Genomic DNA, 139,368 nt, shown 5'->3' on the forward strand with positions numbered 1-139,368 from the left:
TTTTCAGCCATCAATAAATGTTGGTAAATTTTTGTTGCATGTTCTTTCTATATCTTGTCTTGCTGGTAATTTTTGTAGTTATTTTGTTCCTAGTTGCGGCGTTCTTTTTAGTGGCTGCAAAATAAAGTATTTTCTGCGGTGTATCTTTTTAATAATGGTTTGGTTTTAGTTTAATCTTGTGTTCTTTCTTTCGAATCAAAATAGGCTGCACTTGAAAATAATTTGATTCTATTTGCTTGCCAATAAATAAAATCTCTAGTTGGTTTTGCTTACCCAGTTTTATCTTATTTTAATCACTTTGCATTGCATCATGAACACTTGTATTATTTCATTGCACCGTTTTAACTTTTGCATGGCATCCTTTTTCATATGTATAGACACCGCGAACGAAGCCGTCTACGAGCTAGTTGCTGAGCCTGTCCAGGAGCCGCAAGCAGAAGAGCAGCAGGAGGAAACCGTTGAGCACGCTTCAGAAGAAGTTGCTAACCCCACTGACCTGCAAGGCAAGCCCTGGAGCATAACCCCTACTTTAAAACTTATGCAATGTATTATTTAAGTACTTGTGCATTAAGTTCTAGGAGTTACTTGGAACCTTAAATGCATTATCTTTAGGAGACCCCGGTCTTTTACTAGCATGATAGGTCGATAGCACTGCCATGCTTAAGTAAGATACGGTAGAAGATGGGTGATTTCCTGTCACCTGCGAGATATAGGTTTGGTACTTCAGTATGAAAGTAAGAAATAATGTTATGAGAATGGAAATGGAGACCGGGCGGAGGGAAAGTTGGACATAACCATGGAATAAATAAAAGTTGAGTCTCCGCCTGTGTCGATTGAGGACCGTACCGTTGCTGGCCGTGCTGACCAAGATTGAACAGTACTAACCACATGTCGGAAGTTGGAGGTAGTCGAAACTGGTAAGCTAATTACCTAAATTGCGTCGGAATCTGATTCTCGACCCGTGGTGCTGGGCAAGGGTTGACGGATGGTGAAGTCGTCCACGGGTTCACCGGGTGTTCGCACGTGCGGGGCTCATCATTCGGGTGTTTGCGGGCTTGACTCAGGCTTCGGGGTAATCATGGGAACAGTTGCTCGGTGTGACTCGCAGGGGTCGCACATGGCGTGTGAGTTAGGTCCACCTTGCAAGGTTAAATCGGATCGATTCGCCGTGACTTGCGGTTATGAGAACCTTGGTCACTTCATCGCATCGTAGTAAAGAAGTGGAATGAGACTGGAGTGGAAATGTTGAGTTGCATGTTACTAAAGATTAATATGATCAACCATGTATACTCTAGAGAAATAGACGAACGTAGTTTATAGCTATCAACTCAATTGGAGCTAAAATATTGAAAGTAAGATTCTAGTCAGGGTTTGGTTGTACCCCCTTCTGAGCAGGCTGTATTCCGGAAGACTTCGAGGAGATCTGTGTGTCTTGGGTTGGTCAGCCTCTTCCTCCGGGTTGGACTGTCGAGTGGGTTCCGTCTTCTCCATGAAGTACGGGCAGATTGGCCTCACATCAGTGGGCAAGATGTGAAGCTCGTCTTTTGTCGTCGATGGAAGTTATCGTATTGTATTTTGGGTCTCTGTTTTACTTCCGCTGTGTTGAACTCTAAGATTTGGATTGTAAACTCTGGATTGTAAAACTTTGTTGTAAATTATTTCTGAAGCTTGTGTTAAACTCTGTTTGTAAATTAACTTGAACTCTACGTTTGCTTGTAATCACATATGCTCGTCTTTTGTCGAGAGTTCCCGTGTAATTGATCCTAGTTACAGTAGGCAGTCTGGGTGTACTGGTTGAGTGCAGAAGCTGTGGTTTAAGCTTAAATTGTTAATTATTGCACTTGATCAGTATTATTTGGACTGTTCTGTGACATCGACCACCGAGATCAGCTCTTCATCCAGGGTCAGTTCCGATATGACCGCCCCGAGCTCCATCACCCGTTGAGTTTTCGAACTCGAGATCGCAGACGCGGCTTCCAGCCGCCCGAGGGCGACCCGTCACGCCGCCGTATCTCCCGATGATCTATTCTCTCAAATCGATCGTGTCTGCTGCTCCATCGCCGAGTGCATCCAACTAGGCGAAAATGCCCTGCGTCATCCAGATGACCCGGGCCGCATGTCATTCGGTCTCCGCAATGACTCGGCGGCCTACTCGGATTTGCTCCAGGTGCCCCGTAGGAGTCATCCTTTCCCAAATCTAGTCTGATCCAACTAGGATCAGCTCAGATCTGACTCTGTCCTAGGGCCGAATCCTGAGTTCCAGACGGCGTTGTTCACTCTCCCACCCAACCGCATCAGCTCGACTGATTGGCACCAGATCTCCATCGTTTCCTCCGACTCTGAGTCCTTCGAAGGAGAAGAAGAGGATCACCACAACCTGCGCCACAACTGCAACGCCAACCGCGCCACTTGGCGCGACAATGAGGCGGCCCTTTAGCAAGGAGAGGACCTTGAGAACGCCGACCAGCGCAACCCCAGGGTTGGACCTCTGCGCTCACCAGCGAGGCTGAGGAACCTCGAAAATGAGTTCTTGTTAGAGTACAACGGCCATGATGTCTTCACCACCCCATCCGCCAACATGGCCGATGTGTTCTAGGTATTTGAGACACTCCCTAACACCCCTGAACTCCAAAAAGCACATGCTCGCCTTCATCTTGCAGCAGCTCAGACTCAACGTCTGAGAAAGGAGAACTCGGGTTACGGAGCGCAGTCGAGTACCCACCATTCAGCTCACTCTCATCCCCATGACGAGGAGGTCGATCAGCCCGACCTCCGTGCTCGTCTCGACCGACAAGATCTGCGCCCCTATGTCAACAACCACCACCACAAGCACGACAGAGTGGAGAAGGAGCGTTGTCGGTGCCATACGATGAGGAGTACAACGCCCATGGTGCCAACCGCAACCGTAACCGTCGAGGAAACTACGGCCCACCTCGACATCGACGACAACCTCGACAATGACCTCGATGGCTTCTTTGCCTTCTCCATCAGGTTGTGTGTCATCCAATGGCATGCAACCTTCAAACTGGTTGGCATCGAGAAGTTCGATGGTGAGTTCGACCCCAAGACATGGCTGCGCACCTACTCCGTCACCGTACGCGCAGCCAACGGCAATTATGGCATCATGGCAGCCTACTTCCCCATGATGAGTCCGCTGGCGCTGAATTGGCTGAGGCAGTCCCTGCTAGCTCCATCAACAGCTGGCAGGATCTCTGCACCGCCTTTGTCTAGTACTTCTAGGCATCTTGTTCGGGTCCCAAAACCAAATGGGACCTTCGTGCAGTACTTCCAAGCATCGAACTATGGAGGAAAATGTTCAAGTCCAACCCCAAGACCGTCTCCGACATGACAGCCGTCGTCAACAAGCACATCGACATGGAGGATGCCAAGCGCGCCCATCACTGCCACAAGGACCGACACGAACCCGCTGATCGTCCCCCGCCACATAGGTCGGCGAGAGATAGAGATTGGTGGGGGGCGGAGAGGGTGGCATGGTTGGAGAGAGAGAGAGAGAGAGAGAGAGAGAGAGGTGGTGCCTACATTCGGGAGCCGCGAATTCTGCCATCGTATAGGTGGGGCCACCAAGCTCCCCTGCGGCCGCGCGGGTGAGGGCCATGAGCTCCGCCACAGCAAGGGCGTGGGAGAGAGGATTAGCGTGAGAGAGTGAGAGAAAGGACCAAATAGATGATGATAAAGACAATGCAGGGGAAACTTTATAAATGTTTGCCCGTGTGGCAACACGTAGCATGCCATGTCAACATTGGAAGCTCGTGTGGTGTGTTTGGGACCTCGGATGGACTAGTGAACACGGTTTAGGGGCCCAAATGGACAATTTGGGAGTTTAGGGACCTATGTAAAATTGCAGAATAAGTTCAGGGATCTGGAGTGCAATTTACTCGATAACAAATCTACAACTATCAGCAAGTTATATATACAGCTATATACATCTTTCATGGCTTGATGTCTTCCTTGAGTATGATGTATGAACAAAACTGAATTTTGTTCATGAAAGAATTAGATCTGTATGCTATCTTGTAAACATATCAACGTACAAGGATATCATCAACTTTGTCATCTTGCCTCCGTACTTCTACTTCAGTCTCGCTGGAAACTGATGTGGTAGGCAATGGGACAGAAACATTAACTTTTTTGAAAACCAAATATATTAGAGCTGCTATATATGCCGCCATGAAAGGGAAGACAAGGGTGCTGATTATTGCGCTCAATATCCTTGGGAGTTCACTATGCACAAGCCAACTGATAAAGCTTGTGCTAAAGGAATAAATATTAATCCCCATAATTACCGTGGAGAGGATCCATGTGACTCGGACAATCTAAAAGTGAAGATAGAAACTAATGTAAGTATAATATGTAACAAAAAGATATAAAGATCAATGTAAAGATGTTTATTAATAGGGTTAGAGTTCATCTATGCAATCTTCAAGCAGGAAATAATTCACAATTCGTGAATGCATCAAAAAAATTATCTTGCTTTTCTCTAAATATCAATGTAAAACTTTCCACTTATTAATGTTCCTATCTCTAGTGAAACAACATTGATGTTATTAAGAATCTCATGGAGAAATCAGATAGTAATCCATTGCATTAGATAGCTTACACCAGTTGTGTTCTTGTATGGCCCAATCATTGCACAACAGCTACTGAATTTGAGGAGAGGAACCAGGGCAAATGGCAACACAAAAGCTAGTATGATCTGCAAGATATGAAGAAAACCTATCAGAATTCTTTACTACTAATACTTATTCTGTATGATGACAAGGTGGTTGTCAAAGAAGTTACTGCGGATATATTGATAAGTTGTCGAACATGAGGGACACCGCTGATGCTACAAATTATCAAACTAGGTATGATGGTGAAACATGGTCCAATGATATAACTGATGCATTTTCTCATCCCAGAGAAACCCTGTACCACATCAAGATTGCAAAAGCTTTTAATAAAGATTGAGAGCAAAGTTCAACAAAACAACAGACACAGCTAATAAAACGTTCTTTGAGACATCATCCTTTTTTTTTCTTTTTTTTTGTGGGGGTGGGGGGGGGGGTTGCAAATTAAAGCCCGTCATGTAGCACATGTAAGATGGGTATACGAAGGAGAGATTTTTTTCCCCTTCTCTGTTAATGCAATGATACGCAGCTCTCTTGCGTATTTGACAAAAAAAAAATACATGTAGTATTCCAATTCGACTCCTTGCTGGAAATGCATTTTCAGAATCACGCTTATATAGACATTGTTTTATAGCTACCTAGAAACATATTATACAAACGCACCCCCTCCCCAGCAACGCACACTTGTAGCAGTGAAACCTAAATAGCCTTGACAACTGTTTCAATTTTGACTAAAACGCATGCTAGATTTTTAGTACAAAAATTACATTTTATGGATTGGAAACAGAACTAAATTATGAATAAATTTTTATTAAATTTAAATATGTTGATTCTATTGGCTATTAGTTTAAGTAAAATAATTATCTTAATAAAGTTGATTGTATAAGACAATGTGCATGCCATGCATGTGCTATAGCCTAACTTCAATGGTGACATAGTGTTGTGCACAACCCAACAAGGTTTCAACCTAACCCCATAGCTGTAGTAGCAGTTTTATTTATCAGTTCTCTTCCACACATATATTATGAAATACAAAGTGGAGAAATATGACGTATCTTGTATCTTGATATGCGCAAAAAAATTTGACATCATTTATAGCATTTCTTTGTAAATTACCTGCATAATGTATTGTCCAGAGTAGCTGGTAGCCACTGCACAACTTTGACCTGATGCTAACAATGCCAATCCATATATTTTCGAACTTGATTTTCCAAGCACATTCTGCACATAAGCATTTCATCATGTGTGAAAAGAATAAAAAGGAATGAGGAATCAGATGGGATTATATATTTTTCTTTATGCTAAAATTGAGTATTATGTTCCTCATAAGTTTAGGTCAACATGTTGAATTTGTTCGGGGGATAGAAGGACCATAGATGACTAATAAGGGAGAAAATAATAATAATAAAGAATACGGAACTTTCTTCATTTCGGTCTTTGGCTGGGGCCATTAGGTTGTAATGAAAAGTTCTAACAATAAGCTCTAAGATAAACCTAGTTGTTTGAGCTTGACTGCTATACACCCTTCATTCTTAAAGGAAAAAAGTCTAAATTACCCCTCTCAACTATAGCCCCTAAACTATAACTTGGTTCAGTTTACCCCCTAAACTATGCCATTTAGTTCATTTCACCCCATAATACAATTTGTCTTTTTTATTTCTTTATACACAAGTTAAATTTTAATTTAAAATTTTGTAGGATAGTAGTGGATATCACAATGAATATTTTAAAAAAATGTTAGAATTTTTTCATTGTTATTTTTCATATAATTTTGAACTCCAATGATTAATTTATTATCAATTACCCTAACCAATCAAAATAATGATAAAAAATCATGTTGTATTTTTTCTAACATGTTTATGACGTGTACTATCATCTTGTAAAATTTCAACTTAAAGCTCCACCTATGCATGGAGAAATAAGAAAGACAAATTGTATTAGGGGTTGATTTGAACCAAAAGGCATAGTTTGAGGAGTAAAATTGACCAAATGATAGTTTAGGGGGTTATCCAGACTTTGGCTATAGTTGAGGGGAGTAATTTGGACTTTTCCCTTCTTAAATATATGATGTATAGGATAAGATAATTAGTTCAAAATTCAACTAAGCTATCCTATCATAAGCGTCATATATTTGAGAACAGGGTAGTATTATTTGTTGGATGTATATGTGACCTTTTGTGTTTTTCCCATTATTTAAGGGGGGTTGTGCATAATTAATTACATGTACATGCATATATTTGGATCTTGCCCCCACATAATGAATACAAGTGCTATTCATAACATTATTAATATAACACATACCAACACTAAGTAATTAATATTCTTCTATATGGTTATAGTTTACAACGATGCTGCACAGTGTTGTGGTCGGTACTAACCTTGAGTAATACAGATGTGGAATTCAATGTAAGACCACTACATGTGCTAATGATGTCGTCAACCGATTGATTATTAGCACATATAGTCCCCGTAATTGACACAATGGCTACATTTACAAGTAGCACAAGGAACAAAGCAAATGCATTCTCAATCAAGAAGAATGTAGATGTTTCCTGGACAAAACAAGGGTCAAATTGTAGCCGTATATCAATGTACAAAAAAACACAAATTTGTCCTGAATAAAACAATGGTCCAAGTTGTATATCATTTTTTTACAAAAGAGACACAATAAGTGATATTTAATTGTAAACACAACCGTGTGATTTGAACTATACAAAATTTAATGTGCCATGTAAAACCTTTATATAACTAAATATTGCATGATTTTCCTGTTTATGATTCTTGCTACAAAGACACAACTTCAGAATCGCGCATGAATTTGTTGTGAACGTATAGCAGGACATTAGATTCAAAGTTATGTTGCAGTGCTATAATTGTTGAAAGTGAATTATCATGAATATTAATCACTTACTTTGACTTCGTTAGGAGAAGATGGTAGTTTTCTTGATAGCACCAATGAAGAATGTAAGAAGAGATTGTGTCTAGCATTATATCAAATATTAGTGATATGCATATTTAATATTTCATGAAAAAAGCTTAGTTCAAAATTATATATACTCACGGTACAATAAGAGAACAAAATACTGCAATTGCATCTGATGTAGCATAAGCCCCCCGCAATCTTGGTATGAATAGGTGCTGAATTACCTCACCCATAGGAGGATTGGCATTGCTCAAATCAACAAACAAGCAAGAGGCCATGGTGAAAATAAAAATAATACCTATCATCTCCATTTTCCTAACCTTCAAGAATAAAAAGATGGTCCATATATCAGTAATGCTATAAAAATAGAACTATATTTTCTTTTGTGTCATATATGTTCCTATTTTCTAGGAAATAATAAAATAATAGAATGATTATATTAAATATAACAAGGATAAAAAACAAACAAATAGAAATAAGGAGCAAAACAACACAACAAGCTTAGCTAAAACTCTAGCCAGTCTGAAATACCATATATATTACAATTTAGGCATGAAATTTTTTGTACATTGTTCTTTTCCCATATCTCATATCTACATCATTTGATCCCTTAATAGAAAAATAATATTTTTTTACTATTTTATTCTCTAGAAATGAAATGGGAGATTAATAAACAAATATTTGTATTATCTTCTAAATAGATCCTATGGGCTATTTCAATGAAAATATACATGATCCATTTTACACTGTTATTTCAATGGTGGCAGAGTACATTAACTACTTGTATATTTTGTGGTGAGGATGAGAATCTTACCCCATAACACTGTAAAGTCAGAATCAGGAGAGTGCTTGCTCCACATATTAGAACACCACCCCAAAAAGGGATGTGGAGCAATTTGTTGTATGCCAAAGCAGTTCCTAACACTATACAAAGAACAAAACGATGTTGCAATTAGTGGGCACATTATAGCAAAAAATACATTTTCTGTTACAATATTATTTGAAAATAAAAAAATTGTTACAAATGATCTTGCTTGTACTCAAATGACATAGTTACATGCTACCTCTATCACCCTGTTAGTAGCCCATGGTAACACTCCAACCCATTTGTAGCCTATTAATATTGGCATTGTTGGCCCATGTGATCCAAATGTGGTTCTGATGTGGTGGTTTAGTATCACCTTATAATGTGGATGACAACTAGTTTATAATATACTGCCCCCTAATTAACCCCTTTGCATGAAAATATGACAAAAGTGTAAGGGATGTGTTATGTATATGCGGGCATGTTCTTTGTGAGGAGATAGGATATAAGCAGATTTTAGAGCTAGGGTCGTTACTTGTTGGCTTCGAGGTTTTTAACCAATGCTACACTTCAATTATTGTCTATGATTGCTATAATGTTTCACAATGTTCTTCTCTTTATAAAATGTTTAAGGTGTGCACAATCACCTTGTAATGTTTGTGTCTCTTGAAATACATGACCTGAAAGTACCCAAGTTAATTCTATATAGACACTTGTGATGTGTACCTGCATATATATGCACCCCAGACACCAAAAATTCACACTTGAGCACCATCATTACAATATAAATATGGAAATGCATGTTTGAGGATTCATTTCATCAGTTTATCTACCTTAAAAATTCGAACCAGTATTTTTAGAACTGACCCTCGCTCAACTACTTATACAAAGTGTAGAATACTTAGACTTCACCCTGTTCTATCATAATAGATAGAAATTAATGCCCCAAAAGTGAAGACCACTTTCCACATTAACTTTAGGAATAAATATTTTTAAGAGGTCAAAACATCTAATTGCCTTCTAGAAAGAAACTAATTTCTCTTAAATATTTCTCATACATTCAAAGAAACCAACATCAGGAGACACTAAATGAACAAGAACAAACTCAATACCTCCTGGTACAGTGGCAGCAATCACACCAACCTCGATGAGCAACCAGAGTCCATACTTCACATGCTTTGGGTATTCATGCATACACAACTCAGCAAGATGCATTCCTATTGTTTGTTACAATGAAACCAAGATGTCATTTGCTTACCAATAAAAAGGTTGTGCATGTTAGAGTTCATGAGAAGAAGGTTATTTCTTTTAGGAAAAAGTATAAATTACTCCCTTCAAGTATGTCCATACTCCACATAACCCCTTAAACTATTTTTTTGGTTTAATTTATCCCCACAACTATATCAGTTGGTCCCACTTACCCTTAACAAAGATTTGTCTTTTCTTTTGTTTCTCCGTACATAAGTGGAGTTTTAAGTTCAAAATTTGCAAGGTGAGAGTAGACATCATAACATATGTCAAAAAAATAGATAATAAATTTTTCATAGTTATTTTGATGGGCTAGGATATCTTGTAAGGATATCTTTCAACTTAAATAATGATGCCCGCCATTACCCTACAAAATTTTAGCTTAAACTCCACTTGTGCATCAAGAAACAAAAAGACAAATCTTATTAATTAGTCGGTGGTCTAATTTACATAATTGTGGGGGTAAATTTTTTTTAAAAAAAAAAGATAGTTTGGGAAGTTATCCTGACTTTGACCATACTTGACTTTGAGAGAGTAATTTGGAATTTGTCCTTTCTTTATCTATGTTGAAATGATCAAAATACTTTGATTCACATAAAAGTAGGAACTAACTAATACGGAGCTTTCACGAACCATTTGGTTTAGTAGTACAGGGGGTGTGGATCACTTTCATGGTCTATATCCATGAAACCGGGTATGTAGCCTGAATGGAGCATTGGAGGGCACACTATTTTAAAAGGGAGACGTGAAAGAATAATTTCAACCAAAGAACAAATACTTGCTTTATAAAAAACAAAAGAACAAAGGTGAGGCAATATGGTTTTGGATTCACAAGAATTAGGAACAATCAACGGAGAGATTTCTTGAACGTTCGGTATACATCATCTCTACAACCATGAACCTAGGAGATGCATTTTCATTTGCAACAATGAAGCAATAATGTTCAATAAAGAACCATTCCTCATAAAGTTGAATTTGTAATAGGCTTTAAGATCATTTAGTTTAGGACTTAGTTGATTCAACAAGTAGAATTTGTGGTGAAAAGATATTCTCAATTCTCATTTAAAATAATTTAGGTTGGGGCGGCTCGCCCCATCATCCGCCCTGAAAATGCATTTTCAAGGAGCGGCTCAAAAGCTACAATAACAATTTTGTATTTGTGCAAGCTACAGGGTTGCATTTTTGGCCGCCCCTACAAAAAAAGGGGGGGCTCTCACAAACCATTTTTTTAGTAGCAGCATTACATTTGCAAAACCAAGTTGATAGTAAGAATAGTTTCACCTGTAATGATGCCCAGCTTTGCAGCCAATGATTGTATGATCAATACGAAAATGAAGCCAAAGAAGAGAACCCATAACAGCTGAAAAATTACATGTTTAATTAGTTCTCATTCTTGTAGATTGAGATGGTATAAACTATTCTATATGAAAAATAAAATTGGCAAGCTGTAGAACAGTTGGGAGCCTACCTCGTATTTATGACTTGATCCAGCCTGCAAATCAGTCTGCACTGTTCCAATCATACAACAATACCATGCATAATAAATACCAAAAAACAGAAGGAATAAGCCTATTACTTTTAGATGTACTAGCTTATTAGTTGACATTCCTTTTAGATCGCGAGGACCTTTGCCTAGCTTTTGTAGGAAACGTAGAAGGAATACATGTTGGGTATGCAAAGACGTTCTAGCTTATTAATTAGTTCACATTCTTATATGATTTACGAGGTATGGTCAAATTAAAAAAATGAAAATTAATAACAAAAAATTATTCTTATATATATGTATGTATATATACATATATATATATCACCTAGCAAAATTTAGTGCATTTCAGGAAATGTAACAGAAACTCATTTCATCCTAGTGTCACGTGTATGCTCACATTTCCAATATACAAGACATATTACCGTTGGTAGGGTCAAGGTAAGCCAAGGATATAAGAAAACCAGGTCCAGCATGCGCTACAAATCTCTTCCATGTTGGCCTCTGCATGCGGGAATAAAAAAAAACATATTTAGTAGGGATAAGAAAAAGGCAGCAGATGTCTCCATAACACGATTGCAGTACTACTATATGTTGGAACCAGGGTTAACCATTTCGTTTTCCGGTGAAATCCCGGTGATTGGCGGAAACGGAATTCCGTTCCGAAATTTCGGTGAATTTCGGCGAATTTCGGATGAATTTTTTTGAATTTTGAATTTTCAAAACGAAATTTTTCGAAAATACCGAAATATTTTTTCCCGGTACCGAGCGGAAACGAAAAATTTCGCCGAAATTCGGCGAAATTTCGCCGAAATTTCAAACCCTGGTTGGAACTAAAAGGTTCCCAAACTACCACCCAAACAGCCCCGGGCCCACATGTCATAAAATAGCCGGTCCAATTTTGGCCATGCCGCCAATTGGACTACCAAGCATGAATTCTGTCCCAGCTCATTCAGAACTCTCCCGTATGATGACTACGCAAAAGTCAGTCTTATCATTCTTAATTATTAGTGTGAGAAATAAGTGTGCAGTAAGCCAGTAACCACTCAGTAAGAATTCCCCGGAACTGGTCAACTTTCTATTCTATACTAGCCTGCCAAAGAAATGATTCATCACGTATGCTAAGTCCTAACTACACTGGAACAATGCTCGATATGATCCAGGTCGAAGCTAGCAGCGACGACGACAGACATGGCTGATTCCAGAGCCTGAAACTAATCAAGAAGCCTACTGCTTTGCCACTGTAAAACGAGAGACGAGCAAGGAAGGGTGACAGAGCAAGAGAGCAAACCTGCGGGAGGAGGCCGCCTTGTTCCGCATCATCATCGTGTCGCTGCCCCGACGACGAGGCCCCGGCGGCGCCACCCGCCGCGGCGGCCTCCATCTCTATCTCGATCTCGCCACCTCCTCCGGGGGCGGCGGCGACGACGGCCGCGACCCTCCCGCTCCCCCTCGTCCCGCGCTGCTGCTCCTCCCTCTCCACCACCTTCCTCCCGGCCTCCTCCATCGCCGCCGCTGCGGCGGCGTCGGGAGGCGGCGGCGGCGACGGCGAGCCCGAGTGGTGCGCGGCGACGACGACCATGGGAACGCGAGGCAGCCTGCGACTTTTTGTGCGTCTGCAACTGGGAGCTAGCGCCTGCGCAGGTCAACTCTCCGTTCCCTTTATTTGCATCCGAGAGCTAAGACATATACATATATAATATATATAACATATATATAATAAAATCCGTTATATATATTAATTAAACCATCACGTCGATCCGGTCGCTGCGACGCAAGCATCGAGATAGGGAGGGAAGCAGGTCGTCGTCGCCGTGCAGGTGGTGGCGTCCGAAGCTCACCTAACCCGGCCGGCCCGGGCTCTTGTACTTTAATTAATGGGTTTTTAGACCGTAGGACACCGCGAAAATGTGATTTTTCTTCTCGCACATTCTTAAAGTTAAATTTGTCTCTCACACACTACAAAATCAGTGTTTGGTCTGCAGCACACCGAGCCGACTAAAAAATTCATTTTTAATCTAGTTAAGTGGGAGAGATTTATTAAATGACATTTATGCCTTTCTTCCTTTCTTCCCTTGCCCGCTCTGTGTGTGTTTGTGCTCCGCTCCAATGGCACCCTCGACGTCTGGGGTGACGGCGAAGGCGTCGCCGTCCGCAGCGTCAAGAGCGTCGCCCCGGACGCGTAGAAGGCGGAGCTCCTGGACGGCCCGGCTCCAGCGCCCACTCCCGGTGGACTGTCATCCAAGCTTTGGGCCCTCTGGCGCAAGCGGCCGCGGCGCCGCTCTCGGCGCTGCTCCACGGGGACAAGCCTACCAGGCTCGACTGGAGCACCACCGGCGCCGCCAGCACGCTTAGGGGGCTCCAGTTCCTCAACCAGACCGCTGTCACCTTAGCTCTCACTCTGAATGCCTTCGCAAACAAGCTGTCCAAGATCCTCGAGTGCGTCTACAGTTCACCGCTGCCCATCGCTGTGCAGCACGCCCTCATCCGTGCTTTGCCCCCAACGAATCAAAGTAATAAATTAGTAGTACCTAAGTTGGAGGCCATCAATCTTGCTCCATCGATTTGATGCCTCTCCAAATCAAGGTGTACCACACCGTTGCCGATGTCGAGCACAACGGCAGGCCGCACGAGAACACCCGCGCAGATGACAAGGACGCCGACCACCGCCCCATGCTCGCCACTGGGGTGAGCTCCCTCTCCACGAGCGCTCCTGTCTCCTCACCTCTCGCACCACAACGTCCTTGCGCGGGGAGCGATAGCAGCCGACGGGAGGGTGCAGACGCGGGGGAGTGGTGGCGGTCGGCGCGAGGCAGAGGCGGCAGCGGCCTGCCGCCTGCCGGAGGGGAAGGAAGAAGATGACAAGCGGGTCTGATGGTAAAATAGTCTTTTACACATTCGTTCAGCTAAAAATAATTATTATACTTGGCGTGGTGTGTTGGAGACAAAATTACAATTTCACAATGTGTTGAAGACAAAATCAGCTTTTACGGTGTGCTCTACACAAAACCACTTTTTCAGAATGTGGCACTACAAATTTCCCTTAATTAATCCGGCCACCGATCATAAGCTCTAGTTTAATTAATGGCCACACGGCTCTACGTGTACGGCATGGGGTGGGTTAGCTTGAGCTGCGGTGGTGGTGGCGCCGTACGGATGGCCGGATCCGGCCGGCGCCGGATGGTCAGCTGGTGGTGGTGGCCAGGCTGCACGCCGTCACGGCGACCGGCTGGCAAGCAGCAGCGCCGATCCAAATCCGATGTGCCTGCCTCAGCTAGCTTCGACGTCCCCATCTCGAGGACAGTTGAGTTGGCAGCAGCGTGGGTTCTTCCGGAACTACTGCCGCTGCCGTACCATGGAAAAGCGACGGCGTGGTGGTGTACGGATCGGAGGAGAGCAGGTGCTGGATCTTTCTTGTGAGCCACAAGCGCGAGCTACCAGCAGGCAAGATGGGACTCGAACAAAAGATAAAAAAATTTACCGTGTGTTTGGTTGAAGGGTAGGGTCCAACCCACATGGGTTGAACCCCGTTTTCGGATGTTTGGATGGAGGTTGGAGAGGGTTGGGTTCGACCCGAAGGGGAATATTCGGCTGAGGTCCGGGTTGTACTCGTCCGCCAAAATCCAGCGGACGAGTCCAACCCCCGTTTCCTCCGTCTGGGTTCCGTCTTCACTCGCGGACGACTGGGCGACGGGCGGACGACTGTGCGAGGACGGGGCGACGGCCACGGCGACGGCGAAGGCGACGGGCGGACCATCCATTCCACCTCCGGCGTCCCTCCTCACGCTCCCCCCATGGCGTCCCTCCTCCCGCTCCCAGCGCTCGCGCTCTCCAACCCTAGCACCTCTGGGCGCTGCGGCGGCGCGGGTGGGCGGCGGCGGGGGCCGTGGCCTCGCCCAACTCCGTGCTCAGCGAGCACGCCTTCAAGCGGCTCCAGCTCGGGAGCGACGACGAGGATGACGAGGAGGGCGCCTACGGAAGCGACGCCGACGAGGGGCTGGAGGGGTTCCAGGATGACGAGCTCGTCGCCACGCTCGAGAAGCGGCGGAGGGCGAACGAGGCGGGGCCGGCGGCGGTGGCGGCGGGCGGAGGAGGCCGGGCCGGCCACCCGGCGCCCTCCCGGAGCGAGCCAAGGCCAAGGCCGGGCCGGCCACGGAGGCGGCCGCAGGGCAAGGCGGAGGGGCCCGCATCGGGGGCGGCGAGGGCGGAGCTGCGTCGGGGGCGTGCGGGCCCGCGTCGTGGGCGGCGGGCGGAGCTTGGTCGGGGGGCGCGCGGGCCCGCGTCGGGGGCGGCGAGGGGGGAGCCGCGTCGGGGGCGCGCCGGCCCGCGTCGGGGGCGGCGGGCGGAGCCGCGTTGGGGGCGCGCGTCAACGGCTGTGGGGGGGCGGCGGGGGCGACGAGTCCGGCAGCGGGGGCGGTGGCGGGGTGGCGGGAGCGGGGCGGCGGGGGGCGGTCCGGCAGTAGGAAGAAGAAAGGAGAGGGAGAGAGAAGACTGACATGTGGGGCCCACTAATGGAGTGAGTCTTGCCATCCAACCCGTATTCCCAATTCCCTCAACCAAACACGTGATGGGTTGACTCCATCCCTAAAATCAGAGCTACAACCAAACAATGAATGGGTTGGCTCCGTTCTCAAAATGAGGGTTGGATCCAACCCAACCCACTCATCCCGCAACTAAACACACGGTTAGAGCACGCTGCACGCGATCGGTGGGCCGGAATGTAGGCAAACCACACATGAGGACGAGGCCAAGGTCAGAATTTGGGAAAGCAGCTATATATGGCTTGTATTACGCGCATGCTTAGTGTACCAATCAATTGAATAATCTTTCATCTTTTTTTTTTGCGGAAGGAAAGGTACTACATTAAATTGGAGCACAGTACACCCCCCAACTTACAAACTGGACCCAAAAAAAACGAAAATTACAATTGAGACCCTAGGAGCCCTGTTCATCATCTTCATCGCCTCCGTTTCCCCCGACCAAACAGCAGAAGCAACACGGAAGCGCAGCTCTCCAAATCCTCCGCCGTGAGACTCCAACAAATGGTAAAGCCGCATAAACCACCACCCCGGAGCTCCAACCAAGATGGATTTATAACTTTGAAAGAGAATCGGCGATCCCACCATCGGAGGAAGAAGAGAAGGAACCTCCAGCAGAACCGGATCCGGCCGGCCAGAGGAGCAGCTAGCGCCACCACTTCCGTGAAGAAGAGAGAGCGCAGCAGGAAATCCGCGACCGGTGCGACAAACACCAGCCCGGAAGAAGCATCTCCTGGGGGAGCACCAATGATCTATCCCCAACGCAAGAAGAAGGACCACAAACCTCACAATACGAAGCACGGAGAGCAGCTCGCCGGAAACGCCTCGGAGGACCAAAATCTTCACTCGGCCACCGGAGACACGACCGTCGGAATCGAAGCCGAGGAAACCAAAGCACCACGCAGCTACCTCGCCGCAGCCGACGCCGAATCCCCCGCCATCGCCAACAAAGAGGAGCTGGATGCACCTTATTAGCAGAAACAGAGACGCCGCCCCTGCCGGAAACCTAAGCTCCATCGCCGACTACGGCGATGAGCAACCCTAGTCTACTAGACTGCACAACCTAGTAGCTAACTACGCCGGACATCGATCCGCACCATCCCCCGTCCGCTCCGGTGCCCAAAGGGCCGATGGAGGGAGGGGGCCGGTCGGAGTTGACGCCGGAAACAGTTTCACCTTTTCGCCCTGCTTTACTGTAGAAGGGGAAAAGAGAAGAGAAGAGTCGCAACAATGTGCCGGATCACTGCGAATAATCTTTCATCTATGTGCTCTCCAGTTTGAGGTCCTCCATGGATCGGAGGAGATGCAGCACTCCGCCATGGTCGTGCACGAAGCGGAAGAAACTTAAGATAATGACGTTTATCTGACGACGAACGACCAAGACAGCCGGCGGCAAATGATATTTATGTGCGAGTTAAATCAATTTTGGAAGACCTTTGTAACTTCATATGGCCGAGCAGCTGTAAAGAAAGAGTGGAAATGCCATCTAAAATACACATCTTTGCATGGCGTCTTGCTCTCAGTCGCCAAAGGAACGGCTGCTCTAGCTACATGTTGGATTTTTTTTTTTGAGAATTACATGTTGGAGTCATTGCCCGAACATGGGCGGTGTTTGGTTAGATTCTGAAATTTTTTTCACCTAGGGAATCTTCAATGCATGGGGCACTAAATGAAGGCTCTTTGCAAAACCTTTTCACATATGAGTGCAATTTAGTGCAACGAATCTAATGAGCCTAATTAATTCATGATTTACAACAGTAATGCTACAATAACCTTCCTCTAATCATCTTCTAATCATGCGGTCAAAGATCTAATTAGCTACAGTACTATAAGTACTATAGTTGTGGAGATTGTTTTGTAATAAGACTTTATTTAATACCTCTAATTAAGTGGCAAAAAGTTTTCATGAAATTTTTTTCAGGGCATCCAAACACAGCCCATGAAGGGGAATTTTAGAGCCCAGTGTCTACAGATTTGTTTGTTCAGCACTTCATCATTACATATTGGAAAAAATCCTTTTTACCTCTCTGAATATTGGGCTAAGTCTGCTTTTTCTCCCTGAACTTTGAAACCGGCCGACCAGTCTCCTCGGACTCCCAAAACCGGTCGCACCACCTCCTTGAGCGGGTTTGAGGGCGGTTTTACTATTTTTCTTTTATGTTTATTTTAACCGAATCTTTAAAAATTATAGTAAATCACAAAAAAAGTATAAAATAGAAAATTTAATTTTATTGGACTATATAGGCAGTGAACATATTATATGGTATACTTTAGTACAATTTTTTTGCTATATCTTTAGATATATACTTTTCTGTAATTAATTTATAGCTACTGTTTTTATCATGCAATCATTGTGAAATTTTTATGGTGGGCTAATCATTATATGATTGAGCTATAGTAAAAAATTTATGATTATTGGATCATGTATGACTGAGTTATAAATTTATCTATAGATTTGTCTAGATTTTTCTATAGATTTTTCTAGTTTATATAAATAAATCTATAGATAAGTCATACATTATCTAATAATCATAAAATTTTTACTACAGCTCAATCATATAACGATTAGTCCGCCATAAAAATTTCACCATAATTGGATGACGAAAACTATAGCTATAAATTAATTATAGAAAAATATATATCTAAAGATATAGCAAAAAAGTTGTACTAAAGTATACCATATAATATATTCACTGCATATATCTACTCATTTGAAGTCCAACAAAATTGAACTTTCTATTTTATGATTTTTTGTGATTTATTATAATTTTTCAAAGATTGAGTTAAAAGAAACATAAAATAAAAAGTGTAAAACCGCCCTTAAACCCGTTCAAGGAGGTCGTGCGACCGGTTTTGGGAGTCCGAGGAGGCTGGTCGACCGGTTTCAAAGTTCAGCGAGAAAAAACAAACTCGGCCCAAAGTTCACAAAAGCAAAAAGGATTTTTTTCTTTAGGCCAATCTCAGTGGGAGTGTCATACGAGTGTCATGGAAATTAAATTTGCTAACATGTACCGATCAGTATGAGGAGAGAAAAGAGAGGAGTGTCATGATATGTGAGATGAGTGTCATCACCATGACACTCCACGGCACGATTCTTAAGATTCTAGTTTAGTTAACTGACGATGACACTCCCACTGAGAGTGGGCTTACGAATCTAAACTCAGTCTGCCGGACGGCCGAAAGGTTTTTTCAAAAGCAATGTGGATGCCACGGAGCCCATCACACTAGCAGTCGCATCTCGCATCCCAGAAGGCCCAACATACGACGCACGCACACAAGGCCAGTGGCCCAACACACCAACAGCCTCATCCAGCCTGTTCGGATGCTTTAAACTGGCTGGGCTGGCTGGCTGGGCTGGATGCTGCACCAGCTGCTGTGCCGTCCGTCCTCACCGCCTCCGTTCGTACCCTGATGCCGTTTGGCTGTAGAGCCCATATGAAACTCCTAGGTCTACATGTCAGTGGTCGTTCACAGACTGAGCGCATCAGTGAGAGAGCAATTAATCCACCAGCCCAGCCCGGCCGGTCCCGCCAGCCGAACAGACGTGCGTGCATGAAGCCAGCAGCATAGCCGCACATGGCGGCTTCGTGTAAATATAGATTTAAACAAAAAATAGCAAATAATTATTCAAATTAAATTTCGGTTTCACCATTATAATCATAATATCTTCGAAACTTGATCGCTCTTAGCTATATAGGTGAATTTTATTTCTGGACTAGTTGTATTTCATTCTAATATATTCCGTTCCGGAACAATTGTTTTTAGAACATTTTATTTGTTCTCAAAATAATTTCTGTTTTTTATTATAATATTTGTATGTTTATTGACAGAAATTTTATGGAACATTGTTTACATAACATTTTTAAATTTTTGAAGTTCGAATAATTGGTCCCCTCTTACAAGGAACCGTTCAAATCTCACCATTAAATTGTTACAACTAGAAAATTATTCAAATATATTGAACTATGGTCTTATTTTGAATATCTTACTTGAATAAGCATAATAATAAAATTATTATTTAATTTAAATGCTCAGTTGGTAAACTAAATATTTTAAAAAAAGTTGCATGGGCAGACCACATATGCGGATATGCTACTTGTACAGGGTTGGCATCTGATATTACCTGCCAAAATGCTTTCATCATGTTTATCGTTTTTAAGCTACCATTTTGATAGTTTGTTATCATCATCGATGTGATTTAGATCGGATAGTCGCTAATTATCTAGTTAGAAGAATTTCAACTACACATCCATTTGGAACCACTTTAGCTCACACTCACAGCACCGGCCGGATGTGTTCAGTGCCGGCATAACATTGTATTGCCTCTCAATCTTGGTGCGAATGATCGGTTCTCCCACAATCTACTCGTCCATTGGAAATACAATTTCAATCCAAAACAATTTCCACAGATCAGCACTGTTTTTGAAAAAAGATTTTGTCACCGATGGAGAAGCCCTCTTCGGCTCTTGGCTGATTCCCGAGCATCAGCAATGGCGTCCACCATAGTAAGAACCCATTTGCACAGCCGTGGCTCCTTTATAAACAGCTCTGACTCTGGATTCTCTGGTACAGTGACTCTTTTGATGGAGCTAAAACTAATTTAAGAAACATTTGGCAAAATAGCTTCTTCAATTCTGACTTTGCCTCCTGAGGTGAAAGCCGTTCATGAAGCCTGTGGAACTATAATTTGTGGCTTCGCCTCCACACTGGAAGCAGTTCCGGGCTTTATGGTCGGCTTCATACATGGAGCCGTTCTAAAATAACCTCATTGGCAAGGTTTTAGGCGAAGCCATTTTTGAAGCCCTACTAAAGAGGCCCTAAATCCGGCTAAGGAGCTCATATGCATCGAGTCCGCCAAAGATTGCCGTCTCCCTGCACTCATGATAGACCTTAGTCGACGAATAAATTTCACCGTCAAAATCGCCGACGTCGTCAATGCCATAGTTTGACAATGGTACATTCGCAATCTGCTGAACATTTTATCAATCACCTACCAAAAATCGCGGGTTCCATTTGCACACTTCACGCAACAAATTAGCGCTGTACGAATTTGGAACCATAAGGTAAAGTGGTATTCAGAACCAGAAAGTTCAGATTTAAGCCACTCCCTACTTGGCCTGGTAGCAATCTGCTTTTAACCCTTTTGGAACTACTCTGACGGTCAAGACGAAAACTACACTTTTTCTATGAGTTGTTGAACAGTTCGCCAGGGCTCTGAACACTAGTGTATGATAATCGCACCAACTATTACACTCAACCAACAGGGGAACAAAAACACTTGGGGAGCAAAAGAACACGGTCAAAATTCCTAATTTCTTAACCTCATCGAAAACCTGCTTTACCAAGGCACTATTTGCCCGCAGAAAGACATCTCAGCTCACATACAACTGGACTCATAGAGACATTTACTCAGCAGGTGGAAGTGCTTTGGTAATGTCTCTCTCAGACACAGCACCATAGAAACATATCCTCGTGTTCCCTTCTCGGACCTTTGGATCTAGGTAGCCCTTGTATAAGTCCCAGAACTCATTGCTGCATAGTAATCAACGCAAATAGATTAGGATGTGACATTCTGCAAATTTCTGGGGACTAAATTCCGCTGACAAAATTATTACCTGACTTGTGGTAGCGTAAACAAGTTAAAGGATTTAGCATCTTTCTGCATGTCAGTGACCACTAGTTTCAAGCGTGACAATGACAAAGCTTCTATGTCAATTAGCTTCTTGATCCTGCACAGAGAACAAACTATAAGGGGCAATAGATGGCGGAAATAGTATGAGAAGCATGTCATAATTGTTGCTACTGGAAATATATCAAGTTACACTGCACATATGTCAGAACAGAATTACATCAACAATGTGCACCCAAACAATTTAGAATCTAGTTACTCTCTAAAACTTAAAAGTTAAACCACACCATATCCCTTTGACATAGACAAAAGTTATAATAACTGGCAGCAGTCCAGATGGTTTGAGTGGGGGGTGTGTGTGTGTGGGGGGGGGGGGCACAGATAACTTATCAAACTTGAACAGAAATACTTAGTGCCCATGTGTTTCAGTTTCTCTGTAACAAAATGGTGATAATGCCACCAAGATTGAAGCAGTAGATAATCAGCACAAAGTTTAGTCATTTGCTTAGTATAGAATGGAAGGTATGCAAATGAAAATAAAATTTATATGGCATGAACCTAAAAGGCTTTCTTCTCAATGCAATTATAGTAAGCAGTAGGCTTCTTTGGAAGAATCTCTAACAAATCAATGAAAACTGAAAACATGGTCATCAAGTTCAAAGTAACTGAAGTACTGAACAGCAACCGTCTACAAACATAACAGGGTAAAGGAACGCGCAAACTGGAATGGCAATCTCGAAAAAGAAAAAAAAAACTCGGCCTGCGAGGAGCAACCCTTACATAGGGAACCATAGACTGTGTGAGTCAGACTGGCTCTTGACCGTGTGCTTTGGCGTGGGACAGATGAGGGGATTTTTTTAACCCCAGCCTGAAATTCACTCCCACGGGGAATCGTACCCAGGACCTGAAGAGGTGCTACTAGAGACCTCTAAACAAATCAGCTAGAGGCCTGTTCGTAACTCGAATGGCAATCTAATGGCAACTAGTGGCAGAGAAAGCAAAACCGGTAATTCCATTTTTTTTGGTGGATAATACACCAAACTCTAATCCATAATTTATAAGCATTTTGAAGGGTTTGATAATGCAACAAGGTTCTATTCCAGATCCAACAATAGTTGTGGCCCCACCGCCCTAGACAAACCAAGCAATAGGTCAATTCTAGCTTATTGAAGAGCTGTCATCACTAGGATATTGCATAGGCAAGCCAGAGATAAGACATGCTGCCAGCCTGCCAACCAGAACCAAATGTCATGTCAGAGTGTCTTATGCAGTGCTACTGTGCAGAGGTGTGCAGTCAGAAGGATAGGTACAGCTGGATGAGAGAATTTACATCAGGCTTGATGAGTGCCAGATGATGGTAGATGTTTCAAAGGGCTATCTTAAAAATAGAAAAGGTGAAACCACGCAACAGGTCTTGACATCAAACATTGCAGAGCTATTTTAAGAAAAAGAAAGCAAATATTAACATGAATGCAGCCAAATAAAGTAGGTTGCCTTTGTTGTGACTAGATAAACAAACATCAATTACTAGTTTACTACCATTTCAAACTTTGGAGCTACGACACAAAATTGGCCTTGGTTAAACAAGCTAAAGAAGCTCAATTGATATGGATCAAATACAATGACAAAAAGCCAGATAGATAAAAACCGAAAAAGTCAAGATTGCTTGCCTGCTTGGTGTACCACAGGCAATATTTACTCGAGCATTAAGCATTGCCACCTGCATGCCAAATTTAGAAATGAGAAAGTAAAGATAGATCAGTAGGAAGTAAAACAATACAATTACTGGTGATGTAAGCAAACAGTCTGATATTATCATTTACATTTACATCTGCATTTCTTTTTTAAAAGCAGCAAGCTTTGTTATTCCAAGAACTCTCACATAGACAAAGCACACTTGCACTGTTACAAGGGAAATGTCAAATCTTAAGAAATCCACTGTAATGAAAGAAAGTTGTTTGATAAATGACTTACGACTGGATTTTGTTTTGTGCTTCACACTTTAACAGAGTGATGTCTGAAGATAGTCAGTACTCAGTCAACAAACAGGGCAGTTTTTGTTAAAACAATTTTTTTAATCAAGACAGAGTTCTGATGTTTGGTTGAAGCTCTTTATAATGGCCAAAGCACTTAAAGCAACCAATCTAATAATCTACACAAAAAGGACATTTTTATCTGCACTGCAAGATAGCTAAAGTGGTAAAATTAACAATTCTGGAATCAAATTGCTTATACAGAATATTCACAGCAACTTTGGACAATGCACGAATAGAATTAACATGAAGTGCAGATATAGTAAACGACATGAAGTTTCCAATTTCCATTGCTGAGTCATACCTGCTCCTCCACTTTCAAGTGTTTAGCAAAGAGCTTTACCGGGCGGCATTCTTTGGTGAACATTTTCAAACCCCTACAAACCAAAAGCTGATGTTGATTCTCTAGAAAGAATTACCAACAAAAAAAAACAATGCAGCGCACATTTCTGTTCTAATACAAGGAACAACTGGTACCTCAAAAGCTCTGAGGATCGCAGAGCAGCCGAGCTGATAACCAGGAGCGCAGGGCTGCCCACGCCGATCTCGCCCTCCACAACCTGCCCCTCGCAGAGCTCCTCCTTCCACGACGCGCCGAATGCCCCCTTCACATGGTCACCAAAGTTCTCCACGTCCTGGGCGCGTCCCTCTGCGAGCGGGACCATGCACCCTTCTGCAGAGGACCAGAACAGAACAGGCCTTCAGGTTCCGTTCCTCAAATTGGCACATCGAATTGGATTGTGTTGAATTTGAATTCAGCATGAGGATGAACAAACCTGAGTAGGAGTCGAGCTCGAGGGGCGACAGCCGCATCTTGACGGCGCGCTCGAAGCTGCGGAGGAGAAACTCGAGCTGCCGCGGCGGCGGCATCGCGGCCGACAAAAGGACCCCTCCCCCATCTCCGGCGGCAACCTGGTCCGGCTCGTCTGGTTTCTTGGCGGGCGGGCCGGTTGGCCGCGGCTTCTTCTCCTTATGCGTCGTGTGCTTATGATTCTCCTTCTTCTTCTTCTTCCCGGACGTCGATTTGGGACCCGAGGGTTTCTTCGCGAGGGGTTTGGATGGCCCGTGCGGCTTCTTGCGCTTGCGGCCGGCGGCGGCCGCGGCGGTCGGCTCCGTCGCCGGCGCCATTTTGGGGGTTTGGGTTTGGTAGGTTAGGGTTTTACCCCGTGCTGGTGCGGGCCGGATTGTCTGAAGGCCAGGCTTTGTAATTAAGGGAATTAGAAGGCATGGGGGGAAGGCCCAGCTCAAAGTTGCGAGGTATTTTAGCCCAATAATAATTAAGCTAAAACTTCCTTTTTGGATAAGTCTATTTGAAAGAATGAAAGAAAACAAAAAAGAATCATATAGCCACTGAAAAAGGTATTAAGTTTGTGCAACAATTAGCAACTATAGGGACTTCGTCAATATCAACATCCGCATGTTTTAGTCTTTTTTTGATGTGTGCATTATTTATATAAGCATATGTACTCTAGGTTCAGCGACTAGATATGAATTCGTAGGAGTGAATGTATATGCCAGCAGAAAGACTCAATGATATATGACCACTTCACTTCACTTCAGAGGGATCTTGGATGAGGACACTCCTGCAATAATATGAAAGAAATTCTCTAAGGCTGCGCATTGGGCCGAGCCAAGTTGTGTTTTTTTTTTGAACGCAAATTAGCCAAGTTGTTTTTTAGGTTTCTTATTTCAGTTATAGTCCAATAGCAACGTGTAAAGTGGCAGCATCGATCTTAAGATTTTTACTTAGTTATCCAGTTTTGTGGATGTTTTCATATGTGTGGGTCTGAGGGAAAATGTACATGGGCTGGCGGCTTGGCCAGCTGGGCTGTTCCATTCTGTGGAAAGTTTAGGACGCCTGATGGTAAATAAATAAATAGGAGACCCTTTGATGGAGGGGCTGCTTCCTCTCTCCTCCCTCTCTTCTCTCTCTGCCGTGGCCTTCTTTCTTGGCGAGCGACGGCTGGGCGAGCAACGTCGCCCTTCGCCGGCGACGAGCACCCACCAGGCAGGCCTCTTCCCTTTCCGTGGTGTGAAATCGGGCAACGCAGACCCTAATGTAAGTCACCTGTACTCGGATCTGACCCTATTACGTGCGTACATGTGCATTCGACCCGCAAACTTCGTTTTTTTTTTTGCAAGAAATCATCAGGTGTACATATGTGCACCCATTTCCTATATATGCTGGATCCGCCCCTTGTTTGATTTTCTGGATCGAATTCTGTCTCCAGGGTTTAATTGCGGTTTTACCTCAGTGGCCCAGTGGTAGCTCAAAGCTGCAGTTTTATTCCCCTGCTCAATTGCTGGGTTTGGTGGCTTGATTTGGGTTTATCTTGCTGAATTTGGATGGATCTACTTCCATTTGAGTTGGAGGATTGCATGACTGCGACCGGAATTTCCCATTGGAGTTGCATTTTCAAATCTGCGAGATCGGATCAATCTTCTTGTGCTTAATTTATTGCTTGGACATGGATTTTCTTCAATAAAGTATGCCTCGTACATTTTGAATTTCGCATCTTCTTTGCTCATTTTGAAGTTAAAGCTGGAACCTGCAACTAGATTAGGTGCAATCAATTGCATGTACTAGGATCCTGTATCTTGAATATTTCATTGTGGCAGAGTACTCAAGTTCAGTTCACTAAAGTTGGAGAACCCATTATGGAACTAAAATTCATCCCCAGTGAAACTCTAACTTGGCATGCAAATTTAATGCTCTGGCACAATTAAAGTCTTTGCTGCATCAATAAGATCTTGAAACTGCTTGATCTGTGAAATTAAATTATTTCAGTTTTCTTGTCCAATGTGAATATCTTGGGTTTAACCGTAAATTCATTTTTTAATTTGTGAGTAAGATCCTTGCATTTAATAGATCGAAGCTATGATCTTGTAGCTTCAGGATTAGAATTGCATTGAAAAAAAGGTAATATCAATTGGGGAAAATAAACTTGCAGCATGGCACTATAGATTCACTATTATAATCAACTCGGATTGTTACTGTTGTCTGAAATCTCCATCACACACTTTCAACGCAAGTTTACTGAAGATCTGTACCTGCAAAAAGTTAAGACTTCAAATTCTTGAGGGGGCTCCGGATAACATTTGATTCAGGATCCAAGATTATTGTGAAGATAATACTTAATTGTGCAATTTTGCAGAAACATATTTGAACGATCAAATCAAGATATGACATTATTTCACAAATATTTAATTATGCAAGGAAGGGGATTATCCAAGTTGCTTTTGCACATATTCCTTAGAGACATCACTTTCAAAATTGCCAATCCAGCAACTAACTAGCAATTCTCTTAGCTGGTGATGGGCCCTGATAAGTGTCTCTGTTGATTGATTGCCATCATGGTTGTTGTTTGGGAGTCAGCAATTCTCTCCGGTCTGTTTGTGATCCCGTCAGGATGAGAGATTTAGTCAGATCCGTATCGTGTTGCATGGAGGCATCACATCATCTTGGTCGTTTTCAGGATACATTGCCTGACCCTTGCAAATTGCTTTGCAGACAAGTTCCTTGAACTTTATAGGAAAGAGATTTTGCTGGCATTTATTTTATAGAATCCTTACAATTCAAAAGTTTGAAATGATCTGAGTGGGTGGAAAGAGATGGATTCCAATCACCTGCACAAAGAAAAATGTAGAACGTGTTAGCAATGCAATCTCATCGATTCCAGCTGGCACAGTTTTAATCAGGATATGCACTGTTTTAGCAAAGCCAACCAATCCACCAGATTTTAGACGCTTGATTCTTGCATTCTGCAATAAATTGTGAACTCTGTGCTAATTTGGAAATTTCTTTGTCATTGGATCTATGATGCTATTTATTGTTTACAGTTGCAAGTCAATCATATCCTCTTTTTATGTGTTGAGTTGGTTGTGTACTGATTGAATTTGATTTGGTTCCACAGCTTTCACCAGGAGGAGATAGGCCAAAGAGGCAACATGATGATGGGGACTCAACTATGTTCTTCCAGAGTTCTATCACTTCAGCGAGATGAAAATGGCAATGAGGAACTCTCGGTGCTTCCCCGGCATACCAAGGTTATTGTCACTGGGAACAACCGAACAAAGTCTGTCTTGGTTGGCCTACAAGGCGTTGTCAAGAAGGTTGTTGGCCTTGGAGGCTGGCATTGGTTGGTGAGTCTTCCTTCCAAATTTATGTGGGCATTTCACTGAAACTTTGCTTAGTTTCTTGTTTGTCGATATAGTAAGTTAGTAACGGGTGCCTAATAAGTGACAAGAATAACAGACCTCTGTTTTCAGAAAGTAGATCGTCTACTCAAATAATTTTTACAGTTTCAAGTGTTTGTTCTTTCGTTTAGAAATACCATCATGGTCATGGCATGAGTCTTCCTTCCCATTATTAATCCTTCCACTAAAACTTTGCTTAGTTGCTGATTTGTCATTATTGTGAATTTGTAATGGGTGCCTAACAAGTGAAAAGAACCACATTGACCTTGCTTTTCTGAAAGTTGATAGTCTAGTTAAGCAATTTCATACAGGTTAAGTGTTTTCTTTGTTTTAGAAATACCATCATGTGAACTAACCAAGTCTCAATGGTTTATGCTTGCTTTTTAAAAAGCCAGATATACCACAAAGTTTTCTGATTTTTATGAGCTTAGAACTAGCGGACAAGATATGTGCAGCTTTTGTGGAACACGTCATTGGAGTGTGGTATTTTGTTCCAATTCCTGATATATTCTTGCCAAATCAGGTTCTAAACAATGGTGTAGAGGTGAAGTTGCAGAGGAATGCTTTGAGTGTCTTGGAAGCTCCAACAGGCAACGAACATGACGATGATATCAATGGCAACAATTCATTCTGCAGCAACTCCGACATGGGCGAGAAAGACATGGATAGTAAGACCACACAACAGCAATTGCATTTTTGCCAGTTGCTTCAAACTGCGTATAGTTCAATGAGCTTGATTTTCTTTTGCTCTTTTTGTGCAAGTAGCAAGCATAGAATACCACAAGCCAACAAAGGCAAAAGTTCGGCATACAAAGCCATGGTCGTCCTGCGCAAAGTCGAGCAACCGAGCAAATTTTCATTTGACTTCGAAGCCGAGAGCGGTTGTCGTGGTGCTGCAAACCACGGCCGGGTGGCGGAAGGCACCCGCCCTAGCCCAGAGGGTGTGTACTCAGGGGGTAGCTAGTCTTAGATCGATCTCCCTTCAGAACACGATGAACACAGCAGGATTTAGAGTGGTTCGGGCCGCCGGAGCGTAATACCCTACATCCACTGTGTGTTGTATTGCCTTCCCACAAGCGTGAGGAGGTGCGAGAGCTTGAGTCTGTATTGTGGAGATGATGTGTGAACCCCCTGTGTTCTAGCGGGCGTGCTCTCCCTTTTATATGTCCAAGGGGAGCACGTACACTGAGCGGGGCCCCGACATGTGGACCCGGCGATGTATTATAAACTACACTTTGGCCTTCAATGGCTCAGATCCGGAGATCTTGTCGTCGGCTTCTGTGCGTAGCTTCTGACCAGGGATGGTCTTGAGTTGTCCTGTCAGAGTAGAGTCTAGCCTTTGCAGTCGCGCGTCGAGGTCACGATGAAGCGCCGAACTACTGACTCAGTCCACTGTAGCAGCGTGCACTGTTGCTTCAGTCAGTAGCTGGTCATCATGACTCGTCGCTCATGCGCGCAGCGCTGAGTCTTTAATGCTTGTCTCGGTATCTGGCGATCCACAGTGTGGACTGACAAAAGCTGCCCCGTGCCCAGAGGCAGCAGATCCCGCCTCAACCACTCGCACTTAATGCGGGTGGGTGAGGGAGCTTCCAGCGGAAGGCTGGCGCCCGCGCCCGCGTCTGCGTGACACGTGGCGGCTCCGGACCCCACCCGAGCAGCTTGCTGAGCCGAGAGCTCACGGGGGTCCGGGTAGGCACGTGGAGGTCCCGGACCTGCCTGCGGGAGTCCGGATGGCACGTGGAGGTCCCGGACCCGCCTGCGGGGGTCCGGGTCCGCGGCCACAGGTGCTGAGCATTTCCACCTCTGGGACACGTGGTGACACCGGACCCGTCCCCAAACGGGAAGCGGGTCCGGGACCGTTGGTCCGGTGAGATGGAGTCGGAACCCAGGAGTCCGGCTGCTCAGCTCCTTAGGGCGTAGTTACGGATAACTACGCGAGTCTTGGCACAGTAGGAGTGGGTACCCCAGTTGTAGGGTACCGACAGTGGCCCCCGGGCCCGCCTCGGGAGAGGCAACGAACCCGCAGGTGGGGCCACTACTGTGAGCAACTTGGCTGCTTCTGGCACCCAGCGGTGCGCCCCGCAAGGGTCTTGCCCTGCATCGTCCATCCCTTGGGTCACCTGCTGCATCATCACGTTTGGACCTGCACATGACTCAAGGTAGATGCTTAGTAGCGTGCCCACGGGTCCCAAATCCTGTTGGCTGTAATCCTTTGAGATGGATAGCTAGGTTCAGTGAACGAAGCTCAAGGGGCCGGCCTTTAGGTTAAGAGAAAGTCCGGACCTCCAGGTTCCCAGTCCTAGGTACTACGGCACTCATTCACAGGAGGTGGTGCGTGCAGGCTTAGGGTACAGAACCAGGCTAAGCGGCTACACGGCTCCGGACCTCCCCGGAGAATGAGTGCGCTTCCCTGAACCTGCAGGTTCCCAGGGGTCCGAACCCCTCTCTTCCATGAGGGGTCTCGAGCTAAGTCACTAACTAGCCAACTCAATTCGGACCACAATCACCGCACAAGAGTAAGAAGCCACGTGGGGGTTAGCGCAAACAGAATGCGTAGATCGAAATTGGAATGTAACATCCTTAGAGGCGAACTGAGAATAAACTTTTCCTTTATAACTAGATGTACATGAGATGTGCGATGTAAGCCAGAACACGGGTTTATGAGGCCGGAGCTGTCCGGACCTCCGGGCCCCCAGTCTTAGGTACTACGGTACTCACCCTAGGGAGGTAGAGCATGCAGGCTTAGGGTACGGAACCAGGCTAAGCGGCTACACGGCTCCGGACCTCCCCGGAGGGTGAATACGCTTCCCTGAACCTGGTTCGCAGAGGTCCGGACCCCTCCACGGGGGAGGCTCACCGGACTGGACCACACGGAAGTACTACATAGTTACAAAGGAAAAGATTTTATTCCCTGCTGGGCCTCTAAGAGTAGGACTTACAGAGATGTAGAGTCGGGGGTACGACCGGAGTCGGCTTTCCGCCGGAGAGAGCCACTAGAGCCGGCTTTCCGCCGGAGCGGGCTCGGTGCGACCGGAGTCGGCTTTCCGCCGGAGCGGCTTGGTGCGACCGGAGTCGGCTTTCCGCCGGAGCGGGCTTGGTGCGACCGGAGTCGGCAGTCCGCCGGAGCGGGCTTGGTGCGACCGGAGTCGGCTTTCCGCCGGAGCGGGCTTCCTCTCATGAGTGAGGTATGCTGTGAGCTGGGATTTGTCGCTCCGCCGCTCGCAGCTTGTGAGGGAGCCCTTGACGGGTGCCCTGACTCTTGCCGGCGGGCGGCGCGCGCCGCCGCCAACGGTGGCTGCTCCACAGGCACAGTTGCCCCTGGAGCAGGAACGCGAGAGGCATGTGGCGTGGAGGACGCCACCCCCTCCGTCATCTCCACGTCGTCCACGCGAACCATGGGGACGAAGAAGATGATGAAATGCGACCAGCTAGCGCCCCTACCTGGCGCGCCAAATGTCGTGGTGCTGCAAACCACGGCCGGGTGGCGGAAGGCACCCGCCCTAGCCCAGAGGGTGTGTACTCAGGGGGTAGCTAGTCTTAGATCGATCTCCCTTCAGAACACGATGAACACAGCAGGATTTAGAGTGGTTCGGGCCGCCGGAGCGTAATACCCTACATCCACTGTGTGTTGTATTGCCTTCCCACAAGCGTGAGGAGGTGCGAGAGCTTGAGTCTGTATTGTGGAGATGATGTGTGAACCCCCTGTGTTCTAGCGGGCGTGCTCTCCCTTTTATATGTCCAAGGGGAGCACGTACACTGAGCGGGGCCCCGACATGTGGACCCGGCGATGTATTATAAACTACACTTTGGCCTTCAATGGCTCAGATCCGGAGATCTTGTCGTCGGCTTCTGTGCGTAGCTTCTGACCAGGGATGGTCTTGAGTTGTCCTGTCAGAGTAGAGTCTAGCCTTTGCAGTCGCGCGTCGAGGTCACGATGAAGCGCCGAACTACTGACTCAGTCCACTGTAGCAGCGTGCACTGTTGCTTCAGTCAGTAGCTGGTCATCATGACTCGTCGCTCATGCGCGCAGCGCTGAGTCTTTAATGCTTGTCTCGGTATCTGGCGATCCACAGTGTGGACTGACAAAAGCTGCCCCGTGCCCAGAGGCAGCAGATCCCGCCTCAACCACTCGCACTTAATGCGGGTGGGTGAGGGAGCTTCCAGCGGAAGGCTGGCGCCCGCGCCCGCGTCTGCGTGACACGTGGCGGCTCCGGACCCCACCCGAGCAGCTTGCTGAGCCGAGAGCTCACGGGGGTCCGGGTAGGCACGTGGAGGTCCCGGACCTGCCTGCGGGAGTCCGGATGGCACGTGGAGGTCCCGGACCCGCCTGCGGGGGTCCGGGTCCGCGGCCACAGGTGCTGAGCATTTCCACCTCTGGGACACGTGGTGACACCGGACCCGTCCCCAAACGGGAAGCGGGTCCGGGACCGTTGGTCCGGTGAGATGGAGTCGGAACCCAGGAGTCCGGCTGCTCAGCTCCTTAGGGCGTAGTTACGGATAACTACGCGAGTCTTGGCACAGTAGGAGTGGGTACCCCAGTTGTAGGGTACCGACAGCGGTAATCACTATCATGGTTTGAAAACACTAGTAGATTAGTACAATTTGATTTTCATTTGACTTCGAAACCAAGAGCAGTAATCACTATCATGTTTTGAAAACACTAGTAGATTAGTACAATTTGATAGATAAGGTAGTGCCGTCCAGTTCCAGATCTATTGTAACCTGGGATCACGTGGCATGGCCCATGGTTTGGTAGAATTTGTTGTTTCGTTAGGCAGTTTTGTGGACTCACCCATTTTGTCATGCATGACTGCTTTGTTATTGCCCAGGCCAAATTTGTGCCAGTGACATATCATTATGAACCATCTGCTAATGCCCTAATTTACAAATGTGTTTTCTATCACATCAGCACTGAACCAAGTGTATTGTAACTTTATTTGTCTGCAGAAAGTAAATCTGACAAAGCTCGGAACACCCACACTGTGGAGATACTGGAAGCACTTCAACCTTGTGAGTAGCCTGGCCGATCCATTCGCCCTGAGCCAACTAGCCTTGTTTTAGACTTTTGCATGCTGTAATTTCCACCTCATGCTAAAATCCTTTGCAGGTAAGCATGAACCCCAATCCATCAAAGGAGGAGCTCTTCCATGGGGTACAACAGCACTTCCAGTCACAGGTAGCTGCAAAAATTACTGCAACCAACTAATGCTTGCCACCATATAGCATAGAACCTATCTAGAATTCCCTTGTGACGACAATGAAAATAGACCATCTAATCTTTGCCTGTGTATCCTCCTCCAAATGCTAAATATCAGCAACAATTGGACGAGTTGCAAGTCATCCTGGACTTCATTCACACAACAAAGCGGTTGAAGAGCCTGTACAACAGCTCCTAGCCTTGTCAGCTTGTCATCAGCTGCACAGATCCATGCTTCTCATCTCTTCCTTGGTGGTACAGATCTCAAGAACTTTAGAATGTGCATGTGCTTGGTCAGTGGTCGCTAAAAAAAGGTCATAGGATAGCCTGAACATAAAGAATTAGAAGTGAACTTAATCTGGAGTACTTTTCTTTTTCTTACTTGTAATGATGATGGGTTATGTAAAACCCTTATTGGTGGCATAGTTTCAGACTGGCAGATCTCAGTATTGGAGACATGATACTAGTGGAAATTCGGAAATGTGCTCTTTTGCCTCAAAAAGTGGCAGGAGCAATGAGGAGCCTGCTCTAGATTTCCGTGCATTTATAAAACCAGTCCACCGTCGACCACACTTAAATGCAATGAATTGAATCCTGCTGCCTAGTGAGCTGGAGTAACACGGTAGGCTTGTTTGGTTTGTACTAAAATTAAAAAATTAAGGCCACATGGAAACTTTATTGAATTTTAGTAAAAATTCAAGAACAAGGCGGACGAAATTTGGCCAAGTTTGACTCTGAATTTGAGCTAAAGTCTTTGCAAATTTTTGGCATATTAGAAGCCAAAGCGTGGTTCAAATCAAATTGGATGAAGCTGTGGAATGAAATTTTGGTAGTCCAATTGTAAACATACTCCCTTTATTCCAAAAAGAATGCAACTCTCACTTCCAAAAAGTCAAATAATATTCAGTTTGATAAAATTTGTATAAAATAGTATTAATATTTATGTTACAAAATAATTATCATTAGATTAATCATATAATATATTTTCATACTAAATCTATTTAAAAATATTAATATTCTTAATTTTTTATATAAATTTGATTAAATTTGAAATTGCTTAATCTCAAAAAGCGAGAGTTGCATTGTTTTAAGAACCAGAGAGTATTAAACAAGCCATCTCAAGTGGCCGTGTTTGGATGAGGGGTGAAAATGTTTTGATGAGAGAGAAACGATGCTTTGACTACTAATTAGGGGTATTAAATAAAGTCTAATTACAAAATTATCTCCACAACTAGGGTACTGTAGCAGTTGCTCTAGCTAATGAGGCCTTTGACCGTACGATTGGAGGATGATTGAGCGCGGTTACTGTAGCATCACTGTAGCCAATCATGATGGAACTTGGCTCATTAGATTCGTCTCGAAAAGTTACACTCATTCCTAAAAAGATTTTGCAAATAGACTTCATTTAGTACTGCATGCAGGCATTTGTCTTTTAGTGTAAAAGTTTCCGTGGATTCATCCAAACACGGCTAAAGACAAACGCATCATGTACTGTAAAGTTGTTGGCAGTGAATGACAGCTCTTCGCATTGACCCCCGTGACGGTGAGGGAGGGGTGGGGACGGGCGGGGTTACCCTATCGACAGGGAACTCCAACAAGGATGACGGTGGACCAGGTGCACTGGACCTAGTCAGCCTGCTGCTTCCTATCATTGCTGCCAGTCAATCTGCGGTTCACCGTGAGCCCGGAGCACGGAGGCAGAAAGCAGGGAACAAAAAGATGCGCGTGATGACTGATGAGGTGCGGGCGCATGCGTGTGGCGTGTGGGACCCGTAGTTGTGCAGGAGCCAAGCGGCCGGGTAGGACCCGTAGTAGCGGGAAAATAGGAGAGGTGAGATGATGTGGGTCCGCTGTCTCCACATTAAAAGAGGTTTCTACTGAAAATAAAGAAACGCCACTACGTACCAACTGCATTTGTCTTCGTTCGTCTGTTTTTCTAATTCTATATAGTAAATTTTCAGAAATTTTGAACTTTTTTCTTTCCATGTGTCTTTTTTTTAAAAAAAACTTGAGAACTCCTGAGGATTTCCAGAGGTGGCTAAACAGTAAATTAGTCATCATGTTATGACGATCACAATCGATCATTGACATGGTGGGAAGTTCGTTTCATCTATCCTGCTTCCGGTACACTCGTTTCTTGGTGGATGAACAAGGTTGTAGGCAGCACGCCGAAAGTGACTAGCTGCACGCAAGAAACCAGCACGTGTGAACAAGACACAAGCCTCGTACTATGGATCTTGGTCAATCTTCTGGGAAAATTAGTGGATTACAAGTGTTTTGTTCATACAATTCTAATGCACGCGTGTTAGCAGTCAGCACCAATATTTCCTGTGGAATAATGATGATACCAGTACGGTTCGTGCAATGTCAATTATTTTACCGTACCGAGACATGCAAGTGGCCACCATAGTGTCCATCCGCATCAATAATCAGATATGGATACCCGCATTCCCAACTCTTAAGCTTTTCATTTGAGAAAATTAAGAATTATTTATCTTCGCAGCCAGTGCTTAAAGCGCCTAGGAGAGAGGTTCCATTCAGGCTTTATGTGGCTGTGGAAGATAGAGTTATTGGTATTGTTTTGATTCAAAAAACCGAAAGAAAGGAGTACATTATTACATATACAAGTCGATGACTTATTGATGCGGAAACAATGTATACATTTATTGAAAAGTAGTGCATTATTTGTTATCTAGTACTTGCATAGTCACTTGTCAAACCAATGTTATTAAGCATGTGTTAAAAAACCGATTTTGAGTGGAAGAATCGATAAATGGGCTTATGCGCTTGTGGAATATGATTTGGCTTATGAATCGTTAAAATATGTAAAAGACCAAATTGTAGCGGATTTTATTGTTGAACATCGGATTAGTTATAATCATGATTTAGAAGTCGGTTATATTACTTGCACACCATGGAAGATATACTTTGATGGATCGATTTGTGATGATGGGAGAGGAGTTGGTATTGAAAATATTCTTATTTCTCCGAGTGGTGCTGTTTTTGAGTTCTCAAACCGATTAGAAGAATTTTGCACAAACAATCAAGTTGAATATGAAGCACTTCTATTCGGCTTAGAATTTTTGCAATCTATGGACATGAAGCATGTTGAAGCCTTTGGTGATTCGTTTCTGGTGGTGCATCAAGTATCCAAGGTATGCCAATGCTAATGGATCTTTAAATGCATATTTTGATAAATGCCTTGATACTATCTCTTGCTTTGATGAATTTGTGATTCGACATATTCTAAGAAAAGAGAATGAAAAGACTAACGCTCTGGCTCAGCAAGCATCTGTTTATAATGTTGTAAAGAAATATTTCAATATTAAAAAGTCGATGCGAATTAAAACCGAGTCACTAGTTCTGCGACGGGTCTAACCACACAGACCAGTATGACCGGTCAGGGGATCGGTTTGATCGTCGAGGGTGGTGAAAAATGTGGTTCGGCTGATAAATCTAATCAAAAGATTGAGGCCGAGGTGCAAGATTGGAGGGTGCCTATCATAACATATTATACTTTTAATTATGCTTTGATTGACGATAAACTTTATCGTCGGACCGCCGATGATCTACTTCTCGAATGCTTGGGTGCTGATCAGACCCGTATTGCTTTAGGGAAACGAGCACCGAAAAACAAAATTTTCTACCCATACTCAGGAACTACTGTTGTTATAGATCACGGGATTACCACTAGACGCGCGGATGTGTGTAACACCCCTGTGTTAATCGTGGTGCTAATCACGTGCTTAACTCAATAATCATGGGTTTAAGTTTATCATTAGCACTAATCAAGTTGCATAGTAAACATCAACTTAGCTGAGTTCAATCCCGTTTTTCGCCATGATCCGAGTCTCAAATCAAGTTTCGCCCAAAATCAAAGTTGTAGACCTTCTCTTCCTCTACAACTTCTACTTTGGCCAAATTTCAAATTGCCATATGAAATTTTGAGTTTTAGTCGGTCAAAATTGGGTAAAATCGCTCAAACTTGCTCCCTATTCTACCTGCTCCACTGTTCGCCGTACCTTGCCCATGCCGACGACCCGCACAGCACCGGCGACCTCCACGTGTCGGCCATCGGCGAACCTCGCCCTCCGCGCGGGCGCTCCCTTATCCGTCCCATCGCTCAATCATTGCCCCCCTCCCCTTCTCCTTCCTCGAGCTCGCGCCGAACAGAGAGCCGAGCGGAGCTGCCGTCGGCACCGCGCCGGCCACCCCTCGCCACCGTGCCTAGATTCCTCGCGCCCCAAGCCGCCACACCTCGCCCTTCACCTCCTCCGCCCCTCCACGAACCCGTCCGAGCCGTCCCCCGGCCAAATCGGACCCTGCGACGACCGGACGCCATTACTGCTTCGCCGAAGCTCCGCCTCCGCCGTCGATCCCCACCTCCGGGCCCTCCTCCTCGCCCTCCAACTTGCAAAACGGACTCGTGGTGAGCCCCTCAACCCGTCCGGCCTGTCTCCCCATCGAATCCCGCACCTCTGACGCCGGAACACGGCTGCACCACCATGGCCGGGCCGCCGGCCTTCGCGTGCTCGTCGCGAGCCGCGTGTGCGCCGGGCTGCCGAGCGCTCCAGCTCCGCCCGAGTGTGCAGGCCACGGGCCTGCCCTGCCCCTCCACCGGCCAGCCTCGCCTCCGGCGATACCGCACCACCACTGCGCCGTCCATGGCCATGCCCATGGCCATGGCGTGCGTGGGATGGGGCTGGGTTGGGCCTCTCACTGACCCGTGGAGCCCAGCTGTCAGCCCCTGTTTAGGTTTTTTTTCCAAAATCTTTTATTTCGGCTGAGATTTTTGTAAATGCATAACAAATTACAGAAAATGCTAAAAATATAAACTAAATTTTGTTAGCTTAGTTAGATCCAAAGCTTGAGGGAAAATTATCCATGCTTGTGTTATATTAGTTTTGCATGTGCTATATTTTATTTTGTGATCAAGCCTATTTAATTTGTTTCTGCAGTTGTAGTTGTCCAAAAATTATGAAATTTTTGTAGTAGCCTACTCTTTGCACGTGTATTTCACTGGAAAAGTTTCATGTCCAGAGTCTGTGCATTTGTGTAGATCTTGTTGTGTTCAATTTGTCTTGTTGGGGCTAAAAGAATTACTTTTCTAATCAATAAATGTTGGTAAATTGTTTTTGCACTCCTTATCAGTAACTAATCGTGCTAGATAATTTGTGCTATCAGATCCTTGCTGCATGTCAAGTTTTTGCTTTTGTTTGGTTCCTAGATATAGTTTTCCTTTTTTTTTTGTATGTGTGGGCTAAGAGGTGCTTTTCTGCATGTTTAGATTTCAGCATCTCAAGTCTGGTTCCTGTGTTAACCTGGTTAACTTGTTTTGGACCAAAGTATGGTTTATTTTATCCTCCTTGCTTATGTTGCTTGTTAGTCAAATAAAGTGTGCAATTTACTCCTTTTGCTATATGTTTATGCCTAGTCTTCCTAATCGAGTTTAGTAACTTTTATTTGAAGGAACCACTTTAGGCTAAATGATTCTAAAACCTGAACCCTCACGTCAGCACCCATCCATTTCAGTTATAGCCTTGTTGTTGTGGTCACTTAGTAAATGCTGGCCAGTCATGCCTCTTCTTTTTGTAATGCATCTTGAGCACCATGCATCATTCTCTTGCACCGTAGTTCCTCTAACTCTTGCATGGCATCTTTTTCGTACATGTAGCCGCCGCGAATGAGGTAGTCTACGAGCTGGTTGCTGAGCCGGACCAGGAGCCACAAGCAGGAGGGCAGCAGAGCGAAGAAGCAGTTGAGCAAGCTCTAGAAGAAGCCGCTAACCTCGCTGACCTGCAAGGCAAGCCCCGGAGCATAACCCCTAATTTGAGTATTCAATGGTTTATTTATGTATTTGTGCATTAAGTTTTCTAGGAGTTGAATGAAACCATAGATGCATGATCACTAGGGTTCCTCAGTCACTCTACTAGTGTGCAGGTCGTTAGTACTGCAATGCTTAACTAGGATTCGGTAGAAGTCGAGTGATTCCTGTCATTCGCGAGTTATAGGTTGTTGTTACTTATGGCAATGTGGCTTGAGAATGAATCAATGAGGAAAGAGAAATGAAGACCGGACGGAGATGAGTTTGATTATGGATATGAAATGAATGGAAAGTAAATCTCCGCCTGTGTCGGTTGAGGACCGTACCGTTGTTGGCACATTGATCGAGGCTTGAACAGTACTAACCACATGCCGGGAGTAGGAGGTAGTCGAAACCAGTAAGCTAATTACCTGAATTGTAACGATACTTTGAATCGCGACCTGCTACTCTGGGAGTGGGATGATGGCGGGTGTTGGAGTGTATGTCGCCTCCGGGTTCTCTGGGAGTTCGCCGTGAGGAGCCCTTCACCCGGGTTTTGGCAGGCGTGATTTAGACGTCGGGGCGAGGATGGGAACAGTTGACATGTGTGGCCCAACGAGGTTTTCACACGTTGTGTGAGTTAGGTCCACCTTGCAAGGTTAAATCGGATCGATTCACCGTCTCTCTCGGTTAAGAGAACCTTGATCTCTCTGTCACATCGTAGTAAATGATGGAAATGAGAACGGAATAAAGACGTTTGATTGTGTTTTACTAGAGGATTAATCTGATCTATCCTGTGTGCTCTAGATGTTTCAGAAAACCTAGTTGGTATTCCAATACTAAACTTGAGCTAAAATATGGAAAGTAAGGATTCACTACTAGAAGCTTTTCAGCAAAACAAACTCCAGAGCCAAAAGCCTGCATGTCTAGGAGTCGGCTAAGTATATACCATAGTCGGGTAAGCCTTGTTGAGTATTAGTATACTCAGGGTTGTTATTGTAACCCATCTGAGCAGGTTGTGTTCCCGCTGACTTCGAGGAGGTCTGTGCGTCCTGGATTGGACAACCACTTCCTCCTGGGTGGACAGTCGAGTGGGTCCTGTCTTTCCCGTGAAGCTCGGGCAGGTTGGCATCACATCGGTGGGTAGGATGTAGAGCTAACCTTGTATCGTCGTTTGTAGTTACTGTATTGTATTTCGAACTCTGTTTTAATTTTCGCTGCGTTTGAACTCTGTAGTGTAGTTTGTATTCAAAACCTTTATGTAAAATCAGTGTTGTAAATTAATTTATATGCTTGTATCACCTGTGCTCGTCTTCGTGCGAGACTTCTAGTGCAAATTGTGATCCTGGAGTACAGTAGTTTAATCGGGAATTTCCGACAGACTGTCGAATTACACCATTTTAAGTGCATGGTAACTTGCTTATTTATTAAGATGATAGTTAGCGCACTTAAGCCGGTTTAATTTGGACGGTTCTGCTACAGTGCGGAACTTCTGTAGCGCGTCGGTGTAGTGCAGATGGAAGCCGGCAGTGCAGTTAAGAGAACCTCCTCACGTGCGGCTCGTACTTGTGCAACAGATGCGGCACCTCCAAGGTATCCACACGTATGGAAAGAAGCGCCGCGCTCCGGACTACTAGATTCGCGAGAGCGACCTAGGGCTTCGGCGCGCAGGAGGGGCGGCAAGCAAAAGGCGGCGGCGGCCAAGGAGAGGGGCTAGGGTTAGACCCCTTAGGCGCCCCTTGCTTTTATAGCCCCTAGGGGCGCCCCTTAGGTGGGCTCCACTTGGGCCCCACCTTAGGCGCCTCTTTTGGGCCTGACGAGGCCCATTAGTGCACCAAAGTCCAGTCTAACTTGGATCTCATCCTTATCAAGCTTCTTTCCCTTAAGTGTGTGACCCTATAGGCTCACATGCGAATAGACATGGCCCGAATACTCTTACACAACCCAATAGTAGACAATGGACTCTAGCAAGACATGTCAACTCCTATACGCACGCAAAGATCATATCAGACGATCTGTCACAATGTCATATACATGTTGTTCATTTTGCCTCACGATATTTGGTCTTACTCTAAGCTGACCTCTCTTTCTCGATGTCGTGATTCAGATCCTTAGTTAACTCTTAACCTTCGCATGGCCATGCACTTCTTGATCTGAATCACTCGAGGGGCTCAGAGATATCTCTCTCAGGTAGAGAGGGGTAAATTCCATCTCGACTGTCCATGTCTCACAGCATGCTTCTTGGCAAACCTGAAAACCACCTTTATAACTACCTAGTTACGGAGTAGTGTTTGATGGCTCCTAAGTAAGTCAATTCACATCTTGAGTATATGCGACAATCTCAGGTCTAAGGACACAACGTACATATTGTATAATGAGAAATCACTATCTCTTGTGTTGGGTCAGTTCGGACTCATGTCCTACATGAGTTCACACTATCAGTTTGACATCTCCATGTCCATAACCTGTGAAACATAGTCATTAACTAATACATGTGCTAGTCTAATATTCATGCGTGTCCATGCATGAACTCCGACTAGGAACATCTTTGGAATATCCAGACAAGTAAAGAGTTTCACAAAAAATTCACATAATCGTTAATCAATACAAGTCACATTTCATGGATATTCAATGAACACTTTATTAATCATGAATACAAGAAAATATGATAATCTCTATGATTGCCTCTAGGGCATATTTCCTACAGTTGCTATGGGTGAAGTTCATGCGACATCTTTGGTACATATCAATCGGCTCCTAAAATGAAGTGGTTGCTTAGGAGGGCCGATTTTTATTGGCCAAGTATGATTGCAAATTGTTTTAGATATTATAAAGAGTGTGAAGAATGTTAGCAGTTTGGTGATATTCAGTTGGTATTACATCCTATCATTAAGCCCTGGCCGTTCAGAGGATGGGGTTTAGATTTTATTAGTCAAAGTAATCCCTCCTTCAATCTTACATCGTTTCGCGTTAGTTGCTATGGATTATTTTACTAAATGGACTGAAACAGTTCCTTTGAAAAATATGACATATAGAGAGGAAATTGAGTTTATTATAGAGCATATTATTCATAAATTCGGCATCATTCAAACATTGACAACGGATCAAGGTTCATCATTTATATCAAAGGAGGTACGTGAGTTTGGTCAAGAGGTCGTTTTACCCGTTGAGATGAATCTAGACGCTTATAGATTGGCTAAATAAAATGACTTTTTTGCTATTGACTACCATGATCTGATAATGGATAACATTGATGAGGTGAGCGACAAGCGATTGCAAACTTTGAAAGGAAATTGAGAAAGACAAACTTCGGGTGGCTAGAACTTACAACAAGAAGGTAAGGGCCAAATCTTTTTAGGTTAGTGAGCTGGTTTGAAAGACAATTCTACCTCTTAGGACAAAGAGCAACAAGTTTGGTAAGTGGTCTCAAAGTTGGGAAGGACCGTACAAGATTATCAAAGTTATCTTCGGAAATTTATACATGGTGGAGACGCTGCAAGAAGAACGTCTACGAAAGGCATTGAATGGAAGGTACTTGAAGAAGTACTATCCCAGCGTGTGGCAAGACACGTGAAAATGAAGATGGCCAATATTCGGATATCACCCTTAGCATTATTTTTAGGCTAGTGCTTGATCTTGTAATTTTGTATTTTTAAAGCATGTTTTGATACTTGCTTTTTGGCTTACAAAGCTCACCAAAAAGGCAGAGGGGCAAACACCGAGGCCGACTGGTTTGGGCCTGTTAGTCCAAGTCTGGTCAGGGTTTTTAATTTATAGTCCTTTTGTAACCCGTTTTGGAAGGGGTACAACGTGGGCCTATAAATATAAAGGCTGCGCCCAATTAAAGATTTTTTTAACCACAATCAAATTAATAAAATTCTCTTTACCTTTTTTTTCTAAAACCCTATCTTTTTCAACCCCTTTGCTATTCTTCTTGCGTCTCTACGGCGTTTGAGGGCATATTGTGTGGCTTGCCGACCTCAAGACAATTCTAGATCTTCGAGCTCTGACGGGGTCTCTCCCGAATTTGAGGTTTTAGGTCTTCGTGAGTTCTTTGCGTCCATATGGTCTGATTGGTTGGCATGATCGGTCTGACCAGTCGTCGTCTAAAGCTTGCTGGTGTTGATCGTCTGTGATCCGCGCGTTTCTAGCGCTCGTGTGTTGACTAGATCAACGACAACAAGGAGTAAGCATCAAACCTTGGTCCATGCCTCCTCGTTGAACTTGTCCTCACCATTCCTGCATGGCACGACGACGACGGCCTGGACCGGAGTTGCTCGAGCGTCCTCCCAGCCTAAGGATGGCAATGGTTCGATTTTGGGTCGGATATCAGCGGGTTTCGGGTTTTGCGGGTTCAGATTCGGTGATGATTTCTCACCCACGGTTTTCGAGTTCGGGGCCCCGGAACTTATCGGGTTCGCTTTCGAATTTGGTTTTTCACCCGTAGATACCCAATGGATAACCGTTTGGAGTAAAATCTCATATTTTATAGTATACTTAGTAATAATTTTGTTTACTTAGACTATTAAATTTATTCTATATTGACTTAAGAAATTATTTACTATGTATTGCATCTTTTTTATACATGTAAATGTAATATATATCATATATACATTTATAAAAAAGTACTTATTGCTCTTACTATGTTGCATACAAAAGCGGGTTTCGGGTATCCACGGGTTTCGGTTTTGCAGATGGATTTTGACCTGAATCAGTGCTCGGGTCGGGTTCGAGTTTTAAGTTCGGTTTTGGGTGCCTAGACAGTCCACCCAACTCGAACCTGACCCGTTGCCATCCCTATCCTAGCCGTCTCCGCCAGGTGGCGGAGGTCCTCCCCGGCAAACACGCACCTTCCCGCAAGGAGGCAGTCCCAGGCGGCGCCCACGCTGTGACCAAACAGCGGCCAATGGACGGGCATGGCGGAGGGAGCGCCTTCATCCCCGCCCCGAGGAATAGGAGGAGAGGCCCCGCTGTAAGGATCGATGGACCAAGAGGGGGGGGGTGAATTGGGCCTTTTTCAAAATTCTAAAGCAATTAAAACAACCTTAATCTATGCAATGCTAGTAAAGCTCAATTCACCAACCGGCTAACTAAGCAAGCTACACAAGCTACTAAAGAAAAGAAACTAAGCAAGGTAGAGCTAAGTTATTATCTCTAAGGTCAAGCACATGAAAAGTTGTATGAAAGTAAATGCTTGAAAAGAAAGAGTGGGCAAGAGACAACCGGATTTTTTTCCCGTGGTGTCGATGTGTTGGCACACACCCCTAATCCACGTTGTGACACTCACTAAGAGTCTTGTCACCTCCCATGTCACCGAGACTTGGGCGCTCACTAAGAGTCTCCGTTCACCATCCCGGCGTGGTGGAGCTCAAGCCACGTACAAACTTCTTCGGGCTCCCACAATCCTTGGTAAGATCCGAAAGAAACACCTTCAATCACCAAGATCGTCTAGGTGTTGCCAATCACCAAGAGTAATAAGCTCCTAAGCCTTCACTTGACCTACACTCAGTTGGCCCTAGCTCAAGCACACTTGCTACACTTGCAAAGGATGTATTCTTCAAGGTTGAAGCACAAACAAAGCACTAGATCTTCTCTCTTTTGCTCAAAGCTCTTTCTCTTTTTCTCAAGGGTGGCCTCGGGTTTTCAAGGTGTCAAAAGGCAACTGAAATGAGCCAGGGGGTACCCTTATATAGAGTGGAGGAGGTCACATAGCCGTTGGAAGTTTTCTGCAGAAAAACCGTGACCACCGGAAGAACCGACGGGATAGAAAGTAGAGGCATCGGTTCAACCGGTCTCTTTGTGTCCAATTAGTAGCCGTTGGAGTTCTGACACAGTATCCACGCTTGCATCATTGCACCGGTGCATGCTCCGTAGGGGCATCGGTTCAACCGGTGCTGAAGAGGTTCACTGATCAACTCAAACAAGCGTTCTGGAACAAAGTACATCCAATGCACCGGTGCTTTGATTCTGAAGCGTCGGTTCAACCGGTGCTGAAGAGAAGTTGAAGTCCACCAAAACATGCTCTCTGGAACAAAGTACATCTAATGCACCGGTGCTTATCTTTTGACCATCGGTTCAACCGGTGCTATAGAGTTATTTGACTTGATTCCTGCCTGCATCCAGAGAAGATAGACCGACAGGGCATCAGTCCTTCCGCCAAGCATCGGATGCTCCGACGCTAGGGCACCGGTTCAACCGGTGCTGCTGTTTTTCTTTATTTTCAGCTGAATTGACTTGGATTTGAATGTAACTTCGATTGTTTCTTCTTCCAAGTGTTGTGTTAACTTCTATTGACTATCTTGAGCTGATTTTGAGCGAATGTGCAAGATTTCTAAGGCCAACTCAAATTTGATCAAGCTACTAACTCATGAACCCCTCTTAATATTACGATCAAGAACTAGAAACTATAAAACCTAGCTAAAACAAGTGTCCTTCATCTCCTTGTGACACTTGAGACTAGAAAGGTCCTTACGCTTTCAAATTGAGTCCTTGGTTCGCAAGATTGTTTTGAATTGAGGGGTCTCCTTTCATATTTCATATGAGACTAATCCAGTCATTGAGTTTTCCTTCAAAACACACATTAGTCGCATACGGTTGTCATGAATCACCGAAACTTACCAATAGCATCTATCGGCCTAGATGCGCTACACCCGCCGGAGGTGGAGGAGGAGGATGTGGCGAGCGCGGCGGAGGCAGCTCTCATCAGGCACCAACACGGGAAAGCGGCGCTGGGCGGAGCGCGCGGCGGCGGCTAGCACCTGCACGCGGGCGACACGGGTGAGCGAGGCCCTGGCGGCGGCCGGCATGGGCGAGTGGGTGTCCGCCGGTCCTGTGGGAGATGGCTGCGGTGGCAGCCATCTGGCGATATGTAGGAAGAGGAGTTGGCGAGCGACAGGAATTTGGAGGGCCGGCCCTAGCCATTTCCGCGCGTGCTCCCGTTTTTCTCCATAAGAAAAAAGGACAGAGTGGAGGGAAAAGAAAAAAAAAGAAGGATCACTAGTGCAAACGGAGGATTCAAACCGCGGGCGCGCGAGGGTCTATCGCGAGCGAGGGAGGTGTGGAGCGTTGAGGCCGATGGTCCAAACAATTTTGACCATCGATCTGGGTCCATCACAAGATAAATCTTAGTTGTAGATTTTGATGAAGTTATTTTGCTGGGACAGTGTGTTGGGTACAATCTAGTTTTGCTGTCTCAGCAGGGGCGTTTTTCTTGGTGTACTTAGCATAATCTAATAGGTGCTTTAGGGAGTAGAACTGTAGAAGAATAGATTTTTTTTAGGGGTGATGAGTAGAAGAATAGATAGATAGTAGATAGATAAATGTGCGACACAAGCCGCCGTTAGGCTGCTGCCTGCTGGAGTGATTGGTGGCGCTTTTTTCATTTTTATATTAAAAAAAACAAAATTTCAAAAATGTATGCTAAATAGGGAAATTTTCAAAAATAGGTGCCCGTCGCCTCCCAGGGTGAAAAACTTTATGTAACAAAAAATAAGTGCATTAAACTGGTATTTAAAATAGAGCAAGATACATTGATCAAATGAAAAACTTTATGTAACAAAAGTTGTAGATCTTATTTCATAGAATTCAGAACAGTTGAGTTTGTATTTTTCCGATTTTTCTATGATTTTATATCGATTTTACAAGTTCACTGTTTAATGCGCCCTGGGCGCCAGGACCTAAATGTAAATTTTTTTTACATTTAGGTTCTGTCGCCAAATGGATGGGCGACGTGCACCCATTTTTTAAAATTTCGCATATATTTTTGAAATTTGTTTTTTTTAATATAAAAATGAAAAAATCACGTGATTGGTGGGTGAGCTTAATCGACGGTTCGACCTGACCGCCATGCCCATGAGGCCCACGACCACGATGCGACCGCGCCGATCACAGCCTTTGTAAGCCCAAGCCCAAAACCGAGCCGAGCAGCCATCGTTTCGCCCCCTTCCACCTCCCGCTCCGCTCGTCTTTCTCCCCTCCCCTCCCCTCCTCTCATCCCACCGCCGCCGCCGCCGCCGCCTGCGCCGCACCACCCACCCCATCCCGCCCGCCGTAACTCCCATCCAAGAGGAGCCCCTCCCACCGAAACCGCAGTGCGCTCGCGCGCGACCCCTCCCTCTAATCTCCGCCGCCGCCGCCGCCGCCTCGACGGAACCCTAGAACCCAGGCGGGGGTCGGTTCGCCTCGCCGGACGGCCCGGCTCCGCCGGGCGGCGACCGCGGCGGAAGCCGGAGACCACCACTCTGCCCTCTACGGAGGAGAAAACCGGGGGAGGAGGCTGAGGGAAGGAGGGGGCCAAGATGAGGATCATGATAAAGGGCGGCGTGTGGAAGAACACGGAGGACGAGATCCTCAAGGCGGCCGTCATGAAGTACGGCAAGAACCAGTGGGCGCGCATCTCGTCGCTGCTCGTCCGCAAGTCCGCCAAGCAGTGCAAGGCGCGCTGGTACGAGTGGCTTGACCCGTCCATCAAGAAGGTACGAAGCAGCAACTCTCAGCTCCGCCACCCCGCAGCAGTCCCCTCTCTGCTGCCTGCATCTCTAGCGAACCCAACGATTTGTGCTCGTACGGGTGTTTGTAGGTTTAGCTGGCACTTGGCAGGCATTACTTTTAGGACAGATGAACACAGTTCATGATTGGCTGATGTTACTGTAAAGCATGGTTGCATTTGGTATCGCAGATGAGCATAAGCTCATGGTACATAATTTTTTGAAAATGCATTGACTCCTGCAAATGATCGAGAGGTTTACAAAATTTCCCAAATGCGATGGTGTTACCTCTTGAATTGTTACATTGATGCAGAAAATGTCAACACCTGTCTCCAAAAATTACTCTTGAGAACCTATAGACCGCATTATAACACAACCGAATAGTAGGCGAGCAAATTTTTTGTTGGGTATGTACCTAAACACCAACTTCAACTGAATGGTATATGTATTATTTTGGAATCATGAACTCATTGCAATGTAGACACAGGAACTCCTATTGGGAACCAGCGAATTTTTCTTATCGAGTTCTTGCTGTATTCAGTATAATTTGGCTAAAACTGAAATAAACAGAGCCTAAAATCACTTCGGTGCATGCCGTTTACTACTACAATCAATTACTACAGTTATCTTAATTTCCTCCAATCATCCATGCTATATATGTGTCTTTGTTTACTTATTTGCTTTATCATGCCACAGTGACAAAGATTCTTCCATTTTCATCAACTCTTTTTACTCCTTTTTGTTGACTACAGACTGAATGGACAAGGGAAGAGGATGAGAAGCTACTCCATCTTGCTAAACTCATGCCTACGCAATGGAGGACAATTGCACCTATTGTTGGTCGGACACCATCTCAATGCCTAGAGCGTTATGAGAAGCTTCTTGATGCTGCTTGTGCAAAAGATGAGAATTATGAACCTAATGATGACCCGAGGAAGTTGCGACCTGGTGAGATTGATCCAAATCCCGAGTCAAAACCTGCTCGTCCTGATCCTGTCGATATGGATGAAGACGAAAAGGAGATGCTTTCTGAGGCAAGGGCTCGATTAGCTAACACCAGGGGTAAAAAGGCTAAACGAAAAGCAAGAGAGAAGCAACTTGAAGAGGCTAGGCGGCTTGCTTCACTGCAAAAAAGGAGAGAGCTGAAGGCGGCTGGCATTGATACACGGCAGAGGAAGAGAAAGAGGAAGGGTATTGATTACAATGCTGAGATCCCTTTCGAAAAGAGACCGCCTCCAGGCTTTTATGATACGGTTGGTGAGGACAAGCCACCTGAGCATGTGCAGTTTCCAACTACTATTCAGGATCTTGAAGGGAAGCGGAGAGTGGATATAGAGGCACAATTGAGAAAGCAAGACATTGCCAGGAACAAGATTCTGCAGCGGCAAGATGCCCCAGCTGCAATAATGCAAGCCAATAAACTCAATGACCCTGAAGCAGTCACAAGAAGGTCCAAACTAATGCTTCCACCACCACAAATTTCTGATCATGAGTTAGAGGAGATAGCAAAGATGGGTAGTGCTGGTGATCCTGCTCTAGCTGATGAGCTTGGCGAAGGAAGCACCGCCACGAGAGCCTTGCTATCCAGCTATTCCCAGACACCAAGGCTTGGTATGACACCATTGCGAACTCCCCAGAGAACCCCGGCTGGTAAGGGTGATGCTATTATGATGGAGGCAGAAAATCTTGCACGTTTGAGGGAGTCACAAACACCTCTTTTAGGAGGGGATAACCCAGATCTTCATCCATCAGATTTCTCTGGTGTTACACCACGTAAGAAGGAAATACAGACTCCAAACCCCATGGCGACACCCTTGGCATTGGCAAGCCCCGGTCCTGGTGTGACCCCACGGGTTGGCATGACGCCTTCCAGAGATGGGAATTCCTTTGGTATAACTCCAAAAGCTACACCCTTTCGTGATGAGCTCCGCATAAATGAAGAGGTGGAATTGCAGGACAGTGCTAAGCTTGAGCTTCGTAGACAAGCTGAGCTAAGAAAGAGTCTGCGATCTGGTTTTGCTTCTATTCCACAGCCTAAGAATGAGTACCAGATAGTTATGCCACCTATCACTGAAGATGAAAAGGAAGAAGCTGAAGAGAGAATTGAAGAGGATATGTCGGACAGGCTAGCGAGAGAGAGGGCTGAGGAACAAGCAAGGCAGGAGGCATTGCTTAGAAAGAGATCCAAAGTGTTGCAGAGAAGTCTACCTAGGCCACCTGCTGCCTCAGTAGAGATTCTCCGGCAGTCTCTAATTAGAGGTGGTGAGAGCAGAAGCAGAAGTACCTTTGTGCCTCCAACATCACTTGAGCAGGCTGATGATCTAATAAATGAGGAACTCCTTAGGCTCCTTGAGCATGATAATGCTAAATACCCCCTTGATGAAAAAACTCAAAAAGAGAAAAAGAAAGGGAACAAGAGGCAGGCAAATGCAGCTGCGGTTCCTGAAATTGAGGATTTTGATGAGGGTGAATTAAAAGAGGTACATTTTCTTTTCTTACTATTGAATTTAATGCAATGATGATCTTATTGCCATTTTCCCCTGATTCTACTTTGTTTTTTTAATTCAGTAGACCTGATTTATAAATTTGTTCGCTGTACCTTGCTGATTATCTTGATGAGATATGATATAATAGGGCACCAATTTTAGTCCCGAGACTGTCAAAATTCTCTATATTTAGTACTGATTTGGTGATTAGTGGATATTTTTTCTTGACATGGGGTGGCACGAAAAGGACATGAATTTTTGTACTGATAGCGGTGCAAATTTTTATGTAGTATAAATATTATGGTGTGTGTGGTTCTATGCACAGAAGAATGTGTTTTTAAATAATTAACATTTTGATCTTTATCAAAAGTATTGGGTGCAACACAATCATAGAGGTGATGAAAAGGGAATAGCCGAACTCGAGTTATGTACTGTGTTTGACGTGGCTTGGTCCAGATTAATATTTAAGGATGGCCTTACTTTTGGGATCTTTTTTCTGAGAAGATACTTTTGGGATAATTTTTTGAACCATAGGGATAGTTCAAACAAAATGGGTCACCGGTCACCCTGTGAAGTTTCTTAATGCCTTCATTAGACTTCTATTAGTATTTTATCAATATGCAGATTTGTATAGCTGGCAGATACAAACAAAGCTGCAGTTGATCTCCCTTGGTTCCTATAGATGATCCAGTACTGTTTGAGGACATAGAGAAGATAGAAATGTTCCCAATGATCTAAGGCCATCTGATATGCATGATCTTCAATCAGAATGTAGGTGAAGAGAAAATTCTTGTACCTTGAGAAATTGTGTCTAATGGAGGAAGAAGCACTTAATAGCTGGAAATGAATTATGTAAATTGTAAACTATAGAGATTTGCCAGAGCGGCAATTTGAAGAGCGCAGTTCAGATCTAAAACTCAAATGTTTCTATCATGATCTGGAAGAGAACAAAATGTGTCGTTTGGTATTATTATGATATGTACTTTACCTTCACATACCACATATAGCACTTAGTTACTTCTTAAATTGATTTCCTTCTAGTTTGTATATTTTTCTTTTTAATTGATTACTATCCTGTAAATAGTATGTCATGTAATGACGAGGAAGGGGTTCATTTGGCTATGTTCCTTTTGTTTGCAGGCTAGTTCTTTGGTTCAAGAGGAGATTCAGTATCTTCGTGTGGCCATGGGGCATGAAAACGAATCTTTTGAGGATTTTGTGAAAGCTCATGATGCGTGCCAAGAGGACCTTATGTATTTTCCTACAAACAACAGCTATGGTCTTGCCAGTATCGCTGGAAACGCTGATAAGATATCCGCTTTGCAAAATGAGTTTGAAATTGTGAAGAAGAGAATGGATGAGGAAGCTAAGAAGGCTTCTCGTCTGGAGCAGAAGATCAAACTTCTGACACAAGGGTACCAGGTAAGCTGATATCATATGCATCATCTGCATTGGAGTGTGTCTATACTTGACTGCAAACCTTCTTTTAGTCATTGTGTATTACACCTGTGCTACATTATGTGCAGAGTGGGCATATCTTTACTGATTCCTTACTTCTGACATAACAGTTTTCATGCTCCAAAGTTGGGTGTTCCGCTTTTCACATGATACTGGCAACTTCTACTGAAATATAAAATTATACCGGATGTAAATTGCATTGTATTTCTCTATTACCATGTCTTAATGCTGATCCTTTGACTCCCTCTTTTTTTTTTTGAATCTTTAGGTACGGGCTGGGAAACTGTGGTTGCAGGTCCAAGACACATCCAAACAGATGGATACTGCTGCAACAGAACTTGAATGCTTCCAAGAGCTCCAGAAACAGGAACAGTTGGCAGCTTCCTACCGTGTCAGAAACTTGACTGCAGAAGTGAATAAACAGAAAGCTTTAGAAAGAACACTCCAAAGCCGCTATGGTGATTTGATGTCTGTTTACCATAGAATCCAAGAACAGCTTGAGGAACACAAGATTCAAATTAGGAAACAGGAGGCAATAGAAGCAGAAAATCGTGCTGGAGAGGAGGCTGCAGCACAGAATCGTGCTGCCGAAGAAGAAAATGAAAGTGTTGAAATGGGGAAAGAACATATGAACAGTATTACTGATGAGGAGCCTGCCCCTGCAGGAAGCAAGCAAATCAATGAGGATCAGATGGATGTGGACAACACTAACGTAGATGGAGAATTTGTTGGTCCTATTCCCCCAGCACCAGATACTCAAGGGGATGTCGTTGAGGCTTCTGTTCAAGAGAACTCTTCTAATGCTCCGAGTACTAATGGCGTCACCACAAATGGTGAAGCATGCGATATGGTTGATGCATCCAATGTAGAAAGTCAGGATAATACCAGTGGCAGTTTGCTCGTGGATGCTGGCAATCAGGAAGATGGCAAGAATAGCATTCCACTGGTTGGTGCCAGCGAAAGAAATACTGCTTTATCCTCGGATGATGCTGTCACAAATGAGCAGAATGACATGGTTCCTGAGTGAATATGGTTTGTTGCACTTTTTCTGAAGCTGAAGTCAGTACCGGACAAGGTAAAGAAAGCGATCTATATCAACGGAAATGAAGTCTCAAATGCAAATCATTTGGTTGGTAATGCGCTGCTAAAAATATGCTTGAGACAACACCAAGTTGGTAATTGTGAAGCCAACTAAACTCCCATAGATGCAGAACTGCCTAGTTTTTTCTCCCAAGCATTTTACGCCCATTTTTGCTGGGGGACTCTACAGATATCAGATCCTGTAATGTTGATCCAGTCATTTTCTTTGGATGCTTAATACATTTGTGAACCCACATCGTTGAGCCATGTACTGAACATCTTACATTTTTTGCTGGTGGAGACTAGTCGGGTTTTGGAAAAATGTTTGGAACTGTGGAACCCACCCAATATGGTGGTGGGGTTTGCAGCCTTTTGGATCGCATAGCTTTGTCTCACATGTTAATTTCCATTCCCACTCACTGTCTATATCTCCTATTGAATGTCTCCTATTGCGATGTAGTTGATCCCATCTCTTCTGGCATCACCTATTTTTCTTGCTGTGGGATTCGTTTTCCGCTGTTGCTGCTCTGCCGTTTGTAATATGGAGCAAAGTGGCTGCCATGTGTGCAATTGCTACTTCAGCGATAAATCTAATACATTGTAGCACAGGATGGGATCCGTTCTCACTCAGGGCCCTTTGGAAGGACGCCGGCTCCTTGCTCAGAGGGTGGAGCTGGAGCAGGCGGAAGTTTTTGTGGATCCGCTACTCCACCATCCGGCTCTCACATGTTTTGGTGGAGTCGCTCAACATCTATTGTTCCCCGGATTGGTAGGGCTCCAGCAGAAGTTGCTGAAGAACTGGAGCCGGAGCTCTCCCTGTAAAGTGTGAGCATTACAGCGTGATCTGGCAAATTTGCTGCTGCTTTAGTAGTAATTTTAGAAGTACTAGAATCAATAACGAACTTCCAACACGTTGCAATGCCGAACAATAATTTTTTTTCCTGCCTCGTGATGCTTGGTAAACGTGCCGTGCCGTAGGACGTTTGAGCGCTATTCTCCTTTTCTTTCTTTTCTTTGTTTATTTACAGTTTGGATTGGAGGACAAGGCCCCGCATGCCATGATGCTGCTTCAACCCCCCATCACCATCAGATCAGAACGCATGCTACTCCTTTTACGTTTCCCTATTTGCAATGCGTGGTTTTAGCAAACAGGAGACACCACAGCCTGGTCAAAAAGAAAAAGGGAAAAGAGAAACATTAGAGTCCTTTTTTCCAACAGATTAGCAGGTGCTCTGCTTTTCATTATTAGAAGAGATTAGGGTGCCTTTTGGGTCGCGGAAATTTCGCATGAATCATTATGGATCCCATATGATCGCGGAAAGACATTCCGCATTACAAGGAGGCTAGATGTGTCATGGTTGGACATCTCCATGGTTAGAAGCATTGACAGTTTTAGTTAATGGTGCCCTGTCAAGCATGCCTGCTATTGTACTACTAATAAAGACCTGAATCAGTGGCGTGACAGTTCCTGCGGCATTTGGTAAATAATAATCCACCGCGTCATGCCTGGAAACCGCAAGGGTTCTGAAGTACAGTTTGGCGCTAGCTTCAGCTTTTCCTGATAAGTGCCCTGAATCTGCATCCTGTTGGTTGTCTGAATTTAGAGCAGTTTTCTGGTATACTCCCAAGCATCTTTTTGGAACGTAGATAGAAATTTAAATTAGCATCTCAAATTGTCTGAAAACTACCTGACGCATGCACCAAGATAAATTGGAAAAAAGTTTAAATAACCCCCCAGACTATGATACGTTGGATACATAGGACTCTGAGGTATGAAACCATATACCAGACACATTAAACTTTTGCAAATGGTACAAACAACCCCCCAAGGCGGTATTGGAGCCCGGTTTTGCCCGCGTGGCTGTCCACCCTGGCTTCCCCCGCCACCGTGTCTCTTGTCCCCGCCTGTCAGACCACCATGGACAAAAGGGGAAGCCCAGCGCGGACCAAAGGGGCGGACCAGTCCCGGACGACTCCGCCTCCTCTGTCTGTTTCTCGGTCTCCTCGTCTTCTCCGAGGCGTCTCCGTCGTCTCCGGCAAGGCGCACGGCGGGTTCATGATCAGGAGGTCCGTTCGCTAAGCGGTCTGGCGCAGGAGCAAGAGGTTAGTCCCCGCTTTGCCGTTCACCCATTTTTGCCCCAAGGTTTGGTCGTGATTGGACTAGGTATGGGAATGAGGGTTTCTATGGGAGGGGAATTTTGGAAGTAAATGGCAATGAAGTAGTGTAGTTTTATGTATTCGGCTTGTTTGTAGTAGACATAGTTTGGATTTTAGGCGTTAGGGTTGTGGGTTTAGGTTATTTCGGTGGAAAGTTGGGGTTTTTTTGGGGGGTATTAGGTTCCTGCAGGTTGGGGTAAAAGTATACAAATGCGTAAGATTTTGATGTATGATTGCTGCACATGTTTTGATATTGCAGGATGGATAATCTTGCTGTTCGGTTTCACTTTGGTGGGTCATTTCTCAATACCGGTGGGCAGTTGCAATATGTTGGAGGGAGAACAGGGATGTCCGAAGTTGAGTTGGACAAGATATCTTATCCAGAGATCAAGGGTCATCTTGCTGATCATGTGACCCACTCGAGCTGCTACAGGTTGCATTGGTTGAAGCCTGGTTGCCAATTGTCAGATGGCCTTTTATTACTTACTGATGATGCATCATGCCAATGGATGGCTGATAACATGACTGATGGAGGTGCTGCAGACATATATGTCGAGGAAGTCTATGGTATGCAGTGTGTTGAGCAGAGTCCTGAGAAAAAGGATAAGGATTGGAGGAGTTTTATGCAGTTCTATAGATCCCCACCTAAGATTTCACAAGACTACAATGAGGCTGAATGCTATATGAGTGGTAGAAGCGAATATGAGCAGAGCTATGTTGATGGTTCTGCTGATGATGAGGTAGATGATGCTGATGGCAATGCTCATGAAGACAGCAGTGACAATGACACATCAGATGAAGAGTACAAGCAGCCACCAGAAGATGACAGTTCTGCTGATGATGAAGAAGGCCAACAGTTCAAGAAATTTGCAAAAGAGATTAAGCGCAATATAAAGGCTAAGAAGCTTGGAGTCCATGGGAGCCAGCTTGGAGAAATCAGGCTTGAAGATGTTGTGGCCGAAGTGCCAAACTTAGATGATCCTGGTAGCCCATGCTACGACTCTAGTGATGCCTATTCCTATGAAGAAGACAGTGATGGAGAGACACAAAGGTGGAAGAGCATAGAGAACCGATATGACAGTAAGGCTGCAGTTCCTATCTTCACACTTGGAATGGCCTTTAGGAGCAGTAGGCAATTCAAGAAGGCAGTGGTGAAATATGGCATAGCAACTCACAAGCACATCAAGTTTGTAAAGGATGAGAAGAAAAAGGTGAGGGCTATGTGTACTTGGAAAGGTTGCAAGTGGCTGATATATGGTTCCATCACCAGCAGGTCTGAGTGGTTCAAAGTTGTTACCTTTGTTGATGAACATACTTGCCCACCAAGGAGAGACAACAAGTTGGTCACATCAAACGTGATTGCAAAACATTATTACAGTGAAATCAAAGATAATCCCACCTGGAAGGTTGGCCTTATCAAGAAAGCAGTGCTTAAAGACCTGCTTGCAGATGTGTCCATTGCCAAGTGCAAGAGAGCAAAATCATTAGTTCTAAAGGCTGCTCTAGATTCCATGAAGGGTGAGTACACTAGGGTTTATGACTATCAGGCCGAGCTTCTTAGGAGCAATCCTGGCTCAACAGTTGTGGTCTGTTTAGACCCTGAAATTGAGGACAGGCATGTCTTTGAAAGGTTCTATATTTGCTTTGATGCTCTGAAAAAAGGATTCAAAGCTGGATGTAGAAGGGTAATAGGATTGGATGGGTGTTGGTTCAAAGGTGCCAACAATGGGCAGTTGCTCTGTGCAATAGGTAGAGATGGTAATAATCAAATGTACCCTGTTGCTTGGGCTGCTGTGGCAACTGAAACATATGAATCCTGGTACTGGTTTCTAGGGCTGCTACAGAAAGATCTCGACATCTGCAATGGAGGGGAAGATTGGGTGGTAATATCTGACCAACAAAAGGTAAGGAGTACCCTCTCTATGAATGGTTTCTATCCTCAATTGTAGCAATTCCTTAATTGTATACATCTGATAATTGTGATGCTTCATATACAGGGCTTGCTAAAGGCAGTGAGTGAACTGGTTCCTAATGCTGAACACAGGATGTGTGCAAGGCATATATATGCAAATTGGAGGAAGATACATACAGATAAGGAGTTGCAAAAGAAATGGTGGGGTTGTGCTAAGGCACCTAATAGAATACTTTTCAATTACAATAGGGCCCGCCTAGCTCAAGATACACCACAAGGAGCTCAGGATATGATGAAGACTAGCCCTGAGCACTGGAGCAGAGCATTCTTCAGGTTGGGATCCAATTGTGACTCCGTGGACAATAATCTGTGTGAGAGCTTCAACAACTGCATCATGGATGCAAGATTCTTTCCTGTTATTTCCATGAATGAAGCAATTAGGAAGAAGTTAATGGTGAGGATTCAAGAGAACAGAGCAAGGGCAGAGAAGTGGACAGGGACAATTTGCCCTAACATTTTCAAGAAGCTGAAGGTCAACATCATAAGGTCAGGCAAATGTGATGTGCTGTGGAATGGAGATGATGGCTTTGAGGTGCAGATGAAAGAGAGTCATAGGTTCATTGTCAGCTTGGAGCAAAGGACTTGCTCATGTAGGTACTGGCAGCTTTCAGGACTGCCCTGCTGCCATGCCATCAGCTGCATCTACAAAGCTTCCAAAGTGCTGGATGAATTTATAGCTCCATGTTTTTCTGTGTCAGAGTACAATAAAACCTATGCTCATGTCCTCCAGCCAGTTGAGGGCCCAGCCAATTGGCCAATTTCTGATATGCCAAGGCCAGAACCTCCAGGTTTTGTCAAGATGCCAGGTAGGCCCAAAACTGAGAGAAGGAGGGAGCCTGGTGAGGCACCAAAGGGGACAAAGCTTAGCAGGGTTGGCACAAAGATGACTTGCAGGCTGTGTGGAAAATCAACTCACAATGCAAGAAGGTGTCCAAAGAACCCAGAAGCAGGCAAAAAAAAGAATGCACATATAAAGAGGGATGCAAAGAAGACGAAGAAAGATGGGCAGCCATCAACTTCGGCAAATCGACAATCTACATCCAGGGGTAAAAAGAGGAAACTTAGTGAGGTATGTGAGGCCCTCAGTGTCCTATGGCATTTTTGTTTCTATAAAAATTTACACCTCTCCATTTGTAGGACCTGGCTCAAGGCCCTGCTCAAGTTCCTGTCCATGCTCCCGCACAAGGTACCTGGGGCAGCCAGACAAGTTCCATTACCCAGCCAGCAAGCCAAGGAGGGACATCTCTAAGGCGTTCAAGAATTGCCCATCTGTTGTTTGGGGACAACATCTAGTAATAGGCAGTAGGGAAGACAATAGTAATAGATCAGCTAGTTCAGTTAGTCTTTTGGATGAACAATGTATTATATTCAGTGTCCATGTAGGACCTGGCACTAGAAGTGCATGATGCACTTGTGCAGCCTTTTGGATGAACATGTCTTTTGCTTGGTCTTTTGTGAAAACTTCATGTAACACCTGACTTCACCAGTCCTTGAAGGGTAGCACAAACATAGATATGGATATAAGTGCAACTAACTGCACTTTAATTTGCACAAATTCATATGCTCTTGTTCCAGTTGTTCAATTATGCATTCCTATTGTGAACTGGTTTGAGATGCACAAAATGCACATTTTTATTGTGAACTGCTCTGAGATTCATTGAGGTCAACATAAAATAGCTCATTCATTCATTCATGCCTTACACACAAAATGCATCAATCCTGGACAGCACCTGACATCAAGCCATCACAACACCTAACATCACACCTAGCATCACACCAACCACAAATACACACACAAAGGGACAGACTGATCTAGACCTATCCCCTGCACACATCTTCATAGCCATTGCTTGTAGCAATTCATCCTTCTCTGCCAACTTCTTTTTCATTCCTTCTCGTTCTTCCTGCAGACTTTGGTTCATCTTCTTTTGATCTTCAAGCTCCCTGCTTACAGTCACATCAACACTCTGAAGCTCATCAACCTCATCTCTCTCTGCCTTCATCCTCCACACAGCATTCCGAAGATCTATCAACAAGGTCTTCATGAATTCAGAATGCTCACCATCAAACCACGAGAAGAACTTGCAGTCCATAGCTGACTGTAAAGGAACAAAGCACATCAAGAAGGAATTGTTCCTGAACCATTCCAAACAAAATCAACAACAAAGAGAGTCATCCTTACCCGTGCCCTGCTGCATCGGTAGTACCTGCGCCCCGGGTTGTCGTCGCTCCACGAAACCCTCCTCGGTGCCTTCAGCCCGCACCGGCAAATCACCGCAGGCGCATAGTCCAGAGGACCTTCGCGGGCAGGCACCGGCGGCCCCTTCGATGATGGTCGCGCCCCTGTAGAAGAGACCCAGGAGGAGATCGATTCGGCCATCAGGTCGCCTCGCCGGCCCTAGGAGCCTTCCTCCCTCACCGGACCGCAACCTGCTCGCCTCCTTTTTCCCCGCCGCCGCACTTCTCTTCGCGCCAAAATAAGCCGGCTGCCCGCCTCCTCTTCCGCCCTATTTCAGCAGCGAGAGCACCCTGGTGGTCTGACAGGCGGGGACAAGAGACACGGTGGCGGGGGAAGCCAGGGTGGACAGCCACGCGGGCAAAACCGGGCTCCAATACCGCCTTGGGGGGTTGTTTGTACCATTTGCAAAAGTTTAATGTGTCTGGTATATGGTTTCATACCTCAGAGTCCTATGTATCCAACGTATCATAGTCTGGGGGGTTATTTAAACTTTTTTCAAGATAAATTTGTTGCCGAAAGAATTTTATATTAGAAAAGAAGCAACTGCTATTTAAGCAAAATTTTGAGCATAAGCTACGGCTTACGTTCAAAATGACCAAGAGCCGACAGTTCCAACAAAGACAAAAATCTTTACAACTAGCTCTGCATCTTCAAAATGCCTGTACACTAAAACAGGAAAATAGCTACTATACTTATGTATTATGATATCTATACGCCAAATGAAGATCCTCTTTCTTCCTTTAATGGCACTTTGTTGTCGCATCCTAGCAGGAACTATGCCTGTTGTGCATGTTCCTCTTCATCTTCTCAAGGATCCCCACAGCCTTCCTCCTCGCCCTTGAGGTTCCACTCTGAGCGAGCAAAGCCAGTGAGCCGTTTACCTTCTCATCAGCCTCGACCTCCTTCAGCTTCGTCCGGTTGAACATGCAGATCGCGAAGAGAACCACCACCGCGTTCTCTTTGCTGCGGCTGCACTCACTCTCCCTTATTGCACGGAGCATGCAAGCAGTGCCGTCAAACTCGGTGATCATCTCCACCACCTCATGGTTGCTCGATAGCAAAGCCAGTATAGCCAGGGACCCATCGACAAGTAACTGATCGTCGATGGCTCTCATTGCCACATCCACAATCCCATTTTTTGTAGCTCTTGACTTGTTCTCGTGGAGCAGACAAAGATTGAAAATTGCTGATGCTGCGTCTTTCTTTGCTATGATATTGCCATTCTCGAGAAGATCAACCAAAGGCCCCATGGCCCCAAGCTCCCCAATTTTCTCCTTGTTGGAGTCGAGTGCTGACAGAGTGAAAATGGCAGCTGCAGAGTTGCCACGGCTCCCCATATCTCCCGATTTTAATGCCCATATAAGGAAAGGGATTGCTTCTGGATCATGTCCAATAACCTTCTTGTTACTGTCATGAAGTGAAAAGTTGAGAATTATAGTCACCATGTCCTCCAGAACTTGTAGATCGTTTTGCAATCCTGGGGTGGATCGAGCAAAGATCATTCGTGAGATGGAATCCGGTCTCTCTCCTAAAACAGCTCTGAAATCGCTGTTCTGCTTTGTAATCAGTCGAAGATCCTTGATTGCTTGCCTCATTTCAGTACTTTTTGCTGAGGAAGTGATTTTTTTGAATATTTCATCAAATGTTTTTTGGTCACTGTTGGTAACATTGTTTTCCTCTTGGTTCTCAACTGTTGGCGGATTAAATTTATTCTCTGTACACCACTGTAATATCATGCTTCGAACAAGGTGATTAGGAATTAGAGTTGTCTCCAGAAGAGCTTGCTGAGTCTGTGGGCACAATTGTTTTCCTGCACTGAACCACTCCTCAATGGATCGACGGTCATAGGTCTGCATGGACAGAAAAATAATATTATTAATGCCCAGGCTATCAATAATTCAGCTTTGTTAATTTTCAGTTGCTTGGAAATTTCTTATCTCTTGATCATATAAAACTACAACCACATAGAAATTGATACTACGTGAGTTGTTGGATGCTGATGCAATGATTTAGCTGAAAAGTCGCAAAGTTTCAATCACTTAAAGCTAGACATTACTATAGTACAAGCATGAAATCCAACATGTTGAATTGTCAGAGATGAATGTGATGTGAACAATAGAATGCTGTCATGCAAAACACAAAGAAAAACCCTGAACTACATACAAGCATCACATAGTATAGCATCAACCTATGGATCTATGACATTTTGTTACAGATTTTGAATATCACTTGCATATCTGTATCTGGTCAAGCATCTTCAAACCTTTAACTTTTATTATTACAAATAATTATATGGAAAGATACATAGACGCACGTGATCTTCATAGTAAGTACTCCTGTAGCTAAAATTTCATAAAAATATACCGACAAAACTGTGATAACATAAATGGTCGGTACATGCAAAAGTTAAAGAAGTACGGTCCTCTTGGACCTAGTGGGCTAAGTAGTAACAGTGGGAAGCATGTTTTGTCACGTTAATTTAAGACATTGAAAAATTGTGATCTTTACTTGCTGGTGAAGTATAGAAACCATACTACACAGTCAATGGAGAAATTAAACAGTGCAACCAGTACCAATTACAACCAGTACCAGCTACCAAACAAGTAACACAAGGAACACAAAGACTCTGTTCAGCAACCATTCAATTCTCATGTTTCACAGGGAAGAAACCCAACTAATTCTAGAATTTGCTAAACGCAGATTTACAGATATATTGAATGCAATTAACATGAATCTATAACTTATACTACACGTGAGGAAACTAATTTAAAAATGTACTTTCAATCACAAAAAATGGAAACCATCCCGAATCCATGTAGATCTGCAATCTAAGCCTCTATGAAATACTAGCTGATAGTACCCATTTGTTATAAGGACGGAGATGGACTTATGTAAATATACAAGTAACCAACACCAAAATGTACCAAATTTGACATTTGCAGTTGCTAGATTTGGATATCCCAAACTCCGTACAACGGAAAGATATTTGTTTACCCAAAGCAAAGCAGAGCCACGGCTGATCACGTATTAAGTCTTAGCCTTAAACAGACAATTTACCGTAACCACAGAGTTCTGCACAGGACAAACCAAACGCAAATCCCCAGAAGCGAGAAGTGCCGTCATTTTGCTCTAATTGTGATGGATTCCTATGAACCAAAATGCTATAGAAGAACAGCAAGTGACCCTAATTCTGCCCAAGAATTGATTTAAACGACCGAATCACTAGCAAAAATCAACTAGAGAAGCAACTCGATAAAAAAGAGGAAGACAACCAACCAAGAAAACAATGGTGGGAAGTATATGATTTTCCACGGCAATGGCGCACCAGAGTTCACCAAGAACACAATCGAAAGCAGTAAAGAAGCGCCGCTGGCTCCTCACCTGCCCAGACGCGACGATGACGGGGTCCGTCATGATCCTGGACGAGATCGGGCACAGGAACTGCGGCGGCACAGGGACGGCCTCCTTCTCCTCTCCCCCCTCCGCAGCGGGCCGCCTCCCCTCCCCGCCGCCCTTCCTCCCGCCGGACCCGAGCTCCGCCTCCCTCAGCGCCTCGAGCGCCGCGGCGGCCTCGTCGTACACGTCCGCTGCGGCCCCGCCCGCGGCCACGGCCGCCAGGGACCGCCGCAGCTGCCTCCGCAGCGCCGCCGCGTCCTCGTCCGCGGGCGCCGGCTTCGCCATTGTCTGCGCCGCGCTGCGAGGGGGAGGGACCCGGAGCTTTTATTTCCCCCCCTCTATTATTCAATAAATTAATTAATGCTCAGCGGTTTGGGTGGGGTTTGCGGCCACCGCGGCGCGCCTCGTAAGCCTTCCTCAATCAGTGCTGTAAATTCCGGTGGCGTACAGGGCAGTAAATAAATTGAGTAGGAAAATATTTTTTACTGCTGAAAACTTACATTGTGTTACTTTCCATGTTTTTTTTTCTCCTTGAGATGGAATTCAGATAGGAAGCAGATCTTGAGGAGTCTTTTGAGTTCCTGCCTTGGTAGGTGTGAGGATGTGAGGCATGTGCCTGTGTGAATGCTGGAAAGAATTTCAAAAGGCATGTGTGGGTTCAGTACAAGTATAAATATATTTGATATAATTGTTAATATCTTTATTATTGGTAGAGATATGATTTTTTTTTTCGTTTAGATCTGCTTGGCCATAATTTATAAATACAAGAAAATCAATATACAAGGAGGATAGAGTAAGAAATTATTTGTCAGTAGGGATGACGAAATAAGGAGACGGCAGAGTAAAATATAAATATCCTGGAAAATAGATCTGGTAAAAAATAGTAACTTTTTCGATTGCTTGTAGTGAAATATTCTTAGTATCAACCATAAATGGATGCTTGCACATTGATATTCTCCACTTGAAAAACATGTTATTAATATTTCCAAATAGTAGTTCCATAATATTATAACTTTTTACAATATGAATTAGCGGTTAAAGCAACATATTTGACACCCTATGGATATATCAAACAATCTTTTCTAGTGATGAGAAAGGGAACTTAACTAGCAATTATAATAAAGTGACGGAATAGTAATACACATCAGTGATAGAAGTTTGGTGAGTACGACTGCATTAAATAGCATATTAGTAAAAATCCATTAAAGATCTAAAGTGACCTTTAAGATGGACTATACTCCCTCCGTACCTGTATTATTTGTCGTCCTGGGCGTGTATGCAGTTTTCACAAAGATTGTCGCTATGGGCGCAAGATAGAAAACATGGACGCAATTACCCCTGGAACGCTTCGGCTGCCTGTCTGCTCGCCCAGCATTAAACTCGCGAGCGGCTTCGTTTCCCGCGCCCACACCCTATCAGCAAGCGCCATGCAAGCGGGCCCCAGCACAGTGCCTTGGAAAATGCCTGCGGCCATAAAAAAAAAGAGCGCGCCTGCGGGAATTCGAACAGCTGACCCTCAGCCTCGGGACGCGGCAGACAAGCCACTGAGCTAACTCAGGGTTGTTGTAAAGTTCACACCCGCAGCGTATTTAATAAGGGAAAATGAGGAAAAATACATTAATTACTCCTTGGCAAGCACAATCCTGTCCTAAACGACAAGTAATTCGAGTATGGAGGGAGTACAGTCTATACTAAAAATTGAAAAATGAAAAAACATAATCAAGGAGAATAATGTCCAAAAAACAATGTATTTATTTTCAAAAATATTGGAAATTAACTCCTTAAACAAAGGAAAAAAACAGGGAAAAAATGTTGTCTGGCTCATGAAACAATAACACATTCAAAAAAAACATGAAATATTCAAAAACACAAAACATGAAATAAATGGAATAAACAGTTTACTTCCGGCCACTTCCTAGGTTGCAGTTCTCATTAGAGTGTGGTCTCACAACACTATTTCCCATATCTCAGCTGCCTAGGTTGGCTTTTCGATCAAGCTCTTCTTTTTAGAGCATCTCCAAGAGCTCTTGTATCTTTGGTGAGTTTTTTTTAGAAAAAGGAAGACAAAAATCTCCATCCAACATAAACACTATCTACTTCGTCTTCTATCCTCGTTTTCTATCCAGGGGGTGCCGCTGGACATCTTTGCCTAGCGCTGAGCGCTAGCCATTCCTTTTTGAATTTTGGAAAAGCTGTTGGATTTCATCCTTTTTTTCCTAGCTATTTCGTTTTACATAATAGCTATATCAAGATTTTAGCTATTCATAGATACAAGAGCTCTTGGAGATGCTCTTAGACTCCAAACTACCATGAAAGACCGACCAACCACGAACCCACGGCCAAGTCAAGCCTTCACAATAAGCTAAAGGTTAGGACAGTCTCAGTGGAAGTTTTATAGCACTGTTACCTAGACTGCCACGTCAGCTTTTCTGTGAGATGAAACTGTCACTCTCAGTGCATAGTTTCCTTGCGCAGGATGTAGCCATTAATATGTGAATTGTGTTGTGATCAAATGTACCATGAGAGCTCTATAACATTTTTTTGCAATTGTTTGTAAATAAACATTGGTGTATCAAAACAAATATTTGGATTAACTTCAATATCCACACGATCTTAAATGGGCACATATATAAAAAAGATTACATATAGTAAATTTCAATTTGTGGATATATTTCGACGGGCACTTGTGCTTGTTCCAAATGTGCTCCACCAAGTCCTTCTAAAGTAGTATATTAGCCGAACGATCTCGAATATCATCATCTATTTATAGTACCCTTTCAAATGGAACATACTCTTCGGGGGAGAATTCTGGTTCTTGCACCGTCACTGTACTAGGAGCCTCATTTAGATCAAGATTCTCTTCAATGTCCTCTTCTTTTTTTTCATCTTCAACAATCATATTGTGAAGGATGATACAAGCTAGCACCACTCTGGTCAGTAAGGGACGATTATGCTAGAATGACTATGACTAAAACTATAGGTGCATAGTGATTTGGTTTCCTAGCGATGAAAATAAATGTTGTATGGCAGATCAGCTAGAGTACTTAAGAAGACATATGATTTATAGCCATTCATCAAAGAATTCAGAGAAGATATACCATGGATTTGTGTACTGGTTTCCATGTGGGGAAGCATTTTGGCCACTGCTACCTCCATATCCAGGCCACCGTGCACCTGATGGAGGTGGGGAAGGTGCCATCGGAGGAGCTGCAGACACCGGGGGAGATGCAGACACTGGAGGAGCTCCATATCCGGGCCACCATGGACCGGATGTCGGTGGGGGATGCGCCGCCAAAGAAGCCGCAGCCGCCGGAGGAGCTGGAACCGCCGGAGCAGCTGAGGTCTCCGAAGGACAAGTGTCGCCGCCGCCGCCCGTCGTCGTGCCGGCGTCGCGGCCCTTCACCAAGCCGCCACTACGGCCCTTCTCGGTGCCGCCACCGCGGCCCTTCACGGGGCCGCCGTCGCCGCATTTTGCCGGGCCACCGTCGGGCGGGAGACCTTCCCCCCGGCGGGACATCTCATCCATGGCACCAGCAGCAAGGAAGCAGTGGGAGGAAGGGCAGGGGCGGCGGCGGAAGCATGGGAGGGAGATAGATTTGTGGGGAGGCGGATTTGTGGGAAGGCCGATTGGATTTGGCGGGAGCAGTCCGGGAGGATTTGGCGCGCGAAGAAAGACTGCGGGAAGTGAGAGCGCGGGAGGAACACCAGATCCGCCATGAAACACTGGGAGCTCTCGGTCCGCATTTCACCTACGTTTCAATGAGTTGGAAACGCCACCGGAGTCGTTTCATGGGGGAAGAAACACTTCCCTCGTCTCTCCTATTAATTTGCTTGCCATGTCAGCTTTTTGCTGAGGTGTCCATCTAATTAATGCTATGAAATCCCCACTGAGACTGGCCTTAGAGACTTTCTAAATTTCTATTTTTTATCAACAAAATTTTGAAATTTATGGATAGTGTTGGACCGGGGCACTCAGCCCAATAGCAAAGTCTATTTCTTTGGAAATTATGAGCTGATAACGAACTAGGAAAAACATATTTTCGGGTGTTTTAGAGTGTGTTTGATTGAGCTGTGGCTTTTGAAAAAGTAGCTGTTGGCTGTAGAAAAGCTGCTGTGAGCCGTGGGCTGTGAGAAAGACAAGCCGTTTGGTTGGGTAGATGTGGCTTTTTGAGAAAACTGTTAATGTGGCCCATGTGTCATCCACATCCATCCCCACTTAACTCTTTCCCTCTCCCAATGACAAGCGGGCCCCACTTGCCATCTTTCTCTTCCTCATGCTATTCTCTCGCTAGGTCGGGCGCGGTGGAGGATCTGTTCTTAGTGGCGGCGGTGGCCCGCCCGCGCGGGGTGGCCCGTGCCGGCGGTGGAGCTCACACACGTACAGCCGACACCCGCCCCGGCGGCGGAGCTCGCATGGGCACAACCTAGGCCAGCCAGGAGGCGGAGCTCGCATGCGCACAGCGGCGGCCCGCCCGCGGCGGAGCTCGCACGCGCGTTGCGGAGCCCTGCGCCGGCGGCGGCCCGCCCGCGGCTGAGCACGCATGCGCCGATGGGGAGGCCTCGGCGTGGCTCGGCGAAGGGGCCGGCGCCGGAGGAGAACGCGGTGGAGGACCTCAACTCCGCTCACAGCGGAGGAGGATGTGGCGGAGGAGCCGACGCTGGAGGACCTCGGCGGCGGTGGTGGACCATTTGCAGCGGAGGTGGATGTGGCGGGGAGGCCATGACGCCATGGAGTTGGATGCGGGCATGCGGCCTAGGAGCTGGCGGCAGTGAAGCTCAGAGCGAAGGAGCTTGCGATGGAGAAAAAACAAAAGAACGAAGCGGTACCTACATAACGGATGGCAGTGGGTAATTTTTGCGAAGTTGCCGATCCCACAGCTAGGGAAAGCACCTCCTTCGCTACTGTGAGAAATGAAACTAGACAGAAGCTGCTTTTCTTGAAAGCACTTGAGCTACAACATCCTCTTTGGTTGGCTTTTTTGCTTTCTTGAAAAACCACAGCCTAAAAAAAGCTGAACCAAACAAACCCTTACTTGTGGTCACTTTTTTATAACTTTTGATCTCCTCTTATGTTCAGTTATTTACTCTATTTAATTTTATTCTCTCTTTCCTTTTGGGCTGTCACAACTACCAAGTTGCCCATTATGAATTTTTTAGATTTGTAATCCACGCTGTCCACAATTTATCCCCCAACCCATTCTTTTTCGGCTGGGCCGCCATTCTGCTATCAAGCCCATACTTGGAGCTCATGTTTTTATGATGATTTAATAATATAGTTTCTCATTCAAGAAATTGCAGTAGAAAAAAGCACCTTAGAAAGTGAACACACGCATTGCTGATGATACGTGACAATACCGGATGAAGAATATAGCCGAGTGTCGCTCACCAGTTGAAAACAAGCCAGGTACCGGGTTTTCTTCAAACTAAACTAGTACTTTTAGGGTAGATGGAAGCATAAGAAAATTCTTTAGCACCCGGCACCAAAGGCATGACATAGATACCGGGTGGTGTTATTACTCGGTACTAATCCTTTGGTACCGGGTGATTTTACATCCTGTACCTAAAAATGCTCCACGGATTACTTCAAAAGAAAAATATCTCCCTCTCAATCATAATTGTTGTGTAGGTGAGATAGTAAGAGATCTACACATGAGGCAAGAGGTTGCGAATTCGAATCCTGACCACCACACACATGCGTATTTCGTGTGAAAATCACGTATTCCTCTTCCTGGGTTTAATATATTCTTTTTACCAAAAATGTATTGGTACCGGGTGGAACCTTGATCCGGTACCAAAGAGAGCCTTAGGTACCGGTTGTTTCACCCGGTATCTAAGGCCGAGACTTTTAGTCTCGGTTTTGTAGTACCAAATCGACTTTAGAAACTACTTCAAACCGCACTCGGGAAAAAGAATGAAAGGAAATGACAGAAGTAGACAATACAATTAAGTAGAAAAGAAAGACGAATCGGTCCCTCCTACGACAAGAATCAGTATATCCCTTAGACTCAATCACCTTATATGCCTAACTAAATAGCATTATCTTACTTTATCAACCGGTACCTAAGGTAACAGGTGCTAATGGGCTCTTTAATTTCTAGTAGTGACTGCAGTGTGTCCGAATTGCTTTGCATGCAAGACAGCACACAACTTCATCAGGAACCCAGAGAGTCATCAGTTTAGCGCAATTCTTAATTGTAAGTGAGATCTATGGATTTGACTTAGAGTGTATCCTATAAATTTTCGGTGAGATAGTAAGTGGTATGTGATATCACAACATTTGTGATCTAGGAAGAGGTAGGCCAAGCGGAAGTGGTTCTGTCATTGTCACTGACACGTGGGGCCGGGTCCATATGTTAGTGACCCAACTGCACCATGAGCACTGCAGAGGATCCTGTTCTAGGCCAATGCAAGCCACATGTGCATTGAATGACATCTCACTCAATTTTATTTCAAGGGAATCTAGCATTTTAGTGAAGGGCGTAAGATATACTCTTATTCGTTAGAGATATGATAAATCTAGAAGCACATGTGCATATCATTTATATTATATTATATTGTCCTGCACACATCACAACATCTGAGATATCTACAAGCTAGAAAGGGGCAGGCCAAGCCACATGCATTGAATGCCATCCTACTCAAATTTATTTCAATGGATTCTATATTTTAGTGAAGGGCGCAAGATATACTCTTATTATTTAGGGATATGATGATGAATCTATAAGCACATAGATATCTCATTTATATTGTCCTGAAAACATGATAACATTTGAGGTACGCGATGTCCAAACATCATATCTACAAGCTAGAAAGGTGCAGGCCAACCCAAATGCATTTAATGACATCCCACCTAATTTTTTATTTGAAGGTAGTTTATATTTTAGTTAAAGGTGCAATATATACTCTTAATAGTTAGGGATATGATAAATCTAGAAGCACATACATATCATTTATACTTGAACCACAGTTCAAAGATATGGGTTTTGCACAAAATACCTTGGTCGTTTTAGTTGGTTCTCTTTTCATCCCTGGGACCTCTTTTTTCTATTAGCCCCCTGATTTAAAATGAATATTATTTTAAGATTCCTAGCAATTAAAATTTTTAACTTCAATGAATATCCATTGACATTGTAAGATAAGTGCTACTAGATCCATCCTTGAAAGTACAATAGCTTTCTTGAGAATACCATGTTTTCATAGAAATTGTTGGCCAAAGTTTTGGTGCGATCATATTGACGTTCCACACGACATGTATTTTGGAAGCAAGAGTTTCACCTTATATGAATTGCGAAAATATTTAACTCACCTTCCCCCTAGCCAGTGACGGCGCCTTCTCTAACTCGCTAGTGGTGTCCGTGCCACCTACTCGTTACACTACCTATATCCATCATCTCGCCGGTTGGGTGGACGGCTTTGAGTCGGCGAATTGCTAGAGAGCAGCAATACAAATTTGATGAATGACTGGGGGGGGGGGGGTTAAGGGCTTTGAGTCGGCGACAAAGGATGGGAAAAGACGGGCTAGGCGAGTGAATACATGGCATACATATGTTTCCGGGGTGTTCTCTCAACCAAAATTGAAATATTTCTTTTATTATTTTTCCGACACAATTTATAGTGACTTAACTTCTATAAAATGCACTCAACCAAAATACATATGTTTCCGGGGTGTTCTCTTAACTTCTATTTGCTCTTGTAAAACCAAATCCTATAAAATGCAAAAGCAATATTTTTTACCAGACTATTGAACCATTATTAACTTCTATATCCTTTTTATCATGCACTTTTGGTTTTTTCGTTCTTTCATAAAATCACAATTCATTAGAAGTACCTAAATTATAATACTCTTTTGTGAATTCTAACACAGTGAACAGACATTATTTGACTAGTAGTTCTAAAGGTAACATAGGCGAGATATTTTGCAGGCCTAGGTGTGAACGTTAGACATTCCATGTTCGCCCTAGAACGCGTTGTGTAAGCCCTTGCAGGTGAATGCAAAATTCTAGAGGGACAAATATGTCTATATGTTTGCATTATTATTCAATGCACCCACGTGAAACCCGATGGCGCAGTCCATACTGGTTAGATCATCATGTCTGCAAGTATATCTCTAGGCTATAGTTGGTTAGATACATGGAGATTTTGTCCTTTTTGCACTTATTATTGTGACATCCATAGTTGTCCTCAGAGAGAGAGAGAGAGCAAACCTTGCTGCATTATAAATAGCTAGGTACTGTGCTTATAACCCTTAACAAACACCAAAACTAGTTCAATCATAACACTGAAAGCACTCATGGATGAAAGACCAAAGTTATGCCCTGCTAATGGGCTGAGTGTCATTGTTGTTGATGAAGATAAGCAGCATGCGAACTCTACAAGGTCTATGCTTTGTACACTTAACTATCATGGTAAGTTCCTTCCATTCCGATGTGCAAAATTAAAGTAGAACCCATGGAAGAAAGCCATGCACAGCAGATGTCATTAGACAATTTTTTGTGGGTTATATTTGTGAAACACTCATTTCCACTATGAATGATTTGGCGTGCAGCAATTTTTTTCTTGTGAAATTCCTAATAAACAGAAGTTTCATTCCCAGAGTTTTGTGAACAGATGTTTTATTCCACATGTCGTAACCTCCCCCCCCCCTCTTTTACAGCAACAGCATATACAAGTCCCATAGAAGCACTTGAGTTTCTTGAGGGTCATGCACAAGAGGTTGATTTGGCTTTGGTAGCAGTGAACATGGAAGAGTTGCATGGTTTTCAGTTCCTTGACATAGTTAGGGACGCCCACAAAAATGTTCAAGTGATTAGTAAGTGTCAATTTCTTTCCTAACTTTGAATCAATTCTTTCCAATGTGTGCATTTCCTTTTATTTCTTTGATTTCTCAATTTGTCTCTTTTTTTGATAAATTACTAAAGTATGTCCTAAATTTGAAACAGTGATGTCAAATGAGACCACAATGGATACAATGAAGAGATGCATTAAGCTTGGCGCACGTTTTCTGGTGAACAAGCCTATTGATGCCCACACCATAAATAACTTCTGGCAACATCTTGACTTAAAAGATTATTCAAGGATGGATTATATCAAGAACTTATTACAAGGTTGAAACCAACACTGTTACTAATAATTTTTCTTTTCATAGTTGATAGAAAATATAATATAATGCACTCTCATATGGATCATAAGCATACATGCCCTGCAATGTTTATCAGGTTATAGTAATCATTATCTGTCATCCATGATGAAATCATGAGCATTTGTTTGACCAATAGTGACTTGTACGGCTAAAATACTATTAAAATATAGTGGTTCCAAAATACAATTGATGTGCTATATTTGGCATGCATGTATAGGTAATGGAGAAGCACATGATTTAAGTTATCAGAAGGAGAATACTAAAATGAAGAAAGGTTACATCTGTTGGAATGAATATCTGCACAGGATGTTCCTAGGTGCTCTTGAAATACTTGGAGAAGGTTAATGGATTTCTTACTTGCAACACTTGAATTAGAAATTTCAGTAGAACTTCAGAATTCCAAACTACACAATCCTTTTTGTTTCAGGTGCTGCTTCTCCTAGAAACATAGAGATTCTCATGAATGTGGAAGGTCTTAATTGCAAACATATTGCTTCTCATCTGCAGGTATAAATACATCCATATATATAAAGGAATCAAATCTCCTATATTCTTGAAATAAAACAAATACATGCATGCTAATTGCAACCTCAAAAATAGTTCCATTGACGTACCTATTTGTGCTGGTATTTCTAGTAAATATTTCCTCTTTATGTGACCAATAAGCTAATTGTAAATTGATCTTTCCTCCAGAAATACCGAAAACGGATGGAAGCAGGGGAACAAAACAGTGCATCGGATGCAAGGAAGTTTAGAAATAGAGCCTCAACATCCAAATCTTCAAAGAGTCATCAGGAAGACCCTAACACATCCCTTAATAGTCTGGACATCCAACATGAAGAAATGATAGCTGTGAGCCTTATGATGCAGAACAACATAGATATTATTATGGACAAGATGATGATATTATTATGGACAAGATGAAAAAATTTTGTAAATGTTTGGAAGCTGTCTAAGTATTCCTTTTGATTGGCATGCAGGATGAAGACATGCCCCATGCTCAGACTGGGAGCTTCTTTGACAACAATGCTCATGCTGCAATGCGAAGATCCATTCAATTTGGTACTATGTATGATGAGTCCGAATATTTCTATTATTCTTCTGGTGACGAAGCAACTGAAGATGGAGTAGATATGATGGAAGATGGCGCAAGTGCTTCTAGTTTTACTGCACAAGTTAGCACTGCTGAAACTTTCTCTATAGATGGCACTAAGGACATCTTGAACAATAATAATAGTTCCGAGAAGCAAGCTCGCCATGGTGAAAAGGTGGGCAAAGCTATGATGCTTGTGGACTATTCAGACTCTGCGGACGCTGAGATATAGGAGTATGCTTGGTTATAAGAGGAGCAAGACAATAGAGATGGCAGTAGTTCCAAGAGAGATGAAGTACCTATAATCATGCTTAAACTACCAGTGCAACTATCCAGTAAATGGTGTGCATGTGTAGTAGTGTTTGTGTCATCGTGTTTATGAGAAATAAGATATCATATATGATATATATGCCTAAAAGTTATAATAATAGGAGATTTTCAAAAGTGATGTTTTCTACTGGAATTGTGAAATCTTTGAACAATAAGATAGCGACAAATTGTGTATCCTGATGAAGTTTAAAGTTCAATCCGCTACAAACCCTATTTAGTACGTAAGATCAAATAACTTCATCTGTGGTTGGGCGGTGCTAGTCTAAATACACGCTGTTGTAAAAAAAAACAGCTAGACTATACACACTGTAGATGATCTCTTTTCTGGCATAACAGATGCGTATCTTCTCATAACGAAATCTGAGCCAAGCTCAAGCATTCTATTGGGCCACATCGCTTTAAATTCTTAGGCGTCATATCTTCCATCTACGATCAAAAACAGCACAGGCACCATCTCATCCTCTCGAAGCTTCGGGTTCCGTCGCGCATTGCGTCCCGGCCAGCTGGCAGAACGAGCTTAGAGCTCTTTCCTTCTTGCCGTCCGTCCCTTCCCGTAGTATCCCCTTGTCCTTCATGGCAGACGGCATGAGAGCTTCCTTCCTCGCTGCTCCTCTCCCTCCATATCATCTTAATCGATGGAGAAACTGCAGGCCATCAGGTGGATTCAGTTTGAGGTGCAAGAAGATGGATTTGGACTGTGGAGGTCGAGGCAAAGAAAGAGTGGAGAAGTCACTCTGTGGCAAAGCTGGTTCGCCATCAGTTGGTGCTCTCGCGTGCAATCAAGCTAGCAAGCTCGGAAAGCTTGCATGCGGCTGCACTGGTTGAGTCGATGTCGACATGGGAGATGCACAACATGTGCTCGATTATTTGCCTATGAGAGCTGATGTTGCTGATTCTCCTCCCCCATGTCCCTTGCAGTGCGTTGTGTTTTTATCTATTGATTATATTCTACTACAAGTTGCAGTATGTTATGTAAGCAAGCTTGAATGCTTGATTGCTATATCAAAATCCAGCTCGGGCGCCACTTGATACAAGCAAAGCTGCAGGGTGTTCTGCGTTGCCTTCCTTAAGATCATGGCCAAGAACATCACTGATGATCCCCCGTTATTTCATTTGTTCAAGGTAGATTTCTCAGAAAAGCAGCAATTCTCTACTTAACATCATAGGTAATTCCTTACTCTTTTATTCTATAGCTTTTGATAAGTGAGTCAACTATTGTTGTATGTGCATATTATATTCATATGACTGATTTCACACGCCATGCTGAGGAGTCACGTACTCAGGAAATCAATAGGTTATCTAAATGTTAAATTAGATTATGTGTGGAAACATAAAAAAATGTAAAAGAAAATGATGTAATTTTAGGCGTTATAACTTATAATGGCTCTTACTCATAATATTCGGTTATGTGGCATGGGGTCAACAATATATGGCTCATCCCTCTCAGCCACATCATTCTCTCCCTCTTGAAGCAAAGCTGTCCTCGACTTTGCTGTTATGCGAAAAGCCTTTTTCTCACTACTACAAAATTCCATTAACCGAGGCGCTTTAAAATTGCCTCGGAGACGGGCATGTTAAAAAACCGCCTTGGTTAATACCTTCGATTAACCGAGGCGATCATTTTTTATTAACAGAGGTGGTTGCAGAAAACCGCCTCGCAAAATCGATTAATCGAGGCGGGCACTAGTTTCAACACATGATGAACTCCCTTGTGCTCAAATGAATAATGGTTAGAATGACCACCATGTGTTGCATCAACATCAAACTACCATGATCTTCCAAACAACAAATGACATGCATTCGTAGAAACAGCATCGCAGTCCACAGTGTCCATATAATTACCCATGGAAAATTTGACCCTAACCTTGTGAGTAACTTTCTGTGTACTACTTTCATTCATCCATTGCATATAACATGGTGTTGGAAGCCTCCGTGTAGACAAAGATAAAGCATGCACAATATCTAAACTAATAGCATTAGTGAAACTATCACCATCAATAATTTGCTTGCATACCTTATCCTAAATTTTGCATTCCCATTGAAATATATTGGAACGCGGCCCTTTCACATCAACAGTAATATCATCACTACGTACTTCATGCGCCAACATTGATAACCCATTCGAAACAGCTTCGGTGTCATTAATTTCTAGTTGAAACGCACTCCGTCACTGCCCCAGTTTCTCAACAGTAATATTAGCACTCTCATCCTTTTGGACCAGCAAGTTTAAACCCTCTTTCGGACCTTCTTCATTCACTTCATCAGTGATAGATTTGTCTTTGCCTTGCTGTTTCGACAAAGAAGAATTTTCAAAAACAACTATCTCATCCCTTTTCTCTTGCCGGATCAGCACTTTTTGCTTATGCAATCTCATCTTATCACTAACAATTCATTGTTTACTGCAAGTGTCAAAAGAAGGCACCACACCACGTCTTTGTCGTTGTATTGAAGAAAAACCACCACTCCCACTTATAGTCTCCTTCAGCAGAACATTCATACTAGTAGAATCCCTTTCATGTATGTAAAAAGAATTATTAACAAACTTAGGCTTCTTCTTGTCATGCTTGAGTGTAGTATCTCCTTGCTTAAGAACTTTCAAGCAAACATATCCAATTATAAATTCACTCCAAGATGAAAGTGAACTCTTCTTACTGCCAAAATAATTTTATAATATGTTTCAAATTTTGAATCACCATATTTCTAGGGTCAGAATAATAAAGACAAGATTTTAACTAGTGTGTCAATTGTCCAACCTATAAGATGGTTGTGTTGATACCGTTTTTTGGCACGTGTCAATCTATTGGGCAAGTCTGATGGAGGATGGGCCGGCGCTAGATCGAAGGAAAAGAAAGAACATATTGCACCTTTGGGCTAAGAGGAGGCGTCGGAGCCGATGGAGCTATGGAAGGAGCTGGCGAATGAAGATGGCAAGTTATCTCTTAGATTTTGTTCTATTTAAATTAGGCAAGTGTGTTTCGTGTGTTGCAAGTTGTAATCTCGCTGTATCGGCAAGGGAGATTAGGGTTAGGCTATAAATAGCTGACCTCCGTCATTTGTAGACTTTGATCAATCATATCCAAACAAAGCCTTTACATTCAAAGCAATCTACTTTTCCGCACGGCGACTTCGCCTTAGATGCAGTAGTTTTTCTCTTTACGAGTTCTTCTCAACAGGTATGTTCCATCGCTTATTGAAAAGTTCCAAGTAGAGTTGTGTAGATGGATTCAAGTTGACGGCGCATCGCTTCTTCCTCCATCTATGGCGCTCAAAGTTATCGAGCATGCTAGATCCGCCTGGCAGGGTTTAGCTGTTCACCAGTTATCGAGCATATGTTAGATCCGTCCGACGGGGTCTAACTGTTCACCAATAATCGAGCTCTTCAGATCAAGTTCTACGGTGTCTGGTTTGCTCACCAGTTATCGGTAAAAGTTGGCGATCTGTTAGATTAATTTGATCCGTTAGTCTAACTTGTTGTTGCTTTTACCACCAAGATATCGATGTATGCTTAGATCTTGCTAAATTATTTTCAATTTAGATTGTTTTAAGTTTATATCATAGTTATCCAGCTTAGATCTATTCGCCATCGGCTCTAATTGTGTCAGATTTGACCGTAGCCGATTGGAATTGGATCTAGGTGTTGCATGCAGGTTACGTCGCTATGAGCGTGGCCTGTCTTCCCCCAAATTGGCTGCACGATGGCTGATCCGCGTGTGCCCATCGTTATAACCCTCCCTAGAATTTAACCTCCACCTTCCTTGTCAATTGCAGGTCAAATTGATTGGCACACCTAGCGCACTGTACGCGCGTCGATTGGGTTCGGTACGTCAGAGCAAAGCAGATCTCCCCGGCCCTAGCGTACGTAGAGCGTGAGAGTCCCCCTATGGTGGGATTTTCGAGTCAACAGATTGGGATGAGAATATGTTGTTAGAAGTGTACATCGTGTCCATAGACTTGACTTTGTACCCTATAAAGTTTTGAGCCGTATCTGAAACTCAATTGTTTTATTTATTGAGTAAATTAATGTATTGAATTGAACATACCACCACACTAATCACTTTACATGTTTTACCATGCCAAATATATTAACTCTAATGGAATGTTGGTTCTTCTAACAATTGAATGCACACAATTTGGACTTTCGTATTTAAATCCAATATGTGATGGGGTCCTATAAAGGAAAATAATTTAAACAGTTAGAATCCTCACATATATATTGACTAAAGCTATAAATGCTTACACATATTTTCCACATGTTAGTTGCATAGAAGCAATTAATAAAACATATATTATTCCATCCATAAATATAAGGGGCTATTACGTTTTTACCCCTATTTTCATTAAGAATTGTGATTTTACCCTTATTTTTCCAACCTTTGTGATTTTACCCCTTTTTTATGAAAACGAAGAGAGAGTTTACCCCCTATTCCATGAACAGGACTTAACGGTGTGAAATGAGCTGGTAGAAGACGAGTTTACCCTTTATGATTTTGCCCCTATTTTTGTAAACACTATGTAATTTTACCCCCAACTTAGCATTAAACATATCGGGGATATTTTGCTACAGTTACAGAAGGCCAGCATTTGTGTTTTAGAATTGCCTCTACAATTTTTCCATAGGAGAGAGTATTTCTTACATTTGTACCAATTTTACATACATCGTATGATAGGTCGGACTGGCGGGATGTACAAAAAAAACAGTCTTGCCTTTGCCTCACATTCTTCGCAACATTCTCTCCTTATGGCAGCCGGATCCCATTTGTCATCCTTAACCTCCCGTTCCCATCTGCTTTGCGTGCGCAGGAGGCCACCCTGCTGGTCATCACCGTGGCATAGCAGTTCCGCGGTGTTTCTCTCCTTTCCACTCTTTCTTTCGCTCCCGCATCCCCTATTATTGGCGCCAATTTAAGGCCAACACACGAACGCACTCGAATGTGCGGCGAACAGCGGCACACCTTGCAGCGCCGCGGCACCAACTGGTCAGGCCGGTATGGTGGACCGGTTAGACTGGTTTCACCGGGGAGCCCGAAGAAGATCCAACGAGCTCACCCGGAAGGGACTCCGTCAGGGCAAACACACCTTAGGTTGTCCTAGGCTCGGTAGGCCAGTTAGGGTGTCCTCAAACATCATAGAGACAAGAGAAGAACATCACATAGAGGTTGGAAAAGATTAGGGTAAGAAAAAAAGATAAAATGATGTGTTTTTAATCGATTGGATGCCTCAATCGGCCACGACCCTTTATATTTATAAGGTGGGGAGGTCTTGCCCCGCAAGATATCCTTTTACAGATCTAAATCTATAAAAATTCCTAATTGTACTCGGACTCTAGCTAGACCAGTCAGATCGATCGAGCCTACCGGTCAGACCGATCGGCTCTTACCGGACCGGTATAGGAAACAGACCGGTCAGACCGCCTGCACGTACCGGTCAGACCGGTCACTGATAATTTTGGTTGTCAACATATGCCCCATGTTTCTTGGTAGTGCTTGCGTGCCAAAAAAACAATCTTCTGGACCAAAATTGTCTAAGGGCGATGATTAATAATACATCGGCTATTTTTTGTGCTAAGGGCGATAAAAATTATTGGCCATGACATGCTTTACTTCAAGTTGATGATGAAACAACTTGCTTCGGTCTCCATCTTTTCTTTGTGGTTGGTAATTTTATTGGCACGACCTCCACTTACTGCGCCATTGATTTTTTCTTGCGCAAACATTGTAACTTCCTTTTTCAGTGTGAGATAAGCCTGGAGAACACCACTTTAGCTGTAAATACTTCAAATCTTGCTTCACATTCTTCTCACCCTCCTTGCTGCAATCAATATTCTTTTTGACCAGATTATTGCTAATCGGTTTTTGTGAGGTACAACTCAGATATATAGAAGGATATTGAATATAATATAATTCATATGCATTCTATTATAATTCAAAAGTGTATAATAACCAGGCCAACACTATGGAGCAACCGGCCTTCAATATGACATAACATCACTATTACCTTAACATGATTGAGAATCCGATTGCTCACCAGATAGATGTTGACTTTGCATCCTTGACTTTGTTTGTCCATCCCTTCTGCTCCTGGGAGGCTCTCTCTTTCTCATATTTGGCCAAGACCTCCTCGAAGCTCGGCCTTGTTTTATTTTTGGCCTTGGAAGAACTTCCAAACCTGCTGGAAGCACCGATCGGACCGGTCTGAGTACCGGTCAGACCGGTCGGCGTACTGGTCAGACCGGTCTGAGAACCGGTTAGACCAGTTGGCTTCTCGCCGGTCTTTTCTTTTTTGTATTGCCCACGAGCTGAACTTGATCGTTGTTCAGCTATATTGTTTGAAATATACTCATCACTGGGACAATTTGGTCAACAGAACTAGCTGATATTTCTTCAATGGTCGGCTTTTCTTTATCTTGTATCAAATCTGAATTTTTATTCAATCATCCATCTTTTTTGACACAGTACACTTGCTTGATCACCTTGTGTTTCTTTTTCTATATAGACCGATCTTTTTTATCAAAACGGTCATTATTGGTAGGTGATGGCTTACTAATTGCCGGCTCCCTGTAGGTAATATAATTTTGGCACAAATATATACAAAGAGGCCGCATATATGAATTATGAAACCATGATGGACAATAATAAGGCATACTAAAATAAACACTCCATGGCATATTCATAGGTGATCTATATGATGAAAACGGCATCGATGTAGGAAAATTATTCCACTTCCGATTTCGATGATGGACTTGATGTTTTGGAGTTTTGTTGAAATTTCTAGCCTGACTAGCATGTTTCATATCCTTTTGTTGTGAAAATTTTGCCGGAAGCTTCTTATTTGGCTTCGGCATTATCCTTTTCATGCTTATGACAGCTTTTGGATTCAAAAATTTTTCAAACACCAATATCAGGTTTCTTAGGTTTAACCATCTTTGGCTTTGATTTATTTTACGAAACTCTAGAAGAAGCGGTTAGACTGGTTGGAGAACCGGTCAGACCGGTTGCTGTACAACTGGCACCTTTGCCTTTGTTTTGTTACCTCCGGAGCGTAGAAGTACTAGACTTAGTTTTTGTGCTCTTGCTAGGGGAATTTGGTTCGACAATTTCGGCTTGAGACGGCCAAATTGTATCTTGACCAGCAACATCACAAGTTGGCAAATCATTGCAAGGATTATTAGTTGGCTTTTTAATAGTCGATTTTTGAATAACAAAACTTGCAACTGAACTATCTTCTTTATCAATTAAATACTTGACAAAATGAGATATAACATAAGATAAAGTACCTGGGGATTGCATCTCCCATCAATACATCGATGGTAGATGGTGGTTGCAACTCCTTTATCTTAACGACTCCTTGCTTTGTTGTATGAAAGCAAGAGAAAAGTAGACCAATGACTACTCTGTCGTATTCTCACCCATAATCCTTGCTAGAGTTTGACAAATCGGCCATGATAGCCTGATTCTCATTCCCCAACAGAGTCGTCAAAATTATATTGGTGTCGATTTAGAGCCAACACACGAACACACTCAAACGTGCGGTGAATAGCGGCGCACCTTGCAGTGCTGCGGCATCAACCGGTTAGCCCGGTGTGGTGGACCGGTCAGACTAGTTTCGTCGGGGAGCCCGACGAAGATCCAACGAATGCTCGTCTGGGAGGGACCCCGTCAGAGAAAGCGTACCTTGGGTTGCCCTAGGCTCAGCAGGCCAGCTAGGGAGTCCTCAAATGTCGTAGAGATGAGAGAAGAACAACATATTGAGGTTGGAAAAGATTAGGGTAAGGAAAAAAGGTAAAAAGATAAAATGATGTGTTTTTGATCGATTGGATGCCTCAATCGACCGTGGCCCTTTATAATTTATAAGATGGGAAGGTCTTCCCTGCAAGATATCCTTTTACATATCTAAATCTATAAAAATCCCTAATTATACTCGGACTCCAGCTAGACCGGTCAGACCAGTCGAGCCTTACCGGATCGGGCTATATGAAACAAACTGGTCAGATCGCCTGCACATACCAGTGAGACCCAGTGGCGAATCCAGCGTGGGGGCTCCAGCCCCCTACCCCCATGCACTCCATTCGAACCCCCACAAGCCCCCTCAGCATTTTTTAGCCATGAGTGAAGAGAAGGAAGGAAAGAAGGAAGAAGAAGAAGAAAATGAGAGGAAGAAGGAGGAGAAGGAAAAAAATGAGCACCCTCTACCCACAAATGCTAGATCCGCCCCTGGTCAGGCCGCTCACTGCCAATTTTAGTCGTCAACACCTGGCTCCTTGCTCTCCTCTCTCTCCCATCAAAGCCAAACAGAAGACCAGCGCAGGTGCAGGGGCTAGCTGGATTTAGGCAGTGAGCCGGCCAGGCTCTGCTCAGCTGTGGTGCTTCTCGATGGAGCAGGGCCCTACGTGGGGACATGGTTGTGCAGCTCCTACAGCTCGAGCGGCCGGAGCAGGGCCTAGGAAAGTGGAGCAGCCGGTCGACCCTAGTAGGGACGTGCGCCCACCGCTGGCAGTCGGCTTAGAGCTGAGTCACGCACCCGCATTTCTCCCTGGCACGGTTGCGTGCCGTGGCACCTCTCCCAAATCCACCGCCGCCCTGGAATCGCCTCTGCCGCCGCTTGCAGTATCGTGAGGGAGAGGAGGGTCGCGCGAGAGGGGTCTGCGGGGGGTATAGTCTCCACGGATAAGGGGTATTGGTGTCTTTCCACCCTATTACAAAGGGTTTTTCTTTTTCTTTTAAATCATTTATTTCAGATATGTCTAACAGAGTTAAAAGGAGGGGCAAACGGAGTCTTTGTTTTCATAAAACAGGGATAAAATCACAAAGTTGTGGAAAGTAGGGACCGATCGGTTCTTTCTAGGATCAAGAACCGAGAAATTTTGGTTTTAGTTGGTTTGGTTCGGTTCCGGTTCTAACCGAACTAACTGAAGCAATATCAAAATAGTCATAGAACACATGTTGAGAAGAAGGGGGAAAATTTTCTGGATCTCGTCGGGGCTTGTCTGCAGTGCCGGTGACTGCAGTTGCACATCTAGCCTGGCGCTCCCCCTGCCGCCGAGCGCCACCGACAAGCCTGCAGAGGAGAGCCTCGCCGCGACGCTGCTGCAGACTTGCCTGCAGGGGATCGCCGCGTGCTTGGCTTGCCGAGGACTGCCGTCGCCCTGCCTACGTGCCGCGCGCCGCCCTGCCTCCGTGCCACAGCGCGAGCGTCCGCACGCAGGATGCCGGGAGTTGGGCACAACCGCGGAGGGTGGAGAGGGGCGGCCTGGACTGGCCGGCCGGCGGTGGGGGTCGGGGACGGCGATGGGGGCCGGGGACATCGGGAGCTGGCGAGCTAGCTGGCGGTGAGGGGGAGGAGGGGCGCCGCGCGGGGTGGAGATGGGCAGCCGGGCGGGCGGGTGGCAGGGTGGGAGCAATGCCCAGGGAGGGGGCGGCGCCGCGGCGGGGTGGAGAGCCAGGGAAGGGGCAGGCGGCAGGAGTGGGGAGGCAGGGAGAGGTGGGGGACTAGAGAGTGAGGTGGGGATGTGGGCTAGCTAGGGTTAGAACGGCTGGATGGGCCGCCGGTTTGGGCCATTTGGTCTTCGTGGTGTAACTTTGCATATGGGCTCAGTTCCTCGGTTAACCGAGTTCAGGAACCGAACCGAACCGAAAATTTCGGTTCCTGAGAACTAGGAACCGAATAGAGAACCGAAATTCTCGATTCCGGTTCTTTCGGTTCCGGTTCTCGGTTAGTTTGGTTCAATCCTCGGTTCTCGATTAAATTTTCCCAGCCCGAGGTAAAATCAAAATTAGCTTTCAGAGTAGGGGTAAGAAACAAATTCCCCTAAATATAAGGACCTCCGGACTTTAAAATTTATCCACAAATGTAAGGACTTCTAGCATAATTGACTAGAATAGGCAGGATTTAATTACATCATTTATACCAGTGTTCACCTTGATGGTTCTTCTAACAATTGGATTAACATAATTTGGACTATTCTATCAAATTCCAATACGTGATGGGGTCCTATATAGGAAAATAATTAAAATAGTTAGGACTCACACATATATAGGGACTAAAACTATAAGTGCTTGCACATATTGGCCACATGTTAGTTGCACATAAGAAATTAATAAAACATATACCCTTTCATCTATAAATGTAAGGACTTCCAAGCTTCAAAATTTATGCACAAATGTAAGGACTTCTGGCATAATCCACGAGAATAGGAAAAAAATATTATATTATTTATATAATTGCTTAGCTAGATAGTTGGTTCTTCTCACAATTCGATGCACATAATTTGGACTTTTGTGTTAATTCCAATTTGTGAAGAGGTCCTATATATGAAAATAATTAAAATAGTTAGGACCAACACATATATAGTGACTAAACTTTAACTGTTTGCACATATTGGCGACATGTTAGTTGCATATAAGCAATTAAGAAAACATATACTCTTCCGTCCATAAATATAAATGCAAGGACTTCTGGGCTTCAAAATTTGTCCACAAATGTCCGTCCATTAATGTAAGCACTTCTGTGTCCACAAATATCCGTCCATAAATGTAAGGACTTCCGGGCTTCAAAATTTGTCCAAAAATTGTGTCACTCTGATCTAGGTCCTTGATTGAGGGGTACTTGCGTCTTTTCCCTCCCTGCCTAAGTAGTCATAAATGCTAGAAGTACTTAATAATGGATGGAGAGAGTAGAAACGAACATATATGGGGCCTTTTTTTTCTCTATTTATAGGTAATAGCTTCTTCAGGTGTTTCCAAAAAAAAAAGATTGGAGCATAAAACGCTGTGTAGCTTGTATCAAATGGGTACTCAAAGAATAGGACGACCTAGTGATAAGCTTAGTGTCATAGTTGTGGATGAAAATCTATGCCATGCCAACACTGCAAGACGCGTGCTTGTTAAACTTGACTTTCAAGGTAAATATCTAAACAAATCTATGCAGCCACATGGAGCAAAAACGGTGTGCATACAAACTCTTATCCATGTTTTATAGATCTATGTTTCTAAAAGTTGTCAGCTTCGAGAAACTTCTATTTTGAAAGATTATTTCTCACCATTCAGTGCAAAGAAAACCCCTAAATGTTTCTCCCATCTGTTTCAGTGATGGTTTATACAAGTCCCGTTGAAGCACTCAGGTTTCTTAAGGACCACATAAAAGATATTGATTTTGCATTGGCGGCGGTGAACATGAAAGAGATGCATGGTTTTCAGTTCCTCGACATTTCCAGGAAGTCCCATAAAAACCTTCAAGTGATCAGTAAGTAGGCAGTTTACGAATTATGAATCTTGCATAAGCATGTATAGATGCAGGTTTTTGTTTATTTCTATTTATTATTTACATGGCGGAGTAAATTTTCTAAAATTTTCAAGATACTTTCATTTTCTGAACCAGTGATGTCAGTTGATTTGACGTGGCCAACAATGAAGAGAAGTGTCGAGCTTGGTGCACGTTTTTTGGTCAAGAAGCCTCTCGATGCAAATACGATAAATAACATATGGCAACATCTTGACCTAAAATTCTATTGGTGGGAGAAGATTGAATACTTATTCCAAGGTTGGAGCTAACGTGGCACATACTGACTCTTTTCTCTGATGTGACCAACAAAAAGGAAGAGATTATGTCCTTTATACAACAAAAACATGATAAGGAAAAGAGAAAAGCGTTTATTAACTCCAATAATATTAATATTAATTACGATGTTGCATGTGAATACATATAGGTATTGAAGCAAAAACCGATGATGTATTTGAGAGTGAAAACAAACTTAGAGAAGGTAAAAAGAAGGTAGCTCATCTCATGTGGACCCCATTTCTGCAGAAGAAATTTTTATATGCTCTTGAACTACTTGGGGAAGGTACAATTATCTCTATTTGTATGGTGCCTCACAACTTCTCCATTTCAGATAGATAGTGGATTATATATGCATGTCAATTTTATTTCAGCCGCGACTCCAGGGAAGATACAGCTGATCATGAATGTAAACTCCATTGGTCGCAAACAAATTTCAGCTCATCTTCAGGTACATGCATACTATTCTTAATAATATACGCACACCACATAACATGAGCTATAATGAGTTCATATAGGTTGTCTCTTTGAATAGCAATTTTATTAATTGTACGGCAAATGTTTCTGTCAGAAACACCGAAAGAAGGCCGAGAAAGAATTACGTAACACAGATGCAAAGAAGTGTAGCAATGACCCTGAGATCCATCCAACAAATATATCTGTGAGCTAATTAATTATGCAGAGCTCGATCATATATTTATACTCAAAAAAATAAATGTTGTATGCCTGGGTAGCTGTATAATATGATCATTGTTTTGCCTGTAGGATGAAGAAATGTCCTGGGATGAGACAGCAGGAAACACCCAAGAAACACAAGGCAAGACAGTGTATGAAGCAATGCGAAGAGCCTTGCAGCTTGGGACTGTTTTCGATGAATCGCAGCTACCCAATGATCCTTTTGGCAGACAAGCAAGCAAAGGTGAAGTAGATATGACGGGAGATGGCTATGGTCGAGGTGATTGGACATGTGCATTTGGTGATAACAGTGTAGTATCTGAAACACAAAATGCTGATGACGCAAAAGAGGTCATGGGTAGTAATTGTGATTCAGACAAGCAGGTTCCTAATGGTGATGCGCAGGCACAAGTTGTGAAGCTTGTGACCTATTCAGACTCTGAAGATGGTGAAGCGTTTTAAACTAAGGCAGCAGTGGTTTGTATAGGGGAAGTACTTATAAACTGTCAACAGTCGTATGGTGTTCAGCATGGACTGAATTTCCCATGCATGACAGCGGTATAAACTGTCAACAGTCGTATGGTGTTCAGCATGGGCTGAATTTCCCATGCATGACAGCGGCAGTATCCTCTCATAGTCTTATAATAAGATTCCAAGTTTTGAGTGCTGCAATAGAAATGCTGTAGTTCTTCTGATCCAAACCGTGGTATCCTCCGCCACTAATGGCAAACTCACTAGAGCTACTCATTCATTCGTAAATGGTAACAAAATGCACTTCACAAGAGCAAATCCATAGAGTACATTCCAGCTTTAGGGACTCCATGGTAGGAGTCATGGATTTGAGCGAACTCCTTATTTGCCATAAGAATTTGGTGCTATTTACCATTCTAAAATTTTCTTATCTGGAATCACAGTTAACAACTTTGGTCTGACTTCCTTCCATACCACTCCAGTGCAAATGCATGACTTTGTATGCCCATAATCTCGATTGCAATGTATTCAGTATTCCCACAGGCGGCAGGGATATTCAATTACAAAGTCCAGGCCAACAAGTGCGGTATTTGCGAAATGGTAAGAGCATCCAATTGTATACAACATCCAAGCAAGGGCAGAACTCACGGTAAGTTTGAAAACAACCACCCTGTTCATCTTCGTATGCCTCGCCCAATAACTTAAACAGAGCACGAAAACACTGAATCTTCTTCCTGGTTCCTTATTACAAGTGAGGATCTCAACCACCAACATATGAACAAATGCACAAAACAAGTGCATGAATCTCAAGGTTGAATGGACAGTAGCAATAGATGCAGACAGTTCAAAGCTGGCACGATGCTTGGTTTCAACAAAGTCACGGTAATTCTTCAATACAGTACTATATATCTCTCTATGGTACAACAGTGACTTGGGAGAGCACATTCAGCACAACAAAATGTAGACCCACTCAGAAACGCTTCTGCAGAATAGTAAAGAGAAGCTGACCAAGAAAGAAGTATTAGTTGCTACCTAAGAGTTTGTGAACTAGCCCCATTGCTCAGATTGATTTCCTACAAGAAAAATGATGGAAAATTAGTATGTTTTGGGTGTCAACAAACTATTCAACTGTTGCCAAATGAGATGACAGATTGAAATTAACATGAATCAGTTACTACAAACAGAAAAGCTGTTGTAATGAGAGCACATTAGGTGCTACTCCCTCGGTTCCAAATTGTACATCGTTTTGGCAAATCAAGATACATAGCTTTATCTATGCACCTAGATATACGATATATCTGAATACATAGCAAAAATTATGTATCAAGATTAGCCAAACCGACCTATAATTTGGAACAGAGAGAGTAGGGAAGTAACAGTCAATCTGAAAAACTAACTATGGCACTAGACAGAAAAGCTGTTGTAATGAGAGAACATTAGGCACTGTGTCAGAAAAGATCTATGGCTGGAATGTGAAAAATTAACTACAGAACTTTTTTTTATAGTAACTACAGAACATTGGAACTGCAGAGTGCTGAGGTAGCATATCTGCACATATAGCCATGGATCGAAACTTAATTGCCAGTTTTCTTTTATGCCAAAAAAAAGGCACCTAGAGTGTTATAACCAGCAGGCACTACGTGCGGCGCGCGGCACATCGTGGCTAGGTGGGCTGCGCGAAGGGAGGCTAGAGGCCCAGTTATCTTTTATTTTTCAGAATCATTAGCAAGAGAGTTATAAATACTTTGTAAAGACTCTTTGAAGAATTAAGCAGAAACACAATTGTTTCTGGCTTCCTGAAGGGAGCCGGGAGTTCCAAACCCTAGCCGCCACCCTTCCTCCTCTCCCTCGCGCGCCACCACGGCACCTCGCCGTGGTTCCTCGCGGTTCAAGCCTCGTCCTCCAATCTCCCACAACTACAACCTCCGATCGATTAGGAACAATTCCCCGGTTCCTATCATAGAGTGTTTCAAAAGAGCATGGATTATTTCTTTTCTTTTCTTTCATCTTTTTCCTGATTTCAAATAAAGTGATGGGTAAATAAATCAATACACACAAAACAAGATGTGGCTTTCTGACTGCTTCCTCCAATTCTCCAAAAATACAAATACAAGGATAGCAAAATAACAATGTTTATGTTCACTTGTAACTAACTCTCAAACTTTATATAAAAACTCATATCTTCAGTTTAAAAACTCACTTTTGCTATTGTGAATTTGCGACATAGTCAATGAAACTCAGTTCCATGTCAGTTAAATTCAAGTTTAAAGAAGACACTGTCGGATCAATAGTCATACAATTCAAATCTAAAGAAGTCATACAGATGACTAGCCACAAACTTGCACCATGATCGAGGAAGCGACCGGTGTAAAAAAATACTCAGGAATGTAATAGGTTTGCAAGTTTTGATAAAATAAACCAATTTTATTATTTTCCACTAAAATATTTCATTTTTTATTGAAATGTAGGGACTTTAGATAATTCAGATTAAAAAAATTCTTACAGGAATTCAGGTTTTCCATTATTCACAATGTCACCACCAGTGTTATATAATCTTGAAAGCAGTGGCTACCTACATCATAGAGGATAATGAACCCTACGCTCAAGGCTTTAATAGTACCCCTAAAAAAAAACTTAGTTGCACCGTGAAAGATCACCATTTCCACGCACCCATGAGGCAGACTCATGTAAAAAAATCAGGCACATAAGTGGATCAATGGCATGCTAACTCGCATCAGAAGCCACAGACACAAGAATTAGAATGAACAAAGTATGTTCAAGCAATTATGCATCAGTAGTCTTAACCGGATGAGGATAAACTTGCATACATAACCAAAAAAAAACAGAGGTTCAGAAAAAAAAAAACTCTGAATTCCAGAGAAGCAAAAGCAAACACCAAAAGAACTGGGTAAAAGTCTAGAATAAATTAAAGTGCTTCCAAAACATTAGCAGTGATATAATTAAAATAACCAGTAACACCGGATAAACTTGAATGAATTTCACAAGAAAGTACAATAAGAACCTTGATTAGTGTAAATGAATTTGTAAAACAAGACAAAACTTCAACAGCTAATAGAACCTGAGAAAGGTAACAACTGCAACAGATATTAACCCAGAAAGTAAGGAAGTTATAAAGCTGCATGAGGATACATAAAAGGATACAGCTGAAGGCTAATAACCCAGAGGCCTGTATTATTTAGCTACTGCAAGATCATGTCAAATAGCAGTGTAAAAAATAAGTGGCAAACACTCAAAAAATACAACATAATATAACAAGCATACCTGATATAGAAAGCAAAAATAATCTCTATTATCATTCAGAGATGGTGATCACGCTTTCTTTCATGATGTCTGCGATGATGTACTTCATCATGGTATATCTCACGCTTTCCTTCAGTAGCATCAGAAAGCATGCTTGTCCGAGGGTCTCCATCAGAATATGTGCTTTGGGGATCATATCTGTCACTGAACTGGTCATGAGTTACAGATAAAGATTTATGCCGCTTCTGACTAGCTCTACTTCTACCACTGCACCCTTCTTCAGACATGTGAGCATATTTTGTGACAGAAGATCTGTGTGATCGTGCCGACCATGCTGTACAATCACTAGACTCAGAATTGTGGTCTGAGACACCCTTCTTATACTTATTCCCACAATTTATATTATCATTGGAGCTTCTTTGTCGTCGATGGTTCTCCTGCCGGTAAGGATAACTTTGATCCATTTCACTTTCTGATCCTACACTCCATCTATTTTCATTCACAGATATATATTTGGAACGGTTCCCATGAGTTTCATATCTTGAGGTCTTGTGCGAATCTCTTGTGTCACGGCTCCTTGATGAAAATCTTCCCGAAGAATCAGCACGTGGTGACTTGTCACAACTAGGTGACCGAGAACCCAATGCTGTCTTATCATTAGAAGATCTGCTAGAAAAATCATCAATTCCTTGATATGTACCACCATGAGAGTTGCTCTTAAGCACATTTTCTGCAATGTCAGCAGGAGCTTCCACAAGACAACCAATACCTCCTGCCTGTTTGATTTCCTCCATATGCTCATCAATTATGTCTCTTAGTACCTTCATAAAAGAAAGGAAACCATCAGATTCATATCATGATCAAGGCAAATATCTTTCAGATATCAACTGAATAAGAGGTGATACAATATACAGAAGCTTTTTCACTTGTTCCATCAGCAGTAAAGATGAGGTCAAATTGATACACTATAAGTAATTTAGAGAAAACAACTTTAATTGGATCACTATGTAAACAGAGAAATGAGACTTGACCAGATGCAGACAAGAAATTACTTCGGGCTTCTTACTTGGACTGAAAGGTTGTCCTGTTTCCTATGCTAGATCTAATATTTCTCAAGAAGCTCAAGGCTAGGCAAAGAAAACAAGATGGAAATCATTTGCAATCTGCAGGATAACATTAGAACAGCTGATGAGCTGAAACTAATTACAAATTTGGCATGCACCTCTGTAGGGTTTCGATTCGCTTTCTTGCCACGGTAAGACGCTCTTCTTCGTTTGTAATCTCGTTCTTCAGCTAAAAGCTCCTCCCTTGTCTTGGCTCTAGCAGATTCCTTTTCCGAAAAGAGAAAAAAAAAGAATCACCATATATTAAAATGAACAGCACGCTGTATCGGTATCAAAGTACAGCAAAATATATCTCCACTCAGTATGTGTATATATATATATATATTTTTGAAAACTATATGTGTATACATTTTGACAATTAACTTTGAGATGATCTATTATTTCAGCAAGTGTTCCTCTATTAATCAGTTAAAGGAAAACGAATATGTCAAATAAAAATAATGCCTACAGAACAATTAAGCTTCACAGAACCTACTCCTACTGCATGAAGCATCTTCTTTTGAAATTGAACTGTCATGACTAAAAATGAATTAACAATAAGTACTATCTCATTAATACTACCTCCATTTCAATATATATCCTGCTCAAATTCCTAAGAAGCCCATTCTTGCTTTTATTAGCTAGATATGATACTGGTCTATCTAATGGGTGCAAGTTTGATACAATTTCACATATGGCATTATGCCTCCTAATAATGTGGATTGTACATATATTGTGAAGCTAGCAGAGGGGGTCCTTGTATCCATAACTGGCTACTACATAAAACAGGAAACTGTAGAGACATTTTTGTGGTATCTAGATTCAGGCATCTATTTTCAAAAAGATTGCTTGCATGTCTATACCTGGTTCTCTACTCTCCGTGACAGGATCCCATCATATTCTAGAACAGCTCTGTAGTTTGGTCTGTTTGATCGCTCCAAGTCCCCTCGTTCCAGTGCTTGTGAATATTCAAGTAATCTATAAGAGAATTACATGCATTTATCAAGGCAGGAAAAAGAAAAAGTTCTACCAAACCAAGCAAAAGTAATCACAATTTGAAAGAAAAAGAAGTCTATGAATTGCTATCATCACCAGAGCTTAATAGATTTGTTCGCATAGGGATATGGTGTGCAGCATGCAAGCTATATAGTATCTGGTCACTTGGTGAGTATATGCATTAAAGTTGTTTAATCATAAATTGCTGACTATATTCCTAGCTTTGATGTGAATATGCACACAGAAAAAAAAAATGTAGTGTACTCCCTTCCTCCTTGGAGAAGAATAAGATATTAACAAGTGTGCTACACAGTAAGACAGTTAAGGTAATGCTCATCTTCTCTCAATCATTAATGCCATACAAATTGAACAAACATAATCACAGGAGAGTATGTAGTTAAAAGCTGATTTGTTATGTCGGTACATTCAGTTTGTTAAACAGACTACAAAAGGAACTAGTGATATTTGAATTTATAATCCGAAATTGCCTTGTTGTTGAACTTTGATGTTTATTGATAAATTTTCGCGTTCATAAACAGGCATCCTCACAGCCTTGGTGTTGAACTAAGTATGCTCTCATAAGCTTTCATTTGCAACATCATCGTAAATTTTAATGACAAAATGCAATGCCGAAAAAGTAGAACAAGAGACTTTAAAAAAGCATACAACTGATATTTCGACGAGCGTTGAGCTTCCAGTACTTTCCTCTTCTCCAAGGAGAACCTCTCATGCAATGCCATGATGGCAGCAGCAACCTGGGAAAGAAAAACATGGCCTGCCACAACATCTCCAGCATTACTTCCTTTTTCACCAGCTCCTCCACCAGCTCCAACCTCGCCCTCTCCTCCACCAGCTGCACCATTTCTTACACCAACAGCCAAGCAATACGCCATCTGCAGGACTGCCTCCTTCACCGCTGCAAGAGCAAAAAGTCTCCCATTGCTTTCTCCATACAGAACCCCGAGCTGTGCACCTAACCACGAGACGCCCTCGACCAGCCTTGGGCACTCGAACCTCCTGGCCCAGGGATCAAAACCTACACTCTCGTTGTCATCCCTACTGTGCATCGCCTCCAGCGAGCACCCAGCCTCCGCCGCCGTCACCTTCAAGCAGAGCCACAATAGCACCCAGATATGGTCCGCCTCCGCCACGCCGACCTTGACCCCGTACCTCGGTGAGCTCCCAAGCACCCACCGCCGCAGCTCGGCCTCCCACCGCGGCGTCACGCCCAAGCGGAACGCGGCCGCCACCCGGGTAGCAGCGCAGGAGCACGACCCAGGGGGGTGGTGGCAGGAGTCCAGCTCCCGGCGCAGGAGGGTGAGCTCCGACGGCAGGATGCGGGGCGGCGGGGAGGGGCTCCGGCCGGCACCGTAAGAGGAGAAATCTGCGCACTCGGCGGCGATGGAGGCGGGGAGGGTGGAGACCGCGGGGATCGGGGTGGGGGTGGTGCGGACGACGGCGGGGCAGTCGGAGTAGGGGGCTGGGGCGGCCGGGAGCGGTAGGGTGATGGCGGTGGTGGGCGGCGGGAGTGGAGGTTTGGCGGTGGTGGTGGGCTCAGGTGAGGGGATGCTGGTGTGGGGGCTGGCTGGGTGGGGCTGGAGAGGGGAGGGGAGGGCGGCGAGGGCGGAGGAAGCGGCGGAGAGGAGGGAGCGGAGGCGGGCGAGGGCGGAGGTAAGGTCGGGAGGTGGGGGTGGCGGCGGAGGCGCAGGAGGGAAAGGCGGTGCCTCCATTGGAGCGGGGCGGATCCACGCCGGCGGAGGGGAGAGGTGCGGCGGCCGTCGCTGGTCCGGCGGCGGAGACGAAACAGGAGGTGCGGTGCGGTGAGAATATGTTTTTTTTTTCTTAGGGAGAAAAATATGTTTTTTTGGTCGTTCGATGCGCGTCAGATAGGAAATTGACGGTGCGGATAGATCTATTCACTTTCTGAGGATCGAGGTATCCAACTCGCCCAAACTATTCATAAATCATAACCATCTATAAAGAAATCGCATCTGAATAAATCGTGCTTCTCAAAGGTAGTATTCTTTTTTCTGACGTGAAAATTTACATTAACGCTGACACACTAATAACTCGATGAACAATATGTAGTTTCAATCAAACAAACAAAAAAGGAATAAATTGCTATCTACTTAGGTGCCCTAAAAGAGGACTAGTTTAGTTAAGCTTTTTTTTAGTAAGACACCGTAAAAGTATCTTATATCTGATTCATATAAAAAAACAATTGATAGTACAATAGAAAGACAACTTGACAAAAGACGACTTAAAGAAAATAAAATTACACCGAAGAGATCACTGGTCGTCTTCTTCATCCGATTGTTCGTCGTCCACCGGAGCTTGAAAAATACACTGAAAAAGCAGTAGGGGAAAGGGACACTTGCAAATGACATCGCCACACAAGGCTTTGAAGACCGCAAAAACCACTCGCTGCTTGCAATGAGATCTAGCAACCGCTGAAAGAACATCGGCTGGGAGAACACCCCAAGCAACACAGGCTTGCAATCCTTCACCGCCAAAACAGAGGGTTGAAGAAACCGAGTCTTGTCGCCAAACAGATAGAAAGAAGAGGTCGAAATCGCCACAACAAAGGACAGCCAACTGCATCTCCTGACTGACACACCAACTGCAAAGATCTGGAGAGAACCTTCAGATCTGGCAGAACTAACTCTCACTTGGCCATCGTCGGCGCCAGAACGGACGTCGTCGAAGTAAGGAAAAGCCGGAGAGACCTTATTCCAAAGCGTCATCGCCGCCACCACCTCATCGATGTCGCTGAAGAACCAAACCCTAAAAAAACTAAACAGATGTAAAAAAAAAGATGAGTCCCCACTCCTCCACCTACCGGCGGCGAGGCCACCGGAGGGGCGAGGATGGGGACCGAGGGGGCAGCGTGGGAGGGCCTGGCGGCGGCGGGGGAAGCGGCTGCGGCTGCGGCGGCTGCAGTTTTACTTTGTAGTCTTGTTAAGCCTTGGCATGACTAGAGAGTTCTCCAGTAGTGTATTATTTAGTCTACCCTAGATCGGTGGTTATTGTGAAAGAGAGAAAGCTGGATCTATAAATGTGCAGGCCTAAGTGTTTTTTTTTCTGCCATGTAGACAACTTTACCCATATCAACATGGCGTACAAGCTTATGTATGTCGATAGTCATATCACTAAAAACACTCTACAAACTGTATAGCATTTGTTTATACGGTTTTGAATAGTTTGACATGTTCAAAACTAGGTTTATAGCTCGGGGGGGGGGGGGGGGGGTGAGTAGATGAATCTCTATAATTCATATGTCAATGTAGGCTTATTTCTTCTTAAGAGATCTAGCATATGTAAGCTTAGCAATAGTCCTAACTATTGGGTTTGGTGATAGCAAGCTAAGTTGGATGTACCAGAAATTTCAGATTCTTAGAAATTGGAGGACAGCTACATAAGGTTAGCGTTGTAATCAAAAGACATGGAAGATCAAAGAAGCCATTAGCTTTTCAGTCTTGATTTTTTTATTTTAACAATAATAATCGGTAGATCTTGTTAAACGTTCATTAGTCGAAAAGAGCAAATCAAGGCTAGTTGGTTTGATGGAGATAGACGAAGCCAAATCTGGCATTTGTTGGGTTAGTGGAAATGATGATTGAGAGAACAAAATGGAGAGTTAGAACGAGCGACTTTAGCAACGACACTGACATACAACAATTGCAAAAGCGTTGAATTCTATTCTACAGTTTTAACACATCATCATTTCATCGATGGGTGGATGCAAACAAAGATCATTGTAAGGCTTTATGCATGTCTTGCTGTTATCAATTTTGCCAGACGTTCGCAAGCAACGAATGAAAACCAAACAGGAAATACACCATTCAACGAGCCATCTCAGAGATAAACCAAAACTGCTGAACACAAACTGTCAATAAACTGTGAATTTAAATATCAAGAGAATACCACAGAAGGTGAAAATTCTCAGTTCCTTGAAGCTAGAGTTGATTCACTTGGCTGTTCATCAGGTCTGCAACACGACATAACATACTTGAGAACTAACAAAACCCAGAGTAAAGGATAAGATAGGCCACGCTTCCAGACAATATAATGTTTCTAAGCTGCGGCACCCTTGCCCTTCTTCCTCTGGAGCTTCTTCATGTAGAACTCGAGCTCTTTACCCTCAAGGATGTAACTGTAATACAAAGGGAAATGCAACTGTAAGCAGCTGATTACTGGTGGCACGAGGCTTTGTTTCAAAACTAGCTAAGCCCAATAAATGATTTAAATGACTGGATGCCAACCAAATCAGTATTGACTACAGAATCATGAGCTAAGAAGAAACCGAAACATAATTTTAATATTCTTTACCCGTCAGCTCGGCCACACTGCCCAGGGCGAGAAGCAATGCATGCCAACAACCTTCCGCTGCCAAATTGCTCCTCAATGTGCGGGTCAAGTGTGCGTCCCTGCTGGCGCTTCTCAAGCTTCCTCTGGACATGGTTACTCTTTTTTGTTTCCTCAGCTGTGGCCTCACCCTCTTGACCCTTTACATATAAAAATCAAATAGAATAATAAATATTACATAAAGGAACCATAAGATCTACAATATAAAATGGTACTTTGGTTAACTGCAAAAGTGTTAACACAAATACCAAAACAATTGCAGATATCAATTTCAAAATTTACCGTGAACAAATTGACACAGTTATTTTGTTTTCTACAAAATTTGTAAGGAAAGATCATAATTAGATCATCCAATGAATCCTAAAACAAGCTACAGATGCATAAACACTAATCAATACAAATGGTTCACAAAATGCAATCTACAACTATAAATGCAAGTAGTAAACAGTAAACACATGCATGTGCAGAGCCAGATCTCTCACCAAATAAGAATAAACAATACATTATTTCACAACCAACACTGAACTTGGGTTGGGAAGAATGGTACCTCAGCAGCATCCTTCTTAGCAGCCGGGGCCTTCTTCTTCCTACCAATGTCCACTCCATAGTGAGTAAGGTACCACTGCTTGAATGGGGCAGCATCAACTTGCACAATGGCGCTCTTCACAAGGGTCTGGGTCCGAACAAGCTCATTGTTTGACGCGTTGTAGACAACATCCAGGATACGGGTCTTGCGAGTAACAGCCTCACTACCCCATGAGTAGTTACCAGTATCCAGGCGTAGAGCCCTCCACTTCACATTACCTCCACGGACACGGACCCTCCTCACTGTCTTGTTGCTGGACAGCTTGGTGTTAGCAGGCTGGCGCCCGAGTTCATACCTACAGATGAGAAACAGAATTAACCTCTGAGCAAAACCACAATACCTAGGGCACAATCAAGTCAGCACAATACATAAATAGACCAAGGTTTACTTCCATACTAGCTGATACATACAATTCCCATTATCAGAGCCTCAGTAACTCTGTTTTACAAGAAAATTCATATAATTGTACCGCATGCATTACAAGCAGCACATGAAGGTTCGAACTTCAAGTCAACTCAAATGATGCATTGCCATAACAGCTATCCTTCTATCAATTCAGTAAGTTAACCCCATTTGGCATCTCAAAAGAAGACATATAAATTGAAAAGAGACAGAAACGTTATTACTTGACAAGAGCAGGACAACGTCGTTCATTAGAAGCATCATGACTTAGCTATTGTTGATTTAGCGACCACATAATTCAGAGGTGCGGGTAATCTAAAACATTGAAATGTCATTGTAGATCACCTAATCTCGTCGAGAGCAGACAATACAGCTCGGATCAATCGCAGATTCACAGATCGAAATCAAAATCTATCTATCCGTATAGTACTGACCTAATCTTATTCTTACACTCGCCAAATCTACAAATATGCAAGCCGAAATGAGTCCAAACGCAAGCGAACGGGGGAGGGAATCGGCAATTACTTTCGCTTCTTCCTCCAGGCCTTCTGCTTCCCACCGGTGGCCCGGCGCTTGTGCATCGAGTCACGCGAGATTCCTGCACAGACACATCCAAAGCAACCGCCGCCGCCGCAGCCATCAGCATCTCACCAACCAGAACAGGAACACCGGTCGCGGGACATGACCAAGCAGAAGAAGCGGAGGGCGGCGGCGGAGCTCTCACCCATGGTGGCGGTGGGTGCCCTTGCCCGGCTTGCTGCTGCTGCTACGCGGCCTCCTTCTGGTCCGCCCGCGCCGCCGCTCTTCTGGTTGGTTCTCGCAGGGAAGAGCCGAAGAGGAGAGCGAAACCTTGGAGGGTTCGCTTATATAGGGGCGGCGGCCGCGGGTTAGGGTTTGTTCACAGGTGGGATGGGCTGATCCGACGGTGGAGATCATCAGGCCGATCCGCTGTCCATTCTTTCAAGGTTGCGGCCCAGTAGGCCTGTGTAGTATTAGAGGCCCAAATGAGTAGTTTTCTTCTCTTATTGTTTGTATTGATGGAGGGGGTGGAAAATGCAGCCCAGTTTGGCCCGCCTCACTAGAGGCACAAGTCCAGCGTATTTTAATTTAGCGCTGCTAGCGTCTAATAATGGATGAAAAAAAGACATTTCATTTAGTCATCACCACATCAAAGAATAATATTTGTAACATAGAAAATAGATGTCTACAACATGAATAATCACCGTTTGCAACATCAAAAATTAAGAAAAAAAAGTTATTAATTATGCGTGCCGCAACATTTGTTTCATTTTTTTAGATAATGGGAAAGAGAGTACGCAGCCCTGACCTCAAAAGAGGCTACAACCGATTATTATAATTTTTTCAAAAGATCCGTACGCGAGAATACTAATAAGACTAACAGCCAACCCGAAAGTTTTGATGAAGACGTTTATTAAGAGCAAATCCTATTGCTAAACCTCCATGCAATATTTGTTTCATGTTGCATGGAACATTTGAATCTCTCATTTAAGATTCAACGTCCAGATAAAACACTTAATCTATCCTCGCCTAGTCAGTTTCTAGCCCAAGATCGACAAAATTAAACATCTACATTTAGTCAATCATATGGCCTAATTATTTATGCTTCGTCTCGAACGCCAGATACATATGCTCGATGTGAGTGCAGACAAGTATATTGTCTACGTCGTAGAGGAAATTATATTACTTCTATACCATCAAAATTTATACTAATCACTTACATACCATTGAAAATTCAACATTCCCTTCGCTACCATTATATTATTTTTAGGCTAGGTTTATCTGATGTTTGGATACTAGTTGGAAGTATTAAATATAGACTAATGTCAAAATAAATTTTATAACCCCGAGGCTTATTCCGGAGATGAATCTATGAAGCTAATTAGTTCATGATTAACCCGATTAATTCAGTTTAATAGATTCGTCTCCTGAATAAGTTCTAGACATAATTAGCATTCGTGTGACAGGGCTTATTTTAAACCTTTTGAAACCAAGCAGGTTCTTAGTTTCCCTCCATTCTCTGCCATTTAGTGGATTCTGTTACTCTCCATTACCGTTAGAGCTGGATGGCATTTCATTTTTATGAAAAATGAACGAAGTGCCCCCAACGCCCTGTTGCCTAGGTGCGTTGAAATTGCACGATGCGGCGACTGCATGAATGCCGTAAAGCAAGTGTTATAAGCCTACATCAGCGGACAAATAGGCCGGACACGAAACGCTGGCGAAAAGCGGGCGCAATGCTCTATTTTGGCAGTTGGCCACAGCTCGCCCACTCTCATCTTTCCATGTTTCAGCTGTGTTGTGCGGAGCATTAAAAATTTGTGAGGCCCGCCACCACCAACTCGGCAGCTCGCGCGAGCTGCCGCGCTGAGATGCCTGCGAGCCGACGTCTCTATTAGCCCTGCTCGTAGGGATGCAAAGGCTTGTGCGCTACCACGCCCTGCGCTCAAGGGCCCTCGGACGTCGTTCCAGATCCAACAACTCAAAGCTCGCAAATGAGGGGGGCAGGTGGCCGCACCTTCGCCGGCACGACCTGACACGCCGGCGACGATAGACTGAGAGGGGGAGAAATCCAGCCGAGCTACGGCTTAATTAGTGCCATTACTATATCATCTATAGTGCTGAACAGAGAGATTAATGCCATCACTTCAACATTTCTGATATAGAAAAAAAACAATGGCCTGATTATTAATTAGTTGTTCTGCATCATTATTTTGCCACAAGGCATCCAGAGACCAGAGTAAAAATGGAGAGGTCTTTACCGTAAAAAGATGTCAGTAAACAAGTAGTAGAACAGAAGTAGCGACTGCGTTGCCACATGATAGAACCATTCATAGTAATAACACGACTAACAACCGCTTTAATTTTTGCTGATCCTAATATTAGTTTTAACAGTAACACACCTAATTCAGTCAACCACTTCCTCGTGGATCGGTCTGTGCCTCGTGGATCGGTCAACCACTTCCTCCGGGTTGGTCGGTCGAGTGGGTCCCGTCTTCTCCGTGAAGTTCGGGCAGGTGAGCCTCACATCAGTGGGCAAGATGTGAAGCTCGTACTTTGTCGTCGATGCTATCTATCGTATTGTATTTTGGGATCAGGTTTTAAACTCTAAATTACTTTCCGCTGCGTTTGAACTCTGAGATTTGAATGGTAAAACTAGTTTGTAAGCTCTTATTGTAAATTAATTTGGTACTTCTGTTATAACCTCTAGTTGTAAAGGATTTTGAACACTTTTGTTGCCGGTAATCATCTGTGCTCGTCTTTTGGCGAGAGTTCCTGTGTAATCGATCCTGATTACAATAGGCATTCCGAGTGTACTGGTTGAGTGCAGTAATTCTGGATTAAGTTTAAGTGTTAATTATTGCACTTGATTGGTATTATTTGGACTGTTCTGTGACAGCTGGCATCAGAGCTAATTGCACTGGGGGTGATTACTAGCGTACTTAACTACGTTAAGCAAACTTTGTTTTGGAAAATTTCGGGTTTTCGAAAAGTTGATGCTAGATGCGCTAAGGAATAGGTTATATAGTTCGTATGCCCTAATTATGTTCTATAAGTTGGGTGGCATCTAAGTATCTATTTTTATTCCAGCATTTACTTCTCGTTAAACCTTACTTTCATGCACAACTACTATTCTGTATGCAGCGCTGCCCATTCAGCGTCGAACGTTTGGGTGCCGTCTCTATAGTGGACGGTAATGTATAGGTGAATATGTGGGCAACTGCATATGCGTTACCCGTGTGGCGTAGGACACATGGGGGCCGTTCGTGTGTGCTGGCACGAAGGGTCCAGAAATGAATATATTATATCTCTATATATCTTGAAATGGATTGTCTGCAGGAATACTAACCACGTTACTTGCGTTATGAAATCCTTGATCGTAGAGACGACTAGTATATATACAGGGAGAGTACGTAATTGTGCCGCCAAATCCTTTCGTATACCATAATGGTACTTGTTTGGGTGAGGAACGAATAGCACGAGCATGCATTCTGGCATCTTTAAAAATTAATTGTATATCGGGATGGTTTAGTGATTTACCTTATCCGTATTTATGAATGTTCCTTATTAAGGTTTATCGCTCTTTTATCTATAACTATGGCTCATGTTAGCGTTACCTGTCACTACAGATGGCTGACTTCACGCACATGGTGGTGGACGCTGAGGGCTGGGCACACTCCAATGCCCTCCACACCGGCCATTTTCCTCGTCTGCTATGGGAGATGCTGATGGCTTTTGGTTATACCGAGCCCCCACAGTATACAGGACGTGAGTCAAGCCTGTTGGGTACAATGCACTGTCACATGATAGTCAAGATTCCACCTTGCCCATCTCGTTTGGATTGGGATTCCTGGCAGCTTACAGTGTTTGGCAGAAAGCTAGCAAACTCATGGGAGATTGCGGCTAGAAAGGCCATTGAGGAGTTCACAGAGAAGCACCCGGCCGAGATAGTGGATACTCCCTATAGTGTCATCCCTCTAAAGGATGAGACCACTCAGGCTTGGACAGAGCGGGTGAACTGCAATCTGAACTACATGATGCCAGACTACAATGCCAGGACAGCTCTCTTGTTCCGTTACTCCACAGCTTTGGCTCACATGTACGAGCAACTTCGTGAGGAGAATGTGGAGTGTCGAAGCCAGGCCCGTGAAGCTCATATTTGTCAGCAGAACATGAATGACACAACGGACAGAATTAGAGCTTTAAAGGCCAAGTCTCATGCGAGGAAGCTGAGGATCCAGGAGCTGACTACGGAGTTGGCAAACAGGACGCAGATGGTTGAGCACCTGGAGGGGCAGTTGCAGGAGGCACATGAGCTGGTCAATGATGTGCAGGCTCAGGTGTAGGCTCTTGCAGACATGGCAGCGGTTGAGGCTGAGGAGGACTCCGAGGAAGAAGATGAGGAGCCTGAGGAGATCCAGGGAGAGTCCGGAGTGGAGTCTGGACCTGGGACACTGTGAGGACGTAGTCAGAGGGCAAAATTTCTCCCCTCGTGATAGCCTAACTTTTGCGTAGTTTGCTAGGATGGTTAGTGTGACGCCTTAGGCTAACCTTGGGTAGAGAAATTCTTTTGGGACTCAGTGACTTGAGTCATGTATGATAGACCTTTGCCACTGTTAGTGTGGTGTGTTGTGGTTCCACCGGGATGGTGATGATGTAGGCAAACAGTTTCTGGCATGGCTGCTGTTGAAAATAAATAAGTTGATTGTGATCTTTTTTCTAAAAGCTGTTATCTCAAAGGTTGATGCATGATTACGATCTGTTGATGGTATGTGGGTGTCATTGTGAGTGATGTAAATTTTGATTATGAGCCATATGTTGGGGGTATGCAGCTCGAAATTTAATTTGTGCAAAGTTATTACCATTATTTTAAAGATATTGTGGTGCACAAATTTAAATGGATAATAGGATTATAGTGAGAGTAGGATAATTTTTGTTGGAGTGGTTATATTAGCTATGCACATCCTTATTTTGCACGAACTAGTCCTAATAGCGGAATAGCTAACCGAGGGATGGTGCTTTTATAGATGGGCGATAACAACGCTGCTAACCATGGAATCGGGGGTCAAGGAGCACAGCCACCGCAACCTCCCTTCTTGGCTCAGGCTGTTGCGGCCCTTATAGCTGACCGCAATGAGCAGACCGAATTACGGAGACAACTGGTGGAGAGTCAGGCTGGTAGAGGCCGACAAGCACCCCCTACAGGGACTGATTACGTCGGTTTTCTTGCCACTCAACCACCCTTGTTCCATAAGGCAAATGATCCACTGGAGGCAGATGCGTGGATTCACACCATCGAAGACAAATTTAGCATTCTGGATTGCTCAGAGGTGAATAAGACTGCATTCGCAGCACAACAATTGAGGGGCCCGGCAAAAATATGGTGGGATAACCAAAAAGCTCTGCTCCCTGCCAATGCCCATCCCACCTGGGGTGAATTTGTGGCAGCATTTAGAGCCCATCATATTCCCACTAGTTTGATGAGAAGGAAAATGACAGAGTTCCTAGCATTAAAGCAAGGAAACAATATTGTTTTGCAGTATGCGCAGACCTTCAATCAGCTATCCCAGTATGGTGGCTTCCATGTGGATCGTGATGAAAAAAGGCGGGATTGCTTCAGGAGGGGATTGAATACAAAGCTGCAGGACAAACTAGCTCTAACCACATGTGCTAACTTTACCGAGCTAGTTAATAAGGCCATTACTCAAGAAGATGCCACAGTAGCTCATAAGGCCGACAAAAAGAGGAAGGCACCAGTTGGATCTTCCAACAGTGCACCACAGAGATATAGGCTGGTGCAGACAAAGACTCAACAAATTCCAAGTCGCCCTATGCAGCCAGGTCGTTGGGTTGCTAGGCCACCACAGCAGCAGACAGTTGTACCCCATCTCCATGCGCCACAACAATGGCAGAGACCTCCAGCTTCACAATTTGTACGGCCCAGCAACTATCCTTGTTATAACTGCGGGCTTCCTGGGCATTTCGCACGTGATTGTCCCATGCCACGCAGGCAATTTCAACTTCTAGTACCCAAGACAATAAGAAGAAGACTGTACCTGCAAAGATCGGTCGCGTGAACTACACTGCACTAGAGGAGGTTACTGAGGGTACTCAAGTAATGACGGGTATGTTTTCCATCAACCAATGCCCTGTTGTTGTGTTATTTGATTCTGGTGCATCGCATACATTTATCAGTGAGGCATGCGTAGCACGGCTTAATCTGCCAGTAACACACATGGATAGACCTTATACTATTCATGCACTGGGTGCACAGTTAAGGGCCAATCGACTTGTTCGGGGTGTATCCCTTGACCTAGGTGGAAAATTTTTCCGAACCTCTTCCATTGTTCTTCCAAATCAAGGGATAGATGTCATATTGGGAATGGATTGGATGGAAAAACATGGTGCTATCCTTGATATTTCTTCTCGTATTATCCGAATCTATTCTTCTGCATATGGTTCTTTGGATATCCCTCTTCCTAAACATGATCTATCCGTCAAGGCAATCTATCATCTAAAAGGGAAGGTTGTAGCAGAGATTTCTGTAGTTTGTGAGTATCCTGATATGTTTCTAGAGGAATTACCTGGTATGCCTCCAGACCGGGATATTGAGTTTGTTATTGAATTACAACCTGGTACCGCACCAATATCTCGACGACCCTACATAATGACTACTAGTGAATTGCCTGAATTAAAAATCCAGTTGCAAGAGCTGCAAGATAAAGGTTTTATTCAACCAAGTACCTCACCTTGGGGTTCTCCGGCTTTGTTTGTAAAGAAGAAGGATCATGGGTTGAGATTATGTGTGGACTATCGACCCTTGAATGCGGTCACAATCAAGAATAAGTATCCTCTCCCTCGTATCGATCTTCTTTTTGATCAATTAGCTGGTGCTAAGGTATTCTCAAAGATAGACCTTCGATCTGGTTATCATCAAATCAAAATCAGGCCATCTGATATACCAAAGACTGCATTTTCCACTCGTTATGGTCTATATGAATATTTGGTTATGTCCTTTGGCTTAACCAATGCTCCGGCTTATTTCATGTACCTCATGAATTCGGTATTCATGCCAGAGCTGGATAAATTTGTGGTGGTATTCATTGATGATATCCTAATTTATTCTAAGACAGAAGAAGAACATGCTCAGCACCTCCATATAGTACTTCAGCGTCTCAGAGAACATCAGTTATATGCCAAATTCAGCAAATGTGAATTTTGGCTAAAAGAGGTTCCATTTCTAGGCCATGTCATCACGCCTGAGGGTATTTCCGTTGATCCCAGTAAAGTACAAGATGTGCTGGATTGGAAAGCTCCACTTCAGTGCCTGAAATTCGGAGTTTCCTGGGTTTAGCGGGATATTATCGTCGGTTCATACCAAAATTTTCCCGAATTGCTAAACCTATGACCGAACTTCTCAAGAAAGGTACCAAATTCCACTGGAGTGACCGATGTGAGGAAGCCTTCCAGAAGTTGAGAACTCTACTTACTTCAGCACCAATCTTAGCTCAACCTGATACTACAAAGCCATTCGATGTCTATTGTGATGCTTCTGGCACCGGGATTGGTTATGTTTTGTTGCAAGAAAATCGAGTGATTGCTTATGCTTCTCGATCACTCAAGCGTCATGAAGAGAACTATCCCACACATGATCTTGAATTAGCAGCTGTAGTCCATGCTCTGAAGATCTGGCGTCATTATCTTATCGGAACACTCTGCAATATCTACACAGATCACAAGAGCCTTAAGTATCTCTTTACTCAAGCTGATCTGAATATGCGCCAATGAAGATGGCTTGAATTGATTAAAGATTATGAGCTAGAAGTGCATTATCATCCAGGGAAGGCAAATGTAGTTGCGGATGCGTTAAGTCGCAATGCTCACTGTCATTGTCTTTCTGCTATACCTTTGAGTGAGTCTCTTTGCTTTGAAATGGAGAAGCTAAATTTGAGTATTGTACCCTCTGGTACTTTGGTCCATATAGAACTCACTCCTACTCTTCGTGATCTGATTATTGAAGCACAAAAGAAAGATAAAGGGATAAAAGAAATTGAGAGAAGAATAAAAGCAGCAGATCCGAGAGTACAATGTTTCCATCAGGATGGCGAGGGTGTAATATGGTTTGAGGACCGCATAGTGGTGCCTAAGGATTTGGAGCTCAGAAAGCAAATTTTAGATGAAGCTCATCTCTCACGGCTATCGATACATCCTGGCAGTAATAAGATGTACCAGGACCTAAAACAGCGGTTTTGGTGGACGAGAATGAAAAGAGAGATTGCTAAGTATGTATCTGAATGCGACATATGTTGACGAGTTAAAGCTAGTCATCTTAAGTCAGCTGGAACCCTGCAGCCCTTGAGTATTCCTGAATGGAAATGGGAAGATATTAGTATGGATTTCATAGTTGGATTACCTCGGACACAAAAGGGTTATGATTCTATCTGGGTTGTGGTTGATAGATTGACCAAGTCAGCACATTTCATTCTAGTTAATACTTGCTATCCTACGAAGAGATATGCTCAGTTATACATTGAGCGCATCTTATGTTTGCATGGTATACCCAAGACCATTATCTCAGATCGTGGAAGTCAATTTATTGCTCGTTTTTGGGAGCAGTTACATACTTGCTTAGGAACTCATCTAATTCGTAGCTCTGCTTGTCACCCTCAAACTGATGGTCAAACCGAGAGAATAAATCAGATATTGGAAGATATGCTTCATGCATGTGTCTTATTGTACAAGCAGAAATGGGATGAATGCCTGCCATTGGCTGAGTTCTCTTATAATAATAGTTATCAAGAAAGCATAAAAATGGCACCTTTCGAAGCTTTATACGGTCGTCGATGCCGTACTCCTCTGAATTGGTCCGAAGTTGGAGAGAGGACTATTTTTGGACCTGACATAGTTAAGGAAGCCGAAGAACAAGTTCAACTTATTCAAGAGAATTTGAAGGTTGCACAGTCCCGTTACAAGAGTTATGCGGATAAGCGGTGTGACCCACTTGTTTTTGAAATCGGTGACCACATCTATTTGAGGGTATCGCCTTGGAAAGGTATTCAGCGATTTGGAGTAAAAGGCAAGCTAGCTCCCCGCTACATTGGTCCATACCCAATCGCAGAAAGATGTGGTCCAGTAGCTTACCGATTGGATCTTCCTGCAAAATTTTCGGCGATTCATAATATTTTCCATGTGTCACAACTGAAGAAATGTCTGAGAATTCCAACTGAAGCCATTGACTGTGACAACATTCAGTTAGAATCTAACCTCACTTATTCTGAACGTCCTATCAAGATACTTGATCGCAAGGATTGGATTACTCGTCGTACTACCATCAAATTCTATAAGGTTCAGTGGAGTCATCACTCTGGGAATGAAGCGACATGGGAAAAAGAAGAGTTTCTAAAGTCCAAGTATCCGGAATTCTTAAACTCATATCAAGGTACTTCACACTTGAGCTTTCCGCCTTAATTCCGTTATCCTGAATCTCGGGACGAGATTCTTTTTAGGAGAGGAGGCTGTAACACCCCGGTGTTAATTTTTAGTGCTAATCTAGTGCTGAATCTGCTAATCATGAACTTGAGTGGTTATTAACAGGTTTCAGCTTCTTTAGTGAGTTTTGTTATTAGTAACTTGGCTCAAGATTTTCTCTCTAATTTAAGCCTCGAATCAATTTTCGCCTAAAACCAAAATTGTAGAACTACTCTTCCTCTACAACTTCTATTTTGGCCAAAGTTCAAGTTCCAAAAGAAAAATTTGAGTTTGGGCAGTGCAAACTTTGAATCTGAAATTTTGAGCTGGGACTGGTCAGACCGGTTTGGGGCACCGGTCAGACCGGTGAACCCCTGTTTCGCCCAGTTCACCGCCGATCTCGGCGTTGGCGCCTCCACGCGTCGCCGTGCCGGGGAAGCTCCTCACCGCTTAAGCGACGCCGCCACATCACCATCCAAATGCCGTTTCGTCTCCCCTTCTCCCTTTTTGTGCCCGCGCGAAGCAAGCAGGTGGAGCAGAGCTGCTCATCGCGCCGGCCGTCTCGCCGCCGTTCTTCGGGCCCAAGCCATCCCGAAGCCCATCCACCTCACCCCGCACCTCCACAGCCCCACCACGTGCCCGATTTTGCTCTCTATTGGACGGAATCAAAGCCGCCGATGTCAACCACCCAAACCCTACCGCGGGAGCTCCGCCCCTCTCGCCGCCGACCCATCTTCGCCCTTCCCCGACTCGAATCAAGGTCGCGGTGAGCTTTGTCATGCCTTACTCCACCTCCCCAGCCACTTCCCTTTTCGATTTGGGTGCTGCCACCGCCGGGAAGACGGCTCGCCATCGTGCGCCGCCACTTGCCGCCACCCGCTCGTCGCCCCGCGCCCTGGGCCGAGTTCCTACGCCACTTCCGCACGCACGGAGGCCGCCTAACCCTGCTGGACCTATTCCCGTCCTCCCTTGCCGCCGTTCTGAACCTCGCCGGCGGGAATGCCGCCGCCAGCAGGCCGCGCGCGCGTGCTCTATTCTGGGGCGAGCGCCGCTCGCGAGAGCGGTCTGACCGCTACGCCCAACCGGTTGGACCGGTCTTGACCGGTGTAGTGGACCGGTCCAACCGGTTCACTATTCAATCTTGTGTGCTGAAACTTCCAAAATTCGTAGAAATTGGTAGAAAAATCCTAAAATGGCAAAACCAATTTCTGTAGCTTTCTACTTTCATGATCTATCTGGTAGAACCATGAAATGGGTAGATTCATCACTGTTGCTAGATGGGTTCGCTTGATCTTGTTAGTAGTAGCAAAAATTTTAAATACGTCCTTTCGACCTTGGAGCTAAGCTTGTTCTGGTCAAGTGTTTTCACTAGTATTTCCTTTTATGGAGACACTTCAGGCTAAAAGACATTTGAACCAAGAATCCATCTCAGCACTGAACCATCCCTTTGAACCATAGTTATGACTGTTGCTATCCATTTTATCCATGCATTCTTGTATGTTTACTGCTTTGCATTGCATAGCATCTCTTTATAAATCTCATGCATAGCATCATTCTTATCTATAGATGTTGAACCCGAAGTAGCGTACGAGCTGGTAGCCGAGCCAGTCCAGGAGCTACCAGCAGGAGAGCAGCAGCCAGGAGAAGCCGTTGAGCTAGCGCCAGAAGAACTCACTAACCCTACAGACCTGCAAGGCAAGCCCCGGAGCATATCCTTTATTTTAAGTACTCCATGTTTTACTTAAAGTATTGTGCATTTACGTTCAAGGAATTGATTGGAACCATAGATGCATAATCTTGGATACCCAGTGTCTTACTAGTTCAGTTTATCGTTATCATTGCTATGCTAAGTAAACCCGGTAGAAGACGGGTGATTTCCCGTCACCCGCGAGAGATAGGTTGCTGGTTTCAGTAAGAGAAGTCAGAAGTAATGCTGTAAGAATGAAATTGGAGACCGGGTGGAGGCAAGTTGGGCATGCTTATGGAATGAAGGAAATATGAGCCTCCGCCTGTGTCGATTGAGGACCGTGCCATTGTTGGCCCTTTGACTGAGGATTGAACAGTACTAACCACATGCCGGAAGTAGGAGGTAGTCGAAACCGGTAAACTAATTACCTAATTGCAACGGAATCTGACTCTCCATCCGCTACACTGGCGTGGTGCGAGGGCGGGTGATGTAGTCGTCCACGGGTTCACCGGGTGTTTGCACGTGCGGGACTCATCATCCGAGTGTTTGCGGCCGCGCGTCAGATTTTGAGGTAATTATGGGAACAGTTGCTTGGTGTGACTCTCCGGGGTTGCACTAGGTGTGTGAGTTAGGTCTACCTTGCAAGGTTAAATCGGATCGATTCGCCGTTACTCACGGATATGAGAGCCTTAGTCAATGAGTCGCATCGTAGTAAAGATCGGAAAGACAGAAAGATGGAAGTTGGACTTATGGCTATGATTCCTTGATAAGATGATATGTTCAACCATGTTTGCTTTAGAAATTCTGGCGAACCTAGTCGTAGCTGCCAACTCAACTTGTGCTAAAAGAATGAAAGTATGGACCCAATAATAGCGGCTTTTCAGCAAAAGAACTACAAAGCCAAAAAGCCCTGCATTTTAGGAGTCGGCTAAGTATATACCAATAGTCGGGTAAGTCTTACTGAGTATTAGAATACTCAGTCTTGTTGTTGTAATATATTTTAGCAGGATGCGTTCCGGAGGACTTCGAGGAGGTCTGTGCCTCGTGGATCGGTCAACCACTTCCTCCGGGTTGGTCGGTCGAGTGGGTCCTGTCTTCTCCGTGAAGTTCGGGCAGGTGAGCCTTACATCAGTGGGCAAGATGTGAAGCTCGTACTTTGTCGTCGATGCTATCTATCATATTGTATTTTGGGATCAGGTTTTGAACTCTAAATTACTTTCCGCTGCATTTGAACTCTGAGATTTGAATTGTAAAACTGGTTTGTAAGCTCTTATTGTAAATTAATTTGGTACTTCTGTTATAACCTCTGGTTGTAAAGGATTTTGAACACTTTTGTTGCCGGTAATCATCTGTGCTTGTCTTTTGGCGAGAGTTCCTGTGTAATCGATCCTGGTTACAACAGGCATTCCGAGTGTACTGGTTGAGTGTAGTAATTCTGGATTAAGTTTAAGTGTTAATTATTGCACTTGATTGGTATTATTTGGACTGTTCTGTGACAGCGACCGGCTCCCCCACCCTTATATAAGGGTTGGCTGGTCCCCCCACCCCTCATTTGCATCACTAAAATTCCAGAAATCAAGAAAAGAGAGGGAGGGAGGAACAGAGTTGAAGCCATGCCGGATTTTCGAGCCGGCGATTGCAGGTAATCAAAATTATTCTACGCGGAGCGTTTTCAACATGCCCGGGCGCGTCGCCTGGCGACCGGTCAGACTACACAAGCTGCGCCAATTTGACTTAGCTTGTTGGTGGAAGTGGAACCTTCTGCCGCCGCGTGCGTGGCTGGATACGTATATGAGCACGGGCGCGCGCGGTTCCAAGGACCGGGACATGAGAGCGGCACGCCAGCGCTTGCGGCCATGGCAGATCCGTTCTTCTACTTGGGCCAAGACAGCGCCGACGAGAAATACCTAATGAGCCTCGGCCTGGTCCTCCCGCCGGAGCCGCCCGCGGGCAGCGCGTTCGAGGCGTACCAGCGGCGGCCGACATTGCTGGAGTCGCGCCTGATGATGATGGGCCGCGAGTGCAGGCGGCACAATAACTCCGGCGGCGGAGAGAACGTGCACCGGAGGATGTTCGGTTACTACCTGCGACGCATTGCTCGTCGTGACGACGCCGCGGCCGGAGCTGCGCACTCGGCGCCCGCGGACAACGAGGCTGCCGTTGTGCCGCTGCCGCCGCACAGCAGCTCGCGGTTCCGGCACATCATGCGCGAGCGGCTGCGGCGGGAGCGCCTCAGCCAGGGCTTCGCCGACCTCCACGCGCTCCTGCCCCCCAGCGCGTCGTCCAAAGTGAGTCACAAGCATGGTTTTTATTACCGACCGGACCGGCCAAACCGGCCGGGTCCGGTACCGGTATACCGGTCCGGTTTGGCCGGAAACTGGTCGGTACCGGTATACCGGCCGGTTAGACCGGTTTACCGGCCGGTTTGACTGGTAACCGGTCAAATTCAAATTTTTTTCTTTTTTGGTTTAAATTCAAATGCCCGCAAAGTATACTAAATAAATGTTTGTATAACATATTTTAGTCTAAATGAACCCTTTAACCCTCTTTTGCACTATTTTTACATTGTATTTGTATATTTTTGTATGCACGCTTTTTTTTGTTTAACTTCAAATCCTCGCAAACTATACTAAATGAATGCATTTTTTTTGAAAATTTGACACTATTAGATTTGTTGCACCTTGAAGTATTTTTAGGAATTTTTTTTGGAATTTTTTCATTTTTTTGAATTTAAATTTAAATTTTAAATTTGGGCCGGTTTGGTACCTGTGCGCACGTAGGGTGGCAAGAACGACATCGTCGGCACGGCGGTGGGCTACATCAGGGAGCTCGAGGGGCGGAGGGGGTGGCTCCGCGCGAGGAACCAGGAGCTGCTGGAGCGGGCTGCCAGCAGCCGCGCGCGCTCTGGTGGAGCCGGAGCAGCGAGGAACGCCGCCGGCGGGGACATGGTGGTGAAGGTGCGAGACGAGAGCGAGGATTTTTCTGCACAATTGCTGACAGCATGTGAGGCAGGTTATCATATGATGTCTCATATGTGCCGAACCTCATCTCAAACATCTTTTGTTTTGCCCGCCAAGCCTTTGCATAGCTGATTTTGTATTGAAAACGGTCGTCTATGCCCCTAATTATCAATTTTGGCTCATAATCAATTTTGTCGAGAATCACCCCATACATCTTCTTGGCCAAGAAAATGGATGTGATGTTACGGTGATTTTGCGCAACAGCAGTTAATCTACATCTATATGGTGTAACAATTGAACACTCACAGTGTGTCTTGTACTTGCCCTTGTAGGCATGTACTCGCCATGTACAATCGCCATTGATACACTTCACCTCATATTCTTTGCTGCTAGACTTCACAACTCTGAATTCATTCCTCAACGATATCGCCCAAAGCTTCACAACATCCTTCACAGCTTCAATGCTAGGATACTTTACCCCCTGCACAACCTCATTCTGTCTGTATTCGTACTCATTACTCCTAATATCCTGTATCACTGGATTTCCAAAATCCTTGTCTCGCCACTCACCTAGCAACGGGTAGTCCTCATCGTCTGATGAGTCCACACATTCTTCCATTATTCGAGCCTCCTAGTCTTCATTCTCTACAACTTCTACTATTCCAGGTATCTGCTCCCACTCATCAGCTAAACCTTGCGGCTCAGGTTGAATGACATGCACATTCTGATCTTCTTTTTCTCCTACCTGATCAGCTATACCTTGCGGCTCAGGTTCTATGACATGCATGTTCGAATCTTCATTTTTTTGTTCCACTGCTTGGTTCATATGAGATGATGCACTTGTTGACCCTTCACAGAAATTAGCTGCCTTCTGGTTAATCTGAATTAGCATTGCAAGAGGCCACCCGCGGTCAAGAGCTGCATGCATGTAAGTCTGTCATTCTTCGGTATTTGTTATAAGCATCAACTCTCAGAAATCTCCTTCAGTTGCCCAATTCGTCACAGTCTGAACGGTTAGGAAATAGGTCTTTCGATTCACATTGAATATCTCGTGAAGGCATTTGCGTATGGAACCAAAACTCCTCTCTAAGGGTTTATCTATTCCGCATTCTCTGCGTTCAAAAGCTGATATATTTACTCCATACGCATCATGAGAAATATAGTAGTCACCATAATGAACTTGAAAACGAAGCTTGCTCGACATATCTTGCCACATAATAATGATATTAATCTGATTGCTAATCTACTGTGTCAACAAAAATAATTACAACATAATCTATTTGTAAAGCGTAGAAGAATTTTGGCTACCTGCAGTCGCCGGCTCAAAAATCCGGCAGGGCTTCGTCTCTCTCCCTCCCTCCCTCCCTCTCTTTTTTGGTTTCTGGAATTTTAATGATGCAAATGAGGGGTGGGAGGACCCGCCAACCCTTATATAAGGGTGTGGGAGCCGGTCGCCCTGCTGCCGGGTAGCCGGGGCCCGCTGCCCCGCTGTTGGGCGGCCTCCAGGGGCTTTTCTGCAAAAATTTTCGCGAAATTTTTACAGAAAAGCCCCTGGCGCCCCGCAGCGGGGCGACCAGGTCTCCGCCGCCCGGCAGCGGGACGGACGGAGTATATTCCTGTAAATTTCGAAACCGAAAATATATTTTTATAAAAAAACGAAAATATAAAATATAAAAATAAAAAAACCGCGGCGCTGCATGCCTGCGACGTTTGTTTCGCTTGGACGTTGGGCCCAACTTCGTTTCCTTCCGTTTATGCAGCCTCATATTTTACTGCTGGGTACTGCTACTGCATGCATACCCTTGGGGCCCCATGATTTTGGGGGCCCGGCCCCCCCCCCCACCCCGGGCCGGGCCTAGTTCAAAGTACCACAAAATTGCTTGCATGTTCCATAGTGCAGTCATGATCAGTTGACTCCTTTAGAGTTGCATCATCCAAAATTCTAACGGTAAGTTGACACATTCATGGCAGTCCCATCATGTGATTGTACTCCAGTCTAAAGACAAAAATAGAATATTGTACTTTCTTTCAGATGCTTTTCACTTGCAGCGACCCATTTACTACCAGCACTCTTCTTTCCATTAGTAACCTGGCACTATAAACGCAGAAAGGAACTGAGCAAAAAAAGGAACTTAACCAGAAAGAACGGAACGAAAATTGATCAGCGCCAGTAATGCTCACCACTGAATCCGAACTTCCATTAGCTTGAGATGCCATTTCAGCCTGCATTCTTTTCCTCACGACATTCTTCTTTCCTCTATCTGGGTATTTTGGACATGTCCATGGATTGTGTTTTTCACTTCTGCAAAGCCTGCATTTCATTTTAATACCAACCTTTGATAACTTGGTTCCTTTCCTAGAATCAGATGTATCTCTTCTTCTCTCCTTTTTTGGCCTTCCTAGCATCCTCACAGGTCTTGAATGATATGATATTGGCCAACTTGACATACCCTCCATTGGCAACATGCAGTGCTCGTATATGTTGTTGTAAGTCTGAATGGTGTACCAATTTGCAATATATTCTTCTAGATTCTTGGAAATAAGATGAAGTGCAGAAGTTACACGGCAACAAGGGATGCCAGCAAGCCGCCATAACCTGCAAGAGCATGTCATCTTTTGTACATCTACCTTATATACCTCTTCTGTCCATGCTTTACCTCAAACCAACCCATCCTTTCCATTCCATGTTGACAAGCACTTACCAGAGTATTCAATATATTTATTACCCAAAAAAAAGAGTATTCAATATATTTGTGTATTTTTTTTCACTATGTCAGGGCAGATCCTTCCGGTCCATTTTTCGGATTTCAATCTGTTCTCCTGTATTCTGACCAAGGTCTTGCACCTTACTCCTTCAAGCATAGTAATTATTGGATGAGCCCTAATAGGAATAATCCAATTGTTGAAAGTCTCACACATGCTGTCCACACTATCACAATTGCTGCCTATCCTAAACCAGGCTCTACTCCAATGGATTGGTTCTGTGTCCATCATGGCTATAGCACCTTCAGGTGTCTTTTGAGCTAGAAGAGCCTTACAATAGTTCAACATCTCCATATTGGAAGCCTTGGCAAAACTCCAGAATGGCTTTTGAAACTTCTGATCTCTATACTTTTTCCTCCAATCTGCATAAATATGGCTTTTGCACACCCTATGCTCAACATGTGGCAACAACTCACTAACTGTATTTAGGAGACCCTTTTGTTGATCAGATATCAGCACCCAGCCTTCTCCATTTTGCAGCAATGTTCAAATCCTTTTGCAGTAGACTAATGCACCAATACCAAGATTCAGAGGTTTACTTCTCTACCACAACCCATGCAATAGGATACATCTGTGTTAGGATCCCTACCCAGTGCTCAAAGTAGCTCTCCATTGCAAGCCCCTTTAAAGAAGCACCCATCAAGTCCTAGCACTTGTCTGCATCCAGCTAAGAACCCCCTGTTATGGCTGTTGTTGGGCTGCAGATCGTGAGAGAGGGCGAGAGGGCGATTGCTAGGGTTTCGGGCGCCGAGGGAGGCCGGCCGCCGGGCTTTGCCCACGGCCGGCAAGAGAGAAGGGATTTCCTTCTAATCTCTTGCTTGATTAGATTGATACATCTCCTCTCCTTATAAAGAGAGGTTTACTTGACCCCTAAGCAAGCGACTAATCAACCATAATGGGCTAAGGCCCAATAGGCCCTTGACTCTTCTAACACTACACCCCACCTGGACATGCAGCTCGTCCTCGAGCTGCAACCTAACAATGACTCCACTAGACGTAAACCAAACACCTAAGAACCAGCCTTTTACATCTCGGCTTATTTTAAATAAACCGCGACTCTTTATTTTTGAGTCCTGAAGATACGGCGAACACCATCCACGTGCTGGATCTGCACGTATGTCACCGCCTAGATCCCATGGAGACCATCGGAACGAGAGGGGTGCACGAGTACGGCTACCTGGAATTAATCGGGACTGCGACCAGCGGAGACGTCCTCGCGGAGGCCAGTAGCGAAAAGCGGTGGCGCTAGGCAGTGCGTCCCCGCCGATGACAAAGAGGAAACCGCCTCCCCTACCATCGCTGCCGCAAAGTTGGAGGTCGCCGACCGTGGAAACAACACCCTGCTCGTGCATGAAGATAGCAGCAAACCGGCGTGATTGCTGGTGGCCGTCCGACGGGACGTGGACTCGCCACCCTTTGCCGAGGTCGACCGCCGTCAAGGCCGCCTCGGGCATCTGCCGGCGCATCTCCTACAGCCGACGCCTAGGTGATTAAATTAGGCTTCACTCCTTCCTTTAAGCACCATGGTGGTCACCATACAACAAGACAAAAACTTCCCAACAATACATTCTTGTCCCCTCAACACAAAAAGGAACAAAAAGGAAAGGATCATTGGCTGACTAATTTTATGCTGATAGTATCCCTTGTGAAAAACAAAACTCAAGAGTATACACTGGGGATTAAATACATATATAATGTGTCAAATGTGGGAGACTCCCATAAGAAACTGATACTTTTCAGGGAACAATTTTATGTGTTCCTGCCATGCATCTTTTCTTAAGAAGAGAGAAATAAGCATCTCAATAGTTGAAGCTTCAAGTGAGAAATTTTTCTCATCAATTTTAGCAAGATAATTTGCAGCCCTGATTATTTCACCTTTTCCCACTAATGCCCTGGCCACAGTATTTAGCAGTCTAGAGTCTGGGGCACAACCACTCTTCTCCATTGCAGAAAAGATATCATCTGCCTCTGCCAGCAACCCTTCATTTATAAAATTTGTCATCATTAATGTGTATGTCAAAACACAAGGTACCAGCCCATAGGCTTGTATGGAAGCAAACAAATGCTTAGCTTCTTCTATTCTCCTAGCTTTAAACATTCCAGAAATCACAGTATTCAAAGTTACGATATCCATCTTCACGTTCATTGAACATAATTTCTTGAACAGAGTGACTGCTTCATCAAAGCAGTTATTTTCAAACAGTCCATTAAGAACAGTGCTATATGTTTCAATATCCACTGGTATTCCACTTTCAATCATTTCATGGAACTTTTGCTTTGCAGCAATGGTTCTCCCAGCCCGAAATAACCCATTTATAACTATGTTGTATGTAATAGTTGAGGGCTTGACACTCTTAAGCAACATTTCTCTGAAAATATTCAGTCCATTATCAATTTGTCCACTTTTACAATAGCCATTAATAAGTGTACCATAAGTTACAGCATTAGGTTCGAGTCCAGCTGACACCATAGAATCTAGTACTCTCAATGCATTCTTCATCTCGCCAATCAAGCAATATCCGTCCATCAGCGAACAATACATAATGATATCAGGGGACAACCCAATACGTCTAATGAAGTCAAATACAAGTTGTGCTTTCATAACTTTTCCTTCTTTGCAAAGGTTATCTATTACTGAACTAAAGAACACGATATCAAGATGCATACCTTTACTGATCATCTCAGAAACTAATTCCTTGACTTTCACCAAATCACCATGAGTACAGAAGCCCTGAATCAAGCAGCAGTAAACAGCCTCATTAGGTGGCACTCCGTGATCAATCATCTGAGTGAATACATGCATAGCATCTTCCAACCGCCCTAATCTGGAATGTGCAGCAATTAGAGTCGAGTAGCTGACTAGATCTGGCTTCACTCCCCGCTGCACCATCTCATGGAACAGATCACATGCTTTATCTACTTCACCCAAAGTGGAATATCCATGGATTATGCTAGTGTATATAACACTGTCCGGATGAACCCCTTTATCAACCATCTGTCGGAAGAACATCTCTGCCTTGTCCATTGCTCTGGCCTTGCATAGTGCATGAATAATACAGCTGTACGTCACAATACAAGGTGAAATCCCCTGCTGCACCATGTCGTGGAACAGAGCACATGCTTTAGCCAGTTCACCCTCCTTAAAGAGAGCATCGATGACCGTAGTATACGATGCCACATCGGGCGTGCAGACACCTCCTTCTTTGGCCATGAACTGAAGCAGCTCAACCGCTTGCTGGATTTTCTTCTCACTGCAAAAACCTTTCAGAAGAACACTGTACGAGATAACATTGGGCACACACCCAAGCTCAGGCATCCTGCAGAGCAGCATGTCGAGAGCCTCGTCCAATCGCTTTGAATCACAGAGACCCTTGAGGAGGATGGTGAATGCGATGGCATCGACTCCCAGGCCCGTCTGGAGCAGGCGAGCGAAGAAGGCAAGCGCTAAGTCCAGGCGGCGCATGCGGAGGCAGCAGTCCATCAGGATGCCATAGGTGTGGGCCGTTGGCGGCAGCACCCGCGGGGCGGCTGAATCCCTCGACACGCGGTTGAAGAGGGCGACGGCGAGGGCGGGGCCGTCGCCGCAGCCGGCGGACGGCGGCGCGCGGGCGAGCGCAGCGAGGAAGCCGTAGAGCGCGCGCTCCGGGACGCGCGCGGACTGGCGCAGCAATTCGTCGAACAGGTGGTGGGCGTCCGCCTCGCGGAGCGTCCCGGCGCGCGCGCGCTCAGTGGCGGCGGACAGGGCGTCGAGGAGAGAACGCGGAGGCCGCGAAGACGCCGAGGCGGCTGTGGCGGCGAACAAGGAGGAGATGCGGGCCCCGGACGACATTGCTGCGTCGGGTATGGCGCCTCGTGTGCGCCCGCGCGACGGTGCCGCGCTCTAGCGGAGTCCAGCGGCCGCGAGCGCCGCCGTATTCGGTGAGTGCGGCTGGCCGGAGACGGCGCCGCCGCACTGAGTACATATGGAGGAAGAGGTCAAGAGGTTGCGCCGCCACACTGGCCTTTTGGTTCCCAGAGTGTTTCTAGTGCACACGAGCCGAAAAAATAATCTCGCATAGAGTGTTAAATAAAATCTATTTGTAAATTTTTTTTAAAGATGAGTAAAATTTTTTGTGACGAATCTAATGACGGTAATTAATCGATGATTGGCTACAGTGATGCTACAGTAATTATCCTCCAATCATGCGTCAAAGGTCTCATTGAATTCTTCAGAGTTCCTAGCACAGGAGTTCTGGAATTAATTTTATAAATTAATTTTATTTAACATCATAATTAGCGATCAAAGTTTCGTAGTACTTCCTAGTACAGATTCCTAGTACAGAGAAGGCCACTGGCAGGAGCCGATGGTTCGAAGCGAATTGGCTTTTTTATTATTTTTGTTCACCCGAGCTATGTTTGGTTGGGATATAACAAAGTGAAAGAAAAAGACACCCGTAGCCAAACCCGTTCACTTGTTTGGGGTAATTTCTCAAGCTCCTCTTTCCTCAAGGTAACAAGAATTTCGAGCACAGCATCCTTGTTTTTCTTTGGTCTATTTTTATCAGGACCTTTCTCAGCTGATTTAGAACGGTGACTCGTACCACTCCGTGCAGAGTTCTCAAACCTGTCATCTTAGTTTGTACTAGGATTTTGGCTATTTTTTGGAACACGAGTAGAGTCACCATATGTTGAATCAGTAGCATTGGCGTTCATCCCATCCTCGTTCCAAGATCAAAGTCAAATTCTGTAGCTTTTCTGCTTGTATCAGGTGATCCCATACCAAAATCTGTACCACTTTCAGGGATACTATCTTCTTGTGAGGATGGGTTTCTGTTGCCCTTCTCTGACAGACTGCCCATCTGTTGTCCTTCTTCATCGCTTCCCTTCTGCTACCTTACCTGATAATATGCAAGGTAATAAAGATTTATAAAACAGCATTGAACAAGTAATTAGCTTAGTGGTTCACAGGATTTGTAAACATACCATCATAAATATCATATAAACCATCGCAGTATGGAAACGGCCTATAATTCCCCACTTCTGTTGTTCTTCAGACAACTCTTCCACTTCTCATCAATGGCTATTGCCATTTTTATTTCAGGGTTCCAACCAAATCCACTCTTGGACATAATTGATTTCACAATATTATGATCTTTCTTCGGTCTTTGCTCCCTGTCCTTGATCTCCGGCTCGGTGAACCTGCAGGGGCGGAGCCAGCAGCCGCAGTCATCGATGTCAGCTCTACTGAGTGCTGGTGTCAGCTCTTTAGGTGAACAGTGATTTGATATTGATTTTTCCAGAAGTCGACATCGACGACTACACCTAGCTCCGCCCCTGTGAACCTGGACTGGACACAGGGTATTTGTTGTTCAAGCGTGTGGCCATGCTATTCCAACCTTCTTTATTAGTCCATCCATTCTGACAACAGTATCTTGCTGAGAGATGATACTCCTCCATCATGAAAACAAGAAATTTGGTTTGTGCATCACTCATTCACTCCAGTGTGCTCCTGGCTTTCCTTTTTCCCCTGCAGTCCGTATGTCAATTACAAATGATCACTTCATAAATCCAAGAGCAGGTACAACCATATGTGCCTTTGTATATATGAGTATAGGCCCTACATGAACACACATGACTAACAGATCACTAGTTTCATATGCTTGCGAATGAAGGAAAAAAGAACTCTGTAAGCCAAAATAACTACGCCTGTGACATAACAAAATAACTGATAATCGAGAGGCGTTAAGGCCTGATGCAAAAGGACAAAACTAGCATGTCATTTTATTCTTATTTTGAGGTGCGAGATCTATATCTTCAGAGTAGCAACTTTTTGATTAACAAATATATGTATTCAAGAAATCTCACTTGCCATTGGCAGCTCTCCTTGATTATCTTAGTGATTAGTATGCAGAGGAGATTCCAGTTTACTGAATACAGGGGAAATGACTGAATAATCTCTGCTTTGAATGATGTGCACCCTGTCCAAGCATGTTTATCTATGTTACAATACTAATTTATTTGCAAAAATTTCATTAGTCATCAGATTTGTGCAATTGTCTGTCTGGATGGACTGGTGTAATTTTTTTTCCTCATAAGTTCAATTTACGCATTTAATTTTGGAATCTGTATATCAAAACCAACTATTTTAAAAGGACTAATTCATCATAGCTGTTTCACAGACTCAGCATGTTGAGAGCATGTCAGCTACAATCATGTACACTGAAAAATGGTGTGGTCTGTTTCGTTGCCATTCAGAGTTTCAGACAGAACTGTTGAACTATTTGGACAAATGATGTTTGATACACTCTAATTTTGATGAACAAAAGAAGAAATGATATATACTACCAATAATATTTCGCTAAAATCTCAGTGAGAAAATAATAGTAACTGGGACCATAATTAAACAATCAGAATTATTATTATTATTATTATTATTATTATTGTTATTATTATTATTATTATTATTATTATTATTATTATTATTATTATTGCTTGTTGATCAAATAATAGATAAATGGCTTCCTTTTTACAAGGCACTCCAATAAACAATAGGTCACAACATACTCACAAAAAAACGGGGTCAAAGACACCATTTCTCAAACATCGGCCCTGGTGAATGTGGCGTAATTTTTAGTCCCACCTTATAAAAATCTCCCACAAAGAGCATATATACAACATGCCTCAACCCAATGACCCAGAAACTGTTGGAATTTGGGAATTTGGGCTTGGCCCAATGAACATTTCAGCTAATTTCAAATAAATCTCAAAGGCTCATGTGAGCATGAGGAAGTGTAGGAGTGGTGCAAACCTTTAGTTCCATCTTACTTGTGGAAGTTGAGGATGGCTAACTTAAATAGTGAGGCTATCCTTGCCTCTCCAAGCTATGTGTGTGGATGAGAAAGGAAGCTCCACACGCGCTCGCTCACTCGCTGGACATGGCCGGGGTTGGGTTGGGCTTTCTGTTGATGGTGCTTAAGTGTCATTTTCACCCGTCAACTATACTCAATAATAAAGAAAAACTACATGCCTTACTCACATATTTGTATCACTAATCTTGCTCCACAGTTGTTTTCGAGTTTTGTACATTTCAGATGAGCAGGAGCAGAATAAGATGAAAACACGCAGCAGCATCATACAACTACGCAGAATATCGCATCCGGCATCACATCCTTACAAAGAGAGCCCACATGTCAGAGGAAACGGGGCCTCCACGCAAGATGCACCAGAGGATAAGGATAAGGATCAAAGAATATACCATCCAGCAGAAGATTAGGCCGAGAGGCTGCCAGGTGGGGTCGGCTGACCCCCTGGGTCGGCCGAACCTGGCCTGGTTCCCATTCAGGTGCACTTCGAGGAGGAGTGGTTGCCAAGGCACCTGATCACCTTCCATATGTGTGTTGGCGGGAAACCGACCTCTAGAGCTATAAATAGGGCCTCTTCCCCCGCCCCCCTCAACACACACAATTAATTCCATTCTCTCCAAGAAGGCTCTCCTCTCTCTTGCTCTCTTAGCTAGGTAGTGGAGCTAGGCTAGTTCTTCTTTAGCGAGCAAGTCGTCCTCGGAGTCGTTGAGCAATCCTCGGCTCCCGGTATGGCTTTGTATCCGATTTGTCAGACTTCTATTCATAATATAGAGATATGTCATGGTTGCTTTACTATCTTGATAGTTTATCAATCCATGCTTAGTTCGTTCATGAGTTATGCTAAGGTCTTTGTTAGGCCAGATGATCCGGGTACGGAGAGAGGTTCGTTGTGCTTTCGGGCTTGCTCCAGTGTTTTACTCGTCCATCCGAAGGGTGGGAGACCTGGGGGCACTAGAGTAGTGACTTCATACACGGGCGTGGTGCTCGGGTATGCGGGATCCTTCGGATATGACCGTGCTCCACAATGTGACTGGGGTGACGGCAGGTGGTGACAGCCCTGTCTGTCCGGCATAACAGCGGTGTTGCGTTTAGCGTACTCCCCGATGTTCGGGTTTGGTGTAGGAGTTCATGCAAAGAGGTAACGAGACTGGATGTACTCCGGTGCGGGACCTTCTCCCCGCTATCCCATTTTTCTGGCACCTGCAGTCCTAACCATGTCCTAACATAACCCCAGCTTTGGATAGAAGCACTAGGACATCTAACCTAGCCTAATCTCTAGCTGACTTAATGTAGAGTAGAGTAGTTCCTTTGTTTTGCCATTTCTCTCTTTTGTTCTCTCCTCTTGGAGTTTGGATGTGTGCTGTGTCGCATTACCCTTGCTTATTATTTATCTGGACTTACCCCTGTTAGAGTTTTGCCTATTGCTTGAGGCACAATGTCATGGTTAATGTTAAGTACAATACCTTTGCCTCTGCCGTCCTTTGGGACACAAATAAATGACGATACCCTTACTCTCCGGGTGAAATGCTACAACGGTATATCCGTGCGCTTGCGGATCCATCTGTAATCGTATTGATTATACCACGAGAGTGGCACCCCTTGGGTGCAGTTGCTAGGATGGGTTTGGCGCCCTCATTTCTAGTGATTTCACTAAGGACTGCTAACAGGCAATTCTGAGGTTGTTACCAAGGTCATCGCAAACCTGGTATCGACTTAAGAAATGCCAACAAGCATTTCTGGCGCCGTTGCCGGGGACGGCATGTGAACAAAGATATTGTACTGATATTAATCTAGGCCTTGTACTCAGAATATAGTCTTTACTCTTTCAGGCTAATGTCACTTTGTCTTCTTTTATTTTTTATTTGAAAGAAGACAGGGGTAGTGTATGACTGGTTTCTCCCTGTCGGAAAACTACACAGACAACCCAGAGAGGCTCGTGAGAAGGGCACGACCTCACGTCGTTCCTCCTCTCGCTATCCTCCCGGCACAAGAACCCATTCAGGAAGCACCACTTGTTCTTGAGGCTATGGCTGAAAAGACTCTCCGCGAGTTCTCCGTCCCTTCCACCGACAATGTGGCCACTGGCCCCAACATCAACGTCGGGGACATGAACTTCGAGCTAAAATCAAGCCTCATTAACATGGTGCAGGCTAGCCCATTCTGTGGCAAGCCGAACGAGGACGCAAATGCTCATTTGCAGGACTTTCTGGAGCTCTGCGACACCGTTGTCATACGGGGTGTCGCCGCCGACGTTGTCAAGCTTCGTCTGTTTCCCGTTTTCCTCCTGGGGAAGGCGAAACAGTGGTTTTACAAGGAAAAATACATCGATACCTGGGCCAAATGCTCCAAGGCGTTCCTCACAAAATTCTTCCCGCTGGGCAAAACAAATGCCCTGCGCGGGAAAATATCAAGTTTCCAGCAGACGGGGATAGAATCCATCCCAGAAGCTTGGGAAAGGCTTCAGGAATACATCCTGGCCTGTCCTCACCACGGCATGGACGAGTGGCTCGTCCTGCAAAGCTTCTACAACGGGCTCACAACGACATCTCGAGCCAATATTGATGCCGCTGCTGGAGGAGCCTTCCTCGACCTGACTATCGCCAAAGCAAAAGAATTGGTCGAGAAGATGGTCTCCAACTAGGGTTGGAGCGATGAACGACTCCAACCCCGCATAAAGGGCATGCATACCGTCAAAGAGACGGATATAATTGCCACAAAGCTGGACCTCCTCATCAAGAAGATGGAGGAAGGGAGCAAACAACAAATCCATGCTCCCATATACGCCATGGGTTCGCTCTTCACGTGCGAAGTCTGTGGCAATAACGGACATTCGGGGAATGACTGCCCCGAAACTAGTGAAGACTGCGCCTACCTCAACAACAATAACAACAACGGGTACCGTCCACCACAAGGAGGCCAGGGGTGGAACCAGCCATGTCCACCTTTTCAGGGAGGTAATAACTACAATCCTTCTTATAATTCGAATTTCAATTCGAACCAACCTCCCTTGAGAGAACTTGTTCTTGGCCAAGCTAAATTAATAAAAATATAAATAAAAAGTTTGGCCAATGACAAATCCCTGGAAAGTTTAAATGTAAAGCTTGAAACTTTATCTTCAACTCTTAAAAATCAGTTAAGTTTCAATAAAATGATCAAAACCCAGCTTGCGCAAATTGCTGCCGCTTTACCTGCTGTTGAGAGCAGAAAGATCCTGGGGCAACCCGAGACTCCCATAGAAAATGTCAGCATGGTGTTCACCAGACGGGGTAGCTCGTCCCGGAGGCCACCACGCAATAACAATGCAGGCAGGTACAATCCCCCAAGAAACGACGTTTTGGATGGCATGGTGGCAGCGGTGCAAGAGGATCCAGGGGTCCCCATGATTAGCTGCTCGATCTACATCAAACACTTCGAGCGATGCCTGTGCGATCTGGGGGCAAGCGTAAACATAATGCTCAAGGTAATATATGAAGCACTTGAATATCCTGCTCTTTCCCCATCAACCATGCTCGTACAGCTTGCAGATTCGACCATTCGGTATCCCAAAGGGATAGCCGAACACGTCTTCGTACGAGTACGAGACTCCTTCGTCCTTGCCGACTTCGTGGTAATGGATATGGAGGGCGACCTCGGTGTCAACCTCATACTTGGGCAACCTTTCCTAAGGTCCGCCAAGGAAAGGATCGATGTCGGAAAGGGAGAAATCCACTTCTGTGTCAGAAAGGAGGATATGTTTTTCAGGTTCAAGAAAAGAGAAGAGCAGCGCTTCATGATTCAACAAGACAGCGAAGGGCAAGCACTCTGGGGTGCACCAGAACCCCAACCAGAACACCGACCCTCCACACCTAAAAGAAAGAATAAAGAAAAGAAGGTGTGGCGGAAGGTCAAGAGTTCGGCCTTGTCCAGTTCTCCAGGACGAGCCGACGAATGGTAAGAATGATGGAGAAAAGTCATGCACATCGGACTATAAACGATGCGCCCTTACCAAAGGTAAATTGGTATTTATCTCATATTTGCTTTCTCCACCTTTACAAATTTTCTTTGCACCTCATTTGTTTTTCCCCACTGCATGTTTTAAATTTTCAAAATTGTTTTCTGCATGCTAGAATTTTTCTAGCACTTTTTCCTTTTCACAAAAATACCAAAAATATTTTCTGAGTTTTAAATCCTTAAGGAAAAATAATTTGGACATCTTTTCGAGCAAATTTTTGGCCGTGCACCAAATTTTCAAAGTTTTGACCGTTGAGGAAGCACCTGGCCAAAGGGGGGCACCAGGGGGCCCACCCTGGGGCCGGCCGACCCCACAGGTCGGCCGACCCAGGGCCAATGGCTCTGGGCCCCACCTTCTCCAATGGCTACCTGACCGTTGTGCCTGGCTCCTCCTCGGGTGCACTCGTCTAGAATCCTTAAATAGAGGCCGAGAGAGGGGTGAGGAGCTCTCATGCTCACTCTCCTCACTCTCACTCCCTCTCACACATTCTTGCTCGGGTTTCCATTGGATTTTGACTCAAGTTTGATTGCAAGAACACACACTCTCTCATTTCTTTGCTGCAAGATTGTTCACACACTTTGCGGAACAACATTCGGGGTAAGAGTTTCATTTCCATTTCACTAACATAACCCGAATTGAGTTATTCTCGTTCGTTCTTGTTCGTTCTTGTTGCAAGTATGAGAAGTGCAGGACGTAAGATTTCCGGAGCTCTCAAGAGGATGATAGGGTCAGGCTCGTCCCGTTCATGGGGTGAGTCAAGCTCTCGTCATTCTTCCGAACCTACACCAACACCGACCACGATGGATTATGAACAAGACGAACAAGAAGAACAGTTTGAGGAGCAACCTGCAGAGCCGCAAGCCGAGGACATGGAGATAGATGAAGATGATGCACCGTACCTCTGTTGACACTCACTAATGATCATTTCCAGGTGTCAACTTGATCAGAAAATCATGAGAGTTTGCATTTCTTACACGCATCCTTGTCCAATAAAGTCCCTAAACCACGCTTTACCTTTTAGAATATGCAAGTTGTGTTTTCAAGCTAATATGCAGGTTACAAGCACACTTTGGCCTGACATAAAATCACAGAAATTATGAGAGCACCGATTCAGGCTCAGATGGACCAAAAGTGATACAAGAACCCAATTCAGACAAGCCAAGACAGGCCAAGACCACCATGGACCAGACAAGGAGGCCCAAGATAGCCTGCTGGACGAAGCTGGGGTCGGTTGGCCCACCTGGCAGGTCGACCGACCTACAGGTTGGCCGACCTGGCCCATGGGCCCCACCGCCTCAACTTCGCCACTGGTTGCTGAAGTCAGTTGCAGCAGTCTCACCCCATGGCTCCCTGCTATAAATACAAAGGGGGGTAGAGATTAGGACACACACACACACACCACACACCACACATCTCTCATCTCCTCTCTTGCATTCCTTGCATAGTCTTTAGGTTTAGTGGACTTTAGGAGAAGTCTAGGAGTCATCGAGTCGTCGGAGTTGCTCGAGAGTTCTGGTATGGGTTCATCTCTAGCTCTCTCTTGTAATATTTGGTCATTTGTAAAAGAATTAGACTATGGTTACCGATATCTGCTTGAAGTATATTCTAAGTTGTCGGGTATATGCTTCTTGTAATGGTTGCGTTATTATTCAATGCTTGCATTGCATGATCGCCCTGTGCTGGAGATGGTTAGTCTTTTGTTCTTAGAACTCTATCAACTACTCCAGTATTTGTATGATTGCTCTAGTGTGATGTCTGTCCATATGGAGGGTGGGGGCTCCGCGTGGGACACTAGAGTATCCCTTACTAGTGTAGACATGATGTCTAGATTAGCTAAGAGTTGCTGGATGTCAACTATACCCAGGGTTTGTAGAGGTAGCCGGCAGGTGGTGACAGCCCTGTCCGAGCCCGAGTAATCCTCCACGTTCGGTATGGGGGTAGGAGGTACATAAAGTCGCCGGGGTATACGGGCTCCTCCCGTTGCTTCGATAGCGATCTCCCTGTTGTGTAGTGTGACATCTCGAAAATCTACCGAAATAAATTACTCACTAAAAAGAATTTTCAAAATCTTTTTCGTCGTTGAGCTTAATCGTTCCAAAATCTTTTCCGCCCGAACTCCCAATCTCCCGAAATCATGTCCCAACAATCCGCTTTCCGACACCAGTACCAATCCCTGTCCCGTCTCTCTTTTTCTCGTTCTGCGTGCACGTCGTCGACCGGCCGAGCGTCGCAGCGCGCGCGTGGCTGACCGCCGCCGCGAATCGCGCCGGTAGCTCTCTCTTTCTCTCTCTCTCTCTCTCTCTTTTCTTTTCTTTTTTTCTTTTTTCTTTTTCTCTTTTCTTTTTCTCCTCCTTCCCTTTCTTCCTTCTCCCTCCTCCTTCTTTCTACCCCTCGCGCTGCCCCGACCAGAGCTCAGCGCGAGCCCCTCGAGCTCGACGCCGGCGCCCCTCTTCCCACCAGGGCACCACCACCGCCGGCCATCACCCCACCTCCCACTTGCACCACCACCGCCGCTACGCGCCACTGGCCCCTCCCCCTGCTCGCCTCGGTGCCCGCGCAGCACAGCGCCGCCGGCCATGCGAGCTCGGAGCATGCCGAGCCTGAGCTCCCAGGCCGCCGTACCCCCTTGCGCCACCCACCCCACTTGCCCGCCCACCCTCTGCGCCGCCCGTCCTCGCCACCACTACGCACCACCGCCCAAACGTTGCCTCTGCACCACCGCCGGTCCCGCTGCCATTAATCGCCATCATTCGAAGCTCACCGGCCGCCACCGCGACCCCTCCCCTAAGCCTCGCCTCGGCCTATAAATAGATCCCCTCCGCGCACTCCCCAGCCGCCGCAACCCCCTCCACCGCCACACGTCCCTTCCTCTGCTCCCCAAGCGCCACCGCCACAGGCCCTCTGCGCCGGCCGCCACCCGTTCCTGTGGACGCGCCTCCACGCGCGACCACAGCCCGAGGTGAGGCCGGGATCGAGTTCCCCGCGGCCCCCTCCTCCTTTTGCCCTTCTCCGTGACCGCCACCACGCCCCAGGCCGCCGGCGACCAGGGCGCCGCCGCCCTCCCAAGCCCCTCCTCTGTTCCTGCCGATGGGAGGAGGAAGAAGAGGGCGGTTTTGCACAAAACCCCCTCCCTTCTTCTGTTTTTATTTAAGAGCCCCTCCTCTCTCTATAACCCTTTCCAAGAAAAGCCCTCCTACTTTTTCCTTTTAGAGAATTAGCCCCCCTATATAGAAAATAATTATAACTAGACCCTACCTATTTTCTAAAATAGCCCTCATAAATTCTAGAATTCTAATCAAGCCCTTCTCTCTCAAAAATATTTACAAAGAAGCCCCTCTCTTATTTCTTTTAATGAATAAGTCCCTCCACTACATAAAAATATGTATGAGTAGACCCTTGCCCTTCCCAAGGGTGACCCAGACATTTCCAGATATTATAATCAAGCCCTGCCGTACCAAAATAATTACAAATAGGCCGCCGGATCCTTATTTAAGCCCCTAAACCCCTCTTCGGCCTATCATTTCATGCGCCAAAAATCCTCCGTTTGCCCCGAAACTTTACCACACCATTTCTAACATAATTCCGTCCATGCCATTAAGAAATCTCCCAAAAATATTCTTTCTACCATTGTTTCTTAAGTTATTCCTGATTCGAGCTCAATGATAAAATGTTTATTTCTTTTTATTTATTGTGTGTTTGTTTGTGTGCGCCGTAGATCACAGAGTGACCGAGGAAGAACCCGTTGACGAGCAGTACTGCGAGCAGGAGTCCGAGGACCAGTACCACGACCCCGAACCCGAAGGACAGTACCTCGATCAGGACTTCCCGGAAGGCTTTGTGAACGGCAAGTCCAATTCCATCCTTTGACCTGCATATCTACCCCAGTTTTTCAAACACAACCTATCGGCCTGTTTTACATAATTGCATATGATTTACTGCTGAAACCCTTTGGATAGCCACCCCTTGATTCATATGATTATTCCATCATGACCTGGATTAATCTCTAAATATGATTTGTTTTATTTAGATATTAATCACTGCTAGATATGCTTAGGACTTGGTTACTCTACTATACTTCAAAAATGATTACAATGAGTTTTTCAAAAGGAAAATGTGTGAGTGTGTACAAAGGGAGAGATGAGATATTTGAGAAATTAAAGAAAAGAATGTTAAGATGGGATGGATGGATGGCATTCCCTGTGTGGATTGTCATATGTTGGAGGCTCGTACCGATGTGGTTGAGCAAGAAGGTTGGGAGATATCCATCTTGTCACAATTAAGGACCGAGTTGATGTGTCATCTTGCCTAACTCAACTATCGTGCAAACCACTCGACCGTTGTGTGTGGCAACGGCTTAGCATAAACCCCACTAGTTAGTCTGATAGCCATCAGGAGAGCTGAGAGCAACGGGTGATCAAGGAGAAGGGATAAGGTCATGGTGACTTATGCCCCGGTTAAACCTCAGTGATAGGTCAATGGCCCCTTGGTGGAGTCTGTGTTGGCTAGTCAGGTCTAGCTAAGGTGGGTAATGGCTTTGTTGTGATCTGCACCGACACTAAGGTGATCGTGCTATGGTACCCCACTTGTGGGTAAAGTTGTACACCTCTGCAGAGTTAAAACCTATTCGAATAGTCGTGCCCACGGTACTGGGCGAATTACGGTTTGGTCACATAACTAGCTTCTGGGATGAATGGTTTCATGGTGTGATGTTTTGGAAGGTGTCCGGCAGATGTGCCGTGAGCTACTGCGGATGAGGAGTCCGGTAGCATTTAAAATTTGGATCCTTTGTATAGGATCAACCCCACTGATTACTCGGTTACTAAAGAATTGCTTTGGGAAAAACTCTTTTCAAAAACAAACCCTTGCATGTGTAAAATCTAGCTTTACTACAAATAAACATCAGCCTTATTCTTGGTTTATCCTGTGCATATCTATGTTACCCCCTCCGTGGATGGGGTTGGACTTGTTGAGTACTTTTATGCTCACCCGATATATATTTGTGGTTTTCTTCAGAGGAAGATCCGAACTCCATTGTTGAAGACGTCAAGTAGAGGTTGCGTCCGCACCCAACTTTGCCTGTGGTGTTGGCCCTCTGCAAGATGCTTCTGCTGGCATGATACTCTGAGCCCGAGCTGGATCCCATGTGGGTCGTGCGTTGGTGTATCACCGTAGCCTTTTTACTTCTTATTATCGTTTGTATCGAGTGTCTGCCTCCTCGGAGGTTTGTACGGTGATGTACCATTTGATGTAATAAATGTGTATCAGCCTCCTGGGACTGATATTTGTATCACATTTAAGTCACCTCTTATGAGGGAACGCTTCATGTAGTTTAATCTATGACGAGCTAACCAATGAGAAAGTGTAGATATAGCTAGCCTAGCACAGCTGACTCGAGCTCTGACTTTTACCTTGCTCCCGGCCTAAAGCATCTTTTATCTTTCTTTTATCTTTTATTTATCCAAGAGGGTAGTTTGTGTGTGTGTCACACTACCTCCTACCATGTTATTATCTTACCCCTGTTTATGCATGAGAATATCCAATCTAGATAGAGTTCACCAACTAATCTATATATCTTCTCACTCACTGCCTTTCCTGCAGAAATATAAATGACACCCCGGTATACTCCCAGGTAAAATGCTACAGCGGCATTCCGTGCGCTTGCAGATTTATTCGTGGTTCATGAAATACTGCCACCCCAAATTGGCGTCTGCGGGTGTCATCGCTAGTGATGTTGGTAGGCGCCAACAACCTCAACTTGCCTGACGACCGCGAGCGTCAAGCCTACACCATGATAAAAAATCGAAGCTTTGGTCATACCAGAGCCTTCGATCCGGACCTTCTCAAAAAAACAGGTATGGACATTGACTTCCCTCGTGTTTGGCATGCGGTTGGATGGGATGGTTTTGTGCCCGTTGAGGAGAATGGTTCTCGTCTCCTCACCATCCAGTTTCTTTGCACTCTTCGGGAGGTGGACGATGGTGTTTCTTTCCGACTTTTTAGAGTTGAATGCTATTTTAATTGGAGAAATTTTAGCCACCTCCTTGGTTTTAGCGCTTGTTTGCCAGTTTCCCTTGCAAGAGCTTGCTGTGGTTTTGATCGACATGAGTTTTGGGGCTTGATTTCGGGTCAAGTTGTTCATGGCAAGTTTGCACCTCGGTGCAATGACATTCAAAATCCGACTCTTCGTCTGATGCACAAGTGGGTGGCTATCACTCTCTTCCCAAGAGATGATCCACGACCAGTGCGGAATGATGAGCTAATGATATTATACGCCATGGTCAACAAGATCCGAATCTCCCCCGCACATGCAATGGTTAAGCAATGGCTCACAAATTTTCGGATGACGGGTCCTATTGAATGCACTTCTTTGGTTACCCGCATCGCATCAAACATGGGAATCTTAGACGGGAACCCCGTTCCCTTCATTGAGGAGCCCCGTGTTATGATCGATGAGGCGTATTTGGTTCAAGGCCACATGCTCAAGAAAGGCCCGGATGACTCCTTGATTTTCTTTTCGCTTCGTTATGCGAATGAAATCCCGTTGCCAAACGCGGGGTATCATTTATATAACTGCCGTTCTCTAACCATCCCTCTTGTTCCACAAGAGGAGAGCCGCCGGCATAGTGTTTCTGTTCTTCCTGGCAGGGTTACAAGAAGCAGGGCTAGATGGGAGGAATTCATGCAGCAGCAACCTCAGCCCCAACCACAGCAATATGAGGCCGGAGGTTCATCATGGCAGAGTGCCAGCTCCACCGAGTGGGAGCGGTAGGCCTCAGGGCACCGGTCCACCAGTTCCAGCTCCAGTGGACCCCCGCGATGTACAACTTCGTCCAGAGGCTTCGCCACTCTGACTCGGCAGATGAGCGAGCTGAACGTGCGCACCACCAACATCGACGATTCGCTGGGCCAGCACATCGAGTCAACTCAAAACTGGTAGCGATACACAGGCGAGAGGATCCGCAACCTGGAGCAGCAACAGCAGCAAACCCAGGAGGAGTGGAGGGCCTACTACCGTTGGGCTGGGTTTAACCCCAACCAACAGCAGTGAGCCTGAAGCTAGCTTGGGGGAGGACCCCCATGAGAGCTACCTTGTATCAGACTCTATCTTTACTGCTTTCAAAACCTTGCATGAAACCAAACAAAAAATTTGCAAAATTCTAAAAATCCATAAAAAATTGCATAACTAAAATCAAATAAAAATTGGCAAAACCCATAAAAATCAAAAAATATTTACTTGCTTTCCAGTATGTGTAGTAAGCATGTGTAGTTTTTTCTTGTTGAGATGATGAATAGTTGCTCTGTTAGTTCCTTTCATATGCCTAGTTACAACCTTGTGCTCTTCCTAAGTTTTGAGTTTGGTGGCTAGTTGTTCAAACTTTAAACTCGAAACTTGTGGGTAGCGAAAAGCAGAATTCGAATCTAGGTTGTTGTGGGTTATGATATGGCTGTAAAGAGTTGCTATGATTTTCTCCTACGTGATGCTTGATATCCGGAGCTGTTCTTTTCAAAAATACAAAAAATAAAATAAAGTTCCTCGGTGATATGCAATTCCCATCCAGAGCCATATGAGTTACAAGTTTGAAAAGCCTCTCCACATATGCAACTTGTCTTCTCATTGAGCTTTGTCAAATTGTTGTGACCCTTTGAGAGAATCACTTCATACGCCCATAATCAAGATCACGTACACATCCACTCACATGCTATACTTCTACACTTGGAAGATAGCAAGAACATCCATCCACCTACAAATAAAACTCCATGTTGTAGCATGTCTAACTCTCTCCAAAGTTATCATCATAATGAATGGGCTATACAAAAAAAATAAAAGATGCATACCCAAAGAAGGTATGCCACATGCCCACAAGGCATGTCAAAAAAAAAGAGAGAAGAGAAAAGATGCATACCCAAAGAAGGTATGCCACACACCCACAAGGTGTGTAAAAAAAATATATAGCCCATACCAAATATATTACATGGGAGAGAGAGTTTATATAAAGGAGTTCCATCCATCATCCACCAAAAAAACCACACACTTGCACATCTTGATCAAGGCTTATGACTTGTTTCTCCTTTGGATCCAGTCTTTGACTTAGCGAAATATGAGAAGCAAGTTCGCCATCATATCCTCCATATCTACAGATCCACCAAAAAGAGCCATTAGAAGTAGGATGGAAAAGAAAGGAACATAAAAAGACCTTGGTGAGGAATGAAGCACTTTTGAGCGATCCGAGAGATCACCCGAGGAACTTACAAATTTCTTTTCAAAAACTTTATAAAACCTCCGGATTGACGGTTGAACAAAGGAGTGGTAAGTGGTACTCTACAAGCCGTTCTGACCCTCAACCGCCAAAGATGAGGATGATGCTATAAGCCCCACAGGAGTAAGGTAAAAGGTGCGAACAAGGCCAACTTATTTAGAATGAAGGTAAGAACACTCGGTTGTGCCTTGGGCATAAGTCAGGAATGCGATATTGTAGCAACTCCTGATCAACAACCTAAGTCTAAAATTTTGCTCGGGACGAGCAAAAGGCTAGGTTGGGGGAGTTGTTGACGGTGCTTAAGTGTCATTTTCACCCATCAACTATACTCAATAATAAAGGAAAACTATATGCCTTACTCACATATTTGTATCACTAACCTTGCTCCACAGTTATTTTCGCGTTTTGTACATTTCAGATGAGCAGGAGCGGAATAAGATGAAAACACGCAACAGACGCCATACAACTACACAGAATATCACATCCGGCGTTACACTCTTACAAAGAGGGCCAACATGTCAGAGGAAACGGGGCCTCCACGCAAGATGCACCAGAGGATAAGGACAAACATCAAAGAATATACCATCCAGCAGAAGATCAGGCCGAGAGGCTGCCAGGTGGGGTCGGCCGACCCCCTGGGTCGGCTGAACCTGGCCTGGTTCCCGTCCAGGTGTACTTTGAGGAGGAGTGGCTGCCAAGGCACCTGATCACCTTCCATATGTGCGTTGGCGGGAAACCGACCTCTAGACCTATAAATAGGGCCTCTTCCCCCGCCCCCCCTCAACACACACAATTAATTCCATTCTCTAAAAGAAGGATCTCCTCTCTCTTGCTCTCTTAGCTAGGTAGTGGAGCTAGGCTAGTTCTTCTTTAGCGAGCAAGTCGTCCTAGGAGTCGTTGAGCAATCCTCGGCTCCCGGTAAGGCTTTGTATCCGATTTGTTAGAGTTCTATTCATAATATAGAGATATGTCATGGTTGCTTTACTATCTTGATAGTTTATCAATCCATGCTTAGATCGTTCATGAGTTATGCTAAGGTCTTGGTTAGGCCAGATGATCCGGGTACGGATAGAGGTTCGTCGTGCTTTCGGGATTGCTCTAGTGTTTTACTCGTCCATCCGAAGGGTGAGAGACCTGGGGGCACTAGAGTAGTGACTTCATACACGGGGCGTGGTGCTCGGGTATGCGGGATCCTTCGGATATGACCGTGCTCCACGGTGTGACTGGGGTAGACGGCAGGTGGTGACAGCCCTGTCCGTCCGGCGTAACAGCGGTGTTGCATTTAGCGTACTCCCCGACGTTCGGGTTCGGTGTAGGAGTTCATGCAAAGAGGTAACGGGACTAGATGTACTCCGGTGCGGGACTGTTGGCGCGCCAGGTAGGGGGACTGCATGACATTTTTCTCTCTTTTTCCCATTTGATCTCCAGGGATGGCGGGCAGATCCAACCCATACCCCATGGGTGTTTCGGATCTGCTCCCGGCGGGACACACGATCCGGTTCGGGACTCTCGAGTTTAGAGCAACCAGCAACGGTTACCTCATGCAGCTCCTCTCGCCCGGACGCAACCCCGTCATTCCGACTTCACCAGCCAGGCGCAACAGGCGCTCGGGCCAACGTTCGCGACAAGCGCGCGCAGAGCAACGTCACACGACACGCCACTGCTCCCCCACGCGGGTCGAGGCTGGCATGTCGCAACTCAGCATCACGGCCAACGGGGCCACCGCTTCGTCATCACGTGCTTCGGCGTCATCTGCGCCGGCACCGTCACCTGCTGCAGCACTAGTGCCTCCCAGGGGGGGCTCGACCTCGGCGTCGCCCTTCCCCTTCGGGATGCGTAACGCTGCCGCCCATGCCTCGTCAACCAGCGCTAACTTCATCGAGCATGAGGATCTACCGGGTCATCATCTTCTGTCGATCCGCAGCCTCATCGCGTCGTCTCCCGACGAATCCTACCCCGAGACGGCGAGCTCGATCGTCGACGACATCGACTTCTTCATGAACAACTTCACGGCTGAGGAAGCCGAGGACTACTCCGGGGTTCACGACCCCGACGCTCTTCGCTCATTCCAGCTGGCGACGGCTTACTGCCTCACCTGCTCCAAAGACTCCAACGAGGGGGATTTCGATCCTTCCTGGGAGTGCTTCATGGCGGACCTTGCAGACGAGCAAAACGACAACACCCCGAGCAACGACGGGGATGGCGGGGTGGACGCGCAGGCAAACCGACCGGTGGTCCCGTCTGCAGCCCCTTCCTCGTCAAGCTCGGCGGCGCGACAGGCTCAGCTGGCGCAGCTCAATGAGCTTCAAGCCAAGCTCGACGAGCAGCGTCAACAAACCCAGGAGCTGCGCACCGCACTCGAGCAGCAGCGTACCGTGCGTGGTGCACATGCCCAGGCGGCGGGACGTGTCGCCCAAGAACGCATCCTCGCCGACGATAATGTCGACAAACCTTCGAAACTGAAGACGACCGGTGAAAAGCTTGTTGCTGCGGCCTATCTACTCCAAGCTATGCCCGAGCCATTGACGCCTTCGGGCCGCAATCTGCGCCGCGAGGCACAGGAGCTCATCGAGCAAGCTGCCGTGCAGCAGGCCGAGAGTTCTGCGTCTCGTATGCGCTCGAAAGCCCCGGAGCAGCCTGATGGGACTGTGCACCAGGACCGCGATGTTTCTGTGCACACACCACTAGCAGGGAAGGGCAAGGCAGCCGTAGCGCCCGGTGCGAAGGCACCCTCGGTGCACGAGTGCATCAGGAGAGTTCCCGTAAGGGAGCGCATTCGTGACACTCGCGGACACGCTGGCGACGGCGATACCCGCAACGTCATCGACGGCAGAAGATACACCCCTCGACGGGGTGGACACTTCGACCCCGAGCACGACAGGGGTGAGTCCCCGGAGCCTCCGGGCACCCGGGTGTTCAGCCGGGAGATCCGAACTGCATCTTTTCCCCCGCGCTTTCGACAACCCAACACCCTCGTCAAGTACTCGGGCGAGACTGATCCTGCAGTCTGGCTCAACGACTACCGCCTAGCGTGTCAACTAGGCGGCGCGACGGAGGACGCGGTCATCATCCGCAACCTTCCTCTTCATCTTGCTGACACCACACGAACGTGGCTCGAGCACCTGCCTGCGGATCAGATCCACAACTGGGCCGACTTGGTCCATATCTTTGTGGGCAATTTCCAGGGCACGTACGTGCGCCCTGGGAACTCCTGGGACCTCAAAGGGTATCGCCAGAAGCCCCGCGAGTCCCTGTGTGATTACGTGTGACGCTTCTCCAAGCAGTGCACCGAGCTCCCCAGCGTCACCCACGTCGAGGTCATCAACGCTTTCCTCGAGGGTACGACGTGCAGGAACCTGGTGCATGAGCTCGCGAGAAGCCGACCCATCAACACCAATGAGTTGTTCGACGCTGCCACCAACTACGCCACCGGCGAGGAGGCTGTTGGTGCCATCTTCGACGACAAATCAAGCAAGCGCAAGGACGATGCGCCCGCGGAGGGCAGCAACATCAAGCCCAATGCCCCCGCCAAGAAACAGAAGCGCGGGAGGAAGGGAAAGAAGCCGGTCCCACCAGGCTAGCACGGGTCGGGGCGGGCAGAAGACTCTGAGGAGGCCTTCGCTGCTGCCCCAGACCGCAAAGGACCTCGAGGCCCCCCTCGAGGCGGTGGTGGCCAGTTCGACGACATGCTTAAGAAGCCGTGCCCTTACCACAAGGGCCCGGTCAACCATACCCTCGAGCAGTGCGAAATGCTCAAGAAGTATTACAACTGCATCGCGCATCGCGACGAAGACAAGAAGAAGGATGCGGGCGACAAAGGTGGAGATGACGAGTTCCCCCCAGTGGAGAACGCCTTCTTCATATTTGGAGGAGCAACAACGAACATGACTTCTCGGCAGCGCAAGCGCGAGCGCCGGGAAGTTTTCTCTGTCACCAAGGCCACGCCATCCTACCACGATTGGTCAAAGGATACCATTTCCTTTGGCCGCGAGGACCACCCCGATTACGTCCCACATCCGGGACGCTACCCGCTCGTTGTCGACCCCATCATCGGAACCACCCGCTTCTCCAAGGTGCTCATGGACGGAGGCAGCAGCCTCAACATCATGTACGCCCCCACCTTGGAGCTTATGGGGATCGGACTGGACAAGCTCCGCCCCAGCAAGCCGCCATTCCATGGCGTTGCGCCGGGGAAGCGAGTCCAACCCCTCGGCCAGATCGATCTGCCCGTCTGCTTTGGCCCGGCAGCCAACTTCTGCAAGGAGGTACTCACTTTTGAGGTGGTGGGGTTTCGAGGATCCTACCATGCCATCCTTGGTCATCCTTGCTACGCCAAGTTCATGGCCGTCCCCAACTACACCTACCTCAAGCTCAAGATACCGGGTCCAAAGGGCGACATCACCATCGGCTCTTCGTTCGAGCACGCCTACGAGTGCGACGTCGAGTGCGTTGAGCGCGTGGAAGCTCAAGCGGAGGACGAGGCCCTCGCAGCCACCCTTGACAAAATGGCAAGCGAGGCCTTGGACTCCACGCACTGACACGCCGGGAGCTTCAAACCCGCCGAGGGTATCAAGAAGGTGCCCCTCGATCCGAGCCACTCCGACGACAAGGCGTTGCAGATCAGCGCCACCCTCGACGACAAATAGGAAGTGGTGCTCGTCGATTTTCTCCACGCCAACGCAGACATCTTTGCGTGGAGCCCCTCGGACATGCCTGGCATACCGAGGGAGGTCGCCGAGCACTCCCTTGATGTCCGACCCAACTCCAAGCCGATGAAGCAGCGCCTACGACGCTTCGACGAGCTCAAGCGCATCGCTCACTCACGCCCCCATTCTCACGCCACCCACAGATGGCGAGCCCCTCTATCTGTATGTAGCTGCGACGACCCAAGTGGTCAGCGCGGTGATCGTGGTCGAAAGACAAGAGGAGGGCCATGCTCTACCCGTCCAACGGCCGGTGTACTACATCAGCGAGGTGTTGTCTGAAACCAAGACACGCTATCCGCAGATTCAGAAGCTGCTTTACGCAGTGGTTCTGGCTCGTCGCAAGCTACGCCACTACTTCGAGGCCCACCCCGTCACCGTGGTCTCGTCTTTCCCCTTTGGAGAGATAGCCCGCAACCGGGAAGCCGAGGGTAGAATTGCCAAGTGGTCTGTGGAACTGATGGGAGAGACTCTCACCTATGCCCCCCACAAAGCGATCAAGTCCCAAATCATGGCCGACTTCGTGGCTGAATGGACGGACATTCAGCTACCTTCGCCACAAATCCAGGGCGAATGCTGGTATATGCACTTCGACGGATCGGTGATGAAAATCGGCGCCGGTGCCGGCCTCCTCTTCATTTCACCCCTCGGAGAACACATGCGGTACATGAAACGCTTGCATTTCCCTGCTTCGAACAACATGGTGGAGTACGAGGCCCTCCTCAGTGGCCTCCGCATCGCCATCGAGCTCGGCGTCAAACGCCTCGACGTATGCGGGGACCCTCAACTCATCGTCGATCAAGTCATAAAGGAGTCTAGCTGTCATGACCCGAAGATGGAGGCGTACTGCAATGCAGTGCGCCGCCTCGAAGACAAATTCGACGGTCTAGAGCTGAATCATGTCCCGCGCAAGTACAACGAGGACGCCGACGAACTGGCCAAGATCGCTTCGGGGCGAACCACTGTCGCCCCGAACATCTTCGCTCGCGACATCACCAAGCCCTCCGCCGAATTCAAGGATCCGGCAGAGCCAGGCCTCCCATCCACCGGGTCCCCCGGCGGTAACCCCCCGGCAGACGGGGTCGAGCCCATGGACATTGACTTCGAGACCGCCTCCGCGGATGAGGCCGAAGCAATGGAAGTCGACGAGGCCCCCACTTCGCATGATTGGCGCGTCCAGTATCTCGACTGGATGATTCGAGGGATCCTACCCTCGAACCGCGCCCAGGCGCGGCGCCTCGCTAGGCGGGCCAAGTCCTTCATCCTAATCAACGACGTGCTATACAAGCGCAGCCTCTCGGGCGTTATGCAGCGATGCATCCCCGTCCCTAAGGGCAAGGAGCTGATCCGCGATATCCATGCCGGCATCTGCGGCCATCACGCCGCGCCGCGCACCCTCGTGGGTAACGTGTTTCGGCAAGGATTTTACTGGCCCACCGCGGTCGCCGACGCCACCGACGTTGTGCGGACCTGCGAGGGTTGCCAGTTCTATGCTCGAAAAACACACCTCCCGGCCCATACTCTGCAGACCATCCCCATCACGTGGACGTTCACCGTGTGGGGACTAGACCTCGTCGGTCCGCTGAAGAAGGCGCCAGGGGGCTTCACCCACTTGCTGGTGGCGGTCGACAAATTCTCCAAGTGGATCGAGGCTCGACCCATCGGCAAGATCAAATCCGAGCAATCAGTTCTGTTCTTCACCGACATCGTCTTCTGGTTCGGGGTCCCGAACTCGATCATCACCAACAACAGCACCCAGTTCACAGGCAAGAAGTTCTTGGTGTTCTGCGACAGTTTCCACATATGTGTGGACTGGTCGGCTGTGGCACACCCACAGATGAACGGGTAGGTGGAGCGTGCCAATGGCATGATCCTCCAAGGACTAAAGCCGAGAATCTTCAACAAGCTGAACAAGTTTGGCCGGAGATGGCTCACGGAGCTACCCTCGGTCATTTGGAGCCTGAGGACAACCCCAAGCAGAGCCACGGGCTTTTCCCCGTTCTTCCTCGTCTATGGCGCCGAGGCCATGCTCTCCACTGACTTGGAGTACGGGTCGCCAAGGCTCAAGGCATACCAAGAGCAACAAGACCAGCGAGCTCGCGAGGACTCGCTGGACCAAGTGGACGAGGCTCGAGACGTGGCACTCCTTCACTCTGCGCGCTACCAGCAGTCCTTACGAAGGTATCAAGCGCAGAGGGTCCGGCGCCGAGACCTCAACGAAGGGGACTTGGTGCTGAGGCTTCGACAGGACAGCAGGGGCCGCCACAAGCTCTCACCTCCATGGGAAGGACCGTACATAATTGCCAAGGTGCTCAAACCCGGCACGTACAAGCTGGCGAACGACAAAGGCGAAGTCCTCACCAACGCTTGGAACATACAATAGCTACGTCGCTTCTATCCTTAGAATTTTGAGCTTTTCGTACATTGCTTGTGCCCGCATTTTCAATT

General features: G+C 45.2%; 13 protein-coding genes and 1 non-coding gene across 24 annotated transcripts; 6 read left to right on the forward strand and 8 right to left on the reverse strand.

Moving 5' to 3' along the window:
- Positions 1 to 3,845: 3,845 nt before the first annotated feature.
- LOC120640603 (metal transporter Nramp4-like) lies at positions 3,846 to 12,814 on the reverse strand. Of its 4 annotated transcripts, none has more exons than XM_039916491.1 (13): positions 12,379 to 12,814; positions 11,513 to 11,591; positions 11,073 to 11,108; positions 10,886 to 10,964; positions 9,469 to 9,573; positions 8,366 to 8,475; positions 7,690 to 7,871; positions 7,540 to 7,609; positions 7,007 to 7,180; positions 5,745 to 5,849; positions 4,801 to 4,926; positions 4,619 to 4,714; positions 3,846 to 4,334 (listed from the first exon to the last, which is right to left on the reverse strand). In XM_039916491.1, the coding sequence occupies exons 2-13, from the start codon at positions 11,561 to 11,563 to the stop codon at positions 4,044 to 4,046; spliced, it is 1,425 nt and encodes a 474-aa protein (XP_039772425.1). In that variant the 5' UTR covers positions 11,564 to 11,591; positions 12,379 to 12,814; the 3' UTR covers positions 3,846 to 4,043. The 4 variants fall into 4 exon arrangements, with proteins under 4 accessions (XP_039772425.1, XP_039772422.1, XP_039772423.1 ...); XM_039916488.1 differs by having other exon boundaries at positions 11,073 to 11,113; XM_039916489.1 differs by lacking the exon at positions 9,469 to 9,573 and having other exon boundaries at positions 11,073 to 11,113.
- A 7,860-nt stretch (positions 12,815 to 20,674) lies between these two features.
- On the reverse strand, positions 20,675 to 24,471 carry LOC120640604 (protein CMS1-like). Its single transcript, XM_039916492.1, has 6 exons — positions 24,064 to 24,471; positions 23,765 to 23,960; positions 23,592 to 23,664; positions 22,925 to 22,974; positions 21,241 to 21,354; positions 20,675 to 21,157 (listed from the first exon to the last, which is right to left on the reverse strand). Exons 1-6 carry the CDS (start codon positions 24,413 to 24,415, stop codon positions 21,031 to 21,033), a joined length of 912 nt encoding a protein of 303 aa, XP_039772426.1. The 5' UTR covers positions 24,416 to 24,471; the 3' UTR covers positions 20,675 to 21,030.
- A 692-nt stretch (positions 24,472 to 25,163) lies between these two features.
- Positions 25,164 to 33,162, forward strand: LOC120640605. 4 transcript variants are annotated; one of them, XM_039916496.1, is made up of 8 exons: positions 25,206 to 25,346; positions 25,519 to 25,774; positions 27,202 to 27,430; positions 28,008 to 28,152; positions 28,250 to 28,365; positions 32,432 to 32,494; positions 32,592 to 32,660; positions 32,800 to 33,162. In XM_039916496.1, exons 3-8 carry the CDS (start codon positions 27,236 to 27,238, stop codon positions 32,878 to 32,880), a joined length of 669 nt encoding a protein of 222 aa, XP_039772430.1. In that variant the 5' UTR covers positions 25,206 to 25,346; positions 25,519 to 25,774; positions 27,202 to 27,235; the 3' UTR covers positions 32,881 to 33,162. The 4 variants fall into 4 exon arrangements, with proteins under 4 accessions (XP_039772427.1, XP_039772428.1, XP_039772429.1 ...); XM_039916493.1 differs by lacking the exon at positions 25,519 to 25,774 and having other exon boundaries at positions 25,164 to 25,346; positions 27,212 to 27,430; XM_039916494.1 differs by lacking the exon at positions 25,519 to 25,774 and having other exon boundaries at positions 25,164 to 25,346; positions 27,212 to 27,430; positions 32,803 to 33,162.
- A 13,239-nt stretch (positions 33,163 to 46,401) lies between these two features.
- On the forward strand, positions 46,402 to 52,391 carry LOC120640606 (cell division cycle 5-like protein). The gene is made up of 4 exons (XM_039916497.1): positions 46,402 to 46,958; positions 47,723 to 49,450; positions 50,597 to 50,878; positions 51,183 to 52,391. Exons 1-4 carry the CDS (start codon positions 46,782 to 46,784, stop codon positions 51,939 to 51,941), a joined length of 2,946 nt encoding a protein of 981 aa, XP_039772431.1. The 5' UTR covers positions 46,402 to 46,781; the 3' UTR covers positions 51,942 to 52,391.
- A 2,269-nt stretch (positions 52,392 to 54,660) lies between these two features.
- On the forward strand, positions 54,661 to 57,629 carry LOC120640038. The gene is made up of 3 exons (XM_039915933.1): positions 54,661 to 56,055; positions 56,149 to 57,192; positions 57,261 to 57,629. Exons 1-3 carry the CDS (start codon positions 54,661 to 54,663, stop codon positions 57,414 to 57,416), a joined length of 2,595 nt encoding a protein of 864 aa, XP_039771867.1. The 3' UTR covers positions 57,417 to 57,629.
- Positions 57,630 to 58,867: 1,238 nt separating this feature from the next.
- Positions 58,868 to 62,080, reverse strand: LOC120640607 (U-box domain-containing protein 9-like). Its single transcript, XM_039916498.1, has 2 exons — positions 61,744 to 62,080; positions 58,868 to 60,212 (listed from the first exon to the last, which is right to left on the reverse strand). The coding sequence occupies exons 1-2, from the start codon at positions 62,041 to 62,043 to the stop codon at positions 59,127 to 59,129; spliced, it is 1,386 nt and encodes a 461-aa protein (XP_039772432.1). The 5' UTR covers positions 62,044 to 62,080; the 3' UTR covers positions 58,868 to 59,126.
- Positions 62,081 to 62,112: 32 nt separating this feature from the next.
- Positions 62,113 to 65,527, reverse strand: LOC120640608 (wiskott-Aldrich syndrome protein homolog). Its single transcript, XM_039916499.1, has 2 exons — positions 64,857 to 65,527; positions 62,113 to 62,385 (listed from the first exon to the last, which is right to left on the reverse strand). The coding sequence occupies exons 1-2, from the start codon at positions 65,282 to 65,284 to the stop codon at positions 62,265 to 62,267; spliced, it is 549 nt and encodes a 182-aa protein (XP_039772433.1). The 5' UTR covers positions 65,285 to 65,527; the 3' UTR covers positions 62,113 to 62,264.
- Positions 65,528 to 70,048: 4,521 nt separating this feature from the next.
- On the forward strand, positions 70,049 to 72,222 carry LOC120640039 (two-component response regulator ORR29-like). Its single transcript, XM_039915934.1, has 6 exons — positions 70,049 to 70,163; positions 70,412 to 70,567; positions 70,698 to 70,862; positions 71,115 to 71,237; positions 71,325 to 71,404; positions 71,878 to 72,222. The coding sequence occupies exons 1-6, from the start codon at positions 70,049 to 70,051 to the stop codon at positions 72,220 to 72,222; spliced, it is 984 nt and encodes a 327-aa protein (XP_039771868.1).
- A 10,880-nt stretch (positions 72,223 to 83,102) lies between these two features.
- LOC120640040 (two-component response regulator ORR29-like) lies at positions 83,103 to 85,007 on the forward strand. The gene is made up of 7 exons (XM_039915935.1): positions 83,103 to 83,217; positions 83,403 to 83,558; positions 83,694 to 83,861; positions 84,022 to 84,156; positions 84,245 to 84,321; positions 84,442 to 84,531; positions 84,636 to 85,007. Exons 1-7 carry the CDS (start codon positions 83,103 to 83,105, stop codon positions 85,005 to 85,007), a joined length of 1,113 nt encoding a protein of 370 aa, XP_039771869.1.
- A 724-nt stretch (positions 85,008 to 85,731) lies between these two features.
- On the reverse strand, positions 85,732 to 92,198 carry LOC120640609 (U11/U12 small nuclear ribonucleoprotein 48 kDa protein). Of its 4 annotated transcripts, none has more exons than XR_005661904.1 (6): positions 91,043 to 92,197; positions 90,244 to 90,358; positions 89,500 to 89,607; positions 88,299 to 89,098; positions 87,520 to 88,219; positions 85,732 to 86,970 (listed from the first exon to the last, which is right to left on the reverse strand). XR_005661904.1 is itself a non-coding variant. In XM_039916501.1 (5 exons), exons 1-4 carry the CDS (start codon positions 92,104 to 92,106, stop codon positions 88,334 to 88,336), a joined length of 2,052 nt encoding a protein of 683 aa, XP_039772435.1. In that variant the 5' UTR covers positions 92,107 to 92,198; the 3' UTR covers positions 85,732 to 86,089; positions 88,299 to 88,333. The 4 variants fall into 4 exon arrangements, 2 of the variants coding, with proteins under 2 accessions (XP_039772435.1, XP_039772434.1); XR_005661903.1 differs by having other exon boundaries at positions 85,732 to 86,089; positions 86,761 to 88,219; XM_039916501.1 differs by lacking the exon at positions 87,520 to 88,219 and having other exon boundaries at positions 85,732 to 86,089; positions 91,043 to 92,198.
- A 2,012-nt stretch (positions 92,199 to 94,210) lies between these two features.
- Positions 94,211 to 96,607, reverse strand: LOC120640610 (40S ribosomal protein S8). Its single transcript, XM_039916502.1, has 5 exons — positions 96,454 to 96,607; positions 96,255 to 96,327; positions 95,289 to 95,622; positions 94,706 to 94,881; positions 94,211 to 94,529 (listed from the first exon to the last, which is right to left on the reverse strand). Exons 1-5 carry the CDS (start codon positions 96,455 to 96,457, stop codon positions 94,451 to 94,453), a joined length of 666 nt encoding a protein of 221 aa, XP_039772436.1. The 5' UTR covers positions 96,458 to 96,607; the 3' UTR covers positions 94,211 to 94,450.
- A 12,652-nt stretch (positions 96,608 to 109,259) lies between these two features.
- Positions 109,260 to 114,375, forward strand: LOC120640041 (transcription factor BHLH148-like). The gene is made up of 3 exons (XM_039915937.1): positions 109,260 to 109,691; positions 110,184 to 110,415; positions 114,206 to 114,375. The coding sequence occupies exons 1-3, from the start codon at positions 109,260 to 109,262 to the stop codon at positions 114,373 to 114,375; spliced, it is 834 nt and encodes a 277-aa protein (XP_039771871.1).
- Positions 114,376 to 114,616: 241 nt separating this feature from the next.
- LOC120640611 (protein Rf1, mitochondrial-like) lies at positions 114,617 to 117,160 on the reverse strand. Of its 2 annotated transcripts, XM_039916504.1 has the most exons (2): positions 115,794 to 117,142; positions 114,617 to 115,106 (listed from the first exon to the last, which is right to left on the reverse strand). In XM_039916504.1, exons 1-2 carry the CDS (start codon positions 116,953 to 116,955, stop codon positions 114,826 to 114,828), a joined length of 1,443 nt encoding a protein of 480 aa, XP_039772438.1. In that variant the 5' UTR covers positions 116,956 to 117,142; the 3' UTR covers positions 114,617 to 114,825. The 2 variants fall into 2 exon arrangements, with proteins under 2 accessions (XP_039772438.1, XP_039772437.1); XM_039916503.1 differs by having other exon boundaries at positions 114,617 to 117,160.
- A 5,200-nt stretch (positions 117,161 to 122,360) lies between these two features.
- LOC120643301 lies at positions 122,361 to 122,464 on the reverse strand. The gene has a single exon (XR_005662981.1). It is a non-coding gene; the product is annotated as a small nucleolar RNA R71 (small nucleolar RNA).
- Positions 122,465 to 139,368: the final 16,904 nt, after the last annotated feature.

Source organism: Panicum virgatum, chromosome 7K (assembly GCF_016808335.1).
Source record: "Panicum virgatum strain AP13 chromosome 7K, P.virgatum_v5, whole genome shotgun sequence".
NCBI classification, from domain to species: Eukaryota; Viridiplantae; Streptophyta; class Magnoliopsida; order Poales; family Poaceae; genus Panicum; species Panicum virgatum.

Coding starts and splice junctions, on each gene's coding strand:
- LOC120640039 (XM_039915934.1), top strand. CDS start 70,049: ATGGATGAAAGACCAAAGTTATGCCCTGCTAATGGGCTGAGTGTCATT. Junction 70,568..70,697: donor CAAAAATGTTCAAGTGATTA/GTAAGTGTCAAT, acceptor AATTTGAAACAG/TGATGTCAAATGAGACCACA. Junction 71,238..71,324: donor TCTTGAAATACTTGGAGAAG/GTTAATGGATTT, acceptor TTTTTGTTTCAG/GTGCTGCTTCTCCTAGAAAC.
- LOC120640605 (XM_039916493.1), top strand. CDS start 25,179: ATGGAGGGGCTGCTTCCTCTCTCCTCCCTCTCTTCTCTCTCTGCCGTG. Junction 25,347..27,211: donor CGGGCAACGCAGACCCTAAT/GTAAGTCACCTG, acceptor AGCTTTCACCAG/GAGGAGATAGGCCAAAGAGG. Junction 28,153..28,249: donor GGGCGAGAAAGACATGGATA/GTAAGACCACAC, acceptor TTGTGCAAGTAG/CAAGCATAGAATACCACAAG.
- LOC120640610 (XM_039916502.1), bottom strand. Junction 95,623..96,254: donor GCCTGGAGGAAGAAGCGAAA/GTAATTGCCGAT, acceptor TCTCATCTGTAG/GTATGAACTCGGGCGCCAGC. Junction 94,882..95,288: donor CTAAGAAGGATGCTGCTGAG/GTACCATTCTTC, acceptor TTATATGTAAAG/GGTCAAGAGGGTGAGGCCAC.
- LOC120640608 (XM_039916499.1), bottom strand. CDS start 65,284: ATGGATGAGATGTCCCGCCGGGGGGAAGGTCTCCCGCCCGACGGTGGC. Junction 62,386..64,856: donor AACCAGTACACAAATCCATG/GTATATCTTCTC, acceptor AATTCTTTCCAG/CATTCACACAGGCACATGCC.
- LOC120640607 (XM_039916498.1), bottom strand. CDS start 62,043: ATGGCGAAGCCGGCGCCCGCGGACGAGGACGCGGCGGCGCTGCGGAGG. Junction 60,213..61,743: donor TCATCGTCGCGTCTGGGCAG/GTGAGGAGCCAG, acceptor CTGTCCATGCAG/ACCTATGACCGTCGATCCAT.
- LOC120640038 (XM_039915933.1), top strand. CDS start 54,661: ATGGCTGATAACATGACTGATGGAGGTGCTGCAGACATATATGTCGAG. Junction 56,056..56,148: donor TAATATCTGACCAACAAAAG/GTAAGGAGTACC, acceptor CTTCATATACAG/GGCTTGCTAAAGGCAGTGAG. Junction 57,193..57,260: donor AAAAGAGGAAACTTAGTGAG/GTATGTGAGGCC, acceptor CTCCATTTGTAG/GACCTGGCTCAAGGCCCTGC.
- LOC120640606 (XM_039916497.1), top strand. CDS start 46,782: ATGAGGATCATGATAAAGGGCGGCGTGTGGAAGAACACGGAGGACGAG. Junction 46,959..47,722: donor TTGACCCGTCCATCAAGAAG/GTACGAAGCAGC, acceptor TGTTGACTACAG/ACTGAATGGACAAGGGAAGA. Junction 50,879..51,182: donor TTCTGACACAAGGGTACCAG/GTAAGCTGATAT, acceptor TTGAATCTTTAG/GTACGGGCTGGGAAACTGTG.
- LOC120640041 (XM_039915937.1), top strand. CDS start 109,260: ATGGCAGATCCGTTCTTCTACTTGGGCCAAGACAGCGCCGACGAGAAA. Junction 109,692..110,183: donor CCCCCAGCGCGTCGTCCAAA/GTGAGTCACAAG, acceptor GTGCGCACGTAG/GGTGGCAAGAACGACATCGT. Junction 110,416..114,205: donor GCTGACAGCATGTGAGGCAG/GTTATCATATGA, acceptor TGAGTCCTGAAG/ATACGGCGAACACCATCCAC.
- LOC120640040 (XM_039915935.1), top strand. CDS start 83,103: ATGGGTACTCAAAGAATAGGACGACCTAGTGATAAGCTTAGTGTCATA. Junction 83,218..83,402: donor TGTTAAACTTGACTTTCAAG/GTAAATATCTAA, acceptor CATCTGTTTCAG/TGATGGTTTATACAAGTCCC. Junction 83,559..83,693: donor TAAAAACCTTCAAGTGATCA/GTAAGTAGGCAG, acceptor TTTCTGAACCAG/TGATGTCAGTTGATTTGACG.
- LOC120640604 (XM_039916492.1), bottom strand. CDS start 24,415: ATGGCGCCGGCGACGGAGCCGACCGCCGCGGCCGCCGCCGGCCGCAAG. Junction 23,961..24,063: donor CGAGCTCGACTCCTACTCAG/GTTTGTTCATCC, acceptor GGTCCTCTGCAG/AAGGGTGCATGGTCCCGCTC. Junction 22,975..23,591: donor ACTTGAAAGTGGAGGAGCAG/GTATGACTCAGC, acceptor TTTGGCATGCAG/GTGGCAATGCTTAATGCTCG.
- LOC120640611 (XM_039916503.1), bottom strand. CDS start 116,955: ATGTCGTCCGGGGCCCGCATCTCCTCCTTGTTCGCCGCCACAGCCGCC.
- LOC120640609 (XM_039916501.1), bottom strand. CDS start 92,106: ATGGAGGCACCGCCTTTCCCTCCTGCGCCTCCGCCGCCACCCCCACCT. Junction 90,359..91,042: donor CGCTCGTCGAAATATCAGTT/GTATGCTTTTTT, acceptor ATTCTCTTATAG/ATTACTTGAATATTCACAAG. Junction 89,099..89,499: donor CGAATCGAAACCCTACAGAG/GTGCATGCCAAA, acceptor TCTTTTATGAAG/GTACTAAGAGACATAATTGA.
- LOC120640603 (XM_039916488.1), bottom strand. CDS start 12,669: ATGGTCGTCGTCGCCGCGCACCACTCGGGCTCGCCGTCGCCGCCGCCG. Junction 9,574..10,885: donor AAAGCTGGGCATCATTACAG/GTGAAACTATTC, acceptor AACAAACAATAG/GAATGCATCTTGCTGAGTTG. Junction 7,610..7,689: donor TTTTGTTCTCTTATTGTACC/GTGAGTATATAT, acceptor ATATAATGCTAG/ACACAATCTCTTCTTACATT.